Here is a 141693-nt window from a genome sequence, read left to right on the forward strand (position 1 = left end):
ACACAGGAGGACACATTGTTTTCTCCCCCCGCAAGACCCAGAGCTGTAAAATACTTCTTAATCATTGGGAGCAAGAGGATCTCCGTGCTGGGCCTCCACTTTTTGTTTGCGAGTTTATTTTTCCTAATTCATCCTTGACAAAGGACAGAGCCATAAAAGAATCGATCAGCACGTCTGTGGGAAAAAACTGCCCTGAAAAGGGTCGGAGGAATACTGTAGCATTTCCAAACAATTCCAAGGGCTAAAGCCTCTGTGAGATGCAGCTTCAGCTATAACTTGCCTTTCTAGGAACAAGCCTACATCTGTTTGGCAATGCCATATTTTGTAGGGTAAAATAAACCCTTGAGAACAAACAGGCCAGCTTATCCAGAGGGGTAAATGCCTGGGAACAGAGCTCACTTGTTAATCCTAAAACTGTCAGCAAAGACCCACTGGAGAAATTATGGCTGGCCACGGGCACTCAAGCTGTTTTTCCTCTGCCTCCCCGCCTCCCCCCATCCCCACAACAGCTGTAAAATCTTCTTTATTGTTCTGCTCGAGTTGGAGAGCGGCACAGAGAGGTCTCCCGGCTGAGGGCTGCAGCAGCAGGGGCAGGGGGAACATCTGATCCATTGTATCTGCACTGGCGTTATTGCTTTGGTGGCGGACAAAGAAAATGACAGCGATAAAAGAAAGCGAACAGCCCGAGCACCTACTAAAGAGGCATATGAACAGGAAATCCTGGCTTGTTCCCACATCTGAGCTGCGTACGGTTTCTTTCCCTCCAGGATCATTATGTTTAATGTCCTCCTGCAATTCAGGCAGCTGAGCTGACGGAGCCCCTTCCCTCCCCCTCCTCTCTCCCTTCCCTTCTCTCATCAGATTTCGAGCCCTCCCTGTGGAAAAATGATTTGTGCACAAGCAGCCTACACAACGGTGCTCATAAGGAATTTGCCCCTGCCAGTAGTTATTAATGGCACCCCAGTAAATGCCTCCAGCAAAACGGGCTGCTGCAAGCATCAAGTGCGTGTTGAAAAATCGGGTTTAAATCGTCCCTTGGGGAATGACCTATTGGCCACCTAAAAAATGCAGGATTGGTTCGCTGTATAATTAAGTTCAGGCCATCTCTTGTGCTTACACACGCAGAAACCCAGATGTCAGCTTGGTACGAGTCAAAGTGCTGGGCTGCTTTTAAAGCACCAGGAGAAGACAGACCGTGGGGGCATAACATTTGCCACTGGAAGAAAACCTACTTTGAATACTTGGAATATTTAACTGACTGCAACAGATAATTAGCCAAACCCTCTTATGCCTCCAAATATAGATTCATTAGTCATATGAAAATATCTCATTGGAACCAAATGTGAGTCATTAGTGAAGTCAACAGCAGATCATAAAAAAGGTACCGAGAGCCTCTTTCCCTCCATCCCCAAAATGTTGTGAGTGTGTGGTGAAAATAATTCCCTCCATTTTCTATTGAACATCTGCTGGCAAATCTGTTTTAAAGGGAGGCTTTTGAGGGGCTGCTTGTGTGCAGGGCTGTGCATCCCTTTTTCCCACTTTGAGATTTGTGGGAGTAGCGAATGCAAAGTCTGTGCTGGGCTTCTTTCTATATATATATATATATATATTTGTCTTCTTGAAGAGACTTCCTTGAGTCACTCAGGCTAAAATTCGGGTTCTGTAATACAAAAAGGGATTTTGTAACGTGAAGTGGAATAAAAATATCTTCATTACTAGCTTTTAATTTCAGGGGAACATTTTTGTTGGCTTGGAGTTTCGGAGTCCCCTACACTCAGAGCAATGAGTGCTGCAAGCAGCAATGAATGCTGGTGCCACAGGGACCCCAAAACTAACCGGATTCCTCCAGAGTGAAACGGGGATGGTTAAAATCACCGTCCAGCTTGAGCGAGGTGCAAACAAGCAATGGTACGTTTTAAAAAGTAAAGCAAATGGGCAGCTCTTCCATGACAAGGTATCCGCAGCGTGATGGGCAGCCAGAGAAAGGGACCATGATTGATTAAACTCTTGTAAAACCCGAGCTGTTGCTTGGGAAGACCCAGGGACTGGGATGGGACCACGTTCTTGGTCCCAGGATGTATCACAGGGATTTCACAGAGTGTGCTGAATGCCGCAGACTGTCGTCCCACCCTGCACTCGTCGATCCCACAAACAAACATGTTGTTGTATAACTCCAGGGCCATGAGTAATCAACAAAAGTTGTGCTGCACAAGTCATCAACAGCAGCATTTTGCATTTTTCTTAATTTGAAGAAAACAAAACCAAAACAACAAAAAAACTACAGCAGCAAATGTTAACTTTAAGTGCCCCAAAGCTGACATTCCCACGGCTGGGGGAACTCAGGCTGCCTCAGTGCCTGACTTTAACGATACAACCCCACAACAATATTAACCAAGTTTTCCAGCTTCATTAGTTCGGTTGCATTCCCTTGGCTTTGTTGTTATTATTTTTTGCTAGTGAAAAAAAGTCACTTCTATGTAATACCCCTTGTACTTAAAATCCTCTGTGTAGCCTGTGACAGTCGGGCAGCAGGGAGAGGAAGGTGATGGGGTGTGAAATGTGCATTTCACACCAAAACCCCAAACCCCAGAGAGCTCTGCCTCTGCACCCCTGGTTGTACCCCGGCTTTTGGGCACCCTCGCAGGGCAGTGCCGCAGGGGAGGCGCTGAGCCTGCTGCAGATGGCTTTGGTCTGGGGCTGTAAATGCCCTGCGGGGAGCCAGGCTGGAGATGCGGGCAGCCCTGTGGGCATGGAGCCCTGCGTCTCCAAGGGGACTCACCCGACCTCAGGGTCCTGCTCCCATGGAGGTAGGGTGGCCCCCAGGCCCAGCGTTTGGTGGGGGGCTGGATGGCGGGACTCTCCCTGAGCCCAGGTTTTGCCCCCCCATCCCCATGGTGGGACCTGGCCTGAAACGTGGCTGCTTGTGCCTGGCCTGGCACTTCTGGGGCAGCGGGGTGAGAGTGGGCCCCCACCTGCCCCCCAGCCCCCCTCTTGGCTCTCTCTGGGGGAGTGGAGATCACCCAGTTCCCCCCCCCAGCACTGGGAGTCCCTGTGGGGCAGGACCCCAACCCTCCTGTGGGGTAGAATCTCCATCCCTCCCTGTACTAGGTGTCTCTGGGGGCAGGCCCCAATCCCCCCTGTGGGGCAGGCCTCGATTCCCTCTGGGTTTGGCCCCCTCTACCCAGCGGGGCAGACCCCAATCTCCTTGTGAGGCAGATCCCCATCCCCCGTGGGGCAGGCCCTGACTCCCATTGCAGCAGGCCCTCGCCCCGTGTTGGTCAGACCCCCATTCCTCTTTGGAGCATCCCCAGCCTCCTGTGCGGCTGCCCCCGACCCCCTCTGGGTCTGATCCCCTCTCCCCTTTCGGGTAGCCCCCTCTCCCCTCCGGGGCAACCCTGACCCCCGCGGGGGGGCGGCGCGGGGGCGGCTCTAGGACCCGGCGGCGCCGCGGCGCGCCCGGCCCCGCTCCGCTCCGCGCCGCTCCGCGCTGTGCCGCGCCGCGCCGCGCCGCTCGGCTCCGCTCCTCTCCTCGCCGCGCCGCGCCGCGCCGTGCCGCGCCGCCGGGGGGCCGAGCGGCGTGTCCACCTGCCGGCCCCGCCGCCCGTCAGTCCCGCCATGGCGCTCGGCGGGGTCGGTCGCGGCGGCGCGGCGCGGGCCGCCTGGCCGCGGCTGCTGGTGGCGGCGGCGGCGGCGGCGCTGGCGCTGGCGGGGCCGGCGCTGCCCGAGGTGCTGTTCCGCTGCCCGCCCTGCACGGCGGAGCGCCTGGCCGCCTGCCCCCCGGCCGCCCGCCCGCCCTGCCCCGAGCTGGTGCGGGAGCCGGGCTGCGGCTGCTGCCCGGTGTGCGCCCGCCTGGAGGCCGAGGCGTGCGGCGTCTACACGCCGCGCTGCGCCGCCGGCTTGCGCTGCTACCCCGACCCCGGCGCCGAGCTGCCCCTCCAAGCCCTGGTGCAGGGGCAGGGCACCTGCGCCCGCCGCCGCGACACGGCCGAGTACGGCGCCAGCGCCGAGCGCCCCGCAGGTGAGCAGCGCCCGGCACCGCGCACCCCGCGCAGCCGGCACCGGGGACCGCGGGTCAGGCACGGCGCACGGAGAGCCGCGCTGCGAGGACGGGGCGCCCAGCGCCCTGCGCGGCGCGCTGCGTGCTAGGGAGCGGGCACCGGGCCGGGACCGGGCGCCGGCGACCCGGTGCCGCGGAGCGGGCGCTGTGCACCGCGCTCCGGGCACCGGGCGCTGGGGACAGCGCATCCTGCGCTGCGCAGCGGGCATGGGGCACTGGGCACCGCGCGCCCGGGACCGAGCGCCGGCGCAGCGGGGCACCGGCACGTCCAGGGGGCAAAGGGGATCCTCCCGGGGCAGAGGGAGCCCTCGGGCGGGCAGGGAGGGGGGATCCCTGCGGGAGAGGAGGGGGAGAGAGTCCGCGGAGGGACAAAGCGGGCAGGAATGAGAGGGGCGCTGGAGGGGGAAAGGAGCGTGAGTGCATCCCTGGTATGTGGGGAAAATGGGGTATTTGGGGTGCAGCTACCCCGGGGTCAGAGAGTTTTCCTTGGCAGGGGGCAGGAGCCCCAGGGGTGGGGTGTAACGGGGAGCAATGCAGGGACTGCCCCGGGGGCAGGGTGGAGGTTGGGGTTTTCTAGAGAAGAAAACCCGTGGGGGCAGATAGGGGTGAAGTTTGGGGAGATGCAGCTGAGGGGAGGGGGAGTCCTTCGGGGAGTGGAGGTTCAGATTTGGGTTTGGTGGGGGAGTAAAATCACCCTGGAGGGTGACGGATGCCCCAAAGATACGAGGAGAGGCAGTGTGGGAGGACCATGTGCTGCCTGGGGGGAAGGCGGTGGCTGAGGACTGTGGGGGCCCTGCTATGTGGGGAGCCCGTTCCCTATGGCTACCTTCCCAGCTGAGCCCACCTTGGAGCTGGGGTGGCCGCTGCCGGCTCCCGTGGGGGTCCTGGCCCCCTCTGTCTGCCCTGGTCCAGGCACTGGGTGCCGGAGGAAGAGGAGCATCCCCCAAGGGCACAGCCCCGAGGATGGGGATGCCAGCAGGCTCCTGACCTGTTGCTGCAATTGCTGTGGGAGGGAGCGCTCCTGGGGATGCCAATACAGCAGAGCTTGGTTTTATTAATGCCTCCTCTCCCTTGCGATCGGCCGCAAGCTCTTTCCCTTTCTGTGGGATGTTGAAAATTGCCAAATCAAGTCTGGGAGTAGAAACCAGCACTTTCTCCTTTGAAATCACCCCTCCTTGACTTCTACCTCCTTGCTGGTTTTGCTCACCTGGCTATGACTGGGGCTCTGACCCTGTTTGCATAACTAGTTCGGCAGCACGACTTTGAATTCCCTCCCTTCCCTCTTGTTGAGGCTTTTTTAAAAGCACTCTGAACCGGCTTCGCTCCCCGGGAGGATGGGAGCACAGACGGGTACCTGCGCACGCTGCTCTGAGTACCTGCGCACGCTGCTCTGGGTACCTGCACGTGCTGCTCTGGGTACCTGCACGTGCTGCTCCGCTCGAGGGGGAGAGAAGGTGAGCGGGGAGAGAAGAAAAAACAGCAGCAGGGAAAACTTTGCACGTTGCAAGCTGCTGCTTCCGTGCACCCAGGCTGCGACTGCTGCGGTCCCCACTCCTGTCCCCCCTCCTTTGCCCAGCTGTGAAGGGCTGTGGAGAGCCGGGAGTCTGGAGAACACGTTGATGTGCAGTCTTGCTTGACTACAGAATATGAGTGTCAAGGGAGTGAATTTTACACTCTCCAGAAGAAGCCAAGGGCATTTAGATTTAAGGAATCTGGCGCTGACTTCCAGGCTTATGCTTTTACAAGAAGTTGAGGGGGAGGCGGAGAGCATTGCAGTGATGGGTTGAGAGGTGATTTTCTGAGTTAATGCTGCTTTTTTTGCTTTTATAGACTTTATTTCAGAGTTATGTTACTTCACTGGGCATTTTGCTTGATTTTATTATCTTTATTCCTTTACAATGGATGTGATTTATTTGACCGTATCTCTGTGTGTAATACACACACACATAAATAGCACAGTTTAAGAACACTTTAATGTATGTGGTGCTCTGTAATGTCCATAGGGGGTGAATAATAAAAATACTGGCACATCCTTAAGCAGCGTGATGTGAAACATGCAGCTGGAATATTCACAGTCGAGCATGTCTTGGCAGAGGAGCTTGGACATCCAGAAAAGGGTTTGCTCTCTTCATATTACAAAACTTTTAACAGGTTGTTGTAGCCATTAAAAAAAAAAAAAACACAACCAAACCCACAACAAAACCAAAACCTGAATCTGCCAGCTTCACTTAACTCTCTTCTGTTCAGACTCGCATCATCACTTCCATCTGCAGCGTGCCTGCAAAATGTATATATACGAGGGAGAGTTTGCTTTTCGTTTAAAGCAGTGACAGGGAAAGCAGTCTGGCACCCGAAAGAGCAGGGATTGGAATTCCCTTTCAAATGCTGATGTCAAGCTAGTTTCAAGAGTGCCCCAAGAGCAGGTTTTTGCCTGCAAAAGGCAGGTGTTGAGGCTTTTTTTTTTTTTTTTTAAATGTGCTTAAAGGTATTTGCCCTTTTTCCCCTTTCCAGCTTGAAAAGGCTCCTTTGGCTGATTCAGGGCTGGAATGCAGAGCTCGTGCTATTCCTAAATTAAGAGGTTGGCAAGTTTTTTTGTCCCTGATGAGAGGCAGAAGGATTGCCCAAATGAAACAAGGAATAAGACTCTGCAAATTCTCCTGCTGTGGCTCCAGCATTGTTTAGTCTTCCACTTAGGTCTGTAAAGCCAATCCTGAAATTGTTGTAGGCGGAAAGTAACATAAACCACCATGTAGCTAGGAAGCAGGGGATGTTGCTCATTGCACAAGAGGCTTTGGGTATTTTGAAGATGTTGGGAATGTCGGAACAAAATAGCAGCAGTCTGTGGAAATCAGGCTGAGAACTTCTACCCCCCTCCCTGGGGACACGAGTGCATGAACTCCCACCGATGGTGGGAGTGAGACGATGGTGGGAGTGAGACGGAGGCTCAGCACCTCCAGGGATCAGGGCCTCTGAAATAGTTCTGATGCCACTGGACCACACTGTTTTACAGTTTATTTCAGGTCATCGCGTAACAAACTTTACGTACTGCTGACTGAAACCGCCTGCACTGGGGACAGAGGGTTGTTACCGTGTGCGTGAAACTCGCGGAGAGTTCATGCCAGTCTCAAGCTTGTTTATTCTCTCAGCACCTCAGCAAGATCGGCACGCTGTTTTGCACACAGGGAGCAGAGCGAGGACTGTCTTCACGTCGTGTTAGGAGTCTGTGTCCTGGCAGATAATGTCCCAGTCCCCGATAGCCATCTTGTCTCCAAGCAGGTCTAGGGTGGGCCAGGACCAAATGGGTCCTGCAGATACAATGTGCTTTGAGAGGCATTTCAGGTCGCGTTGGGATCTTTCAGTCTCTCCAATCTCAGCTGGAGGGTGGGGATGCTGCTTTCTGCTTTGGCCATGGCAAACTGGAATCAGGGGCTTGTGTGGTCTTGTCCAGCTGTCAGCGGCACCGTCCCTCTTCCTTCCTTCTGCTGGGTTTAGCTCTCACCTTGTGTCAGAGTAGGCTGGCTCAGGAGCTAACCCTACAGAAAGCCAGTCCCGGGAAACAAGTTAATGATTTTCTGTCGGATCAATGACCTGAACTGGCTCAAGGTGCAGCAGGGTGCCAGTGCTGCTCCAAGGTGGGAACTTGTGCTAGGAGGTGGAGCAGGGCAGATCTTAGCGATGTCAGCAAATGTCCTAAACTGTCCTGCCTGAGTTATGAGAATAGCTGAAGAATATCCAATTTCTCCTAATGGAGACAAGGTCCTAGGAATAAAACTTGTTCCACTCTGAAAAAAAGCTCTCAAGCCACTGTTCAAAGCTGACCAGTTAAGGGAATTTTTTTTTTCCCCTTTGCCAGTGCAGTTCAGTTGGGTTTGTAGTATTGTTTTATTTTGTTTTGGGGATATTTGTACTAATTCAGTGGGATCTGCGTCTGAACCCACTGCTGGCTATTGAGTCCTGCTTTGGAATCTCACTTTTTTATTAAAATAAATGTGTTTTTTTTAGTCCATGCCAGTGCAAAGTAACCTTTCCAAATGGAAAGAGAGCTGTGCAAAGAATGTGGCCCCAGGCAAACCTGAACTTGCAGGGCTGGGGTTGCCTCATTCACCTGGTCAGGGACTCCGCTTTGAACTCCCATGATACAAAAACATATAGTTATAAAATAGTTAACTGTTAAAAACACAGCTCGTTTTAGCATCCAGCTAAAATCCTTATTTGGGTAGCCCCCAATGCCACACATCCTTCCTTATGGGTCAAATGTCAAAACCTCCATTTCCCCTTGGCAGGCAGCTGCTAAAAGACAGTTTAATGTATTGCTCCAAAACACAGAAGACTCTGAGGTTGGAGGTAGCATAATGTGAGTGGAATTTTAACAGAAACTTGAAAACCATGCCAGTAATGCTATGAGTGCATTTTTCACATCCACTGAATTGCCAGGAAGACTTCTGCTTTTCTCCTGCTTTTATAAGGAAATGAAGCATCCATCATGATCTGCATATGCATGTGTGTATCTGTCCTTCCGCCCCCACAACTTCTGACCCCGTCAGTGAAGTTGGCCAGATCTGGCACAGCAGTGGAGGTCCTGAAGGCACCGTATTGCTAAAAAGCGGGTGAGGCATAGAGGAGAGCCAGGCTATGAGTGTCCCCCTTGCCCTGTGCTAGATGCCTTTCCAGGCAGAAGAACATGAACAAGAGGGAGGTTAGTTGCAAGTGCTGCAACCAGGTGTTCAGCCTGGCTTATGCAAGCTTGGACATTACTGGACGTCATAGAAGCCAACTGCAAGAATCAAATCCACAGGAGCATGTTAATATGTCCACAGCCACTACAGCAGCTCTGCCCAGGCTAAACTGAATGTCTGCAGAGCTCCTTGCCATGGAAGAAATTCTTAAAAGTGAAATGCAGTTAATAACAGCTCTAAGGATGATATGTGAATAGAAAGAAACCACACAGCTCATCTGTCCTTGCTACCTCTGGGACTTTGCCAGTAGGTGGACCTTCATGGCAGCTGTGTCTGGTGAAGAGCTAACCTTGTCAGGCCCTGGGCTGGCTGTCATCTTTAAGTATTAAGACAATAAATAACACCTTATGCAGCAGCTTCTTGAAAATAATGCTACCCCCTGCCCCAGTCCCACTTGAGTTTGCTGTAGGGGGGGTGATGATGGTGGGAAAATGGTGGTTTGGAGGGAAGGGGAAGCCTGGGAAGATTTCAAGGCTCTGGCCCAAAGCAGAAATGTGTTTTCATGCTGTCCCTTGGCAAATGATCCGTTTCCTTCTTGCCCTTTGCAGTTGTTTCCTTTCCTCTGGGTTTTAGGCTTATACTCGCTGAGCATGGTATTTGTCAAGGGAACAGCAAGAAGTCCCATCTGTGAGAAAGTCCATGTCGTTTGTTTTATCCACATCCAGGAATTGAGCCGAGATAAACAATTCAGGAGGCAAAACAGTGAAAACTGGAATGTGAGAGGTGTGTTTGTGTATGGCTCTGTACTAGACCTGGCTGCAGTATTAGCTGGGGCTAATTTATCTGCCCGATGGGTGGCTGTCGCTGTTACCCACAAACACGACTGGATTTGTGAAGGCAGGGTTTCATCCCAGTGGCCAGCAAGCACTCCTGTACCTGTTTTTCCTGGTCACCTGTTCAGCACTAGTGGCCTGGGAGGAACAGCAGTTTCCCTGGTAGATTTTGCGCTTCTGCTTGGATTGGGCAATTCCAGCTTTCTGGGCATGGTCACACCTGCCTTCCCTGCTGGGGCTCCAGTTCCTTCAGGGTGGGTCTTTTGCTTTAGGCAGACAGAGTAAGAAGGTGGCCAAGGTAAACTGTAAAGATGCTATTAAAGCATTTCTGTTAGAGGAGGAGGGCTGAGCTTGGTGGTGTACTGAGTTTCCAGGTGTAAGAATTCCTGGTTTCTTTCCTTGAATCAGGGTGAAACATGTAACTTCGATCCAGTGGCTGCTTAGCAGACCCATTCTGTATCAGAGGGATGCAAAGCTATTGCCATTGCGCATGTTTCCGCTATTGCTTCCACCCATCTTCACCCCTGGCTCTTCCCTGGGGAGGTGCTGCCTGAATCACTGTGTGTGTGACCACTTTTGAGGTTGTCCTTTAGCAGCACATATTGAATACATTGGGCTTGGCTTTCCAACTTGTCCTTGCTGACTGTCTGCATTGCCAGAAGAGGCAGGTTTGTCCTCAGTGGAAGAGTGAGGCTTTACCAGATGGTATTAGCCTTGTGGAGAAAGCTGCGTTAGGGCCCCATGTCTGCCTGGGGGAGGGAATTGCATTACATGTCCCTTTGCTGTGTGCCATGCAACAACATGATGCTTCATGGGTGCCGAGTGTGCTCTGTGATTTGGAGGATAACCATGGTGCATGCTCCTGGTGTGGACTCACGAAAGAAGGAAAAATCCTTGCCGGGGGTCCTAACATGTTGTGCAGATTATTCTTGGCTGCCTTTCATCCCTGCTGAGCTGATCTCGTGGCAGTCACGCCCTACTCCCTCCCTGTCCTTGTGCACATCCTTGTGCTCCATCAGACAGGTCTTGGTCCTTGTCTGGACCCCAGGTGAGCCACGACAGGCCGTTAACCCAAAAAATTATTCACTTTTCTGGCAGGATGAGTTTTCTGCCAGTTTAGCAGATTGCAAATCCCGTTCCATTATTGTTTCCACAAAGACAAACTACCTTCAGCAGACCGAGTCTCTGACTGAAACATCCCTGCCCACCTTCAGCAGTCACTGCCAGCAAGCTGGGAGGTGTTTCTCATTCATGAACTGGCCAAGTGTGACCTCATTAAACGTGCAAGTTGACATCTAATTACAAGTGAGCGTGATGTGGTGGTTATCCTGGGCAAAGGCTTAAGAGAAAGGGGTTGGTGCACAGTTATTGGAGCTTTGCTGCAGCCCAGCATTTGACAGCTTGTTGTAACTGCATTATTGATTGTCTTCTGTTCAGTGTTTTGCCCCACATGTAATGTAGTTAGATACCAGTGGGAAGATAAAGTCTCTTGCTGCATCAGCTTATGGTAGAAATAAATTGTTTTAGAAAGGAAAGGGTCAGTAATCACATGCCTTTCTTATGGACTGGAATACTGGGAAACATCAGGTCACTTTTATAAGCTTAAACTATCCTTTGACATTGCAGCTTTTATTCTGAAGAAAGCTGCACTGTGCCTCTTGGCTGGTAAGGGAACAAGTTCACTGCCTGGTGCTCTCTGTAGTCAAAGATCCCATTAATTCTGCCAGCCGCGAGGAACGATTTCTTGGTATTTCATTCTGGACTGTAATTGAGAGTGACACAAAGCGCTGGTGGGAATTGGACCGTGTTGAAATCCCTGCTTTTCCTTATAATTTTCTGCAGATAAACCAACTCAGGTGGGATGAGAGGATTTCTAATGCTCTGCCCTTGAAATTAATAACTTCTCCAACACCTTACTTGCTGGAGGCAATTTTAGAGAGGAGTTTTTGTGCCTCCTTGGAGCTTATCCTTGTAACCAAGTGATGCAGGATACCTACAACAGTGACATGCTGTTGCAGTCACTTGCATGGTGTTGTCTGTGGGGGAGTCCCGTAGTCCTATAATGTAGGGAAAATTCATTAAGCCTTGCCCAGTACTTCTGCTTGAGACCACAGCAAGATTTCCCTGTAAGATCTTGCTTTTCAGCCTTCAGCCAGGGCAGTCTGTTCTCAGCTCTTCTGGCTAGTTGTAGAAGACCCAGTCCATGCTAATGGACTTCTCTTGGCTTGGTGCGGAAGTTGTCTCATAACCTTCCCATGTTTTCCTCTTGCTGTTTTAAAACTGAAGAAGGGTGGGCACCTGATGTCCACGTCCCAGGAGTGCTTGCTGTTCAGTCTGGGGGGACTGGTGGGTGCAGTGAGTTGTTGAAGGTGTTTTTGTGGTTTTGGGTGTCCTCCAAGACCTTTTTTGTACCTCCAAAGATCAGGTGTGTGTCCTCCAGTGTGACCTGTCTCCTGTAAGGTAGGGAGTGCTCTGTATTTTGGAAGTCCCAAATTTTGCTCTCGAGGCGGGTGGGACAGATCCTGAGTGGCCCCGGTGAAGGCAGAAGAGCAGAAGCAGTGAAACTGGTCAGAATCTGACCTTTTTTTGCATGTGGAAAGTTGCTTGGGGGTCATTTTCAGTTTGAATCCAGGAGGTTTTGTCTGTGGTGCTCGGCACGCCATTCGGCTGTGAGCTGAGCCGGGGGGAGATGCAGGGTTTGCGACCGGCGCGATGGCAGCCCTCCCACACAGCCCATGTGGAAACGCTCGTCTCCCGTTGCTTTCAGCGGGCGAGCGGCTCGCCTCCATCTGGTGCTGTTTCATCTGGCACTTCAAAAGCAAGCAGAAACGGGGAGAGGAACTCAGGTTTAGCAAAGAGGAATGGCATGAGGAGGAAGAGCGGGAGGGGTGGCTGGTGTGGGGCTCCATCCTCCTGCACCATTGGAGCCCAGGGCTGGTGCTGGGGCTCTGCCCTGTAGCCCCAGCAGGGATGTGGAGCTACTGAGGCTGTGGATAATCTGGGGTGCCTGGCGTGGGGCTCCCTGAGGTGCCTGGTTTGTGTCCTCTGGGTCCTGGCCACTGGGAGAGTTTGGTGTGGGGGTTGTAGGGTCAGGGTGGTTGACCACCATGGTGTTTCAGTTAGCAGTGAGGCTAACCCGACAGCTCCGGGGCTTTCTGTGGCTGTTTTCTATTCCTCCTGGTCCTCCTTGCTCACCCTGCAGTGCCTTTGCTAAAGACAAATTCCAGTTACATTGGTGAATTATGTCTTGCTTCTTGGGGACACTTGTCAGGGGTGCTGCAATCCACCCTCCACACGGTAGCTGCTTTGCTCTTCTAGGTTTGCAGCTGAACCAGTGCAAGGAAAATGCTGAGTGATAACACTATAACGAGTCTTACCACTGCTTTCTGAAGGTTGAAAGAACTGCTCCAGGCTCCATCCCAGGCTCTGGCAAGGCATCTCTTAATCCAACTGGTCAAGGACAACGTTTCTGTGGTGGAACCTTCTCCCTATCTGCACTACTGGGCTCCAACAGCTGTTCTTTTTCTAGCATAGTACCCACCACTAACTAAGGGCTATGAGTTTGATACGATCCCTGATGTGTAGAGGGCACTTTCCTTTCTCCTGAACATCGTATGAACTGGATTGATGTAATGGCAGGGAAATCACTGCTGCACCATCTTGATCTGACTGTGGTGTGAATGGACAGGTGAATTATCTGCCATGATGGAAACTGGGATGAGGAGGCCTAAGGCAATGGGTGGCCATGGTAGGGCACCTCTTCCTTTGGCCGTGGTGAACATTGCTGCCTCCACAGCTTGTGCAGAGGTGGTGTTGGGAGGATTTTGTTTACATTGTTACAAATCCAGGTTGTTACAGATAGTCCATTACTCAAGACATTTGGGGCAGAGGGTCTGTATTTCTAGTGGTGTTCAGGGAATATGTCCATTCCTGGGACTGGATGGTGGAACAGCACTAGAGGTGCTATTTAGGTGCTAACCCTCTAGCCCATCACTGAATTTAAAGAGCAGTCCAGAACTGGGGGAGAAAAACGAGACTATGGCAAAATGGTGCCTTCTTACACAACAAGTCAGCTCCCTGTGGGTATTCTGAGTCATTTTGTTGTTGTTGATTTTAGTGACTAAAATAAGTTTATTCCATGCTTTTTTTCCCTGCCAGACCCTGCAGACCCTGTCACCCCCAGCTTGCAGAGAGTGAGACAGATTCCATTAATTCTTGTTCATTATTGAGGGATTTCGGTCAATGAGATTCTTGCCTGGAATTTCTCTGTGGAGGAGCCCAGCTTCCCACTGCCTGCAGATGCAACCCAAAAAGCTCAGCCTCCTAGCACGCCCAGCTGGGTGGTGGGAATACAACTTCTAATGTCTGCAGAAGGAATTCGGTACCCTGCTCCCTTCAGGGCACCTGTCACTGAGAGCATCACCAAGGCTGGGCAGGTGGAAACGCTTGGTCCGCAGAGCTTTGAATAATGCTGAACTGCCTGATTTGGGCTGATTTTGGAGGTCTAGACCTCTGTGCACATGACTGGGGCATGCTTGGTCTGGGGGCACTGGGAGGAATTTGGCACAGAGCCCTCTGAGGCAACTGTCTTGTTTAGTAAAACTCGGGCTGTGGGAGTCGGTGTGAGGAAATAACAACATCCACTTTGGTTTCTGCAGTCTCTGTCCTGGGGGCCAGCCGGGTGTTGTAGGAGGCCACAGGAATCCTGCTCATGACCACATCCAGATTAATGGCCATTTTGGCAGCTTTTCAGGAGTGAGGAATCTGGCCACTTTCACAATAATGGCTAGAAATTCCACATGAATTAATTAGTTTTATTACGGGACATGTCCTTCCTGCTCCTCCAGGGCTGCCTGAAACACTGAACTCATTACAGGAAGAAATGAAAATAGTACTAAAAATAAGAACTGGTATCCCAAGCCTTGTGAGGAAACACGCAGAGTATACCGACATCCTCCACCAGACGTGCTTCCCAAGCTGTGGCTTTTAGCCAGATGAGATCTAAACCCACGTTTTAGATCCATTGCAGCCACTAAAACACCCCAGCCTGCTCCACAAGGGTGTCTTCTCTCAGCCTCTTGGCCCCTGCTCAGCTTAAGCCATTCATTTTAAGAAGCCATAGGTTTCTTAATTACTCCCACAGTTTCAGTTTGATGCAGCATTCAGATCTGACCCTTGGATGTTGCACAGTGGAGGCTGCACACCTTCAGCCTCCTCTCCCCCATGGGATGGGCTTCCATAGCACTGTTCTTACCTTGCAAGGACACTGTTTGCTTCTATGGTAGTAAAGTGCTTGGAAATACCCCTGGGAAAGGATGCTCTGCATTTGAGTTTTGGTCAAGGGTATGCCATAAAAATGACAGCATAGGACTTTGGAACGGTCTGCTCAAGAGCAGCCAGAATAGCATTAGACTGAGTAAATATTTTGGGAGTCCAGAGCTGATAACTTTCCCTTGCTTATGTTTGTGGGGAGTCAGCCTGTAGAAACTTATTGCCTCTCACGTGGCTTTTTAAACAAAGGTTGTCCACGGACTCAGTGTGTTTTTATTTTAATCCCTTTTTAGAAGTGCTGACGTTGTCTTGAGATTTGCCTGCTGGTAAGGGGCAGGTGTGCAAAATGCATGCTGCTTGCCGGTCATTCCAGTGTTTGCTTTACGAATATTGCTTCAGATACTTGTGTTTGGACAGGGAGTTCTCCTTTTGAGCCTAACCCCTCCTTTCTGCTCAGCTCTACCTTTGTGAACCAGGGCTTGACTTGTTTGGTTTTTTTTTTTTCCTTTGTTTTGGATGAAGTGAGTTCAACATGGCAAAGCTGACCAGGAAGGTGGTAAAGTTCCTGCAGGTCCCACTGCACAAAGTGTGGTTTGGCTGGTGCTCAGCCCTCTTGAGAATTGTGACCCTCATCCTGCAGGGAGTAAGGCCAGCTGAGCTGACAAAGGGCTGAAACACAAAATTTTCAGCATTAACAAAATGTGCCTGGTAAAAAACGGTAAAAAATGTTAATGCAGACATAGATTATTCTAATCTCAGACAGTTGGAAAGCTTCTGTCTTTCTAGTAATGTTTGTTATTGATTTCAGTCATTGCTGTCCTCCATTCTTCTGTTTATTCTTTTTATCAGGCTGGTTTCAAGGATTTGTTACCTTAACCGCTGGCCATTAGTCTGGTCCTGCATTTGCTGAAACCGACCTTTGCAAATTCAGACCATGCTGAAAGCAGTCGGGCAGTGCAGATATGACCAGGCAGCAGACCAACCTGGCCAAAGGTCCATCAAGCCCATAATCCTGCCGTAGGTGCTAGCCAGCAGTGGACAAATTGGGAATTTATGAAAAGAGTATGGAGTGAGCCTTGCAAGGTGGAAACAGTGCTCTGGAACCCATCACACTGCTGACGCTGCTCAGCCCACGATTTCAGGGTTTTCCAAAACACAGCCCAGTCTCCTGGCTGCTCACAGAGGTACCTTCTTTGTTGAGTGAGCTGCCCTCCTGACTTCTAGCAGTGGGGTTTCAAGCACTGGGGGAGGTAAGCAAACCCTTGGCCATGTACATCACTGCAGTGTCTTGAGGCTTCAGGACAGGAAGACCTCCATGGACAAGACCAATTTAGGGTTGCTCTTATGAATCCGGTTTGCTACCTGCTCCCATCTCCTGCCATCTCATGCATGAGGAACAACAGCCATGGTGAGAAGGGAGGTCCCATCACTTGGGCTGTGCCCAGTGGAAGCACAACGCTGCCCGGGTCTGTTTTTCCCCTGAGTTACATGCTAGGAGAGTTCAGCTTCCGGGCTGTGGTTGTCAGCAGTGTCCTGTCCCCTGGAACTGATCTGCCCTAGAAGAGCTGAAATGTCTCAGCTGACCTAAAAAACTGCTTGCGATTGAAATGCAGCAGGCCCCTATAAATATTTAATTGAGTCTGTGTTTCTTTTTTTTTGTTTTCCCTCCACTTCTTCTCTTATTTTTCCCACCCTATGTGGGGATAGTCGATTGAATGCATATCCCCTCCATGGCATCCTGTGATGAAGCTGCATTTCTGGCAGTTAAATCATGTATCTTGCTTGCCTCCCGTCATCATTACCCATGTTCAAGACTGACACCGAGCTCAGTGCTGAGCGTGTGAATACTCCTGTGGGAGTGTTTACAGCCCACTGTGGGCTGCCCACTGCCATATAAATTACATCCTGAGAAACCCCACGGTGTCTGCAGTAAGCTTTTGCAGCTCTTCTCTTGAAGCAGTCCTGTGGACAGATTTAGGAAACATTTTTAATGGGGGTAGTTCCCACAGTTTTGTCCATGAAAGAGCTGTGAATGGGTGGGACTTCAGGCTGCGTGGCAGAAAGCGTCTGCAAGGCAAGACTGCAATCATTGTGGTAACACAACGAAGCAGGTACCTCTGTCAGCAGCCGGCAGACTGGGCTGTGCTTTGGAAATCCCTGAAATCGCGGGCTGAGCGGTGTCAGCAACGTGACCTGAGCTGGGCTGACTGCCTGATGCCGGTACCTGGGGCTTGTTGTGCAAGGCGTGCAGTCTGCCCTGTACTGGAGTAACCCCGAGCTGGGTTGCTCTCTTCTTGCCAACCATGGACGTATGCACAGTGCCTGGAGGGCACGTAGCCACAACCCATCCCTCCAGGCTGGCAGGACATCACAGGTCAGATACTGTCCCCGTGATGGAGCTGGGGAGTTCAGTGGGGGTGCTAGCTTCGTTGCAGGAGCAATGCCATGAGGTAGTGTCACTCACCGTCACAGGTCAACATGCAGCAAATGCAAATTCCCCATCACGATGCTGGTGAACGGCTGCACTTCAGAGCCGGAGACACGGCGTTGGTTCTCCGCTCCGAACCCGCCTCACGCAGTGCAGGCGCTGGTGCAGTGCAGTGCTGCCATCCTGACCTGGCTTGCGCGTTGTGGGGAGAGCGGGGCTTTGCTGTTTTCAGCTGGTGAGTCAGACCCTGGGCGGCCTTAGGCCAGGGGTACGGGTTTGCTCTTTTTCCAGCTAGACACATGCATCTGTTTTAAGGCAGCCAAGGCACAGAGCGGGCAAGACTGAACCTCCCTGAAAACACTGCAGCTCCCCAAGGAGCCAACATGGGAACCTTGGAGCGGGTTTAGACACCAAAGTTTGGGCAAAGACATGTTGCAATGCTGCCTGAAGAGACTTCTGTCCAGGGGCTTTCCTGTAGAGAGACATACCCGGGAAGCAGAAATAGCAAGTGACTAAATGTCACGGTTACATTCCTGCCATCTGAAAAGAACTCCCTATTTTCTTTTGGCTGCGAAAATTAACTTCCCTTTTCTCCTCCCTGAGCGGGCAAGCTGGCTCCCGGTGGCCGTGCCCTTGCGGCGGATACACAGGACGGTCCAGGTCAGGCTGAAAGGAAAACTCTCCTACTGGGGGCTTTTCACTGTTGTGCTCCTTTCTAAAGAAAATGTGCAGGACTTTTCCTGGCCCTTGTGAAGGCCAAGATGCAGGTCCGTTGCTGGAATAGGGTAAGACTGGCCTCATTTGGGAGCTCATCTGGGTTTTGAGCCGCTTGCTTCCCTCCCGCATCCCCTGTGCTGCCATCTGAGCTGCGTGGGGTGGGGGCTGGCATCCAGCTTTTTGTTATTCGTGTAATTAATCTCATCCCTCCTCGACTGTGGGTCTGCTGCCCCCAGGCACAGACTGGCCTGGGGCACCTGCATTTGGCCTCTGCTGCACCATGGAAAGCCCCACCTGGAAGTCCACGAAGCTGAGGCAGGTACCGCTGGGTGTGTTGTTCTTGGGGATACTTATCCTGTGGTCCTGGAAGACCCAGTGATGGGATTGTATCTCAGGAGAGCAAGTTTCTTAGACTGAACAGCCTGCTAGTTGCTCCAGTGATGAACACTACAGAAACTGTGATGGTGCCACATGTCACCTAGTTTGAAGATGCTGGGGTGAAGAAAACACTGAAAAGGCTCCAATGCAAAATCCCCTGGGATTTTTTTTAGTTTATTTTAATATTCTTTCCAATAGCAGAAGTCTGGACTTTTGTGGGATGAGAACCCGACAGGTAAGGAATGATCCGGCAGCTGCTGCACCCAGGAGAAGTTGAGAGCTTGGTCCTGATTTGCAAAAGGCTTTTGGGGGCCCTCTGGGATCTCTTGGTGCCGAGAAGAAAATACGCACCATTATACCCATACTGACCATGTGCATTCAGACCAGCATGTTCATTCCAGCCACTCTTGCCTTCTTCCTTTGCTGCTGGTTTTTTCCCTAGAGACCTGTACATTTTTCCCATTGGATTTTTTTGATCAGCAAGTTTATTTTTTTCCTGCTATAAAGTGCTGTGCTCTCTTTCTTCCTCTTGTTTTCTCTTGCTGCATTTCTGCCAGCCGCACCTTCTCTCCCCATGCCTGCTCTCAGATTTACTTTGCATATTTTCAGCGGGGTGCTGGGAGGCTCATTTTGACCTGTCTGGCTTGGTGAAGACCTGCTGAAACCTGCCATTCCTCCCGAGAGAGGAGCTGTCAGGGGCTGTCCCGCCAGGGTGGGAGGCTCAGGTGCAGAGCTCTGCGTGAGCACGCCTGGGAGCTGTGGAGGTGACACACTCTGGGTTTGGAATACGGTGGAGTCCACATGTTGGTTCCTGCTTGGGGCTGATCATTTCGGTTGGGCTGCCAAACCATAAAAAAAAAAAAAGAAAGAAAGAAAAAGAAAAATCTAAGGTTTTGTACAGGTAACTTTGAAATACTGGCATTTCTCCTTGGGAGCACAAAGCAACCTCAAAACAAGCTTGGAAGATGTTGAGGGAGACCAGCAGCAAGAATAGTTTCCCATTCCAGCATTTTTAAAGAAAGCAAAGGGAATGAACAGCCAGACTCTCAAAAGTGTCCCCGAAGAGCATGCCACCAGTTTACCCAGGATGTGCGAAAAGTGGCCCCAAACTCTTCCTCTGCCCAAGATGTGAACACAGGCTCTCTGGGCTTCCGCACTGTAACACTTGGGTCTTTCAAAACGATGGCATTTCAGTTCACGTAAGCAGCTGGTGGTGTTTTGGGGAGAGACTGGAGGAGTGCAGCGATCCCACTTGGCTTGGTGAGCCTCCTGAGCAGCAGCTGCAGGAGCCCCAGGATCTCTGGCTCAGTGGGTGTGGAAGAGTTTAATCCCAAATAGACGGGCTCTTGGTGGCTTGTGTTTTCATTGCTCTTCCAGTTCTTGCTGAAATTGTGCCATAAACTTACCTCCTCAGTGGAGCTGCTGGTACGCAGGCTCCCCTCCACACAACCGGCCCCAGTACTGACCTCAATGTTCTATTTCTTTTCCTTCTAAAAGGACCAAAAGGAAGCCTTGGGCTTGACCATAAGCAGACCTTTTTGACTTGATTGCTGTTATTGCTGTGATTAAATGCAAACAAAACCAAAACCTGGAACATTTTCTATATGTCCAGTTGTATTTCCTTTTTTCCAGGTCATCAAACTGAAAGGTCCCCAAACCAAAAGGCCCCAAACAGACCCCAGGTGTTTGCACAGTCCTGGTTTTCATGCAAACACACAGTTGCTTTATAAAAATGTGTGAAAGAATTTGAACTACTTTGAGGTTTTCCTATTCACTCTCTTTCTCAAGGTCATTTGGAGAGAGCTTCTCTTCTCTATTGCAGCTGTACTGAGATGTTTTAGTCCTGGTGCTCTCCCTCCAAGATGGGAGAAGGCCATCAAGGAGCTATGGAGAGAGCAGTGTGACTGTGAACCCAAGTGGACTTTGGAGCAAAGCCCTACAATGAGGTTTTCCTGGGGGTGTCGTTGACCATCCAGATGGGTTAAATGTCTGCATCTGTAGCCACCCCTTTTCCTCCCTCCTGCAAACTGAACGGGGCTTTCCTGGAAAAGCCCATCCCAAAGTTGGGGCTGGTGGCTTGTGGTCATGTAGAGCGGTGCAAATCCAGCACCTGGACTGCACTCAGACCAGTGCCCGTCCAGTTTCCAGAGGGTGGGGGGGCAACTCTGCAAGGAAAGTTTTCCCAGGTTTCGGCAAGTTGAGTGACCATCACGTGGGCTAAGACGGATGCGGACCTTCATCTCTTAGCTCTTTTTTTCAGGTTACCTGAGGCGCTGTCTGTCTCCTCAGCATGCAAATTCCTCTCTGCTTTGCATCGCCCATAATTCAAACCGGTGCAAATTGCTTTTCTCTGCCGCTGATCTCTGTTTTCTGACTTTGCGTTTCTGCTGTCGTTGAGTTTTGGCCTTCACCCTTTGGGGGGTGGCACCCACTGAACCCAGCTGAGAATGTGGCCCTTTGTGCTGGAGCTGTTTGCGGGAGCCGGGGAGCTTTGCCTTCCCCGCTGTGAGCCTTTTTGGCTGGTGAACGCGTGCCCTTTTCTGGTGGGGAGGGATTTAGGGGTGAGGGGGAGGTGAGAGCGCTCCTTGTGCTGGAAGAAAAATGATGAATGACTCTCTTGTGCTTCTGAACAAAACCAGGAAATCGGGGGGGGGGCGGGGGGAGCAAAAAAGGAGGAAATGAGAAACAGTAAAGAGGCCTCCCCCGCCTTCATATAAGCAATCACTCCACAGCATCTGGAGCCTAGTAAAAGGGCTGTTCCCAGGAGACCTCGCACTCGCCAGCCACACAGATCTCCTTTATTGCAAACTCCTGGGGCTTGCACCCCCACCTCCCCTGCGCCGGCTCAGAGGGCAGCCCCGCACCCAAAAACAGCTTAATGAGGGCAAACTGAAGCCTGGTTTCTATGGCCGTTGGCACTGGGGATGTGCGTGTCCGGCTCAGCTGGCAGGCCACGGTCTGGATCTGGCCCGAGGACACGGTTGTGTTGCTGTCAAACCAACTGGAGCACCCGACATGGTGTTTGTGCTGGCATGCTGCCTTGCAGCAGCAGGGCTGACGGTACCTTGCCGGCATCACGTTACAGCCGCGCAGACGATGCGATACTCTATCCGGCGTGAAATCTGCTGGAGTGGAGTCGTGCCTCCTGCCCTCTCCCCCAAAATTGTTTTGTACGCGTTAGATGCATCAGGGATGAGCGCAGAGTGGCTCATCATGGTTTGGGTCTGATTTTAAGCATCCTCAGGATGGAGTTAGCATCTTGAGAAACCTTGACATAAGCAATTTAGTTAAAATGGTGTGGGAATACATCACTCCAGTGGGGCTGGAGGTGATGGCACTCCATCACGAGCCATGGCCGATGAGGTCTCCATGTGGAGAGTGGTCCAGCAAAGTTCTGCTGGGGCTTGTTCTGATGTAGCCACATCCACCTCCATCCCTGCGAGGCGTTCAAAGCACACTGCAGTTTGGTGACTCAGTTTGAAGAAGCTCCTTTGCTGTTTGTTAAAAAACATATCTGGTAGGTACCTTAACAGGCCAAACGCTTCCTTGGTATAACCTCACTGGTGTTACTTTTTCAGTCATTGTGGAAGGGGCTTGTTGGCAGTGGGAAAGCTGTTCCTGAGTGTAGGTTTAAAACCATAATGCTGGTTTCAGGAATAGAGACTCTGTGAGGGGAGCAGCTCTCACCCATTTCCAGCTGGAGATGATCATGGTTGAAGCAGCTGAGCATCCTCATCATCCCAGCCCAAACAGTGGCTACTAATTTGGTTGTAGCTCTTATCTCTCTGTTGTCTCCATCAAATCCCACCTGAATTTAAATGTTAGGTGGAAGTAGGTGGGGGGGCTGGCTGTTTGTTTCTCCTTCCCAGGCTGAGTGGCTGTAGAGGAGCTCTTCTTCCCCTGTATCTAAGTCTGTTAGGTGTGTTTTACCAACTGTTGTCCTCTGGTATGAGGATGGTGTATGTTTCTGGCATGGCATTTGGGTCCTGCTTGGGAATTTTCAGTGTTCAGGGCTCTGTAGGAGAATTGTTAGTAACTGCAGTAATGCAGATACTGTGAACCCTCTGTGCCGATGGATGCTTTTATTTCCTGTGTCTAGAGATTATATTTTCAGCCAGGATTTAGCACAATGCTTGCTCACCTGCTTGTGTGATCCCACTTCCATTCTTAGAAATCTAGAGGATGTGGTGCATGTCTGAAAAATGTATTTGCTGTCCTGTGTGGGCATGGGGAGGGAAAGCTTCCTCTTGTGAAAAGGTTGGTCTAAATCACTGCCTTAGTTGTTTGCAGCTGCTTTTGAAGGCCCTCTTATCACCTTGTGAGCAGAAGGGGATCCTCATCCTATTTCACAAATGCAGTGTCATCAATATGTAGCTCTGCTTGGTACGTTCCCAAAGGAGCTTCCTCCTGAGGGGCTGGGGAGAGGGATGGCTGGGTTTGTGGAAGGGGTTGTGATTGCTCACGTGGAGGAAAGGCAGAAACACCCTAATTGCAGAAAAGTTGCAGACACCCCACTGTTGTGGGGAAAGGCAGCAAATAAAATTAGGTTGCATCCTTGCAAAGTGCTATCTTAGGTTTTCTCTAACTAGTTAATGGTGGGGTTGGAGGTGATGCTAGGGATTTGGGCTGTTTAGCTGGGGCAGCTTCTGTCTAAGTTGGCCGGGCTCAAGAGGAAAAGCAACATTGCTCTTGAGTTTAGAGCAGCTCCCAGGATTGCTCAGTCTCTAGAGTGGGGTGCTAAGAGGGACAGTGTTGTAAACCCCCTTGTCTCTTCTGCTCAACTCACAGGGCAGCACCTTCCCGAACTTATTCTACCTCTCCCCTTGTGTTCTCAGCTCTGGGTGCTTGAGGAGGGTTGTGGGAAGCCAGGCAGTGCTTCCACTCTTTCCACTGCCTATGTGAACCCCTGGGTCAGCTTTGGGGTGACCCCTGAATTGCACAAATTTGGGGGCAGTGATCAGAAAAGGCACTCTGAGCCTTGCTGCTGTGGGGTCCGTAGCTGGAGAGTAATGGTGTGCGTGGCAGGTGGCAAGGCTAAGTTTTGTGTTCCATTTGGTCAGGGACTGGTCTGGGAGCTGGGTATTTCTTTACAGCAGTTGTTAAGATGTATGGGGAAAAAGTAGGGCTTTCTCCTTGTGCCAGCAGTGCCCACAGGAGTCTGGTGAGGAGTGTCTCATCCTTAAAGGAGGGCAGTTTATGATTTCTTCTATGCCTCCTTTTGGGTTTATGCCAGTGATGCTTTTAAAGCAGGGTACTTAGGTAGCCAGGGAGGGGGATGTGCTGAGTCAGCACTCGCTGCTGCTGCTGTATCAGGCCCTGGGCAGGGATATGAACTTTTGAGGAGGCTCTGGAGCATCGCAGCCTCCTCCGCTGGCCACCCCTGTGTGAGGTGGACCTCGTGCTTTCATTAGCGCTGGCACAAAACGGTGGCATTGAGCTTGGTGAGTTTACTTTTTCTGGAAGTCACTTGATTGGAAACCCTGGGCTGGTTGGCTGGATGACTGCTGCGTTTTGGTCCCGAGCCCTTCAAATTAGCTGGGTCCACTCAAAGGGAGAGAAATCTCCAGGCTTGTCTTCCTTGGGAAAAGCTCCTGAGGGAAGTCTGACTCCTCTGTGGTTTCCATAACACCACGCTGAGGTGTCTGTGCATCCTGATGTCTTACTAATTTGCCAGTGATGATTTTTTGGAGTTATTTTTAACAGGCGTGTTGTGCAACTAATGGGCTTTTTATTGGTGGTAAACAAGCCGAGCTAGGCAGGAATGCTTCTGAGGCTGGACTGGAAGGCTTGCCTCTCAGTGCTATGGAAATAACTTGTTCACTTTTTTCCTTAAAAAAAAAAAAAAAGAGAGAACCTGTGGCTCTCCTGCAGCCTGATGTTACTGCATCCCCACCAGCCTCCCCTGTGGAAGCAGTGTCAGAGCAGCTGAGGTGCATGCTCTGCACCTTGTTGCCTGATTTTTGGGTCTAAAACTGCTCTCTGTTTTGGTTTAAAGGGCTGTAACCACTGGTGGGGAGGTAACGGCTTTGCCCACTGTAGCTGGATCATGCAGGGCCCAATCCTGCCCTGGCACAAAGAGCTGCTCCCTGCCAGGCTGTGGCTAGGATGCTTGGGGCTGAATGCATGGAGCTAGTGGGTCTTGGCAGGGGCTGTGGAAACCCCCATGTCTCTTATCGTGCTTCTTGCTTGATAAGCTCAAAACTGGCTGTGAACACACAGCATTTCAAAACCCTCCTGGGATGGGAGTGAGGTTGTATTGGAAACCTGTACGATCGATGGAAATGCAGGTACCGCTGCAAAGTGTGTGGCCATTGCCTTGAGCACCTGGTGATGCTTGGTGTGTGAGCCCCAGCCCATCACCCTGGGGCTGGGGCTCTGGGGCTCGCACCAAGCTAGGAGCTGCCCATGGGCTCAGCCGCCGTCCCTGCAGCGTGTGTGCCACCACCATCCAGGCTAACCTCAAGTGAAAAGTATCAAACTTCAGTGGCCAAGAAAAGACTGCTGACCTATTTTGGGCGCTTATTTATATTCAACTTGCTTCTCTCTGTCTCTGTGAAAAAGCTGTTGTGACTCCAATACTTTTAAAAAGTTTTTTCCTCCCATAGCTTTTGTTTTTAACAGGATATAATCTAGGACTAACATCTGTATTTTCCAGTAGTCAGAATAAATGTCTTATTATCTTTTCTTTTAGTTTTCTTGCTGAAACAACACTTTTGCAGAGCAAAGCCAGCTCTGTAATACAGCTAAGCCTTTGGTTGCGTTGTGTCTCAATTTTTACAGGTTGTCTTTTTATTTGAAGTCTTTGTTACAATTCAAAGTTTTCAGACCAAAATGGGGAAAAGTTTGAAATATGTTACTGCTGTCTCTGATCATGAGCCACAACAAAAAGTCATCTAATGTAGGATCACAAAAATTATGGAAAGCTGTTGTTTTTAGTTTCTTCTGTCACTTATTGGCTGTATCACTTTGCTGGAATCTTGATCTTCTCCTGAAAGGTCTTATTGGTGAAAACGTTTTTTGGTTTTTTGTCTTGTTTTGACAGCTAGCTATTCCCTAGTTTTATATGCTGCAGTTCACAGTTAATTTCTGATGTCTTTTAAATTGAAACTGTAGTGTTTATGACAAAATTGTATCATTGGAATAATCATAAAATTTGAACAGCTCGGTCAGTGCAGCTGTGTGCACTGACCCTAGCTGGGTACTTGTCATCCTGCATATTTTAGGACTTGCATTTATTACTGTCAACAGTAGGAATATAACTTAGATACTTAACCAGCAAGAAAAACAGAGGCAAATGCTATGGATATGTCATCCATATGAATGAATGACGGTCCATTGTATTCCATGATTTTTCTTACTTTAACGTAGGACCTTTTTGCGTGTATCTGTTTTCTTTTCTTTTTTTGTCTTTAAGACCTGAAAGAACAAGGCTGAAAAAACTGGGAGCAGCTTGATTTATGGAAATTGCAAACCCTTTGGCTTCACTAGCTAAGCTTGCAAATTCAGACTGTACCAGCCTTATGCTTAACTAGCTGTGCCCTATGTGAGTGCATCTACGTGAAGATCATATCCAACTCCCAGAAGGTCAATGGGAGCCTTTCTGTCACTTTTGCCTGCAGCTGGATTTGACCCAAAGTATATCTGAGAAGGATTAGGGAAGTTTCTTTGTTAGACGGTTGTGATATGTGGCTTTTGTCTGTCATATCTGTGTTCCTGTTTTCAGAGTGTCTGTTGTGAAATTGCCAGTGTCACATGCCCAGACAGACACACAGCCACCTATTCCCACATGTGCCCTGAGATGTCTCTGTGCATTGATGTGGCTGGATTTGGGACAATCCCATTGCACTGTGGCAGCAGGGCTGTGCTGGCTGGTGCCCTAGGGTGCTGGCCCCATGGGCTCCCAAGGCTGATGGCTCTGTGGTTCCCATCAAACATAGCTGTTCCTTGAGCCTGGCCAGGGTGTGACTGTCCTCTGCTCACGGGGCTGGTCCTGTGCAAGGCTTTGGAGAGGAGGACTGGAGCCCATCTTGGCCCTACATGCTATTGTAATGTTGACCGCTGGGCAGCCAGATGCTGTCATGCAGTCTGGGAGTGCTGAGTCTGTGGGTGGTCTTCATGCAAAGTCACCAGGGAGCAGAGAGCTGGAGGTAGAGCACTCATGATACAGCAAGGGAGAGTTTTTCAACTTCTTTCAAAGAGGAACAGCAGTTGACATCTGTAGCCTCTGGTCCAGGACCTTGTACTGATGCAAAACTGTTCTGAGAAGCTCAGCGTTGCCCTCAGCAGGAGTGAAATAGATCCTGGCCAAGTGAAGGCCTCCATGCTGTATGCTGGGGTTTGGAATGCTAAATGCTCTTCAACTTTCCGTGGTTCATGTCGGTTTAATGTTGTTTGTGACACCTGTGTGTTAAAAGCATTTGTAAAGCTCCTCTGAAAGGAGGTAAGTCTGGAGATGAAACTAGTTCCTACTGCTGCTGGGATCAGAGCTATACAACAGCTCTGTGTCCTGAGTGATGTGTTGCTTGGGTTTGGTTGTTCAGACTTGGCCATGGAGAGACCAGAGATATTTTTTTTAATATTTTACCTGTGTATAAATGGTTTCAATGGACACATTTTCTTTGCCTTCGGTAGAGTAGTTCTAGGTGACCAGTCACCCTAACAAAGTACATAGCTTGAAGAAATGATGGGTTCCAGAAGTGATGCTTATTTTGACTCCTGAGTACCCTCCACAGGCTGCTGCAGATGAATAATGCTGTTGACACCTCCTGGTCAAACCTGCCCGGGTGCTTTCAAATCAGCAAGGAATCCCAAACCCATCTGGGATCTGCTGGATTAGGCACAATGGGAGGCTACTGAGCGTGGATGCCCAGGAATTAAGGATGTGTATATAGTCTGGATTAGTTCTATCTATAGAAGGTTTAATGCAATACACTTATTGAGAATTGAAATGCTCCTTGTTCAAAGTAAGGAGAATTCTCCCTGCAAATAAGAAGGCAAACTCAAAGGAGGGATGTTGTGTATTGAGTTGGCATGTTTAACATAGTTTAGCTACTTTACCGTGAAAGTGAATTCAGATTAAGCTTCCCCTGTGTAAACACGCTAGTTGAGGGATTTTGTTGTGTGATGAATTGATGCAGTGAAGTAGCATTTGTAAAGGACATCTGTCCTGAGCACAGGGAATGTCCCTGGAGCTGGCGTTAAGTGCCCCTGGCTGGTGACATTGGCAGAGGTGGGGATGGAGAACACTTTGGGGAATGCATTAGACCCTCTACTTCAGTGCTTAGCCCTCATATCCTATACATGATATGTTGGGTCTGAAGCCACAATTTTCCTATACTGGAAGCTCATGGAGAGGGCTTTTTCTTTTTCATTGAGTCCCTCAGAATTCAGTCCCTTGTACTTTTGCGTAGTTGTCTTCATGGTGCTGATGGTGTGGCGCACATGTATGTTGGCTTCACACCTTACACACCAGAATGTCAATAGGGTAAACTTTTGATAAAGTTACTGGGGAAAACTTCTGGTATTCTGAACTGTCAGTTTCTTGGAGAGGTTTGGATCCAAATCTGAGGCTTGGATGTTCTTCTTTCCCTGTATTGCTGCCACAATATTTGTCTCTAAGCAGGAAGACTGATTAAATTACAGTGCACTCCTGTTAATGTGCAAGTATGGCAGCTCCCTTAAGTTTCATATTAGTTTTATTTTTCATGTGGTGAGTAATCATGCTCACACATCCAGAGGGTTGAGGAAAGAGCAGTGCACAGCAATTGCTGGATATGCATTTCAAAATTCCCTGTGGAAGACTGTCTAATTAGATTCAATGAGCTGGCTGGTGAGCATGCACGTGCGTGTGTGCTTTCACCACCTCTCTCTAGCTAACAGGATCAGAAGTGCTCATGTGTGTCCAAGGTAAATTGGATGAGCACGTGGGAGAGATGTTTTTGCACTTGCAGAGTGCAGGTTTGAAGCAGACTTTTACCTGTGTTTCTCGTGTCTGTGCTGTAATGAGAGACTTCCATCAGGAAGGTGAAGCATTTGATAATGCAGGTGGTAAACTGGAAGTGAGGTTTGCTGTGTAGGTGAGGCGGGATGGGAGCAAGAGCATCTGTGATAGTTGATATACCATCCTCCATAAGGTACTCCCAAGAGCCGTTGGTGCAGGGGGGTAGCAGAGCTGCAGCAGGTCACAGGACGCGTGACACCAAGCTACCGGGGAAGGCTTTAATTTAACTGGAGACAAACCGTCAGTGAGGCTGGGGTTTCAGTGGGTGAGGTGCATACAACCTCCAGGTTTGCACCTTGCTGTGTCTCGGGCCTCCTCTGCTGACTGGTTTCGCACCCCTCCATCGCTGGAGATGGCCCTGAGCTGTCTGTGTGTAATTTGGCTTTTTTGCAGGGGGTCACGGCCATGGGTCAGTGCTCTGTTTCCAGGAAGGACCAGTCTGGGTACAGAGCTGTGCTGAGAGGGTGGCCATTTTAATGAGGGGTTTCTCTTTGTGTTTTTTTCTTTTTTATTAATTAACCTTTGTTTTCTGTCAAGAAAGCTGTCCCGAGGCACAACTTAGAGAGGCAAACATGCCTGGACAAAGGGAGCATTAAGCCTGCACAGAGCGAGGGGAGAGGGTTACACCTCTAATTACTTTGTATGCATGTAATTTTTTTTTTTCCCCTCTGGTGACTGATGGGTCTTGAAAGGACTTGCCAGGGTTGGTGCGTGATTCACTGGTGCAGAGCATGTTCTGGGCTGAAGCTGCGGGCTGTCTGGCCCTGGATGCCGAGGGCAGGCGATGCCCTTGCGCTGGTGTTGCTCATGCCTGAGTCAGCACTTGTGCAGCACGGCTGCGCCCGAGCTGGGGGTCAGGCCGTGGGTTTTGCTGTTCGTGCCCCAGCCAAGCTGGGCAGGAGGATGGAGAGGCTCGGTTCTGCCATGTGAGTGCTGTCTTGAGTGGGGTGGTTTGGGAATGCGTGGAGTGGCATCTCCTGGTAGCAGTGTACCTTTGTGGGTGCTCAGAGCCATCCTGAGCAGAAGATCTGAAGCACTGAGTTGCAAAACTGCTTCTGCCAACCAAGGGGCTAGAGGAGACGGTCCTAAACCTCTTTCATGCATCTCTAACCCCAAATAGGGACACAAGCAGGGAAAAAGGGATTGATGGTTTCCCACCCTCCCAATGAGCAGCAGTCTCTAAACCACCCAACCTGCCATCCTGTCCCTTTGTCTGGTCTTCATGCCTGGCCCTGGAGCTCATGATAGACACCCACGTTCTCCTGAACAAAATGGGACCTGGGAGGTCCCATTGGGACCTGGGGAATTTGGCTGGGAGGGGAATTAGGGCTTATGATCTTCATGTGGGAAGCAAGAAGAGGGAGGAAGGGGAATTGGGGTGGAGGTGGAAAATGGTGAATAAGCAGTTGTGGGGCTGGTCTTCAGGGAAGAGGAGAAGCTAGGCTAGGGCTGCCCAGGAGAGGGGAGGAGGAACTTGTGGAGTGGGCTGCAGTCCTGGCCTTGAAGCCAATGGATTAGGAGGGCTTGGCAGGGAGTTGGGGATCTGGTTTTAGGCAAACAGTGTAAAATATGATGTGGAATTCAAGGAGGGAGCTCCAAAGCCAGTGGACTTGGCTCCTAAAGATCCCACTGGAGGGAATGCATTTTAGCCTGATTTCTATAAAGGTTTTCCCTTTCCCACTAGTTTTTGGATCCATTGACCAGCTCCCTGCAGGGTGGGGTGGGGCAGAGGTCTGACCAATGATTTCCTTCCTGAAAGTTTGGTGAAAATCACTGGCCAGGTAGAGGAGGAAAGACCCTGCTAGTGCTCACTTGGAGAGAAGGCTGTCGTGTGGGTTCAACTACCATATTGGACATCAGAGCATCTTCGTGGGTGCTAGTGCCCAAGATGTACTCATGAGTAGCACTGCTCCCGAGATGGCTGGCTCTCCCTTTGGGAAACAAGGCACTTTCTGCACCAAAATAACAGAATCATTTAGGTTGGAAAATACCCTTAAGATCATTGAGTTCAACCCTAAACTTAATGTTGCCAAGTCCACCACTAAACTGTGTCCCCTACCTCCACACCTACATGTCTTTTAAATACCTCCAGGGATAGTGACTCAACCGCTTCCCTGGGCAGCCTGTTCCAGTACTTGATAACCTTTTTGGCAAATAATTTTTTCCTAATATCCAACCTAAACCTCCCCTGGTCCAACTTGAGTCTGTTTCCTCTTGTCCTGTCACTTCTTACTTGGGAGAAGAGACCGAATCCCACCTTGCTACAACCTCCTTCCAGGTAGTTGTAGAGAGTGATAAGGTCTCCCCTCAGTTCAGGGATGGCATCTACCCCCTCCTTCCACCTCTCAATTTCCTGTTCTCACTAGGTGAAATGCTTTGGACACCCCCTTCTCCCCTCTTGGGGACTGCTGCCTTTGAGGAAGGGTCATTTTGGCTGTTGCTGAGAGGATACTGCCAGCCCCAGGGGTTTGGGGAGGCTGTTGGCCCTGCAGGGTATGGACATACTCCTATGTACCTTGGTTGGCCCTGGTAGGAGACAGGATGCAGGGCAAAAATGGGCCTTTGGTCTGGGTCAGTTTGGCTACTTTTAGGGTTGTATGGGAATACAGTGAGACCAGTATCTCTTGGGGGCAATGTGGCCAGAAGAGATTCTTGCAGAGTTAGATTTTGCATATAGAAAAAGCCTAACCCTGCAGGGGTAGCTGGGAAATGCAGGGGAGGGGGCCCTTCCTCATGCTGGGTGGTTCCAGGTTTGCATCCTATAGCTTGAGAGATGAGGCTTCCCCACTTCTGGGCATGCCATTCAATAACTTGAGTAGATCTTACTGTTCGGACCTTTTTTCCTGCTTTTCCAGCCTTCCCTTCATTTCACAAATTCCTCTTTCCTGCTGGGAGGTGATCCCATGCTTTAATAAATCTCAGTGTTTTAGAGAAAATATTTGTCAGCAGATTCCCCCCCCCCCCCCCCGAATATCTCTTACATTGTTTTCATTAATGAGAAATTGTCTCTAGCAAAAGGGAATTAGCATCTTTGCCATTTTGAGCAAACTTCTTGTCCCGGCAGGGTGGAGACGTCTGTTTCCAGTGTTGCCTGTTTGGTTGGTTCCCCTAGCTCTTCTCTGCTGATGGAAGATCAGTTGCATCTTACAGCTTGCAACAGGGTTATAAGTGGGGTTTTTTGGGAAAAACAAAAAAAAACAAAAACCAAAACCACCCAGCTGTCTGGGGGTTCTTTCATTAAGTGGAGCTGAGGGACTGCAGCAAGCTACCTCTTTTGCAGGAATCCCTTTTTGGCTTGAAAGGAATTATTCATGCAGTTATGCAATCCATGTTGAATTTTCAATTTGTCACAGTTTTCCCCTGCCCCCTCCCTTTTGTCCACCAGCCCAACTAGGCTCCTGCTGAGTCTCTTCATTGACTGACATACTTTAGAAAGAGTCCTAATGTGTAGGTGTAGTCCTGATCCGGCAACCCTCTGTGCTCTGACATCTCTGCTTGGAGCAAGTGGCTGTGGTGCAGAATGTGGGTCTAGAGTCTCCCCCAGTTTAAGGGAGGGCTTTCTCCCCTGCCAGAAGGGAGAGCCATCATTTTTCATCAGATTCTTTTCTGAGAGCCTGCTGTTGCCTGGTGTTTCGGCTTCCGTCCCTGCATCCGTGTGGGAAAGCCACTAGTGTTTCCAAGCAGTTCACATTCCTTGCAGGAAGAAATCTCAGAAGCAGAGGACTGTGTGATACTTTGCAGCCATCACCTGAGCACAGTCCCAGTGCAAAGGTATTGGGAAAAGCTCAGGAGCCTTCACTTCAGTAATATTGGTTCAGACGGGCGGTGGCTGAGCTCAGTGTTTTATTTTGCTCAAACAATTTCAGATGCGGGATGGAGGTGTTCGCTGCTTATCCTGATGTAGGAGAGCTCTGCCACTTGCAATAGGAACCTGAGCAGCTGCTGGCACCGGTTAAATCTCAAATAGGAGCCTACCTGTGCTACACATCAGTTTAAAATCATAGTTTGGCACGGATTATTGCTTCATTAGTTCTAGGTAAAAATAAGCCTCCACTTCCAGGGAACCTGCGCGGGGTTCGAGCCTGTGTAGACATGAGCATTAGCATCTTGCAGGGCAGAGGTTTCTCCTGTTGGTGGAAGCAGGGCACTTGAGCACAAGCCTGCTCTTCCTCCACTCCAGTTGTGAAACAAAATGGCTTAGCCTAAATCACCCCAGATGTTTGAGTTTCTTATGAACTGACTGAAGTGGAAGTGAGGGGCTGGATGTGTTGGGGCTCCTGGGAGCACTGCATGCGGGTGCCTGCGATGGCTCAGCTGGTGGCCCAGGAGCGGGGTGCGAGTGCCCTGTGCTGCCCCAAATGCCCTTGCACCAGTGCTGCTCTTGGGTCGGGGCATCCTGTGCACATGCACCGTGGTGGGTGCCCTGTGCCCTTGCTCTTGCCGCAGGGCCCAATGGTTGCAGAGTATCTGCAACAGGAATATGGGGATGGGGTTGTCCTGAGAAAATGCTGAGTGTGGCTCCTGATCACCTTCACTCCCATGTGTTTTCCCACCCCTGGAGTAGAGGGTCTGAGCTGTGGGGTGGCTTCATGCTGAAGGAGCCATGCAGTGGGTGATGCCTGGGCAGCACCAACACACATGTTGGCTGTGATTCATGGCAGTGATGCAAATGTCTGTGGGATGTGGGCTGGAGCTGAACTGCTATGAGATGGGGTAATGTGGATTTTTTTGTTTTGTTTTGCTCCTCCCATGCAATACTTTGCAAGGATCAGTGGAAGGGACTACAGATAACAAAGCTAGCTATTGCCATTCACAAAAGAATTTTCTTTTGACTCTCTAAAAGCTCCAGCAGAGAAAACAATAAAAATTTACTCGCTGTTCTCATTTCGAGGGTGTTCATGCCTTGGAGATGCACCAAGATGGTGGAACAGAAAGATCTAAGGGAGGGTATACATCTCCTGGGGCTGTGGTCACGAGTCTGAAGAACTGTTTATAAAAAGAAAAAATAAAACAGAGCAGAACAAAGCCAATCAACCTTTCCCTAAAGACCACTTTTGCTGCTCTCCCTTGGTGCAGCACAGGCCTTGAACCTGACACCCCCATCTTTCCCTGTGCTGATTTCTGTTACTAATTTCTCTTGCTGCAACAAGTGTTAAAATCCCAGCTGCTAAGCAGCAGGCCTGGGCTGTGTTTCAACCCCCCGCCCCCCTTTCCCAGGGGCTGTCGACGTGCCTGTGCTTGCATCCTTTGTGCTGTGTCTTCCATCCTGACGCAGCTTTTTCCTTTCTCTCTCCTCTCCCTCTGCCTCTCTCATTTTTTTGAAAGGTTCAGGCTGGGGATGTGATGTGTGGTGGGTTTTTTGGGGGTATGTCAGTCTTGAGAATGTTCCTTGAAAACTGCCCCAACCTGAGGAGAGCAGAAAACTTGCGAGAATATTTGAATTGCTGACTAGTTCAATGGCCTTTTGGGTGACATGGCACAGAGGCAAATACTGCTCCTTGCAGACAAGGCTAGTTGGAGGTCTCTCACCTGGAGAAGGTGCCCCTGAATTCCTCAGCTGCAGTGTGGCCAGCCCAGCCAGCTGGCAGGGTCCCCTGACCTGCTGTACTTTGTTTGGGTCCTAAAGTTGCTTTAAGTGAACTCAGACTTAATTTCTCCTGCTTGATGCAGCCCTGTACCTGGGTTTCCTCCACATGGGATGTGCTGGAGTCGAAAACATGGGAACACCTCCAGGCCTGGATGGTGTTTGGGGTAAAACATCCCATTCCTACGTGCAGGGCTACCCATCTCTGCCCATTCCCTGGGGTGCTGCCCCGCTGGCATCGTGCATGCAGGGACCACATCTCCTTGCCACAGCAGCTGGGGGCAGGCAGTGAGCAAGCCTTGCCTGCAGGCTTTGGGAGGTGAGCAACTGGCTTTCTGCTTCCCTGTGGGCTGCTCCGTAATGTGTCTGTCCCTGCTTCTTTGTGCCTCCACCTGAGCCCTGGGGATGGGGAAGGCGGTGGGATCCCCTGCGCTGCTCCAGGGCCCGACACCGAAGCTCTTGTCATCTTCACTTAGTGCAGGCGAGTGCGTGCATGTGTTTTGTGAGGCTGGGTTCACTATGTGTGTTCTTTGCCTCTCCCCCACCCCTTAAAATTCCCAAATCTTACATTTTTTGATCCCTGTTGTGTGCATGCACACTTTGTGTATCCAGAGTGCTCTAAGCATCTGATTACAGTCAAATTGCAGATCCTTCCCCCTTAACATCTCCGTGGTGTGCCATGCCATATTAACTCTGTTGGGAAGGCATCTGGGTGATAACGTGCAAACGTGGTCCTTGTTTAGCTCTTGCACTCAGTAAAGGCTTCTCTTTCTTGTTTTAAAGCAATGTACTGGCTGTCCCATTTTGAGCCTGGCTTTCTTCCAAACGAGCCTTGTGTGTGGGCACGTGTGGATTATCTTTGTCTCTATGGCTACCCTGAAAACTTTTGAACCAGAAAATCCACTGAGGGATTGAGCTCTAAGATACTGGTTTCCTACAGCTTTTATGAAAATAGTTGCTGGGTGGTGGGACTGTACCTTGTTCACGTCTCGTGATGGGTTGTAGCAGAAACTTAGCCAGTATTAGACATCAGAGAACCAACAACCAACTCTCGAGCACAGTCTCAGGAAAAAGCTACATTAAAAAAAAACCCTCAAAAATCAAGCTTTGTTAGTTCTATCACTCTAGTGCATTAATATTAATTAGGTCATTTTACTAATTACCAGTTCATCTGTATGTAAGGGGCAATTGATAGCTTGCTGATGGGTCCCAGCTGGAAACTGTAGAGCATGAGAAACAGACCTTGAGAGTCACGTGTGGGCAAGAGGGGGTTGATTATCACCTCCAAAACCTCTTGTTTGCTAGGGTTTTAAATCATTTTGGCAATCCCTAAGGTCGCATGTGGAATGGAGAAGTGCGCTCTCTGATGAGGGTTAAACATGTGCTTTTTAAGAGAGAATTAGTGCATGTAAGCTATTCACTGGTGCGTGCTTGCTAAGAGCTGCTGTCAACATTTTGAGATGATAACAAGTAACATCAGTTACAAATATCATCATCATTATTATGTTTTGGCTTTTTTCAGGCACCTCCCCAGTTGGGGATTTAAAGATGTTTCTAATTAGTCAGTGTTTCTGGCTCTGGGAGATGACTTGCTGAGACTCCTGTTGCAGTGATGTCTGTCTCCTGAGCCACTCTGGAGCTTATCCCAGGGCGAGCATCGTCTCTGCTCCCTTTGTGAAGGTCACATGCTCTGCAATGACCATGATGAGCTAAGGCAGGGGACTGGAAGGGGAACCTTGTGGACCACCTTGTGTTATCACATTTCCTATGGGTGTTAGGTCTCTTAGAGGGTAGACATTCATTGGAGACTCATGGGCTTGTCTTGCACCATCAGTTGGATGTGCCAAGTCCTGTTTCTCTCTCTGCCTTGTCCAGCTGCAGTGGCACACAGCTACTGTCTGGCACCGGGAGTTTTTCCAGCTCCACCTTGACTCTAGGTGCTTCTGTGCTAGGCTAGACTTTGGGGATTGGTAATGCTCAGGAAGGAAAGATTTGGTGGTAAGCAAATGTATAGTCTCTTCTCAGTCTTTCTAGACTGACTATGGGAGTCAGGTCCTATGGGTGACTTCTCAGCCCGTTTTTAAACAAAAGTGGTGACATTCCCCACATTTCAGTTATTCCATTGCATGCCTGGTGTAATAGTCTTTGAAGCCATTTAAACTATTTGTTATTTGTTTTGTGAAAACTGGCAGAGATGAGACCCTTTTCATACTATGAATTTGACGTCAGAGAACCTCATGGAAAGCATTCATCTGTGCTGGTCCCCTGGACAGCTGGCCTCCTTGGTTTTGCTCCCTGGAGGACCCACCAGTGCATTGTCATTTTGGGTCAGAAGAGATGCTGAAACTGGCCTCATTCTCCCCCAACCCAAGAGTATTCTGGTAGAAATCTGGCCATTTTAAGGCAATTGTTCCTTGCTGCCTTGTCAAACCTTTTCTTTCCTATTGTCTGCATTTTCCCTGAGAGCTGCTGCTGCTTCTGTCCCTGCTGATGGCAGGTTGACATCTATTAGACCTTCCTGGTTCCTTCCTCAGCTCCCTCAGCCCAATTCCTTTTCTTCAAGTGTTTCTTGATCATGCAGCACAGCACAACCTTCAAGTTCAGAGAAAGCTCCTACAGAAACTTCTGTAGTCCTCAAAGGCTCATCCAGGTGGGAATCCTCATTGTGGAACGGGTTTGGACTGGTGCTTATTTGGCATCAGAGCAGAAGGGGGGACAGGGTCACAAACTAACATCGTTCTTGGAAGAGAGACAGCAAAGGCTTGGTCCAAGAGGTGGAAATGTGGAGGGGAAACAAGGAAAAGAGGGAAGAGTGTCCTTCCCTGAAACAAGAGCTGCTGTTGCTCAAAGCAGGGAGTGAAATAACATTAGATATAATTGACATTGTGGCATAAGTGGTGGAGACAAGGCAACAGAAACGTGGAGGTAGCTGCCTCTGGACATCTGTATGTGAACGAACAGCTGTCTCAGGAAGAAATTCATTTGCCCTGGGAAGAAATTACTCTGGATGGGGACTGGTTAGGGCAGGTTTACTTAAGCACAAGGTTGCATCATCCAGCCTTTTTTCCCTCCCTGTAGGCCATCTGGGGACTTCCTGGCTGATCCTGTTCATGCTGCTTTCCCTGAGTGCTTGAGATCTCTCTAAAAGGTGCTTGTGAACAGCTGTGGTGGAAGAGCACAGAGCTGGCCTAGCTCATTAAGGGAAAATGGGTTCAGAGTGACTAAGGTGATTTGGGGGCATTAGTCAGTGCCTTCAGTGGAAGATAAGGGTTGGGGTTTTTTTCTTTTCATTGCAGCAGTCTACTGAAGGCATGATGGATCTGGTGAGATAGGTAAATGGCTGCTGTATTAATGGAAGCAATGAAATAAGATTCTCCACTGCCCTTGGCAAGAGTCCTTTGCCCTGCTGTGTTGCTTCAGCAAGGCTCTCTCATCTTCCAGTCATTATTCATCCTCTTGTTATTTCATTTTGTGGAAGATATTATAACCAGCTGAGGAGATAGGGCAACATGAGAGACCAGGCTGCATTGTATACCGCTGTATTGTTCCTTTGTCTCTGCCTTGTCCTCCTTCCAAACCCATGGCCATCGAGACCCTACAATGGAGAGCAGGCAAGAACATTCTTTATGGTGGGAGGAGCAGCCAGTCCAAACTTGCGCAAGTCAGGTTGCCTAACCCTGGAGTTACGCTATCCATTGTGGAAGAAAACAAGGGCTGGAGTCCAGAGCCTGGGACTCTATTCCCAGCTCTGCCACTGATGCCTGCATGATCTTGAGCAGATGACCCTCAGTTGCTCCAGGTTGCCTGTCTGCTGTATGTAAGCATTATGATGGTGCAGTGTTGATTTCAGAGAACTTACAAACCTTGATGCATTCAAGGAGAGTGAAGGCTCTGGGCTGGAGGACTTCTCCATAATGTGGCTGGTTACTGCAGCCTTTGAGTCAGCCAGGCCCCAGGAGGTTCAGCACAAGCAGGTGGATTCAAGGGAGCTCAGCTTCAGAACCTGAACATCTATATTAGCCAACCCAGTCATGAAGCAATGAGATTAGGGGTGCTCAACTCTTCCCTTAAAGCCTGACTGTTTTTCTTTGAAGTCTTTAGGAGACAAGATTATCTCTAAATGGGTTTGTTCAGCAAATTGTATGCTGGGACTCTGTCCTGAAGGGACCTCAGGTCAACATGTTCATCTTAAGTGATAACAGTAGGATTTGATGAAGTGGCTCAGGTGTAGAATTAGATTTATCACTTCTAGGAGGCAGAGTCTGACTTTTGCTCCCAGGGTTTTACGGTTCTTTCAGGACCAAACCTTGGTCCCTCTGAAGATGTTCACTGACTGGGAGCAACTTTCTCCCCATGGGTAAATAGCTCATTACTGCCTAACTTTTCTCAAGGGCAAGTTGGAGACTACCATTGCCTCTTACATGCCTGGGCTCACGTGCGTTTTGGCACGTACACCTCTCTGATATGAAAAATGACTGGGTTGAGAAAATGCAAATCACTTCTGCAAAATTGCTGATCCTTGTTGTATGGGAGAAAAAAAAGACGCACCCAAATCTTTCCTGAAAGTCCCAAGTTTGAGGAGTGTCCAACCTCTGCCACACTTGGTAATCACAGTGCCTGGTGCCAAGCAAGAATGGGAGTTTTTCAGCAAGTAACAAGGTGATATGGTTAGGTGGATTTTGCTGGTGCTGTAGGGAAACAGCTGTGTTTCCTCCACCCTGCTGGGTCGTTTGAGGTGGGAGTCATGTCAGGGTAAGCATCCAGAGGCAGCTGTCTCTCCTGGGTTTCTGCATGGGGTCAGCTTTGCTTAATCTGCATAGCCTGAGATAAAAAGCAAGTCAGATGCACAGCTCAGGGTTTAATGCCTGGGGTTGTCTCAGTTTGGGCAGCTGCAGTGCATGAGGTTTTTTGTGAAGAGGCAATCTTTGGAGTGAGGCAGGTGAGGTATTTACCACAATCCTTTTCCTCTCAGATTTCACTAAACAGTTCCAGCCTTTGCAGGGCTGAAGAGAGAAAAAAACCTGACTTTTTTTTTTTTTCCCCTTTTCACTTTAACCTGTATGTGCAGAGATAATAGCATGCCAAAATAAAGTGGAATTATTTATGTGGCTTTAAAAGCATGATCAGTGTCAGAGCAAGGGACTTGCACCTAAATATCTATTCAGTGTGGCTATATGGCTGTCCTTGCCATACTTACAAGGACTTCCTTCTATCTGCTGGCTTAATGCTAACAGTCATTCTGTCAAGGATGGGATTTTTATGATCCTTTTTTATAGATGTGTGCTGCTGGATAGAGTGATAAAATCATTTCCTCAAGGTCTCTTAAGGAGGGGGAAGTAGGATAGGAGGGCTTGAATCCAATTCTCTTGAATCCCAGTTCATGAACTTGGCCCTGAGACTGTTTATGGGACCTTCCTGGTGTCAGGATTAACTTCCCTAAGTCAGCTATATTGCACCAGCGTAAAATGCCTTAAGCAGGTTATGGCCAGGGCCACGTTAGCTGCTTTCCAAGGACCTTACTGTGAAACAGTGCACAGAAATTGGAGTGGGAGCAGGAACAAAGACAGCACTGAAAGCAAAGCTCTTTGGCCTTGCAGTCAGTAACAGAATGGTCACTGGGACTTTCTTAGTCTACCAGAATCCATTTTTGTGTTGACCTAATTCATCCTCTTTCATTTGCATTTCCCCTTTTTTGGATAACATTGGTTTTGATGAAGAAACATGCTGGAGCCTGTGACCTCCATGACAAGTCCATTCACAGTCCCTCACATTGAGACAACACTCCTGACTCCAACTCAAACAGGCCAAAGATGAGGACACCAGTAGCAAAGACTTAAGTGATCTTCAGTGAAGGGGTTTTGTGGTGGTGTTTTTGTGTGGTGGTGTGTTTTGTTTTCTTTAATAGTATCCTCAGAAAGGAGGAGGGTTTAGGTGTTAGGGTCTAGAAGTTAAGGGCCTCAGAGTTCGTGACACCAGAAGCGCTAGCATGTAGACTATGCGGACTGGTGGTGTTGTCCTAGCCGTAGTAGTCTAAAGACTACTAAAGGCAAGCTTTGTGGGGAAGGGTAACCTCTCTTATCAGGCTGCTGGCCAAGCTTTCAGGTACACGAGTTGAAGTCTGGAACAGAGATGGCAATCTTCAAAGCTACATTCTCTTTGAGAGCAAGTACTCTGAGCTTAATGAGGTATGTTGATCAGGTAGGTTGTTGGAGAGAAAGGTAATTCGTACCTGCATATGAGAGGGGTGTTAGCAAAAAAAAAAAAAAAAGAAATTAAGGAAATTACCTTCTATGGGGAAGAGAGAGAACGTACCATCTGTTGAACATGGGATTAGCTGGGAGGAGGCAGGACAGAACTACAGCAGGCAATAAAGCCAATCTCCGTGTTGAAACCAGGATTTCTAGTATCTAGCACAGTTCTAAACGCTTGTTTCCAAGCTCACCTTTTGAAGGTGTTTTATGTGTCTCTTCTGAGGACCACAGCTGAGAGGTCAGAGTCTGCCCAAATAAAGGGATGTGCCTTTTCATAGCATCAGTAGCAGAGTTGTGGGACTACTTTCCAGAGGATGCTGTGAATGCTCAAGTGCTTAAGGGGACACTGGGGAAGTTAATGGAGGTTAAAATCCCCTCAGTCTTTGATCTCCACCCACTTTTGTCTACTGTAGGAGATGAGGCTATGTGGACCTGTGTTCTGAGTTGGTACAGTTGTTCCTGTGATGGGCTGGTTGTTTTGAGAGACATCCTGGTGACAGGACCGCTTGAAGGTATTCACAAAATATGTTAGGAGACTGCAGTTCATTTAAGTACTTTGGGAAGTAGCCATGGGAGGATAGATAGAGCTGCAGACTGTGAATTGGGGGGTGGCAGGGGTTGTGTGGATAGATCTCTCTTATGTTATTAGAAAGATAAATGTTACCAAAATAATATTGCTGTGGGAACTTAGGAATGTATCCTAATATCTAGGAATACACATTGGCAAACACATTGTATTAATAAGGTAAAACAGATATTCCTGGATGTGATAGCCCAGATTTTTTCATTAAATAGTAACAGCACCAGCAAATGGAGGTGCTATTTTAGGTTTTGTTTTGGTAACTAGTGTTGATGTTACAGGAGGGCCTGATTGTACAGAGGAAACTTGGACTTAGTGCTCATAAAAAGGTTTCCTTTTAAATTAAGTGGCAGCCTAAACAAAAGTAGGTCTGGAACTAGGATACTTGTCTTTGAAAGGGCAAGCTTTGAAAAATGAAAAAACCTGATGGGTGAAGTCATCTGGGCAGAGAAGCATGAGAACTCGAATTCAGAGCCTCTCTCTAATTCAGAGGTGCAGAAACTATCTGGACCAGGGATCCCAAGCAAAGGAGGAAAACACGGCAGGAAAGGGCTCCAGGCTGAAGCTGGTGAACAGCCACCTTAAAAAGGATAGTTGGGATTAAACAGAGTCTGTAAGGAATGGAAAAAAAGACTAATCGGCAAAAAAAGCAATGTCTTGGAGGTCAGGAGGGGTAGGGATAAAATGAGAATTGCCAAAAGTCAAGCTGCTTTAGGCCTGGCAAAGGAAATTAAAACAAATAGCAACAGGTTTCTCAGCTACATAAATAAAAAGAGACTTGAAGCCGCTGTGCAGTGAGGACCAACTGGAGATTAAAGATGATCTAGGTATGGCTCCAGTATTAACTAAACTTTGCTTCAGCGTTCAGTACAGTTAGAGGGGATGAGGACATGGAAACCTTGAAAACTGAGGGGAAAAACCAAAAGTCAAAGAATTAAATTGATTGAAATCAGGCAGAGAGCAGAGGCCAGGAACACCAGCCCCACTTTCTGAAGGGACAAGGACAAAAGAAAAATCCCTGTCATGTATAAAGATTTTTAGGTCATGGTGGTAAATAGGAGACAGGGACCCAGTATTTCAGATCTCCAAAGGTGAGGGAGTGATTCAAAAAATACAGACCCATTAATCTGACCTCAGCTGTGGATGACACTGGCAGATCTAGAGAACAGAGTAATAAAGGACTTGAAGGTAAATGCCAAACAGTTGAAGCAAAGGTGGATCATGCCAGGCTGAGCCGATACTTTTGTCTGGTACACTGCACTTTTCTGAAAAATCAGTTATCTGGTCTGTGTGATCTCCCATGGAGCAGTAGCTACAAATGCATATGAGAAAATATTCCTTAAAATAGGGACAAGGGGAGTCAGTTTGAGAAGTGGTGAGGGAGTGACAGAGGCTTGTGCAGTGATGGTGGGATTTGGCTGCAGAGGACCCCAGGGGTAAGAAGTGAGGTGTACGTGGCTGTGGGTTTGCAGTGATGGCCCTGGTGGAAACTGTAGGTGTTGAACACTTGTGATTGCACTGAGTTAGGTTCATTGTCATGGAGAGAGAAAGCTCACAAAAACTCTTTAGGGTAAGTGATGTGGAGGGGTGACAGGGTCAGGAACGGGATAAAACTGAATAGCACAGAGTGCTGGGACGGGCAGTGAAAGACCAGACTGGAGGCTTACATGAACAGGAATTTTGCTAGCAAAATATGTCGGTGGACAACTAAGACCTGTATGTTTTAATCAGTCCCAGGGTGAGGGTGGACTGCCACTCGGGTCCTGCTTTGTAAAAACCACCCAAGCTCACCCTATATCCAGAGAGAAGCATCCCACAGGGGGAGAGAAGTGTTAACCCCTCTGAAAGCCTCTGGCAAGCCCTTGGCTGCAGTCATGAGCTTGAAAAAATGGATGTGGGCAGGTGCAGGGATGAGCTCCAGGGGAGCGGGAGCATGTGCCATGAGGAGGGCTTGGCAGGGGAGGACTTGGCTGCTACCTCGGGATACAGGAGGGAAACAAGGATGGGGAGGGGAAGGAGTGCCGTGAGCTAGAGAAGAGTGTTGGCATGAGCACAGCATACTATAACTCGGCCCTAATAATACCCTGTCTAGAAAATGCAGCAGCATCTGCTGGCTGGAGCACTGTGCTTCTAGGACATGGTCTCCAGGTGAAGCCTCGAGGGCAGGGCGGATGCTTTGCTGTTCCCAAGGAGGGTGGTGCGATGTGGCTGATGGCCAGTCCCACATCCATGGCTCAGGAGGCCCTTGCACTAATACCAGGGAGGATTTTGTTTTTCCCTTAAACAAGATTTTTTTTTAAAAAACTTTTTTAGTTCTGTTAGTGGGCTCAGCAGGTTTTGTCAGTGCACAGGGAAATGTAGGGCCAACCTTGCCATACTAATATTCCTTCGGCTTGGCAAAAGGGAAGTTTTGTCATGGGAGAGTGGTGGTTAAAGATCAATATTTAACCACCAAATTCAAAATAAAATTATGCTCTCAGAATTTGGGGTCTGGTTCAAAGTGCAGTTGGATCTAGGCTAAAGCAGTGTTCCTCTTTCACAATAAGTTACTGTACTGAATTTTCAAAGGGAATGGAGATGTAGAGATTTTTTTGCTGCCTTTGTTAATAGTGTTTTCTAGGTGCAGGACCCCAGTCTGCCTGTCTGTTTTCTTTTTTTAATTTTTTTTTTTTTGTAGCAAACCAAGCAGCATGACATTCTCTGACCTAAAGCAAATTTCCATGTATTTATTTATTTACTGAGATTTTATTGCTCAGCATTTCAGGGTAACAGAAGTGTCCTATGTGTTTGTTTTCTGTAGGCTCTAGAGTTTGCTGTGCAGCCAAGCCAAATTACTCTGGCTTTGGGGGGAAATGAAATGAGGAAATCTGTACTTTGTGACCTTAAACTTTCAATGAAGGGGGATTTGGGGAATGGAGAAATGGCAAGTGCTCAGAAAGTGAATATTTGCAACGGGGAAATGGGGGAAGATTTTAGAACAAAGCCCTTGTACAATGCCAATAACTAGATAATGTGGTAAAGTTAGGAAGCCCTTGATAGAGAATCATTTGTTCAAGCGGAGGTATCAGGTATGTTTTTTGAGGCCAACAGCCCCAACAGAAACAGGGAAAAGGATAGCTGGCATCTCTGATACTTTAATTGCAAATGAAACAAAAGCTGGCAGGAGAGAAATTGAGAAGTGTCACATGCCTTTAAGGTCTCCAGAAGGCTCTTCCCCAGCTTACAGTGGTCCTTTGTAGATTGCTGTAGAGTGATTTATTCCTGTGACTCAGTGAGGGTTGGATTTTAGGCATTTGCTTTTCTCTACCTCCAAGCTCCCCCAGTGCAGCCATGCTGTCTTTGGGGCAAAGGAGCAAGATGCACTTCAGACTATTTATGGCTCATTCTACAGTTTCATTCTGGGAACATCCCAGGGAGGCTGATGGCTGTTTCAGCGCCAAATATTCATCAGCCTTCTGCCATTTTCCAGTTAATTTGTCTGGATGACTTCTCCAGTGACTTCTCACATTTTCCACCACCTGATGCTCTATTAAGAGTATGTTCCTTTGTCTGTCTCCGGGGCTGTTTCGTTGTATCAACGCTGCCTCGTTTCCTGTCTGATTTAAGGATTTATGCTAACCTCATCAGCCATGGCAACTGATCAAGGCCTCTTTTGTAAGGAATCATCATCTGGAGACCTCCATCCCACACTTACCAGCTCCACAGTAGCAGGTCTGATCTGAGCACTTCCGTTTTCTTTGGCAGAGGTACTTGGTTGAGGGGTCAGCCCATGCAATGTCAGGTCTTCTCCTAGGTGCATTAATCTCTGGTACTTCGGGGTTCATTTTTCACAGCTTTAAGGCCAGAATGAGGGTGTCCCATCCTTAAGCCTGACTCTTGGTCCAATTCAGACCACAGATTTTTGCTGTGTGAATTGCTGTTTTGAATAGAGCTTTACAAAAGACATTCAATTTTGACTTTAAAATCACTCGCAACAGGAGACACCATCACAACCCTTTTGTAAACTGTGGCTAATTAATTGGATTGTTCATGTCTGTCTCATCCAGTAAAGTCTTCATCTTGGTAACAGTTGACTATTTGCAAGTGTCATTAATTCCTTTCTGGTCTTCATATACTTAACTATAGGAGAAGTCAAATTTTCCCTGGTTGCTCTTTTTCCTTTTTAATATCTTGTCTGGTCAATTTATCCTGCTTTCTTCTGTGGTGCTCCATTACAGTTGTATTTTAGGAATGAGTAAGAAGCTTGTGGGGAATTTTCTCTGCAGGTTTTATTCACTTTTGCTTTTCATTATTGATTAGCAGTTTCCATTCTCGTCGTCTTTTACGCTCCCTTAATAATAAACATTTGTGCTGCCCCATCAATTTACATAGTATTTTGCAGATATCAAAAGAGGCAGAGTCCTGCCCCACCGATCTCTGGTCTTTCCATGCATCTCTGGTGCTGCTGGGGGGGAGGCACTGGGAGCAGAGATGATACAGCTTTGCTGGGGAGGACCCAAATACTGTGTGCAAATACTGGACCCAAAATGCTGAGTGCATTTTGCTCCTTTGGAGCTCCCTGGAAATGGAAGACCTTCCTACTTGTCCTTCAAAGAGAGGGGGTGACATACCTGCTGGGGATATTTCATGCAGAGAGAGTGGAAGTACTCTGATAATTCGCTTGGTGTGTCTAGAAGAGGTGGCCCATGCGGTGCATTATGCAGTCTGGTCTGTGTATGGAAACAGCAATTGCTGTTTAAAAACCCACTGATCTTTCGTTCTCTGCATGTTGGGCTGTTGCATGATGAGACCCACTGGCACTTTGCAGGGCTCGCTCAGCCTGCTGCATGGGGGTCCTCCTCTGCCTGCTTCCCAGTCTGCTTCCAGTGAAACTGGACCTGCCAACTCTGCTGTCTTGGCTGCTGTAACAAATCCTGTCTTTGAATGCTCTCTCCCTGCAGAATTTGCATTACCGCTCCTGTGAGGTGTTAAATGCCACCAATAACCCTTTGTGCTGACTACAAACCCTTCCCTCCAGGGCTACCTGTTTGCTGCTCCTCCAGGCACACTTTCTAAGTGATGTAGGAGGGAGATGTAGTGAAATGAGTCTATAACTCGGCTGCTGCAGCTTTAGGGATGTCTCTGGTCTGGAGGAACTTGATGGTGAACAGATCAGTGGCTGTGTAGGGACAAACCCAGTGAAGTGGATAGAAATGAGATCAGCCCAAGGATTTTCTTACCCTGGTATTCAATAGGAAGGGTCAAATGCAAACATGATGATTGCAAGCTCATGTGTCTGTCCATCTTGAGGCCTGTTCAGAAAACTGGGTTTATCTGTTTGCCAAGAGTAACACACTTTTCCCTTTAACCCTCAGCAAGCCTTCCAGCTTTAGCCCAGCTGACACCATCACGGTTTATTTAGCAAGGCAAAGCACAGCGAGGCCAAGGGAGCGGTGTGAGAGAGGCCACGGCTGGGCTTTGTGAAAGGCAGGTATGGGGCAAAGGAGAAAACAATTAGGAAAAAGCTAGTGTTTTGGTGCGGAGTTTTAGACTGGGATTTGCAATGTTCATAGTGGTAAATAGCCGGTTAATCAATGCCAGATAGTCTGTTGGACGTCTTCTTAATTACTTCAGCCTGTGCCAGACACTGATATGCTTGAAACCTGAAAAATCCCATTAGAAGGTGCTTTCATTGGGGCCCAGCCAACACGCTTTGCAGGCTTTTGAGAAAGAGCAGCCTGTGAAAAGAGCGAGTGCTGATGGGCTGGGGCTGTTGGGGCAGCGAGGGGGGTGGCACTGGAGGGGTCTCTCCCGACATCAGGGCACCCCGTGCAGCTTGTCAGGAGCTTGCAATGAATCCCTTGCTCTCGGGTGGTGTCCCGGCTCTCCAATTAGACAGGCACCAGTAAGAACTGCTGCTGCTGCTGTTTTCCATGTGCTTTGGCTTTGTTCCTGTGCCCTCAGTTTGTGCCAAGGCCTTCTGTATTAGAAAAATGCCCGGCCTTTTCACGTCTCTTTAAAGAAGAGGTGTCCTGGCTCCCAGCCCCTCGTGAGGGCTGCAGTTGATTTCGGAGGCATGATGGAGGTGTGCGTGGCACACAGCAGGTGCGTATTGCTTTCTGAAGGTCACTCCTTGATTAAGTGGTCTTCAAAACCTGTCTCAACAGAGTATGAAGACCTGCACTTCGGTGCTTGGGTCTTTCTGCTGACTTGCTCCTGTGGGCTGAGATGGATAGCTATGAAATTGTGAATAGGGGGAGGAATGAGAAGATCACTATTTTTCAGTTTCATTTGGCATCCCATGAAAAGATCAAGTAGCACATCTGGGGGAGCAAGGCACAGAATTAAACCGTGAAAGCCATTGCTGTAGGAGGTTGGAAATCTCCTTGGTACAAATGGCTTCTAAAAGGGAGTATAGAAATTCAGAGGGATGGCTGGCTATGAAGTATGAAGATCCGTGTGCAGCCTCTGGCTTGGAAAGTCCCTGTGCCATTGGTTTCCAGAAGCAGAGGAAAAGATCAGTCCTTGCATTCCTCCTAACATCTGCTGACCACAGCTGTAGCTGCTGGTGGATCATGGAGATAGCAGCCCAGGGCTGGAAGAGTGCACTGGTGCCTTGGCAGGGGGACATGAAGAAGAGTCATGTGCTGGGGCCTCAAACAAGCTATGTGTAGCTGGGCAGGTCTGCTCTGCTCGTCCCTCAGCCTCTGTGTGGATGAGCTTCTGCATCATGGTCAGCTTGTATTTTGGACTCATGACTGGTTTGGTCTCCGTACAAGGAACCGCCACAGCCCACTCCTTCTCTCACTGGCGAGCATCGCTGCAGATGCCCTCTGCTGTCCCCTCTCCGTGGCTCTCAGCTGAAGGGAGGTTAACATGGTTTGCACGTAAGCCATACTTGGCTCATGGAGCGCATGGACCCTGAGTAGAGGGCATGCAGTCAGAGGCTCTGGTTGCAGGTTTTGCTTTTTATGTGCTGCAGTATCTAAATTCTCTGCCTTCCACAACTTTGGAAGATGGGGTGTCCTTGTGAGGATGACTTGAGCTGGCCCTTCCTATGGGTAGAGCCCAGCTGGGTTCAGTTGGAAAGCATAAAGAGGGATTTTTTGATAGAAAAGATGTCTCTGCTTTGTGCATATGAGCCTTGCTGGAGGAAGGGAAGAGGACAGGGAGAGGTTTAGAAATTGTAGTTTGCTTACTGCCTTCCTCCCAAGGAATCCAGAAGAGCTTGTCTTGTTAAAGATGAGATTTTCTTCCTCTCTGGTGAAACAGAAGTGTCTGACTAACTCTCAAACCCACAGCAATACCCACTAACAGTTTGGGATAGGAGCTTAATTACATTTTGACCCTCTCTCACTTCACTATTCAGATGTTTCTTCTTCTGTGCTTTAAGTCTTGTTGGACTGGGGCAGGAAGGACCAGGGGAACTCATTCGGCTGCTGCTAGTACGCCTTGCTTTTTGCTCGCTTCAGGGGTGGCTTTTGTGTTTTAGACATCTGAGAAAAGATACCAGGCAGCGGGGATAAAAGATGGTTGGACGCAGCACCACAGCATGAAATCAAACTGGAACACAGCATTGGGAAAGCTGACAGTGCTTTGAATATCTTACTCTCGTAGGAAGGGGGACAGGCAGGACATCAATGCCTGCTTCCATTGGAAGAGTTGAAAGCCAGAGCTTACAAGGAGGGATCAGAGTGATGCTGGCTGAACAGGACTCCCTTGTGGGTGGGGGGCAGGAGAAGAAGTAGCGATGGTCAGGGCAGCAGATCTGGAGCAATGACCGGTGGGAGCGAGGAATGTACCTGATGGGCACAAAAAGCAAGTGGTGTCACTGAGGAGCTTGCTTCCGAGTGTTCAAAACAGATCGTGGGGATTGCTGCATCACAGCCATGATGTGTGGTGGTGTGATGAGGCATCGCTTTTCATCTAGCCATTTACCCTGAAGCTGCAATAGTCCTGGTTTCAGCAGGTTGTCCTGCTCTTAGCAGGTATAAAGCTCCTGGGCTGCATGTGTGGGTTGTATCCTGTGTTAGCATCAAGAAGCATAATGCATCTGCTGTGCATTTGGTGCTCGGTGAAAGCCAGGCTGCCCGCTGAGCGGTCCCAGCCTCAGTCCGTGGCAAGAGAAATACTATCTGGGGCAGTGTTTTAAAGCCAGGCTTTGGAGACACTGCTGGTACCTGCCCATGCCAGATCATGGCCTGAGAGCTGTGGAAAGATGCTGGGGATGCGTCCCTGGGAGGATGCTGCAGCCCAGCAATGGTGCCCTGACCCCTTCCCGCAGGAGGGACCAGTCCTGTTGTTCTCATGGTGGCTGGGAAGCACTTGGGGTGTCTTAGTGGGAAAACAGCCAACTTTGCAGCCAGTTCTCCTCTCCATTCCCAGCTACTGTGTGCCTGGCTCTTACTTTCACAGGGAAACAAGCATCTTCCAGCATAGGAGCTGGCAAGGGCGCTTGTGGGTAACCTTTCCTCTGTCTGGGGGCATGAAGGACCTTTGCGCTTCCTGGAAGGGATTTCAAGCGCCCCATGCATTGGACGCAGGCTTCCTGAGCTGGGCTTTTCTGTTGTTCAGGCCACCTGGAAGGATGTGCCAGAGGAGGCTCTCAGCACGATTGTTTGTGAGCGGTAGCTGGCACTAGTGCAGCTTGCGCTGGGTGGATTGAGGGGGACGTGTGGGGGCTGTGTTTTGAGTCTGCTTTTCCTGTTTGTTGTAACTTGGCAGAAGCAAAGTTTCAGAGACTGCAGGGGCATCAAGATCCTTTTCCTTTTCTTTCTTTTCTCCCTGGCATGTACTGCGACACCTTCCACCAGTAACTTTTTCTTTTTTTTCTCTCCAGGGGGCACAGAGGGAGAGTGGGAGGGGAGGATTGGTGTCTTGAGGCTCTGCAGCTTTGGAGCATATAAACCAGATTATTTAGGATGGGGCTCATTGTTTAGAGGGGAGACCTTCCTAAAAGCAGCCCCCAGCGTGTGAGCAACTGTCACAGGGGCTTTTGTTCCTGCTTTAGGTAGGATTTCAGTGGAAAAAATTTTAAAAAGGAAGAAGGAAAAAAAAAAACCAAACCCAAAATGCACAAAACCCTTTCCCTAAGGCCTGCTCAGAAAATGGAGATAAAGCAGCAATAAAGTCAAGTGCTCAATTAAGCCAGATGTACGTGCTTTAAAGCACTAACAGATGTGGCAACAGTGGCTCTAATGAAGTGGAGTTTTATGGGCCGAGTGCGATGGAGGTGGGTGCATGTGCCCATTGCTTCCCAACAGGGAATGGTGCAGCAGCGCTTTTGTTCTGGGGGCTGATGAAAGCCCTCGGAGGCTATGTGGGTGCTCAGGGCTGATGTTTCCCACTGTCCCTTCAGCTCTTGCCCCCTTGTCCCTGGGTTGGCTGCAGTTATGGTGCTTTTCAGTTTGTGGTGGTCTGTCTGAGAGCAGTGAGGGTGGGTTAATTATGGTGCTCCAGGGCAATTTATTTAATGACAGCCTCCCACCTTAGTGCTCCCGGGAGGTTGCAGTGGCCCCTTGATGTGCTCCTTCCCCAGACCCTATGCCTGGGGAGTAACATGCCCTTAAATGACTGCCACGTTTTGTTTTGCAAATTTGGGGGTTCAAAAATGCAGCAGAAAGCTGTGAGATGCTTTCAGGTGTAAGAAGATGGATGAAGGCCAGGTAAAACATGTTATTCACATGCTGTACAACACCTGCAGTGTACAGGGTGGTACTTGCTGCAGAGCAGCTGGCCGGGTTTTGGCTGGGGAGGCTCACCTGGGCCAGGCTTAGACCATGTGCAGGGTTGGCTTGGAGAAGGACTTGAATATCAGTATGCCACAAGCCAGGTGAAGCTGTCCAGCATTTTGGGGTGAATGCCATGCAAACACCAATTGTTCTTGAAGTCAGGGATTCCCTGGCATTTTTTTGCAGAAGCTCAGCGTTTTAACTATTTGGCTTGTTAAAACAGGCATGGGTGGTTTGCTTTAACTTGGGGACTACCCCACCACCACGTACCAGCAGCTCCCCCCTTTAAAGGGCTCTTTGCTACAAGCCTGGCTATCTTCCAAGCCGTTAGGTGGTAGTTGGATCCTCTGGTCAGGAAAGGGGTGCTGTGTATGTGGGGTGCACAGCAAACATGCCAGGGCACTGGTGCTGAGTGTGCTGGCTGGATGTACATGAAATGGTTTCTGGAGCTGTTCCAGTGGAGGGCTGACCATTGCACACCCGAGCTTCCCTTCCACTGGTTCAGCTGGCTTATCACATCTGTCTTCATCACTCTATTTTGTGGCGGTCTGTTTTTTAAGCTTTGCAATGCCTCCCTCCTCCTTGGGAATGCAGCTGACTGATATTCCCCTTTCTTTTCTTCCTTCCTCTACCACAGTTTTATGACTCTCTCTTCCTGCCTTTTGCTCAGCGGGAGTCTGCATACTCCTGAGGTTGGAGCTTGGGCAACTTCATGGGTGGCCCAAAATACAGAGTCGTTTGGAAACAAAGTGAGATCCAACCCCGTTCTCTATAAAGGCAAGAGACCAAAGCAATGACACAGCAGGGCGAAGCAGCAGGCTGCCTTGCACTGCTTCCCTCCCACCTGTGGGGGAGGAAACTTCCCCTTCTGAAGGCCAAGTGACATTGATCTAGCCATGCTGTAGGCTCTGGAGGTTGGAAGTCACTGAAGGACCATAAAGGTAACTTGCATTACTTGCATATGCATGGCTGTTGTCTGCCATAAACAGTTATTACCGATCAGCCTATCTGCAGTAAATTGCTGCCTTCTGATAGCCTGTCCATGAGTCTGAGCCCTTCACGGCATTACTGCATGTGTGCATGTCATTCAGCAGTGGGACAAATCTGCAAGTCTTAATTTTGGCAAAAGTCCTGTTCATTTCAGTAGCAGTGTTGTATCAATAAAGACTTCATGCCTAGAAAGTGGCAGTTGCCTTATTTCAGTAAATGCACATAGTAAGATAAATAGTAAATGTGCATAATAAATACATATGCAAGACCAGGTTCAGTCCCTTCTCGTGGTGTACTCTAACATGAGGGTTCAAATTCGACTCTGCCCCTACCTGGGAGAATGATAAAACAAGGGTTAAAGAAATCCAGCAAAATGACTGCAAAACTGAGTGAAATATTGCCCCAAGAACAGATGAACAAAGTGTTTTGACATAACCTGAAACAATTGCAATGTTGTTTAGCTTGAACATCAAATGAGAAAAACCACAATCTGTGAACAGCTCAACTTGGGGATATGGCAACTTGGTAATAGCCCCCATGAGGAAGGAAGGAAGGATAATGTCTGTGAGTGCTGGAGGCAGGTGGGAGATGCTGGTGGGCAGAAGAGACTCACAACTAAATTACAGCAGATACTGCCTCTTTCCACCAACAATTCAGTGCTCTGGTTGTATTTGGAGGCACTTGTGTTTTGTGCCTGGGGAATGCAGGTTCCTGGGGAAAAAGCAGTCACAGGGTTGGCTTTGAGGGCTGGTGCTTGGCTCGGGGGCTGCATGGGGGACAGTAGGTACAGCAGACCTCGAGGTGACACTGGTGGTAGTTGCTCTTGGGCTCTGGCAGGGTTTCTGAGGAGAAGGTAGGAAGGAATTACTGTAATAATGGTGCGTTTTAAAAAAAGCAGACTGAGGAAATGCGCAATGAGATTTGGGTGGGTGGTGAGGGGAGCCCTGGACTGAGCCACCGTCTGGAAAATCGACTGTGGAAAAGTGAGATGTTATTTAAAAACTAGTAATACAAATGGCTGAAGTTCATTCCATTTGCATGCAATAGTCATAATAACCGGAGAAGCGAATGTGGCTGAGAAGGGAGTGGAGCAATATCGGAGGTAGGCGAGAGATGGCTCTCACAGGCAGGGTGGGGCACTGCTCTGACCTTTGGGGGGTTTTAAGTCTTTTTTTGCTTTACTGGTAGTATTTTTTTCCTCCTGATTTTGAAGCTTTTCCACCTTTCTGCAGGGCAGAAGGTCAGACTTTTGGTCGCTCTGCACGCAGCCTTCCCAGAAGGCGTGCAGAAATGCTCTGCCGTAGGCTCCTCTGGTCATGCCCTGTCCAGAGCCGCTTCCCCACCAGCTGTTGATCTTGGTGGGGGTTGTGATCAGGCACCAAAGGGCACAGCTGGGCTTCCAGAGCCAGAGGACATCTTTCTGGTGAGCTAAGCCATCCTTGAGGAGCCAGAACAGGCAGAGGGCATTGTCAGAAACAACCCCTAGACTCACCTAGCTTCTCATATGATAAAGACCACAAAATTTCCCTCAGCCGCCTCTCCTTGGAGCAAGATGTCTTGTATTTGGCTAAAGCACCCTGTTCAAGTGGCACATTACATGGATTTCAAGACCCCAATGGGCATATGTGAGCACTTCCTCCAGTAGCATATCTTTCCTTGGTGCATGTTCAAACTGATTTTTGACAGTCTGTCTGCAGCTAACTTGGTGTTTGCTTGTCACTGCCTACACCTAGAAAGGTAATAATCTTAAAATAGGAGAAGAGTCTGAACAGGTCTTGTATATACTGTTTCCAAAAATGTATGAGGGAGGCAGAAATGTTTAGTGTGAATTCAGAGTTTCTTCTTTGTGATTGCATGTCCATCAGACAGTCCTTCATTGGCCCTTTCTGGCGGGCCGCAGAGTGTCATACCTGGGAATCAGCCTTGTTGATAGTCACAGCTCCTGTAACTCTGCCAGCCTCTGGCTCTCCTGCAGGAAAGAGAGGTGCTGCATCCCAATGCCAAACAGAGATCATCTAGATAATTAACATGTAGGCACCCTCGTGTAGGCTGTGGTAAGGAAAGCTCTTCTACGCTTGCATAGTCTGGATTGTGGAATGCAAAAGCCCCAGTGGGCTTGGACTTGGGGTCAGAGTGAGCCTGTGTTTCCTAAAACAAGCTGGGGAAATAAAGGTAATTCAAACACAGCAGTAAAACCTGTAGGAAATGAACGAGATGGTTTTGTGGTCTGGTTTCATTCTGGAAATTCATAGGAACAGAAGATTTAGGAGCCGAGCTTATACTAGAAGTTGGTGCAGGCTTTTTGGGGTGGCTGGGGCACCAACGACCATATGCATGCATGCGAGTGACTGGGGAAGGAGAGCAGAGGCTTGGCCTGGTAAGGTTAACGGCTTGTTTCATTCAGGCCCCTAATGACTAAGTAGCAGCTACTCTGGGGATTTTACAGATGGGGTCAAGGTCAAATCGGGAAGCTGCAGTGCAATTAATTTAAGCTTGGAAGTGTTTTCTAGTTAATTCATTTGGTTCTGCTGGGAAGGTTGCAGCTTTGTGGAGGGCTAATCGGAGAAGTGTGTTGAAAGGGCTGAGATACGGTTCACTAACAAGGGGGAATGCTTTTATGGTGGCAGGGAGCTCGGAGAGCCTCACTCAGCAAAACTTTTTCCAAACATATTAAGGTCTTTCCCCTGAGCAAGCTGCCTTCGTGCATGTTGACGTTAAGCACATGCTCAAAACCACTGTCATCAGCCACAAGATGAGACCTTCTGGCTCCTCAGCTTTTAGGCGAGTCCGGAGAGTGTCTGCTGTAGGTGCGTGTTGGGATGCTCAGCAGCCCCACGCTCGGGGGAAGAAGTAGGTGAAAGAAAAGCAGGATTGCAAGTGGAAGTTGGGTAAACGAGGGGACTTGAAGTGTTCCCCTGTATTCTTGAGGGACCTGAACAGCATTTTCCCTTATCGTTCTTGGCATGAAGCGAACGGCTGGCGCGGGAGGGAGCAGGATGTTGCAAACAACGCTTGCAGGCTCACTGTTGGTAGGAGGAGGGCTGGAGCAGACCTTCCCCAGCAGTGGTTTGTGCTTGAGTGGGCTGGTGATGTGCTACACAGCCCATCAGTCGAATCGTTTGGAAAGAAAGCTAACAAAACAAACCCTGCTATTTTATCTCTCTTCAGCCTGGCTGCACATTTCCATGAAATGGTGGAAACTTACTATTTTTGAGAATTCTGTTCCTGTTTGAGATGTAGTTGGCATTTGCTGACGTGTTTGTAGATATATCGGGAGGTGGAGGGGGGAGGAGGACTAATAGGGAGACAGGCAGTCATACAAACACATGCACATGCAGGAACACATAGAGGCAGGCTGTGTTATTGCACAAGTCCTGTATCCTTGGGAAACCAGTCTACAAACATGATTTAAAAAAAGGAAAAAAGTCTGTTTGAAGTAAAGCCCAGGGAAAGCGATATCTTGGTCCCTCTTCTTCCCTCATCTGACATAAGCTCCACTTCAGTATCACTTCTGTGCTTCCTCCAGGGTGCCAGAGGAGTTTGTGTGCGGTGGGGCACAGGCACACTATAGGGCACTGTGCGCTGGGTAAGAGGTTTTTCTCTGGCTCGGGACCTAGGTGGATGAAGGAGGGAAAGTTACTCTCTCCAGCCACCAGGAATGGGCAGAGAAAAGAGAGCGAAGCAGGCTGCTGAAAGCTGTGCTGCTCCAAGTCAATGTCCCTGGGACTTTGGAGGAGCATAAAGCATTTCCTGCAGGATCCCCGAGCCAAAGGAAGGCACTGGGTGCCCCTTGGATCACCCCTCGGTGCCAGCCGCTCAGGGCAGGGAGAGGAGCTTGCTAAGCAACCCCTGGCCAGAACATGCCGTTCCCTCCCCAGTCCTGCCCTCCCTGCTGGTAGAGATGGGCTGAAAAGATCTCACGGCAAAAATAAAGGGTGTTTGCAGAGCCCCAGGGGATCTCGGAGTGCTTTGTGGACAGCTTATCACAGAGGTGAAACAAGCTCTTGGAGACTGATGCAGGAATTTTCTGGCTGTGGTGTGCAATTGCCTCGCTGTTACTGAGCAAGTTCGCATGATGAAAGAACCCTGGGGAGCATAGGCAGGCAGGGGATCCCAGAAACCCACGCTGAGGAGCTCCTTGGCAGAAAGAGAGATGCTCCGAGCTGATCTCCATCTCTGTGTCTAATGGGAGCCCATGGTTCTGAGAGATTCTGGGAGACCAGCCTTCCTGCCAGCCCTCCCAAAAGCTGGGTGGCATAGACACCCCTGGGCAGCCCAGGAATGCTGGCTCTGTGTCCTCTGCAACCAAATCAAGTGCTTAAACATCCACATGTTGCCTGTGCAGAACCAGATGAGGCTAAGCAGAACAGGCTGCTGGCTGGGAGAGGGGACCAGGAGGAGGTATGGAGGGGCTCCCTGTAGTTGAATCCAGAAAGGGATCATGCATGAGTCCTCCCCAGTTAGGCCCGTCAATGGCTATTAAACCCAGTCTAGATGCAAGCTTTGGCTCCTGAACTGTTGAGTGCCAGGAGGAGAGCTGGGGAGGGATTGCTCTGTAATTGTGTCCTTTCTTCTGCTCCTCCCCTGAGCATCCACGGTTGGCCCCTGAGAGATGTTGTCCTGGGGCAGGAGGGCTGCTTCTCTGCTCTACATCCCTTCTGGATCCCTTCTGCTGTCATCCCCTCTCCGGCTCGGCCCATTGCTCATGCTCCCTCTGTGGCACTTCCCAGTTGTGCCTTTTTTTTTTTTTTTTTTTTTTGTGCAAAGCGAAGACTGAAACTTGAGCGGCTGCTTTGGTTTTGTCTGCCTCTGGAGAGCTGCATCCAGCCCAGCTTGATTACGCCTGCGGCCAGAGCATGTACCGGTGCCCCCGCGTTTCCCCTCCGCCACCGGCTGAGCGCTGACGAATGCTGTGCCGTGGCTCAGCGCTTTGCAGTTTGGCAGTGGTAATCAGCAAACCTTGGGTCCTTTTTGGGGTAGGATGGGCCAGAGGGCCTGGGGGGGACTTTGTTCTTGGCAGCTCCTGCTGCAAGGAAATTGCAACGCCGGTATAATCCCTGCTGGCAAACGTTTTCTGAGGTATCCAAGCTCCAGGTCAACAACACCCACACCAAAGCTATTGCACAGGAACCTTTGCCCAGGGCTCTCCTAGAAATACTTTGCAGACTGAGGCAGAGGTCACCAGGGCTGCGGTTGGGGTTTGTCTGCTCCTTCCCCACCTTCCTGCAAGTAATTCTCCAGCCATTACTGTTGTGCATGTTAAAGGTCAGGTTTAAAGGCCCTGTCTGCTCTCAGGCTGCGAAGGACAAGTGCTGGGTTCCTGGCAGCCTGGGACAGGCAACTCCGCTCCTTAAAATAAAAAGTGGCAAGCAAAACCCAGAACAGGCACTTAAATTATCCTGAAATGGAGAACTTGTGGCCACAAGAAGCTAGAAGTGTTGGAGGGGAAAAAAAAAAACAAACCACAACTAGATGAGACAGACAGCACTGCTCAGGGTGGAAAAAAAAATCACGCTCTAGATGCTGCATTTCTGCAGGCCCAAGTGCGCTTGCTCCTGTGCATGGTGCAGTGCCAGGGCAGGAGCGCAGGCTCCTGGGTTTGCTCATCGATTCCCTGCGTGGCTTTGGGCAATGCTCTCAGATTTTTCCATGCCTTTGTTTTTTACCATGTGCAACCCAGGATGAACACGTCTTTCTCTCTCCAGGGTAATTAATGAACTGCAAAGCGCTTTGATGTCTTCAGAGGGAAAGTGCTGGCCGACGGAGGCCGAGATTGCTGCAGGAGGGAGATGTAAGCCCTGTCCAGCCCGGGACACAACTGGGACCTGAGTCTAGCAGGGCTCCAGGCAGGTTGTTGAAGGCCACTTGGGTGAAACTTTCTGTGGGTCTGGGACCTTAATCAGCACTTAAACGCTATGCAAACACCCTGGGCAGATAAGCAAATGCACGTGAAAGCCTGTGGGCAAGCTGTTGGAAGGAAAGCAAGTGCAGAGAGAGAGCAGTGCCGGAGACGGCGGCTGCTGTCCTTGGCATGGTGCGTGCTCCCTGTGATACAGGCTGGCCCTCTCACGCTAAGTGAGTGCTACTGGCTTGATCCCATCCCGCAGCCCAGATACACTTCAGGGCTCTTCGAAGGGATAAAGATATATTTTTAAGTTCAGGTAGCTGCCTTTTTCTGTGTGGTACTCTTTTCTTGTAGCTCTGGAAGTGGCAGGTTTAAGCCCCTCTTTCTCAGCCGTCTCCGTGGAGGTGCCTAGAGGTGTCAAACCAGATTTTTGAAAACTTCAGTGCTGGAGAATTGGTAGCCGCTGTTGAAAATGTTGGCGAGACTGTGCAGCTCCTACAGATGTTAGCTGATGGCCATTTGAACACGCTTTCACCTCAGCCAAGTCCTCACCCCATTGAAGCCAATGGGAATTTTCCTTGAAAAAGGCCATAAAGAAATCATTTTCTTGGCATGGAGAGAGGTGTTTCATGGGCTCCACATCAGTGTTCAGAGGAACTTCAGCTATCTGCTTTGATTCCTGTCACACTTGTCCCGCCCTGCACAAAGCGCTCTACCTTTTGATCCAAAATAGCACAGGAGATGTTTTCCACATGCCATAGGAAAATGGAAGAACTATAAAACTTAATTGTTTTGGAGTTTGGCACCATTCCATTCACAGATATATTTGGCGTGAATTTAAATTGGTCAGCAAAAGGACGTTTGCCAGGATGACAAACAGATTAGGGTTGTATATCTGAGGCAATTGCATACCTGCCCATCCCATGCCAGTAGGGTTGATGGATGGCTTAATTGGTTCATGGATAGTCATAAGCAAGCATGCACAACTTGCTTCTTTTGGGCAGTGTTAAAAAGCATTATCTGGCTGTAAAAGTGTTGTTTGGTTCTTGGCATGTTCTGTGTTCTCCCAACCTCGAGGCTTGATGTCTCCACTCTTCTTGTTGCTACCTGGCCCATTTGCTCTTTGAAATGCAGTTCACTGCACCTGATGCTCAGTCTCCTCCTGTGCACGCAGCTCGTCCGTGAAGGAAATGCCAGTGCTTTGCATGTGGGGCCAGCTTTCTTCTGTCCCATCTCCCTTCCACAGTGATTGAGCATCCCTGCAAGCCCCAGATCAGGAGACCTCCTCCTAAGAGCAGCACCGGATTTGGGAGAGGGAAAAGCTGTGATGGGGCTCCAGCATCAGCCCCAGGTGGATCAGCCCAGCTTGGCAGCAGGGCAAAGGTATGGCTCACCATGACTGGCTTGGCCTTGGAGAGGAGAGCTTGCAGTTGATAGACCTTCCTAGTCTCTGCTCCTGTGATGGTGCCTCGGGAGCCAAGACCAATCTCTCCTGTCGCTGGGTGTGTTCGTGCACATGGGCTTGTGCACTCTGCTCCCATCAGTGGTTTTCTTTGGGCTGGTATTTGTTAGCATTGGAAAGTGAGAAAAATGAAAGAAAATATTATCAGAAGCAGGTTTTGTGAATGAATCAGCCGACAAGAGGCTTACCAGCTCGCCTTCATTTACTAGCACAGTGCTTATTTGGGCAGATGTCTATATATTTTATTTGGAGGCAGGAAGGAGCGAGAATCGATGGGGGAAGGCACCGCTTCCAGTTTGCTGCTTTTCCATCAGTTTGTACCATTGGTTTTCTGAATGAAGCAGGGGACTGCAACGTGTCTGAGATGCTGCCCTGCTGCTGCGCTCATTCTTCTGCTGTTGTTGACAGCTTGGTGGGACAGCAAGGAGAGGAGCACAAAAGGTGTCAGAAGGCTAAAACCCTCCTAAGCAGCTCGCTGAGGATCAGAGCCTGGCCAGCCTTGCCCGTCTCTTGCACAGTGCTTTTTCATTTGATCCTGTCTGAAGGGCGGCCTCATGGCCTTCTCTATTCTCACTATGTGTTTCTAATTAACAGGGAGACTGGTGTATAAACAGAAGATTCCTGCTCAAAGTATTCCTTGTCCGGCTCCTAGGATGATGGCCAGACGGCAATTGCCAGCCAGCAGCCCAGACTTTGAGCTTGCCCGTCTGGCTATCAAACGTGGTCCCAGTTCTCATCTGGAACTAGTATTGAGGAAAGTCATGGACTTTGCCAGATTGGTTTTGCCCTGTGTTTGCTTTTCAGTTTCTACCTAAGCAGCTAAAAACCTGCAGACCAAATGCATTTAGTATTTCTGGGAAGTGGGATGATCCCAGTATTGGGAGATATGAGGCCAAAATGGTGAGGAAGTTCAAAAGGATATTGGGCAAATCCATTGAGGGAGGGGTCTGTTGGTGGCTTTTAAATCCTGTGGGTTAGATGCAGTCTCCAGCCATGAAAGTGCTTTTACTGCTGGTCTGCAGCACAGATTGAGAATGGTCCTTCTGATGTGTGTCCCCAAGCAGCTGCTGACGGTTTCTTGTGGATGGCGTGCTGGGCTGGGGTGGCTCTTTGATCCAGCCCGCTTGGGCCATTCTCTTGCCATCAGTCTGCAGGCAGCTGCACATTTGCTGAGTGAGTGCAGACAAAACTCTTCTTGCAGTTTCCTCTGTCAGCCTGGGGTTGTAACACCTGAAAAAAGCTTGGAAAGCTGTGGCAGAAATAAAACACTTGCTGTTATGATTTTTCACTGTCTGTCATGACAGTAGAGCTATGCCCTGACAAAACATCACAATGCAGCTTCTGGAAAAAAAGGAAATGTTAAAATCTGTAAATGCTCCGTATGCTCGGCCTTCCAAGAAGCAGGAGAGATACATAAATTAAGTATTGTTGCATGAGCTAAAGCATTGCTTGCCCTCCATCATGCACAGTTTGATGTGATTTCTTTACTTCTATGTAAGTGCCTGAGTTCTGGAGTGCTGGAAAGCTGAAATCAGAGGTGCCGGAGAGAATGCTGATGTTGGGAGGCTGGGTGCTTACAGTTCCTCCTTGGCATAGGCTAAAAGACACTTCATGTTTGTCACCACTGTAGGACCAGAATGGCCTGGTCTGTCACTGGTGTGGGACCTGTGGAGCTGCTGAATTGCTCCTATATACAGAGATATATGGAGAGACATACTTAGCCTGGGTTATTGCAGTGAGAGGTGATGTGCATGCATGGGTTGAATCATAACTTGGGCTGGAAAGGACCTCTGGAGATCTTGGTCCAAGCCGCTGCTTAAAGCAGGGCCAGCTTCAGTGTTAGATCCAGCTACAGTGTTAGACGTGCTTGCTCAGCCAGATGAGACCAGGCACCAAGGAGGGGTCAGCTTCACCTTCTGGGCTTCTGGACCAAGCAGGAGGAATTGAGATCTGTCCTCATTGCTACCGCAAAGTCCAAAGGGACTGGTGTCTGCAGCATCGTGACCATCGTGTCCTACTTTTGCAAGGATTGCTCTCAGAAACAGGACCCAGTGAACTGGGAAAATCCACAAAGCAGAGAGTGGGGGAGGTGGAAGAAGTCCAGTGTTTATCTCCAGATTTCTGCTAACTGATTTTGAAATGGCTGAATTAGCTGGGGGTCTTGTGGCTTGCAGCAGTGACAGAGCTGGGCCCAGGACACGTGGGGCTGTTCCACGGTCAGCAGAAGTGGCCAAATGCAGAAGTAGGTAGAAGCTAAATGAGTAATACACTGTATGACAAACGATGTGAAAGACAATACAGCAAGGACGATCACTGAAATGGCAGGATCTCCAAGGGAAATTAGGGTGGCCATAAAACAGAGGCAAGGTATTTTTGAAAGCAGGCCTGAGAATTTATTTTAGCACATTAATATTGAGTAAGTATTCCTGGAGATACTCTGGGGGTTGATAGATGGACTCAAGGTATTGTTACTAATCACTGTGGTTTTAAGTTTTGGAGCCGAAGTACACTTGGCATCCCTAACCTAACTGGACTTCTGATGGGAAAATTACATTCTTCGGGAAGTAATTTAGAAGGTCAAAGAAAAACCAGAAAGAACTTCTCCAGCAGCAATTTCCCCTGCTCTCTAAACTGTCTTTTAGTGTGGTAATAACTCCAGAATGAAAAGATCTATTCTTACCTTCCAGATGAAAGGGCTAATGCAATTTAAAATTTTTGCATGCAAAGATTTTATGGCTTGGTAGCTAGCCATGCTTGAAAGTGATCCAGGATGGGATGAACATGTAAGAGAGCGCCTGGCTGAGCTTGACCCTTTCTTTGTCTGCTCTGTCTCCTGCAGATAATGGCGATGACCGGTCCGAGAGCATCCTTGCTGAGAACCACGTGGACGGCACCACGGGGATCCTGAGCGGGGCCAGCGGGAGGAAGCCCATGAAGACGGGCATGAAGGAGCTGGCGGTTATGAGGGAGAAGGTGAACGAGCAGCAGCGGCAGATGGGAAAAGTCGGCAAGCCCCATCACAACCATGAGGACTCGAAGAAGTCACGGCTGTCGACGGGCAGGGTGAGAGGGCAGCGGGGAGTGGGGAGCTAATGGAGGCAGCTGCGGGCTTGCCGGGGAATGCTGAATGCAAAAGCCTTAGTGACATCTGCAACAAACTGTCTTAAAAAGAAAAAAAAAAAGACAAAGGAAAAAAGGGGGGAGGGGGGAGAGAAAAAAAGGAAAAGCAAATGTTTGTTTTGGCCTGAAGCTGAGGCCAAACACACCATCTGATGAACTTTGATGTGCTGGCGAGGAGGCGTTGTTTTCATTGCAGCTTCACCTCCTGGCGGCAGAGCCAGGGAAGGGGGGTCCCACTGGCTCAACACCTACCTCCGCAGGGGTGCGAGTGTGCCCTTTGCCCATGGACTGGCTTTCTCACGCCCTTTTTCCCTAAGCAAGTGCCAGGGATGGCCCAAGGGGATTTGGGAGGTGGAAGGGTGTCTGCCTGCTGCAGGGCAGCACCAGTCCAGGTTGGGGGGGGACGGGGGCAGAGGCCCCGAGGATGGGCTGTGGGGATGTCACATAGCAGGGAGAGTGCCCGGAGTCCTCCCTGTCCCCTTCCCTGTCTCCCTGCCCTCCAGTCCTTGGCCGTGGTTTCCCTCTAGTGGGCAGCTTGGTCAAGGCAACTAGATGGGCTGGGGATGGAAAGCCACCCCAAAAGGTCCATAATACCTATCTCTCTAAACATATAGGGTATTTATATCTGGGGAGCGCAGGGACAGAAAGGGGCTTTAAAAGAGAGACCTCATCCCCTCCAAGGAACAGGCAAAGCAGAGGTTCAAAATAAGATGCATTCACCATCAACTTGGAGAACTCCCACACTGCTGCTCCTTTGGAAAAAAACCCAGCAACTGCAAAAGCAGAGAGGTGTGGACTCACTCCGGCTCACATCAGGCATAATTCAACCAGGCTGCCTTGGCTGGGAGCACTGGCTTGGGGCTGCTGTGGAGCAAGATGGATGCCTCCAGAGGCTGGCTTTGCTGGGTACTCTCATTCCCGGGGCTTCCCCTCCACTCCCATGGGGTCTCACATGCTTTGAGTTGCACTTCTGGACCAAAACTGCATCACAGGTGTGGGATCTGGGCTATGCTCATAGAAACCCTCCTGGTCTGTCAGGATTAGTCCTGCTTCACATCACTTGTCACCACCAGTGGGACCCATGGGAGCATCTCTAAGGCTTCTCCTCTGTGCCTCCAGGGCCTGTGACCTGGTGTCATGTTGGCTCTTGGCTGCGTGAGGCACATGGGGGAGATGTGCATATCTCCCTATGTGGATCTCCACACATCAGCATGTGTGGACATGCAGCACTGATTTTGGGTGTCTGCAGGTGAAGTCTGCAGCGGGACCTGGTGGCAAACCTGTGTCATGAGGAGGTGCACACATGTTCATCCCTGCTGGTGTTTCTGTTGGCCAAAGTGTTAACGTTGAATGGTCCCATAGCCCTGATTTTTGTTTTGTTTTCTGCTTTCTGGGTTCTTTTCAGACCCCTTGTCAGCAGGAGCTGGACCAGGTCCTGGAACGCATCTCCACTATGCGGCTGCCAGATGAGCGAGGTCCCCTGGAGCACCTCTACTCCCTCCACATCCCCAACTGTGACAAGCACGGCTTGTACAATCTCAAACAGGTAAATGGGAGACCCAGAGCCCCAGAATGGCTGCACTCCCAGTGGCAGCCATGGGGTCACACGCAGCTGAGGGCTGGGCTGATGTCGCACACGTGGTGCAAAGTGTGCAGTAAATGGCAACCATTGCAGGTGGCATGGACAGGTCAGTAACACCCAGGTGCATCTGCAGCCATGGGCTAGCAAGTGGAGATGAGACCCACACCTACATTTGGCTGTGGGCACCCCAGAGATGGAATATCTGTTTCTTTCAGAACTCTTTCTTCCCTGCAAGAGCTGCTTATCTGTCCAGGTCTGTTTTCATGTGCTTTGAGCCAAGTCTTGTCCTGGCTGGGCCCTGATACAGAGGAAAAGCAGAGAGGGGCTGAATGCTGGCCTGTCCTGCAGACAAAGCAGAAAGCGCTTCTCCTGGGTTCAGGAAGGTTTCTAGTACACTTTACTGGTTTTCCCCCACAAATTGAGGCTGGTCCCACAGTTCCAGGAGGGATTCCTTCCAGATGAGGTGGGAGTTGGGGGCAGCATCCTTCTGAAAGTATTTACGGGGCCCAAAAGGACTCAAACAACTTAATGTGTGTCTGAATTTTGACTTCTTGGCTTCAGTCATGCAAAACCAGCAGGTGTCAGCAGCTGAGGTATGGAGGAAAAAATGCCAGGAAAAATCTTGGGCAGCAAAACAGCTTGTCCAGGGTTGACTGGCAGCCACATGTGAATAGTACCTGGATATGAGCACCTCTTACAGCTCTGTGTAACTGAGCCTTTGGAGGGGACCCCAGAAAACCTGTTGTTTTCATGGCTAAGCTTTTTTCTCAGGAATTCTTCTACCCCTTGATGAGGAGCATTAAAAAAACCAAAAAAGCATTACAAAAAGTGTTCTCTGAGATAATCTCCCTCTGTCCATTTTCTCTCCCCTGTCCTGCCTGGACCCTCACCCTCCACCTTCCCCTGAAGAGCCCCACAGGCTGGCTGGATCCCCCGGTATGAGCACACTTGGAAGGGGTGCATGGAGCAGAGCTGGCAAATTCCCCGTAAGGAGATGAGCTGTGTCTGGGGAACGAGCCTGGGCAATGCAGTAATGCAGCATGTGCTGCAAAAGGAAAGACAGTTTCTGCTGCTCCTTGTGCCTGGGAAGCAAGTCAGCCTGCACTGAAGCGTGCAGATGGGTTACACACTGGTCACTGCTGCAGAAAGAGAGGGGACAAAAATTGCTTTCTCTTTTCCCACCCTACCTTGCCCTGGATAAGGGCAAACAAGGCAACTGTGAAGTGATACCCATTTCCCTCCATCTGGGTTTCCAGAGCGGAGCATCAGCTCCTTTTCGTTTGCTGGAAAGTGGATGCCAACAAAAGCATTCCCAGTTGCTCCCACCTCCTGTGGGCCTGTGCTTGGGTGGAGGGTGCCCAGATGCACTCTCCTGCTGGGGAGGCTTTTTCTTCCTTTCTTTTCATGCTTTTTATTCCCATGAACAAGGCTGCATTTTGACCTCAGTCCAGCTGCAGAAAATGGCTTGAATTCAGCTTTGTAGAGGCTGGCCTGCTGGAGTAACCTCTGCGTCTCCTGCCATACCCTATTCAGAGATGTATCTGCTGGGGATGGAGGCATGAGCATTAGGTTCAAAGTGCCTGCAGCCCTTCCAGGCCAAGAGGTGGATAATAACCATTAGGGCAAGAAACTTCTCTCTAACCAGACCAGGCTGGGGGGAGCAGAGTCTGGGTCCAGATGCGCCATGGTCCCTACCTCTGTTCTGGGACAGAGTGAAACCCTGTTTGGAAACATATTTGTGTCTGGCTGTGGGGACCTTGCTCTCGTGTTTCAGTTTGTTTAGCCCAATTTGCAGGTGAGAAGAAGCTTAAACACAGCTCCTCCGTCAGTCTCTCATCCTTCTTCCCTCGGAGATTTTTGACTCCATGGATGCTTTCATCCACAGTTGACAGAGTGCGATGCGTCTTGGGGGCAGTTGTCCTTGTGGTTCATTAAAATTGGCTTCTTGGTCCCTGGCACAGCTACCTCTTCTTCCTCTCCCTGGACCTCTTCTGAGAGAAGAGGTCCAGCCCTCAGCCTGGACTTCTGGAGCAGTGATGCTGGTGCAGCACAGACCCTGGCATGTCTGAGTGCAGCATCCATGAATCTTGCCGAAATCCAAACAAGTGCCAAATTGCTGGAGAGATGCCAGCTCTGCTGTGGGGTGGTGGGGCTGGGAAGGGGGTTGTTTTTCCCCCCTATTTTCTCCTCTGACGCCTGCCCTGTCCCTCTTCATGCAGTGCAAGATGTCGGTGAACGGGCAGCGGGGTGAGTGCTGGTGCGTGGACCCCATCCACGGGAAGGTGATCCAGGGTGCACCCACCATCCGCGGGGACCCTGAGTGCCACCTCTTCTACACAGCCCACGAGCAGGAGGACCGGGGAGCACATGCCCTGCGGAGCCAGTAGATGGACGTGATTCTGCTTGCTGGAGGCAGCTCACCGTGGCCCCAGTGTTGGATTTTACATGGGTTTCAGCGTGTCTCTTTAGGCTCTGGAAGAGACTGGGGTTGGGTCCTGCGTGCTGCCCTCATTCCCCTGCTGCCCAGCCCCTGGAGACGGGAGGGATGAGAGGAGGGGAAGGGCGGTAGGGGGGTTGCAAGGAGAAGGGACTGCTTTCCTATAGTCTTTTGCCCAACATAAGCCAGAGAACCAGTCTTTTTTGCTCCTCACCCCCTGGCCCTGTCCTCCCCGCTGCTTTGCAGCACCTTCCCGCACCCTCTAGCATGGAGCACCGTGTGCTCCCCGACACCTCCCAGGGGGCAAAACCCCTCACCATGGGCAGGAGTGGGACAAAAAACAAAGGAAAAAACCCCACCCTTTCCCCACCTCTTTCCCCGAGACCAAAGACTGTAAATACTGTGTTGCCTGCCTCTTGTGTCCCGCTGGTCCCCTGTGCCCCAGCCTGGCTGTCAGTCCTGGCATGGGAGGTGGCGAGGGAGGGAAGGAGGAAAGCCCCTGGCTTCCCAGCTGGAACATGCTGGTGTGGTGGGGAGGCATCGGTGAGGGAAAGGGCTAAGGATGAGACAGTCCACCCCAAAACACCCCTGGGTGCTTCCCTTCCTGGTGCTGGGGCACAGCCAGCCCTGCAGGGACCCGGCTCCAGCCGCTGCTCTGGGAGGATGTGGCCTTTGAGTGATGGTGAAGCTAAACACTTGATTTTCCAGGGGGTTTGAAGGGCTATTGTCTAGTATTTCTTAGGATCTGCTTATGTGAGGGAGCTAAAGTGAACTTGCTGGGGCTGGGTGGAAGGATGGCTGTGTAGATTTAGAATAACAAGCCAGGGAGTGTCTCTCTCTCTCTCTCATTCTTTCTTTGTTTCTAGATAGGAAAAAACCCCATCTAAAACCTGCACTCCCAAGCAGCTGCCCTTGTCCCTCCATTTTTGCTTGGGACTGGAGTGAGCATCTGCTATTCAGCACACACTTTTTCTTTTTTTTTTTTTTTGTAAGTAAATTACGGTATATATCTTGCTTTGTAAAGGCCCTGACACACACGCACCCCTCTGCCCACACACACATTTGTATACATTAAATCCAAGTGACTCCAGGCGCTCTGAGAGGTTTTGCGCTGGACATACCACTCTGAGGAGCGATGTGTCTGCTATTATTTCAACTGTTGATTTCTTTCTGTACAGAACACACAGATGCCAAGAATAAATAACTTCCCTGTCGCCTAAGCAAGGAGATTTTATTATTTTCTTCCTTTTTCTCCCCCCCCCTCCCCCGCCCTTTTTAATAGGGATACCATTTGCAGAGCAATTGCAAAAATCCTCTGTACAGTAAGTGTCTTGGTCTTTCCTTAAATGAAATCAAGGGGGGAAGAATAAAGCATTTCCCAGTTTCTGGCAAATGCTTCTGAGTAGCAAACAGCCTCCAGATCCCAGGTCCTCTATGGGGTTCGGTTGACTAGGGTGGAGGAAGGAGGTTCCCTGGCAAGCGTAGGGTCTGGCTGGGAGTACTCTGTGCCTGCACCGCACAAGCCAAGCAGCAAAGGCAGCAGCCCTGCCTGACCGCAACCCCCGGGGATGGGACCAGCCCCTGATAACTCCCAGCACACCCCAGAAATGCCAAATGGCACTGGAGAAACACCACATCGGGGTCCCTACTGCTGATACCCCTGCATCTGGGGACTTTGATCTGGATAAGGAAAAGCAAAAAGCCCAACGGGCTCTGGAAGAAGGGGAGCGCTGGGTTTTGTTGCTTTTTCCCCCCTTCTTGGCCCCACATTTCAGAGCTCGAGTGCAAAGGGCACAGGTGGTCTCTGCAAATTAAGCCCCTCATGACTTTGCAGGGGTTTGGACCCCTGCAGACAGGGAAAGGACCCCCTTTGGAAAGTCAGGGGTGGGGGTGTGTGCACGTGGATGTGTACGAGAGGGAGTGAGAGCGCACGAGAGAGAAAGGAAACACACCTGCATGCAAAGCCAAGTAACTGTAAAAATGCGACATGTTTTCTGTTAACATCCGAGGGTGTTCTGCTTTTTCATGTAAACCTTGCACACGCTGGCTCTCATCTGCAGTTTGTACTTTTTGTTTGGTTTAGGAATCAGGAAGTTTTCTTTTGTGTTTTTCTTTTTCTCTTTTGGAAAAGCTGAGCTGCATAAAGTTGGAATAAATTAAATGGGATGCCAGAAAACTGTCATCTTCCCCCTTCCCACTCGCCTCCGTTCAAAGGACACGTTTCCTGGTGCATCACACGCAAATCTGGGCCTGTTCAGCCTTTGTCCTGGGAGTGTTTAAGCAGTGGGCCGGACAAGCAGCAAGGGGAGTTGGGCCTTTTATCATTACTGGTCCCAATTGGACGAGGAACTGGTGTCACTCGTCCACTGGCCTGCTATGTTCCTGCTCCACATGCGGTACCTTGCGAGTGTGCAAAACGTAACCATGCCCTCGAGTCCTCTTGAGTCGGCGTCTGGCCAGCGTGTGTGGAGACCATCTCCCTGCCTGACAGCAGCTATATTTGGTGGAAAAGGGTGGTTGTGTCCCACTTTGCTGGGCAGGGAGGGCAACGTGAATGCCCTGTCCAGCGTGATGCAGGAGATGCAGTGATCGTGAAGATCCCTGAGCTGCCGAGAGGCTGTGTGAGAGCTGTGGTTTCCTGCTCCTTGAGCAGGGGAGCAGCTTTGCAAGGGAATGTCCCTCCTACCCAGCACAGGACCTCAGGAACCTTGGCAGATGCTTGGGCAAAGGCTATATGGAGAGGGGAGCTCTGCTCTTTCCAGCTTCCCAACCTTGGTATTTCAGGGGCTTCCTGAGTTGGCAGTTGCATCCAACCGTGCTGTTTATTAGCTGGCAGGTGGACCTGTTCTTCCTGAATCATCCAGGCTCCTTTAAACATCTCGCTATGGTTTTGGTCTCCTCTGCACCCCATACAGAGTTCCTCGGCTGAGCGGGGCGCTGCAGGGAGAAACCCCCCATGGGTTTCCATGGAGGACCTTCCAAGGACTCTTGCCTTTGCTTGCTCAAGGAGAGCAAAATTTGAGCCAGCCAAAAAGCCAGCCTTAGTGTTTCTGTGTGAAGTCTTTGTCCAGAACGGGCTGCTGGGAAGGTGGAGGGAGGCCTGGACTGCGTGTGGGATCAGGGCTTGGCTGAGCTGCTCCAGTCAGGGGCCATGGAGACAGGTCCCTTGAAGGTCCTGCAACTTCTCCCAGGGTGAGAGGTGCTGCCTAAGGGAGCATGACGACACAGCTTAGTTCTTGGGGCACCATGGGAAGGCAAAGAGTAATAATAGTAAAAAAACCCCACCCAACCCATACTGCATTAAATTAAAATTGCAGCCTTGCGGGAGAGGCCCTGTGTGGCACCTGACTGCCAGCATCCAGGTGACTGCGGTTTCCCTTTGGCCTCCCCAAAGGAAGGCAAAACCACCGGGCTGCTTCCCCATCTGTTTTTGCCTACCCTATGCCAGGACATTGAGTGGAATCGATGCATGCCAAGGGGCTGGGCAGTGGCGGCGAGCACCAGGAAAATGTATGGGGACAGGAGGCAGTGAGCGCGTGGGACTGTGGGGCGGGGGGGGAGGACAGTCGGAGGGGAGAATGTAAGCTGGAGAACATGGGAAAAGGAGCAAAATTAACATTTAATACCATCCTGTTTTGTTCCCCTGGGGGGAGCTGAAGGTAGCTCAGGAGATGCCACAGAGGTGTGCCAGTAGCACTGTGGGGCACGAAGATGCTCCAAGTCAGGTGCTGCCCAGGGAGAGCTGGGGGTGGCAGAGGGGCCTGAGCCCAGAGCCTGGGCCATGCTCTGGTTCAAGGGCTGGAGGTGGCCTTTGCACCTGAGTCAAGAGCCTGAAGAGGACAGGAGCCCTCAGCCCAGCAAAAGGGCTTGCAGCCAGCCAGGCCCCTTGCAGAGGGGCAGAGACACAGCAGCAAGGCAAGGGGAACAAAGGTTAGGTTTCCCCAGGGTTGCAACACAGCCTTCAAGGCTGCGTGAGTATGTGTGCATGTGTGTGAAGGATGTCACTGCTTGGATCCTGGCTCTGGGGTTTCTTCTGGGGCGCCTTTTGTGCCTCCTGTACTCTGGGTAATCAAGTGTGCAATCGGGCATCGGGACCTGGCCAGCAGCACGTTTGATACTAGCTGAAATCCCAGCAGCTCTGGTGTACACACAGACAACTATCTACACTGGCAAACTACAGTTTTAGTACAAAAATAAAAATTATACACTAGTATAATATAAATAATAACATTTAATACAAATAATTAGTGTAAGGCCATATGGCTGTATCTATGTACAGCCATAGCTTGTCGGTAGGAGTATGCTTTGCTAGCCCACTAGCTGGGGACAAGGGGGCAGAGCACTGACTTTTTGGGTGGAAAGCCCATTTTCAGTGCCTGTGTGGCTGAAAGCAGCAGCGATGCCTCCCTGCCCGGCAGCGCAGGCAGCGCAGCGCAGGCAGCACAGCGCAGCGCAGGCAGCACAGCGCAGGCAGCGCAGCGCAGGCAGCACAGCGCAGGCAGCACAGCACAGCGCAGGCAGCACAGCGCAGGCAGCACAGCACAGCGCACGCAGCACAGCGCACGCAGCACAGCGCAGGCAGCGCAGCGCAGGCAGCGCAGCGCACGCAGCACAGCGCAGGCAGCGCAGCGCAGGCAGCACAGCACAGCGCACGCAGCGCAGCGCAGGCAGCGCAGGCAGGCTCGGCGCGCCGCCTGCTGCCGGCTGCGGCACCGAGCGGGTCCTGCACCGCGGGGTGCCCGGGGGCGGAGCGGGCCCCGCTTGCGGGGTGGCATGGGGGGGCAGCGGGGTGCAGAGCCCTCCCCACCTCGCTCGCCTGGGGTAGCAGGTTTGGCCCCAGCTGTGCTATGGGGTGAGAGGGCCATCGGGGACCGGGTGGCTGCGCCAGCCCTAGCGGTGCAAGCAGGATGGGCGATACGTGTTAGCACACCCCGGCAAACCACAGTCCCCAGTGGGGGCCAAAGGGGACCATTTTGCCTCCCACCCTGCTCTGGGCACGTGGGGTGATGCCGGCAGCCGGGCGGATGGAGGGGCATGGGGGAGCACAGGAGGAGGGGGTGTGTGGGAGGATGTAGGCAGATGGCTGCGTAGGCGGAGGGGGGCCAGATCTGGCATTGGGGAGGACATGGGTCAATGGGAAGGGCCACCGAGGGCTACCCGAGGTGTCTGAGGACCAGAGCCTGGCTGGGCTGCCTCAGAGATGGCACAGGGATCCTCCTGCACACGAGGACCCTGGGGCAAATCTTTCCAGATTGAGCCCAGCGAGGGCTGAGGCTCAAGTATCACGTCAGATCCCAAACTGTGGGGCTTAGCTTGGGACAGCAGCTGGGGGCCCAGCATCACCGGCAGCCAGGCCCTCTCGCCCCATAACCCAGCTGAATGTGGGTGCTGTGCCCCACTGCCACATCCATGCAAATAAATTGCTAAAAAAATAGGACAGCCCTGCTTTAAGGATGCTCTAAACTCAAACTTGCAATTTTGCCACTGACTTAGCAGATTGGTCCCGTATCAAAAGCTCTCCTAAACCATTGCCACCACAATACCGCACACCCTGCACCTCTCCCAGCATCCCTATGGAGCTGGATGAGCCCCCCAGGGACACAGCATGGCCAGCCACAGGGTGCTCGAGGCCGGAGCCGCTCGCTGGCCGGCCCTAGCACACAGACGCTCCACGAGGGTCAGGCACAAGCTAACTGAATGCATAACTTTATTAAATAAATGCTTTGTCATGAGAAAAGACAAAGATCAAAGAGTAACATAAATTATAAGTTGAATAAATAGTATACAGCAATCTTCACTTTTTAATAAAATGTGAGATTTTTTCTTTTTAAGTACAAAATGCTAAACAGAGCATTAAGCTCTTCTTCCATTGTCAGTTTTTCACAAACTGCTTTTTTTTTTTTTCCCACCAGTAAGATTATGAGTATTTCTTGTTTACTGGAAAAAAAAAACCAAAACAACAAAAACAAAACAAAACGAAACAACAGAGCTACCGTATGTATGTAAAGCTATAAAAAGCTACCGTAAAATGTGTAGTGAGTATTGCTTAAAGATAAAAACCAGGCAGGAAACTCGGAATCTGGTGTGTTTTAACAACTGTGTTACAATGGTGGGTAACGTGAGCGGTGACGTCTGTCCCGGTGGCAGTGGTGGGGGCTGGTGGGGCTGGGGAGGGGGGGCACCTAGCCAGGGCCAGGACAGCGGTCTGGAAGCGAGGTGAACTGTCGGTCCTTAAATATACAATGCTCCGTTTGGGAAAAAAAAATCAACAACAACAAAAAAACCCCAACAACAAAAAGAAAGTTTTCATGGGGAAGGGGGAGAAAAAGAGAAGGGGGGGGGGAGAGAGAGCGGAGAAATAGTGCAAAATGCTCTTGTACTAGTGGTTTTCGAAGCCCACTGGAGTACAGACAAGGGGTAGCCCAGCCGCTGAGCACCGCTCCCCGGGGAGATGTGGTGGAAGGGCTGTCCTGACCCCTGCGCCATCCTTGTCCTCTCCTTCCCAGCCAGCCTCCTGGGTGCCAGCGTAGGCTTGGTGCAAACACCGTGGCCGGAGACCCCTGAGCCTCGCACCTCCCCTTGATGCACGAATCGCCAGCATCTCCCCGTGTGCCTTAACCCCCCCCCTCCCTCCCCAGCTCCCAAATCTGCCCCTTTTGGTTTTCTCACCCCAAATGCAAAGGGGTGCTGCTGGGTGCTGAGAACAGGAGCACCTCGTCACTGCCACCCCAGGGGGTGGCTAACCCCTCCTGAAGCCGCTCTCACCCCCAGCCCAACCCCGGTCCTAAATATTAGTGCAGCCTGCAAACAGCCTCGTCCTGCCGGGGATCCTTGAGGGAGCGGGCGGCCGGGGCATCGCTTGGTGCCCTGTCGTGGGAGCCGAGGTGGCCTGGGGGGGCAAGGGTGGTGCAGCCCCCTCTTCGCATCCTCCTCCCCCCAGGCTGGTGGGGACAGGCCAGGTGGTGCTGTCCCGTCACTGGGTGTGCGGTGGGGAGGGAGGCTGTGCGCAATGGATTTTGGTGCTCTGGGCTTCCAGGGCCACAGCTGAGATGCACTTTGTAGGGGGAGGTCGGGGAGGCACCCTGTGTCCCCCTCCCAGTGTCACCATGGTGGCCACGTCATGAGGCCACCACTGGGCCCCCAGCTGGGCTGCATCCCCCATAAGCTGACCCTCGCCCTGCAAAAGCATCTGCCCCGAAAGACAAGGTCCGTGGGGAGCTGCCATCCCTCTGTCTGCTCCCTTCCTGCCCCGGCAGCACGTCTCCTTTCTCTGCAGCCAAAGGCTTTCAAGTTTTGGGAAATCAAACAACAAAACAAACAAACGAACAAAAAGGCAAGAAAGAGGGAGAGAGAAGGAGGGACGGGTCCTGGGGAAGGTGGTACTGGCCTATAACAGTCAGGAGGTTTTGCACGGGGATCAGCGAGCGGAGGAGATGGGCGACAGTGGCAACAATGACGACCTGTGGCCCTTGGGGTTGGCACAGGCTCCTCCTCCTCCTCCACCTGCCTTCTTTACCCCATTCTTCACCCCAACTTCACTGCACCATTAACCCCCCCTGCCTTGTCAAACCAACTATGCTCCATCAGCCCCTCCCTTGGCCCCAGCACCCACCATGCTCCCCTCCAGCAATGCAGGGGTCACCCTGCTCCTGCGGGTCTTTTTGGGGGACAGATCTGCATTTGGTGGCACCCTCTTTTCAGCAAGGGACGATGCCTTGCCCTCAGCTCCAAACATGCCCCACCGGGTCTCTGTGGAAGTCCACTGGCGAGACTCACCCCTACTAGAACTCTGGGGAAAATATCTGTGGAGTGTCCAGTCCTGCCCTCAGTCGGGGCAAGTGTCCTGGTGGGGGTCCCGTGGGGTGCTCAGGGCAGCAATGCCATGCCATGGGAGGCTACGAGTGTGCCCAATCCATGATGGAGAGGAGCCTCCGACGGAGCTCCTCAGTGTCGAATCCCCCTTGTCCCATCCCCGCTGGTGGGGACCCGGTGGTGCTGTGGACCCTCTTTCCTCCCTGCCCAGCTCCAGCATGCTCAAAGGGGCTTTGGGGGTGTAGAACCCTTCCCCCTGAGATCAGCCGTGTCCTTTGGGCAGTGCTGGCTGCCAGCTCCAGCCACGGCGGTGGGATGTGGTCCCTGGTGGGTGCGTGTTTGCCCACTGGGACCACAGCACCCAGACCCCACGGCTTGCTTTCCTTTCCTTCCTTCCCTTTGCTACAGGTTCTCCTCCGAGCACCAACATCCTGGAGACCCTTGTCATGGGCAAACAAGAGGCAACAGTCCCAAAATTGAATGTAAAAATTAAAAACAACAAAAATGTCAGGAAGGCAGCTGAGGGCTGTCCCAGCACGTCTGAGTCAGTGGATCTCCATGGTGTGGTGGCTGCTGTCATTCAACAAGGAGCTGGATCTCAGGTTAAAGGCGAGGGCCTATCGCAAGATCTTACTGCAGAGTGGTGGGAATCAGCTGTGGCAACGTGAGCAGTATCCTCAATGCGAAAGGATGGAGACCGGCATTTTCCTACCCATGGGGAAGGCTATAAACCAACCTTAACAAAAATCCAAGACAAAACAAAGTGTAGGTTTGTTTTTTTTTCCTCTGGAGCAAACCACGTTTTTGGCTGTGGGAAAAAAAAAGAAAAAAAATCTCCATAGTTGTTCTTCCTCATGGTGGCAAAGGGTGGTGAAGAGTTTTGGCCCCGATCCCCCTGTCCCCACGTAGGGATGCTTCAGTCTGGACAGCGATGGAGTATCTGCGGGGTCGGCTCGGATGCAGCCCTTGACGTCGGTGGGGCCCTGATCCTGCAGGCACTGATGCTCCTCCATAACTCTGCTCCCGTGCTTAGTCCGGCAGGTTATTATTATTTTTTGGGAGGGGGCAGCATCTCCCCCCTTGCTTACAGTTAAGCCCTCCAGATTGCAGGTTTCAAGGCAAAATTTTGCAAGGAGGAAAAGCCACGTCCATGCACACACACACTCACACACACGCACATGCACGCAGACGACAAACGTTTCCACACCTGGATGGACAACGGTCAGAGTCCCACTTGTCCAAAAAAGATTTCTGACCTCCCATTTGAGAGGAAGCGGACAGAGAAGGATATCTTTCCTTTTTGGATGATTTCTTTTTGAAGTCCATGAACATTTCTGGGGGGTATTCATGCCATTGCAGGAGCTGTGTTTCCCTCCCCAACTCATCTCCAGACATGAAGCCAGCAGTCCCACTCCTTCTCCCGACGTGTCGAAATCTGCCTGGATCCAGGGCGGTTGTTTGAGACTGAAGTCAAATCAAATCGACTCGAGTGAGTCCCAGTGATGTGGGGAGGAGAGTCCAGAGGACTGCAGCGAGGAGAGGGAGTGCTGCTGGCTGCAAGGTTTTCTCTTGAGACCCTTTAGAAAATGACTGGCTAACCCTCCCCCCCCCAAAAAAAAAAAAAGAAATGAACCCACCCGAAACCTGTACTGGAAAATCACCAACTCGGAGAGCTTCCTACATCGGGGTGGCCTCTGCGCGGCAGAGGGGAGCAGGTGGTGTTGGGGAGGGCACGGGAGGGCGGAGCGGCCGTGGCTGGTTTGTCTCTGGCTCTGTCCTTTCCTTGCTGAGTCCTTGTTGTCAAAAGGCTGCTGTAGATTCCGAGTCCTCAGTTTCTTCAGGGTTTGTTTTTCTCTTTCTCTTTTCCTCTTTTCTTTTCTTTTCTTTTCTTTTCTTTTCTTTTCTTTTCTTTTCTTTTCTTTTCTTTTCTTTTCTTTTCTTTTCTTTTCTTTTCTTTTCTTTTCTTTTCTTTTCTTTTCTTTTCTTTTTTCTTTTCTTTTTTCTTTTCTTTTCTTTTCTTTTCTTTTCTTTTCTTTTTTCTCTTTTTGCTATTCCTTTCTTTACTTCTCTTCTTTCCTTCCCCTTCTCTTTTTTTCCTTTTCCTTCCTTTCTCTTTTTTCTTTTCCTTCCTTTCTCTTTTTTATTTTCCTTTCTTTTTTTCTTCTTACGTGAGATGAAAGGAATCGGAGTCCCGGGGCGCAGGGAGGTGCAGAGGGGAGGGTGGAAGGGAGCCTGGGTAGGTAGTGATGGGGCGGAGGGAGGGGATGCGACTTCACTCCACGTTGCTGCTGTCGAACGCATGGCACTGCAGGTCTCCGCTCAGGTAGTCAGTCCCTGGCAGCTTCATGCCGTATTTGTCCACACACCAACACAACCCACGCTTCCGGCCTCGGGAGGGCTTGCACTGGGGAGACACCCAAGGGCAGAGATCAGGAGCTGGCCACCAGCCGCTGCGTGGCTCCCTCGTGCTGAGGATCAGGATCAGCCCTGCGCTTTGCCCCTCTCACCCCAGCAATGTAATCCCCTGGATAAGACCTAGCTCCTGCTCTCTGCTTTCAGCACATCTCCATCGCCGCTGCTACCCCAGCCCAGGGCTCTCTGACTTTTCATCCTACCACATCAGCTCCTTCAGGATGCTTGCCTCAGGCTGGACAGCACTCAGAGCCACCAGCAAGGCCACCCACCACCAACCGTGTCTGGAGATGCTCACAGCAACCTCCCCACAGCCCAGCAAAGGAAAAACCTCCATCCTTTCCACCCAGGGCAGTGGACTCTCCCTGGGTGGGAAGCATCCCTCCATGGGGCCCTTTCTTACCTGCTTCCTCTTGTAGAAGCCTTTTCGGTCGCAGTTGGGGAGGTGGACGGCACGGGGGACCATCCGCTGGCTGCTTTTGAGCTCCTGCAGGGATGCCTCCATGTGCCTGCGGCAGGGGCCCTGCGAGCAGGGAGAAGATGGAGCGTGAGAAGGGGAGCACCCTGCAGCAAGCCTCCAGCTGCAAATGTCCCCAGGTCCCCTGTCCCCGCCACCGGCTCCCCAGCGGGGCAAAGCCCTCCCGCAGCCCCCTGCTCACAGGAGCCCGCAGAGGGAAGGCAAAGGCACCCACCAGCTCAAACTCTTGCCGGAGCTCCGGGATGATGACGCGGGGGTGCGCCGTGTTCTCCGCCATGCCCACGAACTTGGCCAGGGTCAGCTTCTTTCGGCGGTCCTTCTTCAGGGCCTCTGCCTTGAGCTCGGAGAGGCGCCCGTGCTTGGGCCGGTAGGCCTTGGGTGGATAGGTCTCCTCTGTCATCTCCGACGTGGTTGGCTCCTCATGCTCTCGGGACTCCCGTTCTGGAAGGGAAGGGATACTAAACCGTCAGGTCTCCATGAGCTGACTGGGGCTTGCTTTTGCACAGAGAGCCTCCTGTCCAACTCCAGAGGACATCTTTGCACCAGGCAGGATGGGAGCAAATGACCAAAGAAATCCCTTTCCCAGCTGCTGCCTACAGCCCTGGCTTGATCCCACTGTGTGGGACTTCATGTGGCTTTCATGCGACCCCTGAGCCCAGGACAGGAAGGTGTCTGAGGGCATGGAGAAGTTGGGGGTCAGGATGGGCTCCTACATACAAGACCACCATCGTTTGCAGTGTGCCAGTGGAGAAAGACTGATAGGAGGGTTATCCCAAACCCAGAAAGGACCAGATGACACACAAAATGTGGCAGAGAAGCCCCTCTTTAGCCATGGTGACAGGAATGAGTGACACATTCACACCCCACCCTGCCTTAAAAATGCGAGACCAAAGGCCAGGGATGCTCAAAGATGAGACAACTCCAAAGTCAAGGTCAATCCCACAGCAAAGCCATTATGTGGTTGGGCAGACACTTCAGCAGCGATGCTGAAGACACAGCTGACAAGTGCTGGGATCTCCAGGGTCCTCACTCTGCAGCCTCACGTTCATGGGACCAAACCAGCCCATGGGACCAAACTGGCACCCACTGAGCAGCCGGCAAAGCCCAGGGTAACGCTGCCGAGCAGTGCTGCCTGACCACAGCTGCCACCGATCGTACTGACTGCAAGGGAGGAGCGCATTTAGGCTCTGCCCATGGCAGTCGCCTTCCTATACACCCCCCCAGCTCGCCCCAGTGTGACCTGTGCCAGCAGGATGCAGTCAGGAGCCATGCGCGGTTATATATAGGAGAGAGCTGGTGACAGTCTAAACTTAGATGACTTGTGACATTTAGTACAGCCACCAGAGTGAAAAAGGGTTATTTCTGGACTAAATTTGAATAGAATTTAAGGCTCCTGAAGCTCCCCGTCTCCCAGTCCCTGCTTCCCAGCAGCCCTGCGCTGACACCAGTTTTGTGCTGGGGCCAGCGGGCAGGCACAGGGGAACCCACCGCGGTGGGAGGAAAAGCATCAGAGCAGCTGAAATCCCTCCCTGCACGGTGTCTCCTGCGACTTTGATGCCAGTGAACCCTGCAACCCTATGGTGAAGATAGCAGGGCACCAATTTTGCCCTCTGTAACATGACTGTCGGGACAAAAGAAAAAGGCACAGGATGAAAATAAAAGCAGATAACCCCCCCCCCCCGCAACAAGGCAAACAGGAGTGTCCCTGCAGACCGGCTGCTCCCTGGAGCCCAGATGCACCCCAGGGGGGAGGAAGATGGCTCTGCCCCACCAGGCTGCCCAGGGGTGCCCAGGGGACGCCTGGCCAGGGGGGACAGACGTGCTGCTCAGCAGCAGATGGCAGCACCAGCCTGTCACACACACACACACACCCCCCCCCCCCCCCAGCAGAGTGGCCTTGGAGGTGGCCAAGGGGACAAGCTGGTTGCTGGACCCCCAAGCCTGCCACGGCTGCCAGTCTCCCCTCCCTCCTTGCCAAGGCGGACCTGCCCTCTCCCAGCAAAACTGGGTTTTCCACAGCCAGTTATTTATTAAAGCACCCTTTTTTTTTTCTCTTTCCACAAGAACAGAGCTGGGTCAGCATCCTAGACTCAGCACCCTCCTAACTGCCCACAGCAATGTAAATAACCCCATGCACCATCCCCGGGACTCACACTTATCCCCAGGATGGGATTCTCTTGCCATTTAGCCCCATGATGCTCATATGTTTGGGGTTTTTTTTCTTGCTGCAGGACTCAAAGGCCCCACAGGTTGGGGCTCCTCTATTATAAGGGGATGACAGACAAGGGATAGGGAAGAAATTGATTAAATTGGGAATGATCTTGTCCCCCAGGAAATGACACTGTACAAGGTCCAGTAGAAGAGCATCCTTTGCCACAAAGATGTTGCGGCAATCTGAGGTCGGAAAGGAGACCGGAGACATCCGCAGTGACTAAGCCCTTCCATGGCAATGAAAAAGGAATCCCCTCTGGCACTGGCTGCCAGGGCCAGACACGGCAGAGCCAGGGCATCTCCCTGGGTTGCCCTATGGTCATTAAGGGGAGGGGCGGATTCACACCGGCGCAGGCAACCCTGCAATAACACAACAGGGGCACAGCTCATTACCTCTGCAATAACAAATATGAGAGGCACAGCTACCTGGGAAAACCTAAAATAACAAACAAATGGGACAAGGCTGCAAGGATTCAGTCAGAAAAACAGCACGGGCTGTCCAGTCCCCAGGACTCGTGATGCAATGGGTGTTTGCAGCGGCTCAGCCTGCTCACACAGTCCACAGCTTCAGCCTCTGCAAAACACCTTATTTCTCTGCTTTCTGCAAGCTGCCAGCCAGCCAGAGCAGGCTGGGAGCTGGGGACTAATGTGGAGACCTTTCGGCAAGCGGAGATGGCAGCCATAGGAGCCCAGTGCTCTGCAGAGGAAGCCAAGGGCTGGTGTCCACTGAAAGCTGTCCAGCTCCCAGCCCAAGTCCAGTGCTGCCTGCAGGGCTGAAAAAGCACCTGAAACTGCCCCCCTTTGTCCTCCCCGGCACGCATGGGTCTCTGCTCAATTAGCGATACAAGGGATGGCTGTGGTGGGACTCCTCCATCTGCTGCTCAGCAGTGGGTGTCTAGTTTGGGTCTTTACTTCCCAGTGAAAGCCCCATGGATGTCTTGGAGGGATCCCTTTACTCCATCCTCTGATGTTTTTTATAGCCTAATTTCCTTCAGCAACAAGGCTCATGCACTCGACTATCTGTTCCCTAATTTGATACTAACAAGACAATTTTGACAAACTGAAGGGCAGAGGTCTCTGACACACAAACTCCTGACAAGCTCCGGGCAGCTGGTGAGGGACCTTGGTTGGACCAAGGTGCCAACCAGGTTGGACCTGGTGCCAGCGCAAGAATGAAAGGCAGAGCTGGGCCAGGCAGCATCCATGCAGTCCCTCCACTTCACCTCCTGGCCAGCTCATCCACATCAACCTGCAGCTGCCCACTGCATCCGGGACCAGACACCCACGTCAGCATCTCCAGAGCCCTTGCACCTGCCTGCCCATCCTCACCCACCAGCTCGCTCATTAACCTCCATCTGCCGCCCCGGGGCTGGCTTGTGGCAGGCAGCACTGGCACCGCTGCACCTCTGCTCCCGAAGAGATGCTGGGAGGAGCAACGCCCAATTTCCCCAAATAAGCCCTAATTGTGCCTGTCTGAGACTCAGGAAGCAGGCTGGAGTTTCTCCTCCCTTGCTGTCAGGATCTGGCCCACTCCACAGCCCCTTCCCGCCTACTCCCATCCGCCTTGTCAACCTGGCAATTGGGTTTCAGGCAGGCAGCTGTTTGCAGAGGCAGAGCATGCTACATGTCCGTATTTCAGCTATGGGCACAAGGCATAGGCAGGAAGGCCCTACTCACCATGTCCCCAGCCAGGGGACAGTGGGAAGCAGGAGGTGGGTGGCCCTCAGATCTCCACCCCTTCTCCACACTCCTCAGGAGGAGGTGACCTCTCAGTGGAGGTCCCAGGCTCGCTGGCCAGACAGAAGAATGACATGCTGGCCAAGCCGAGGATGCCTGGCCAGCTGGGAGGTGAGATCTGGGCTGTAGCCACCTCAAGGGGATGTTGACCCTACAGCCAAGGCAGGAGACTGAACTAAACTCAGAGCCACCTCATGGCTTCATGTTTGGTCTGATGCTGTGGTGCCCATGGAGGACCCAGGGAAAGAGGGGCGAGCATCTGGAGATGTTCCTGACACAAGTCAGGCCAGAAGGAGCCCTAATTCATGCAGGCTCCCATGAGCCCTGGGAGGCAGAAAATACCCATAGCAGAACGTGGGCTGTCCTCTGCCCTGGGGCTGAGGGCTTAGTGCCCTCTCCCTGCTCCAGGCTGGCCAGAGGGACTTCCCTAGCAGGAGCCATTTCCAACCCTTTCACCCTGCCCCTACGGAAGGGACACGGAGTAGCACAATACCAGGCACAGTTTCTTGCTCCTGTCCAGCTGCCTGCTGTCCTTGACAGACATCACCCAGAGCAGCCCGTGCACCTTCCTGCACCTGGGCCAAAACCCAGCCTGGGTGCTTCTGTGCTCCAGATGTTTTGGACACGTGTGAGGTCCCCACCGGGTGTGTGTGTGTACCCGTGTGGGAGCAGGGCGTGTGGGAACACCGCCTCCCTGCTTGCTGACATTCCAGAGAGGAGAAGGAAGCTTGTTACAAATGGCTAGAAGGCTTGAATTTTCGTAACACATTTTCATTGGTTTCTGGCAGGAAGGTAGGAAAAGTAACTATTGACGACTGCTGCTAATGATCCGTGCTCATTACATCCACAGCCCACTGCTAGAGGACTTGCTGTCCTGTTCACACACCCAAAAAAAAGCCACATGCACCTAAGATGGACAAGCACAACCATAGCACAACCTTGCTAAACAGCCCTCTTGATTATTATCATGATTATTATTATTTACAGCATGAGCATTAGCATAACACACCACTTAAGCAGGAAGGTGTTGGAGAACGACTTAACGGGGATCTCACTTAAACCTCTAGCGTAGGAACGACAGCAAATGTCACTGGTGGAGACCTTGAGAAGTTGCCCAGTCCTTCCTTTGCCCCCAGACTTGGCCATCTCTGTTCAGAGGTGCTCACTGCAAGATGGAAATTAAGGCTTATATTACCCAGGGCTGAAACATTGCTGCTTAGAGAGCAGCAAGTGTGTCCCACTATACAGTGCAGTGCAACCATGCACAATGTCTGTGCTCTCCAGCAGAGGAGGATTTACCCCCAGGATGAAGAGCCACCTCCCAGTATTCCCATGAAGGGAATATCCTCAGCTGCAGGACTTCATGAGTGACACCCCACCCTGCTTTTCCAAAGGGCTTCTTGTGTTTTTGGGCCCTGGTGGCAGCTGTCTTTGGAGGACCCCAGTTTCTGTCCCATCGCTGCTTACAACAAAGTGGCATTTTCCAAATCTAGCTGTGTGATCTCTGACACCTTGGCTTTCCTTTTGGGGGGAGGGACAACATTTTGGCATCAGACAGCTAGGCTGTCGATGCTGGCAACAGAGAAGGGAAAAAGTTTACAGGAGAGGCTGGGGGAGAGAGGGAGGGATTTTTCTGCAGTTCCCATTGATCGGGACCCCGAAGCGCTAATCAGAGCCAGATCCAGACACTCCCTCCAAGCTTCGCCCTTAACAGCTCCTTGGCACAAGCAGCTGCAGACTCCTATCTATGGTGGCTCCATTATCTGCGCAGCCCCACACCGGCTTCTTACGTCTTGCTGCTGGACTTGACACGCACACGCAGGCAGAGGCAATGACTGCTGAAATCATTACCTGCTGGAGGGACGGGATGCTCCCATTTCTCCTTCCTCCCCCATCCTTTATGGTACTGGTTCTTGCTGGGCAATGCAAAGCAGCTTCCCTGGGCTCCCTGTGGCTGGGAGAGGAGCAACATCGGTGCTGTCCCTGAAAACAGCTTTTTCACTTGCAAATAATGTTAGAGATGTACCTATTTTTCTTCAGATTGGGTCTTATACAGGAAGTCTGTGCTCAGGTCCCTGGCTGATAAAAACCTCCATCGTGCATTTCCCCAGCTGCCCTCCCTACTTGTCCCCACTCCAGAGGAGGGGACGTGCCTGACCTACGCCGAAACCTCCTGGGATGAGCAGGCAAGGTCTTCCCCAGCCTGGACTTGCACCTGTGACCATGACGGGAAAATAAAAAAATCCCTCCCTCCTGGTCAGCACACAGGGACAGCCGCTGTATTTGCATTCCCGAAATGCAGTCAGGGAAGGGATGCAGAGCGAGGACGTTCATCTCATCTTGCACCCTTTGGCAGCTGGAGAGCACAACTGAGCAAAAGCATTCCTGAGCTCCCCGGAGGCCGCCGAGATCAGCCCGGACAGAAGGGAGCTTTCACCGCTCTAATGAAGAACAGCTCGTTTATGTTCCCATCACAGGCACAACCCCCCAGCGTGGTGGTCAATGACCCCCAGCCCCTCATCGCAGCCCCGCAGGGGTGGGCAGTGGAGCCGGCTCAGGCACGATGCCTGGGGCCGGGGTCACTGCTCCGGACCACCGCCCCGGTGAAGTCAGGCGGTGATCTCAGGCAGCCGCCCAGCCCGAGGCCGTCTGGCACCCACCGGGGGAGAAGCAGCCAGGGCTGGGGATGCAGGCTCTGGCCGGTCCCTCTGCTAGCCCAGGGCGTTGACTGCCAGAGACCCAGCTGCAATGTGCCTTGGACTTTCGACGAACTTTTGTGCTTTGGTGGGGACTCAACAGCAGGCCGGCGCGGCCGGTCTGGTGGGGACTGGCGAGGGAGCACGCTGGTGATGCTCGCAGGCAATGAGAGACTGGGAGGAGACACGACACACTGAGAAGGACAGAAAAACAGCAGCCCTGCTTGTACTGCCACCCCACCTCCCCCAAGTCCCAGCAATGTGCAACAGGCATTTACGACAGATCTGTATCAAATAATGCCCGTCCGCTAACACAGAGGTGTTTGGGCTTCGCTGAATGGCTCAACTCCATGTCTAAGTCATTGCAGAGATGCTGCACCCTCCAAATTGTGATCAGCCCCATCATTTGGCTTGGGTGCTGATTTTAGGGTGGAACAACATATCTCTGGAGGCTTCAGTCTCTCCTCCTGTGACTCCAGTGGTCTCACTTAGGCTTCCAAAGGTCTGAAGTTAAGAAAGATAAATTCCACCACCTCTTCAGTACTGGTCTCCTTGCAGCCTGTGGTGCAGCTCTCAAGGGCGGCAATGCCAAACTGTTTTACAGGCACAGGAGCAGGGGTAAGAAAACCCAAACCCTGTTTCCTTCCCTGGGAATTAGGTACCTCAATGGCTGCTGAAGGCAGCAAATCACCTTTGTGATTTGCAGAGTGTGGAAGGAAGTCTTTAGCAGTCAAAGCATTGCGGAACACTCACAAAAACTCTGCCCCACCATGCCCAGTCCCCTACCAAAGACATACAATCAGAGTCCAAATAGTCCATGGCCCAAAAGCCACACAAGCTTTTGGAAGACAGCTCTGGGGTATCCCAGTACCTTCAGTCCCTGTGACAGCATGGTGAAAGTTGCTGGGACCTCACTCTCTTGTCTCACAGAGACACTTTTAAAGAGAAGGATATGAATCAGTGGGACCAAGCTCAGAGAAGAGGTGGAAAAGCTGCCAGAGGTCTCGAAGGACTCAACCCTAGGTTAAGATTTTTCTCCATTTTATTAAGCCAAGGCCCACTAGGATGCTTGGGAACAGCTCAGGAGTACCTGAAGAGCCTTGGAGAGCAGGGCTGGATGGCAGAGGGATGTGCTATTCTGTGGCCTTTTTTTTTTTAAGTTATTGTTTGGGCTTTGCTAAACTAGCCTGGAAGACCAGCTCTTTCTCAGGAGATTTTTGTTGTCTCAGCAGAAACCTGCGGATGCAGATTCTGCTGCATCAGCCAGGGCTCACCTGCAGAGCGTGAATATCAGGTGCTTGGGCTGCCCCCAGGTTCACACAGGATTCATGGGAAAGGGAGATCATCGTCCTGATGACCTTGGTGTCCTCATACAGAGCTGGATGGGGGAGAAATGCAGCTCAGCATGTGGGAAAGGAGCTCTCAAGGGAACCAGCTCATGTTTTGGTCTGCTCTGGAAGCGCAGGGCCTATCTGCAGGCATGGATCTCTGGGTCAGCACCCCTCCTCTGCAGTGCCAGCAAGTGCCGCAGAGGTGGGAGAGGTACGGCTATGGGAACTTGAACTGTAAGGAAGGATCTGCGTTGCTGTGTGCCAAATGATACTTTCCTGAGCTGCCCTTCCTTGCTGTAGCCACAAAATAAAACTCCCTGAGAGCAACTCTCTAGAGCAAGGAGAAAAGCAGGTTTAGAGATGGGGAGCTCCGTGATGTAAGCTTCTTCCCTGCACGTTGCTAGCTGCTAGTTCAGCAGGCTCCAAGCATCTATGCTGTGCTGGAAGAGCCAAGCTTGGGCATCAGCTGGAGGGCTGGGCTGGTTCTGATCTGGGATGTACAAGCAAGGACTGGTGCTCATTGTTGTCTTTGACCCGTCTCTTTCTCTCTAGAGAGCTCCTAAATCTGGCTGTGATCAGTTCTCAACCGAGGCTTGGGAGCTAGCAATGCGTATACAAGACACACCAAGTTCAGGTGAAGGTCTGGGCCTGTGATGGACAGGCAGTGTGGCCAGAGACTTGGGGTTCCCAGCAACAACCATTTCGGTGCAAGAGGGAACCCAAAATGTCTAACCAGTAAATTGGGAAACTTTCCAGAGTTTCTCTGTCCAGTAAGATGAACAAACATCCATCCATTACAATTAAATGATGCTGATGTGCACCATCTTGCAAAATTGCAGGCACTCTGTTTCTAGATAGCTGCTTCTATCAGCCTGACATTTCCTGAACAAAGTTATCTTCCAGGGAACTGAACTGGCAAGTGGAGGGGAAGGAAGTATTTCAGGATTAGATTTACAACAAGAAGCTCCTGTTGCTGATACACCGATGATAGGAAGATAAAACATATGTCCTTCACATCATCTGGAGACTACAGATGTTCCCCATTCCACACACTGAAACTGCAGAAGCACCTGAGAGCTGAATTGCAGAATGACCCAGAGAAATCTAAATAAATCATCTTTCAATATCATAGTTACCAAGACATATTTTTCCTTCCTGGAAAGGATGAAATCATTCAGTCTTTCTTAGTCTTGCATCTTTTCCAACAAAGCCAGCCTAGTGGCAGATTCCATTGGTTGTAATAAAGGTGGCAAAAAAAACCCCAGGCTGCCAAGGAACTAAGAGCAGAAAAGAGCAAAGAAGGAAAACTCAGGGAAGAAGATTGCATGACAGTCTCTGCCTAACTGACAGTAAAGGTGAGGAAAATCTGAAGTAGCTCCTGACAAGCATCGTTTAATTGTTTACCAACAGTTTCTTATCTGTGGCAAAAAGACAGGAAAACCCTAGAAAACAAATGTATTTTCAGGTCTTCTGAATGAAAACAAAAGAGTGTGAACTACTCATCTGGCCACCAGGTGGGAAGGGATCACCTGAAAAAACATCTCTTTATGTCTTTAGGAATGAAAGAGGTGTGATGGGTTAGAAGAGAAGCCTAATAGCATCCATCAACTATCATTATTATATGAGAAAGAAGGGGAGAAGGAGGACTTTTTTGGATGGCAGTAGCTCAACAGCAGTGGTGGAGGAAACGTCACTAGGGAGGAAGGTAGCCTTAGGTAGCTTTGCCCCCTTGGACTATGTGGGGCCTGTCCCCAAAACTCAGCTGAAGGCAAGTGTCAATATACGCAAGATGTCAAGAAACCTGGACTTGAAAGCAGGATGCTGCCAGGACGCTGATACTATTTTGATCACTGAAACCCAAACGTGACAAATCATAGCAGAGCCAGGTGCTAAGAAGGCCTTAGAAGGAGAACCATAACCAGGAAGAGTGTTGCTGGCAGCCATCAAAAGCTGGGATATCACTGTGGGTATTGTAGCATTTCACCCTGAGAACAATGTGCAATTAAGAGGAAACCTCTATATTAAAGGAGATGATCCCAAGAAGAGGATGTCCTACCAGAGGTGTAGCCAGTACAGTTTATGCTAAGCTCTCTGGCCTGCTTATGGATGAAGGCAGCTTTTGCCTTTTAGTCAGGGTTTTGAATCTGATTTAGTTTCATACCGAGCAGAAGCTTTTAACAACTGGCCTACTGGAACTGAATCTGTGAGAAGCTGCTCCCACTGGAGGCTGGTGGTCTCCATCACAAGATCCATCCTCACTTATGTTACTGAGGGTCTCCGTCAGCCTCAACAGCAGCCAGTAACTGGAAGAGCCAAGAAAGCCAAACTCTCTGCCGGCCCCAGAGAGAAGTAAGGCACATCAGGTGGAGTCTGGAGATGCACCTGTGTCAGATGCTGGATGAGAACTGGTCCAACACCACAAGTATTTCAGGCGTGCAGCTGTGATTGCAACCTCCGTCCTAGCCTGGATTAATTTCTAGGCCTTCAGCCTGACTTTCACAGCTCTGCCTTAAACCAGATGGAAAAGATCTGTGAGATCATCCATTGCTCATCTCTGTGTCAGCACCAGATGACACATCGTCACATGTACCATCCGACCTGACTTTTACAAGCTCCAAGTGATGAGATTTTCACCTCTGCCCTCAAGACCCCCTTCCGCTTTCTTAATGGCTCCTTCTCCCAGAAAGTCTTCGCCTGGAGCAGGCCTGGCCATTATTTAATCTCTCAGTCCACCTAAGCAGTACCACAAAAAAGTACCAGAATTTTGATGTTCACACTCTGACAATATTGATAAGCACAAAATTGCCCAAGCTTGATCCTAACAGATGACTCTTGCCTCGCCTAGCCATTTCCCTCCCTGCACTGTACCATTGCATATGCTAACCAATTCCCTTTGGTCCAACACGATACAAAGATGCTTTTCAATGTTAAAAAAATATCATAGGTCCCTTGATGGAGCAAAGGGTGCAGACCTCCATTTGGGGGTCTGAAACTCCAAGAAAGACAACTGATCACCCTTTGCCACAGGTCCAGAGCCTTTCTGGAATGACAAAATCCCTGTTGCACTTTGTTGTTTTTCCTGCAACCTCGAGCCGCCTCTGCTATTACAAAACCAAATAACTGAATGCTGAAATGGTTATGAAATGATGTGGTAAAAATTCACCCATTTCTGCTATTGCTTCGGGAAAGCAGGAGTCACAAGTGAAAGCAAAGTGACTGTATGTCACTTTGTGTTTAGACATTATTAAGATGTATTAAAACATACATGTGGCTGTGGCAGCACCATAACTGACTGCTGGACAGGTATAAGACATGCAGTCCCTCCCTAATAAAAACTTTTCTTTTCCAGCATTTCCTTTAAATTAAAAAGTGAAAGCCAGGTTCCATAGCTGTTCACTGGCTTATTTAAGTACTAGATTTTCATCATTCATCCAACGCATAACATCTGATTTCTTAAGCATGAATAATAAATGGGTCTGTTGATTTAATTGTCTTCTGAGGATGAATCCCATCTGAATTTGGAAAAAGAAAGTATTTCTACTGGTTTTCTACAAAAAGAATTACTATTGGCCAACTTTTCCCCCAAAGTTACCTTTAAGATACATTCCCTCCCTTGTTTAGCTAGGGGATCATTTCCTTAAGTATCTGTCAGGATTACCTTCTTGCCCTTAAATAGCAACCAGACCAGTTACCTCCATCAGCATAACAATTATCTCCATCAGTGAGCCAGCTGTGTCCATCCAACAAGCAAACAAACCAAACAGCAATAACAGCCCTGCAGGCAGGCAGCTGCTAAGAGCCTTCCAATCCTACTGAAGCCAACAGTGTCTTGGGCTTTGGGCTCACCGTCCTTCGACGACTGAGGTAGCTAGCTCCCACAAAGGGGATTAGGTGCCTGAAAGCCTATGATGCTCTGGGCCTAGCGAAAAGGTGCTCAGCATCTTGCAGGATCAAGCCCTGCCAGGCTAATAGGGAACGATGTGCCGGTTTGCTGTGGGGGTATTGACACCCCATTTCCACGTTCTGTGTGAAAGAGGCAGCACCAAAAGGGTGGAGGCATAGGGAAAAATTATGGCAATCCCAGAGGGGTCTGGAGAATGCGGGCAATAGTGAGAGCAAGGCTTTATGCAAACACACACAAGAAGTGCCCACTGACTCCACAGGCATAAATTTAAGATGCCTCCTCAAGGTTTAGCCTGTTGACCAGAGTCTCTGCAGCCAGGGAGTCTTGGACCTTCCTGCAGGCATAGCTTAAGGCAGGTGTGGTCTCCCAGCCAGAAGCTGATGGTTAAAAGACATGGACTGATGGGCAGTTAGCGCACTTGTCCTGGAAACATCATAAACAGGCAGGAAATCCACCAAAACATGCTGAGAAATGGCTTCCTTGAGAGCAAATTTGCCCACATCTAACCACCAAGAGTCCCAAATTTCTGCAAACATATTACGCTGTCTTCTGCTGGGATTAACTGTGAGCCATGGATTGTCATAAACACTAAGGGGTCCCTCAGATCACTAGCCTCAAATAGCCACCTCAAAAACAACATCTTGCTGAGAGCTGCCTTGGCTACACAGCTGAAGGAATAGAGAGTGTCTCATCAGGGTTGAGTGGTGAGAGGATGGGGGATTTCACTCCGTCGTCACCAGATGCGATGTGACCCTTCCTGGATGGGCAAAGGCATCAGGCATGTGTCCAGTGATCTCCAATGGGCAGCCCCGGGGTCCAGGAGCGCTGGCACAGCTGCCACCCCACTCTGTGACCCACGGGCAGCCCTGCACATCGCCCCAGGGAGACCTGGCATGGAGGATCTCGCTAAATGGGCCTGGGGGGTCCAGGTCTCAGAGGATCGCAGCACGTGGGCCAGGGTTCCCTCTCCTCGCTAGCAGAGCCTCCTTGTGCTTTTGGCTACACCTGTCCTGAGGATAAACAGATAATATCTATCTTTTTACCTGTAAAAAATCTCCTTACAAATGACTAGGTGGTTATTATGCTGGCTGCCAGTGAGTACACCCAGGACAAACTCTTTGGATCATCTTTGACCTCTGCATGCACCATGGCTTCGAGTCCTGCTGCTTCCTCCTCCTCAGCGCTGGAGGTTGTTTCTCCTGCCCTCAGCTTGCCACCTTTCAGCAAATTTGCCATCTTTTCCCAATTCAGTTCTTCTTTCCTGCTTTCCCAAAGGCCAGTTTTTGCTGCCTGGGCAAACAGGAATTCGCAGGGTCCCAGCGCACCCAGTGCCCCTGGCACTGTCTCCTCTACCAATGCCACCAGGCACCACTGCCCCCACACATGTCCTCCAGCCCTGACATGTGGCAGAAGGATCGGCTGCCCTCTGCAAGCCACAACCTATCCGCACCTTCACTGGGATATCTCTCGGGGTATTTAACTAACATAGACTTAGTCCATCCAGAAAATACAACCCACCTCCAAACACGGGGGGTGAGTTCAGATCCGCACAGCTGGCTGGGAGGAATATCTTGCCTCTGTATCCTTCCTTGCCTCCCCTTGTTTGATATGCTCACCTGCTGCACCTCATTTCTCAGCCCTCAGTGGGAGGATAGGGTAGGCCGGTCTCTATGCCAATATCTGATCTTGACGGCAAAATACTGATGTCCCAGTCATAAGCAGAACCACTGCACCTAAGAGAGGTTTGTGTGTGCTGCCTGGAAACCATCCTGCCCCCAGAGACAAAAATGCTCCGTGTGTGTATTTGCACACATTAAATCTTTGTGCAGGCGTGCGTGGGTGTGTGAACACAGGTACATGTGTGTGTATGCTCACATGCATATCTTCCTTGTGCATATTAATCCTGCTGCTCTGCAGCCCACATCGAGGGGCAGGTGTGTTCCAGCCAAATTCTGCTTTTATTTATGTCCGACCTTGAATTTGCACTACTAAGTGCTTGGTAAAAAAAACAGGCAGGATTTGCTGTGCCACAGGCCCTTTTATCTCCCCTGTGACTTAGCACAGGTGAAACAAGCTGCAACTGTTCTTAGTGGCTCGCCCCGTTGAGCAGAGGAGGACGAGCCCTGGAGGGGCTGAGGTTCCTGCCCCCTTCCCAGACTGCTCCCAGGCTTTCCAGTTTGGGTGAAGAGTGCTGGGAACCGCCACCGCTATAACAGCTCCCACAGCTGCTCCTACATCTGTGATGCCTTTTGATCCAGCGTGGGTAAAACTTCCAGTGGACGTTAGGAGGAAGCAGAGCACCGCGCTCCGTGCGAGGCAGCGCCCGCTCGCTGCTTCTCCTCCTCTCTTTCCTCCCTGGCTGCCCTGACACACATGTGCCAAACTACGCAACTAAAAGAAACCAGGGGCTGTCCCGAAGCTGGCACAAAACGTACCCGAGCTCTTCTACCCCTCTCTTTGGAGCCTGATGGGACACCTCACCCTGCAGTCATGCAAACGCTTCCAGTTGCACACGACCGTGCTCACGCCACCCATGTGCCAAAGCCACGACAGTCATCTGGGCACAGGATGCTGGTGCTTAAATATTGACACGGGGAGGCACACAGCCTTCTTCCAGCATCCCTCAGGTTTGCAGAGGCTCCCGTTTAAGGCCAGCCCCTGTTCTCCGCTGCAGCGGTACAGGCTCTGGAGGGGCTCCCTTCCTTCACCTGGAGCGGGCCGGGGCTGGCAGTGCTGCGTGGGAGCTGGGGACCAGCTCTATCACTCATGCACGCACGCACGCATGCACAGAGCCACGTCTTTTCTCCGGTGAACTCTGCTGGCACCCGGCAGGAATTTCATTTGTATCAACTACTTAATATTCTCACTCTTTCCTTAGAAACCAGGCTGCCGAAAAATCTTTCCAACCAAGGCCCCTCCTTTCCTGTTTGAACCACCCCATCCCTCCCCCCCCATACACACACACTGCAGAAACCTGGCTCTCTTGCTGGCACCTGATGGATTTCACCTTTTTTTTTCTTAAATATATTGTTATTGTTGTTGAAACTTCAGATCAAAAGAAAAATGGAGATTTTCCTGTTTCAGATCCGAGGCTTTGCAGGCCTGTTGCTACTAGCTTTTGCCTTGACAGCTCGGGAGCTGCTTTGCACAAAGGACCTGCTGCTCGGCACCAGCCAGGTCCCTCCCTGAGCAACACATGTTCGCAAACCGGCACGTCCCAAGCACGCCGCTCCCACGACCCCTGCCTTAACCCTCACCCTCGCCTGGACCTCGGCACAGGGCTGCTCACCTGCCCCACCGCATCCCCACTGCTTGCTCCTGCAGCCCTGCATCCCCAAACGGGAGGGAGAAACGGGGTAGGGGGAATATGCTGGGGAGGGCTAAAGAACTGCACCGAACATGAGCTGCAGGAAACTTGGGCTCGGCAGCACTCCTCTGCCTACTTCCAGCTGACGCAGCAAAGACAATTTTCTTAGGGCTAATTCTCCACCCCCCCCTTTCCCCTCCTGGTTATCGTTGGCTCACAGTTTCGTGAGGAAACTTGCCAAGTCTTGCTCGCTTTCTAGAAAGAGAGCAGGAATGAGAGAGGAGAAGGAAATATTTGACAACCTTTGTTTTTCCACGAGCCTTTTTAGGGCAGCAGGCTCCAATCTGTGCCCTCCGCTCCCCAGCGCTCGGCCTGACCTTGCTGTCTCAGCAGGAGGAAGTCTGGCGGGAGCACGGGGGAGAAAAATGGAAAGACATGGTGTGTTTCAAAGGAAACCTAAACAAAACAGAAAAAACCCAGAATCCTGCAGCCTGTGCCATAAATGAAGCTCATTCATGGTTTTTTACCAGGAACAGTCAATTACAGCCGTGTTGTTTGGCTTTCGGTAAAGGACAGTGTCTGACTCTTGTGCCAGGAAGGACTACAGGGACCATCCTGTCAGTACCTACACATCTGTCTACTTAAAACGAGCCTTACCAAAACTCTTTAATCCCGCACTTGCTTTCATTTCCGACCTCTCAGCAAACCAGGAGCACATCCTGCCCAGCAGCTCCAGCATTTCTCAGTACCGCTGTGCCCAGCTTACAGATGAGGAAACTGAGGCACGGTACCCAGGAGCATTCTTGTCCTCAGGCAAGACATCTGGTCTACAGGAGAGCCAAGCCCGGCCTCCCAGGCTTGGGCTCCTGCAATACTGCTTGTTGCGTCTCCACCTCGGCTATAAGGAGGAAAGCATCTGCGATTTTAAACTGGGCCAGCGCAAGAGCAGAAATAGATAGAAATGCAGTTTGATCTAGTCCTCGCCACTGTCACATAGCTTATTTTGCAGAGTGCTGATGCTTTCTCAGCAGTTCGCAGCTCAGGTCCAATTTTGGTCATTGATAGATCAGAGGGCCAGGCCAGCTTCCCCAGTGCACGGTCCCTGCACTGCTGGCCAAACTGGCAGAGGCCAGAAAGTTCAAGTCAAACTTCATTTCTTTCCTTGTCCTGTTGCTTAGAAACACGCCTATGAAAATATACTTTGTTCTCACACGCTACCAGTCGAATGCCAAGAGAGTTTTTTCCCTCTCCCGTCCTCAGGAATTCCTGATTTATTTTTTATTTCTTTTTTGCAATTGCGCAAATCTCAGGAGGAGCCTGCCGGTCTCCTGCGGCTTCCTGCAGAAGTCTTTCTGATCCAGGCTCATCTCCCGGCTGCAAACAAAACCCGTCGAAAAGAGCCCCCTGCGGCGCTAAGAGAGTCCAAACTGGAAGCGCAGGTAGCCAGGGGGTTGGTTTTGCAACAAACCTGCAACCTCTTTCCTGTCCCTCTCCTTGTTCATTCAATGGGTGCTCCCCATCCCAAGATAACCAAAAGCAGTGATATTACGAGGGGACCGGCCAAAGTTTTCATGCAAAGCACCTGCCAAAGGACCAGTTTCCTTGGGAAGAGCGAGGCAGGTGGAATGAAAGCAGATTCATGCTGGGAGCCAAGTGCTGAAGCTTTTTCAGGTGCCTTCGGTCTGTGCGGGGCACTCTCTGCCCCACTCTCCCAGCTGCCGCTGTGTTTCGGCTGCATAGCTTTGCCTTCCCGACCACACCGCCTGCTCCCGGCCGCGCACACACACATGCAAGAGTAAATAAACACCGGGGATGACGCGCTCTGGGATACTTCGCATAGCTCTGCTGCCAGTGGGTTATTGCCCGGCTTCCTGGGCTCCACGGCAGGAACACGGCTCCTGGCTTCACCTCCACTCCCTGCGCATGTTCCCTCTCAGCCCTCGCCCCTTCCAGCTCCCCTTCAGAAAACCGAGCTCAGCTTTGCTGTTTCTGGCTGATTTTAAGGGAGTTTGGACATTTGTTGTCATTTGAGGGAGGGGGGAAGTTATACACACAGAATTTGGTTTTGCTCTGAAGGATGGAGCGTAGCAACACAACCACTGCCTGCAAGCAGCAAAGGGGAAAAATAATAAAAGCATCACGATTTATTAGGTGCTAGAAAGGACAAATGGATTCCCATTGCGCGGGTATAAGCAGAGCTTGCTAACAAGCAAAAATGACTTTTTCATGGACCAAAAAAAAGCAGGGGCATGTTTCTGGGATTTTTTTGCCAAGTGGTTCCCTGGTCCCCTGGACATGCAGACATCCTCCCTGCCTCCCCTTCACGCCATGGCAGAAATACAGATGTATTTGGAAGAATATAGGGAAAGTGTCCTTGCACAAGCTACAGCATCCAGAAATGGGAGTTTAACACGTGCCAAAGTGAAAGAGCGCTTTCTTTCGTGCTTTTGTCACGTGCAAGGTGCAAACATTTCAGAAGTTTGGCTTCGCACTGCTGCTACCATGCCAGTCTTCATGCTTGCTTTTAACCTATTAACCTGATTATTAGCAACACCATCATTATTTTTTGCTTTAACAGATTCTCTGTCCATAATGCACCTGCACCTTCCTGGGCTAAAACCTATTGCCCAACAAAGACGTCCAGCAGTGGGCAGCCAGGAAGAGCAGGCTGCAACGATCACAAGGAGAAAGCCGGAGGCTGAGCAACAAACCTGGCGGAGGCTGAGGACTTTGGGGATGGGGCAGATGGTTGCAAGGAGCTGCCCTGCCCTCCCCTGTATCTCAAGCTGCAGAGGCCAGCTCAGGCCCCAGAGCAAGGTGGAGGATATGGCAAGAGAAAGGGGTCAGGGAGAGGGTGAAGACCGGGATGCAGGAAAGATGTAAAGGATGCAACTGGGGAAGGACTGGGATGCAGCTGTGACTAAGAGGGTGCATCTGGGAGGCGGGGGAAGAAAAGCTTTCCATTGGGGATGGGACAACCCAGAGGTGATGATGGAAGTGGGGGTGGGGGAGGCTGTGAGATGATGCAACAGGAGGTTCGACCAGGGCATGGATGGAAAGAAGGATGGGAAAAGCGGCAGGGAGCATGGAAGAACAGCTAGGGGGATGGAAGAGTACCTGCAAAGATGGAAAAGCAGCTGGGGGGGATGGAAGAGCAGCCTGAAAGATGGAAAAGTAGCTGAAAGGCGGAAAAGCAATAGGGGGATGGCAGAGCAGCCAGGGGAAGTGGTGGTGGTGAAGAAGCAGTGGGAGAGCAACCGGGGGCTTGGAAAAGCTGCCGGTGGAGGGGGTGGGGAGGGGAAGGAATGGGGAAATAGCTGGAAGGATGGAAAAGCAGCCGGGGTGCGCGTATGCGTGTGTGTGAGAGAAAAATCAGGCAGAAAGATGGAAAAGTAGCCAGAAAGATGGAAAAGCAGCTGGTGGTGGTGGAGGGGAATGGAAGAGCAGCCGGGAAGGCAGAAAAACACACGGTAGGGGAGGGGGGGGGGTGGAAGAGCAGCTGGGGAAGGTGGGGATGGAAAAGCGGGCGGCAAGATGGAAAAGTAGCCGGGAAGGCAGAAAAGCAAGCGGGGGCATGGAAGAGCACCTGGGAAGATGGAAAGGCAGCCGGAAGGGTGGGAAAGCAGCCGGGGGGGCAGGGAAGAGCAGCCAGTGGGAGGGAGTAGAAAAGCAAGCGGAAAGATGGAAAGAGAGCCGGAAAAGGCGCAAAAGCAAGCGGAGGGGCATGGAAGAGCCACCCGGGAAGAGGGAAAAAGCGGCCGGGAGATAGCGGTGGGGTGGGAAGAGCAGGCGGAAAGATGGAAAGGGGGCCGGCAAGGCGGCAAAGCATCCGGGAAAGAGCAGGACGGGCGAAGCGGGGTCACTCACCGGCCTTGGCTTGCTCGCGGTAGCTCTTCTCGCTGAGGCAGACGGCGGTGCCGTGGAGCAGGGCGTGCAGCGGCTTCTCCTCGCCCTGGCGCGGCAGGCAGCGCAGCCCGCGGGCGCAGCGCTCGGTGTAGACGCCGCAGGGCTGGCCGGCGGGCAGGGCGCAGGTGAGGCAGCAGCCGCAGCCCGGCTCCTTCACCAGCTCGCAGCCCAGCGGCGGCGGCGGGCAGAGCGACAGCGCCTTGCCGTCGCAGGGCTCGCACTGCACGAAGGAGCCCAGGCACCGCGACAGCCCCGGGCAGGCGCCCAGCAGCACCAGGAGCCGCAGCAGCATCGCGGCGGGGATGCTGCGGGACGGGGCGCGGGGGGCTGCCGCCGGCGGGGGGCGGGGGCGGGCGGCGCTCGCTTTCCGCTTGCCCCTTCGGGGGCAAAAAAAAAAATTAAAAAATTTCAAAAAGGAGAAGGGCCGGAAAGCGCAGCCCCTCTTGCAGGCGCCCCACTCTGGGGTTTATTCTCGGGGTGCGAGACCCTCCTGCTTTTCTTTTGGCGTTGGGAGGGGGGGGGGCGTCTAGGTTTGCTTTTTGTCTTTTTTTTTTTTATCCTTTTCCTCCTTCTTTCAGCTTTTTCTCGCCTCGAAAGGGGGGATTCGCACCGCGATCCGCGGGAGCGCAAAAAGAGAGGGGGAGGGAAGAAGGGGGAAAAGGGAGAAAAGCCTGCAGGGGTTGCACAGCCTACAGGTTGCAGGGGGAGGCGTGGGGGAGCAGGGGGGTTTGGGGAGGTGGGACGGCGATTTCACACACTCACGCACACGCACACACACTCTTCCCAAAGGGCTGGGAGGAGGCAGGTTGGGAAGGGAGCAAAGTTCCTTGAAAACCAGTGTCCTGCTATTAATGCATCAAAGCAGTCAAGAGGGGTGGAAAAAAAAAACCGCAGGAGAAGGAAAAGGGGATGCAAAGCTCCCCTTCCCTCTCTCTTCTTCTGCAGGAGGAGGAAAAGTCTCTCCCGACGCAGCGAGCTGCTGGGAAGCTTGGTATGAAGCAAAGTTGTGTTTCGATCGGCTCTGTTCAACCCTCCCGCTTTCCTCTTCCAAGATTTGCAAAGGCAAAAAAAGCGGGAAAAAAAAAGCCAAAAAAAGGCAAAAAGAAGAAAAAAAAGAAAAAAGAAAAGTTTTCTGCAAAGTGTTTTGTTGCAAATTCTGCAGAGGAGCGGTAAAAAACAGGGGGAAGGGGGGAAAAAAAGAAAATAGAGGAAAAAAAAAATCCACTTTGTAGATCTCCCAACACTTTTCCCCTGGAGAAGTTTCTAAAGAGACTGAATACTGCAGAACAGGCTGTCTTTTAAATAGACTGCCTCTGGCTGCCTGCCAGCCCCTAGCTGCAATTTGAGATCCCAATGACACCTCAGCTTGACTAGGTGCCAGCAGCGAGGGCCCTATCAGTGCACACTCGAGCCGGTGGGGGTGGGGTGCACAGCTTCTGACTTCTGGGCTTCAAACCCCGGGCAGTGATCAAGGATAATATTATGAGGAGAGACAAGGGGAGGAGGAGGGGGAAGGGGAAGCCGAGGATGGGGAGGGAAGAGAGAAGGAGGGGTGGGGGGGAAGTTCGGATCTTCACGGTTTAAGCCAAAAAAAAAAAAAAAAAAAGGGAGAAAAGTGACTGCAATTGGGTTGCACGACAGCCTGGGCTGCAGGGAGAGGTCAGGGCTCTGAGTTCGGGGAGGAAGGGGGGGATTGTGTTAGCAGGGCCTGATCCTACACTCTGTACCCTGTGCTGGTGGGGCATGGACCCCCATCCACTGCCTGGGCAGCTGGCGGGCTGGGGACCTTCAGAAAGGGGGGAGCCAGGGCACACGCCTTCCCATCAGCTCCAAAGGTGAGCGCAGCAGGGAGGTGGCTGGATGTGCGCCAGGGAGCCACTCTTGCCTGCCCTGGTCTGGGAAGGAGCCTTTGTGTGTGCAGGGTGCCCAGCTCTCCTCTCCTGCCCCTCTGCCCCTGGATGAGGAGTAAAAATGCAGTGAGGCTTTGCCCAGTGCCAGCGTGTGCCCCTGACACCCCCAAACAGCAAGGGTTAACGCAGCCGGACAGTGAGCAGGAGGGAGGGCTGGGCTGCTTGTAAGAACTGTGTTAGATTCCTCTTTGGAAAAGTTCGCTGTTGCTTAGGGCATGCCAGAAAACAAGGGGAATTTTGCCATGTGAAGTCCAATTTGCACGTTTTAGCTCATTCTTCTTCTGCCTCTTGCTCTGAACAAAGTGGGGAGGGAGAAGGAAAAAAAAAAAAAAAAAAGGCGCTTTGCAATGCTCATCCTCTGTCCAGGACAGTTTGGGGTTTGTTGTCTTTTGTTCCACCGCTGCATTCCTAAGGGTTACAGCTCTCCGGGCCGTAGTCCTTCGCACTTGCCTCCCTCAGTGCTCATTCATCGCTAGGAGTGGGGAAGCTGGAAGCATGGCGAAAGGAATCTCCAGAATTGCAGTGTGCAGCCCCATGGCCCGCCCAGGCAGCTGTGCACCGGGATGTTACACCTGGAGCAGAAGGATGAGCTGAACCCAGCCGGGAGGAATGGCTGAGCAAAGGGGTGGGAGTTTGCTCACAAGCACAGGGTTATCTAGCAGGGGAGTGGGAAATTAAAAGGGATCACCTCACCTCTGGGTGAGGTTTACATGCGATTCGAGTCAACCCCTCTTCCACATACGCACACACTCCTCCAAAGCCTCATATTCCCCAGGTTTCTTTTTAGGTCAGTCATCTATGCAGCTGCATTGCATGGATTTTGCCACTAGAATGCACCCTTATCTATGGTAAGAGGACGGATGGTTGCTTAAAAGCATTAACTCCTTCTTCTCCACATTTCCAAGCTTAAGGCTTTTTTTGCACCTCTCAGGTGTTCCTTGTTTTACTGCCTTCCTGCCCCATGTGGACTCTGTAGTAAAGATCAACTCCCTCCTGTCCCCCCTCTTTTCAAAAAAGAAATACACATTTATAAGCTTTTTTTTTAACTTTTCTTTCTACCAAGAGGTTTTCCAGAGGTTTTATTTAATACTACCTGAATCTCTGCTTAGATCACAGTTAACTGCCAAAAAATAGGCACCCTTAAGGTAAGAAAACCCACCCCCTAGGATTTTATCTAGAAGTGTTTTTAAATGGTTTCTCCAGTTGACACTTATGACTTTTACAGCATATTAATTGCATCCTGCCGCTCATTTTTATGAGAATCTGCTGCTGCTCTGAATGGGTGCTTTGCAGAAAATAGCACTGGGCAGAGAGTGAGCACTGTTTACCTGGAGATCTGGAAGCACTTTGTGAGAGGGCTTAGGGCAGGAGAGAATTTGCTTTCCTCATTCTCTCTTCCACCCCTTAAGAAACAGTGTGCCCCGTATATTAATACCTGGTACGGAGACAGCGAGAGTATCTAGAGGGGTGGAGGGGAGGTTTCACTCCCACTCTAACCTGTGAGACACGAAATGGTGAAGCGTGTAGAGAACTGCCTCCATCGAGCCCAGCTGCAAGCCCTAGCATAGGAGGCTTGTGCATGGCTGGATCACCATGGGGCAGAGATCCTGCAAGGGATCCCTGGGGAAGCTGCTCTAATTTAGGTCTGCCCGGGAACTTTCTCCTGGGCTTTCAGAGGAGGCCAAAATCCAGGTGGTGTGAAGTTGTCTAGCGGCCACCCTCATTTCACTCCTGTGCTGTGCTGCGAGGACCTTCATCCATGAAAGCGCGGCTGGAAACTGAGTCATATCCTCAACCAGAAGACGACAAGGTTTTAGCCATGAGATGTGCCTTGATGGTAGGTTTTCTCCCACATTATGAAAGTAGCCTCAGCCATGGGGACCTTGGGGCTACCACCTGCATTGAATCACTGAGCCCAGCAGTCAGGATGGAGTTGCAGATGAATGCCTGATCCATGCTCCTCACGAGGGCTGTCTTTTTGGCATCTTTTGCTGACACTCCAAAAAAACCCCCCTGACCCTGGGAAAGCAACGGGGCAGTGTGCAGCGTATGGCTGGTCGTGAGCTGTAGGAGAGCCTGCAGCTAACAAAGATCACATTTCTCCTGGCTTGTGCTCTTCCAAGGGAGATCATAATCATGTTTTATGTTTATAAGACATGCTTTCCTATTTTGGGGGATTGAACGGAGAGCGTTCAGAGGAAACCAAGGTTTCTATTAGCGTCTTCTAATATACTTCATTGCTATAGGCTCCATGTGTTACATATGGCTCTGTTGCAAAAAAATAAATAATTATTTGGAAAGCAGTTACCTTTCTTTACATCTCAGGTACATCACACTTCATTACGATACTCTGTAATGTGCAAAAGCACTGACTTTCCTGGTATGGTAAAGAGGATGGAACATATGCTTTAATCAGTTTGGGCCAATCTGTGTGTTTTGGAGGCACTTGGAACATCAAACAAGTTCAGGCAATCTAGAAAGATAAAGAGCTGAATCACAGATACAAGAATGAGATTTTTTTTTCTTCTCCCTCCAAAACCACTGTCCAGTTTGTGTAGATCTGAAACTCATTAGCAAAATAATGCTTATACAGGAGAATGTATAATTTTTTTTTATGTGCAAGTATTAAAAAAACACCAACAGGTTGTGAAATCAGGTGCCTGAAGCACTGTTATGAAAAAAAGCTAATATTTCGTCCCTGATGGGAAAAATGATGAGTGACAAAAGTGGAACTGATGGGGCAAGTCTGAAACAGCAGTGCACAAAAGGAAGATGGGCAACAGCAGGCGGTGCAGATATCGACAAGATATTTCACTTTGCATGGAGACCGGGTTGAGTGTCAGAAGTAAAATGTGATTTCTTCCCAAGATATTTGTCCTTCCCTTGGACAGTGCCTTCTTACTTGCGATGATAACCCCAACAAGTGTTCACAGCTTCATGCTGGGAGTCCCTTTCCAGCAGGCGTGAGCAGCCCGTCCTGCAGCGGTGGGTGTAGTAGAGCTATCGAGGGCTAGGTGGCATACTGGATACGTTGGAGAGTCACCTCCAAGGACTTCCTTCCACATCCAGCAAGGGCTAGGCTGAATGAAATTATCTCTTTGCAAGCAGCTTTCTGTGTCATTAAAAAACCAAAGCAACCGATGCTTCCAGTGAAGACAGCATCAATGTTTTGCTTTCTAACATGCCTCGTGGGGGTATCAATTTTAAACCGCATGTAGAAATGGAGTCTCCCCTCACCAGATCAGCGCCTGGGTGTTCTGCGGGGCTGTGTTGGCTCTGTTTCACATTATCAAGGCTCAGCTGCCAAGATTTCCAGTGGTGACTGGTGACTGGGGTGCCTCCATCTCCCCATGGCCTGCCTGAGTCAGCTTGCAAGGTGGGGGATTCAGTAAGCGAGGGACATCAGATCCTGAGGTCCTCAGAGTCTTTCACAAGGACTGAAGCATAAAGGCTGTACTGGATGTTTAAATGATAGAGGCAGAAATGGCTCAGGGGACAAATTCCTCTTGCCTGAGCACAGACAAAATTAGTTTCTTCTGCTAACGGGGAAAAGACAGATGTTTCATCATGAGCAGACAACAGAGGTTCCCCTTTGCACCTTCCCGGGCGGAGCGGAAAGCAGAGGTCATTGCATTGCTGGTGGCTCTCGAAGGACCTGAGAGTGGGCCCTGAGTGCGGGGCGAGTGGCTCGGTGTCCCTCCCAGCACACATGTGTGAGCGGGTGCTGCGACTCTCCCACCCCCTGGCCACACGTGCCATGGGCGTGGGCATGCATGTGGGGTCATGCTTCCCTGGGGCATTGGGAAAGTGTGGTCTGGCTCTGGGGAGGAGGCTGGCCCACTTCCAGAGACTCTGGATGACCGGGAATGAGTTGCAAAAGCAGCTTCAGTTTTCCCTATCTGCGCAACAGGGCTGATGAGGCTTCTGTATCTTGGAGGGGACTGGGTGGGTTTAAAGGGCTGTCTTTGAAAGCAGTTGGAGATCGTGTTGAGGCACTCTGCAAGCTGGAAATATCCCTGTGATTTGCTCACTTTCCACCTTCCCCCGCTCCGTGCTGCCCACATTCTTTTTTTGTTATTAATTGTTTTACATTCAGACAATGCCTCTCCTTTGGCCTCAGGCAGACGCACCGGCTGAATCACTAAAACACTTTAACACACATCTGCTGAGGCAGCAAAAACCAGTATCTCTCTCTTTTTTCCTCTGTCTTTCTCTGCCTCTCCAGTATCACAGTCAAAAGGTGACTGAGACACAAAGTAGATCTGGAATTGGCTGAAAAGGGAAAGTGCTCCCAGCTGAAGTGCAGAAAACACCTGTATCTAATAAAAACAAATGAGAAACATCATCAATAACCAGAAGAAAAAACGGTATAAATAAAAGGAAGAGTATAAATTCAGATGGTCTCTGGGAAACTTGAACAGATGCCCTAGCCTGCTGTCTTCTGGAGGTATTGTCTAATTATTTACCTTGTAGTGCAATAAAATACAGGGGGTTGCCGTGTCTTTCTGGCATAGACTAAGGAGCTTTAGAAACCTTTCTGTGCAGATGGATGCCATGGTGATGGGTGACCCAGAAATACAATAGATTGTTGCTGTGGTGGGAGAGGGGCATCTCCTGGAAGAAGCACTTGTCCTCAGAAGGATGCTTCTTTCTGCTCTGTAGGGTTTTGCAGGTTCTGCAATAAGCACTAGGATAATGATTTAGCGTAGAAAATATGCTTGGAGTTGACTGAGAATCCAGAGGTCCCTTACAGGGTGTGCTGGGTGCAATGTGGGATGCCCTTTGCCTCTGTGATCGTGTATCTGCTGCCTGGCCCCATGAACTGGCAGTAAGCAGGGCTTTACCGGGAGGGATGACTCCTGACTGTGACCATCAGCTCCCTCCAAGCCGCTGTGCACGTTCATTTCTGAATCTTTGCATAGCGCCTGAGGAGTTGGCGTGAAAATAACCTCTTGGGCCCTGCTGATCTTTTTTCTTCTTTCAACCACTCTGGATTCCCTCTTGCTCTGTGCATGAGCCAAGATGGATTGGGATTTTAATTTCCTTTTGCATTGCCACTTGTCTGGAAATGTTCTTGTCTGAATCAATATCACCACCAGGAACACACCAAAGGGCAGGGAGCTGTAATTTTCATGGAGAGCCCCATGGTTGGGTGTCTGGCTGCACAGCTGACAGGAGTGAGTATGGATCATTTGGAGGCTTTCTAGAGATGAGGAGATGTGACCTCTACAGCCTGACTCTGAACAGCACTCAGAAACCAGGCTGTCTCTTCTGCTGAGGTGCTACAGAAGTTCCCGGGGACATACAAACTATTCTGGGATATGGGGATGGGAAGACCTGGCTATTCCTATTTATAGCCCTTTTGACTAGGGAAAACTCTTCTTTCTCCTCCCTTTGACTATCATACCTCAATTTCTTGCAGAGTTTTCTGCTGGTGGGTTGCCTGTGTACAGCCTCCTTCATTAAATACCGACAATGAGTAGAGCAGTCATGCCATTCAAAGGACAACTAAGATCCTCACCGATCTAATCCAGGCTGCAGCTTAGACCCTCAACTTCCCTGTTGTGAAAGGAAAAGATCCTGTCTCCATCCTGTCCCAGACACATGCATGGAGCCTCATCCCTGAAGGTCTGCAGAGCGCTGCACGGTCAGGAATGCGTGTAGCATTTCGGGGTCCTGCTGAGACACTGGGGACAACAGCTTCTGTGACGGGGGCGCAGGCTCATGCAAGACTGGATGGAGACAGACCCAAACCAGAGGGGCCCTCAAACACTGCTTGGATACATCCTCTTCTTAGCCACCAGTAACTGGCCTGGATGTGGGCTCATGATTATATCCCTGAAGTAATTCCCTGGACTTCCCCTTACCCCCACTCTATAATTATTCATAATTATTTTCTAATCGCTGTCCTGCCACTTGTTTTCTTTCTGGCTTTCTTCTTCTTCCGAGTAATGAAAACACATCAATGGCCTTTCTCCAAGAACAGTTATTAAGGCAATCACCCCTGCCTATCCCCCCTCCCCTCGTTTAAAGCCTATCAAGCTCCATTGGATTTGTGGCCAGAGTTTGCATCAAATTACTATTTTGGGGTTGCCAAAAAAAGCACAACCAGAAAGTTTGGAGAGGAGGTGGTAAGAAGAAGAGAGAGAGAGAAAGTTATAATCTTCCCAGATCACTATTAATTACATTTACAATAATTACACTGTTCCGGATGGTTACACTGCTGACAAGCGGGAGGATCAGCCCTTGCAGGGGAACCTGTGTGCACATTTCGGCCTTTGCTTTTCCTCTAGAGCAAGTCCTTTGTGACTCACAGCTGCTGCTGGGACACCTCCATGCCCCGTGGGATGGAGAGGACAAATGTGGATGTGCAGGGAAGGCGGATGGCTTCACCCCCTCGATGGCACAGCTTGCTCCTACGAGTGGGTCCTAGCCTGGCTTGCCAATTTGCCACCTCCTCTGAGGCTGAATTTCACTGCCCTGTTTCATTAACCCAATACCCTGGCAGTCTGGAGCACAGCAGAAGCAGGGTGCAAGATGCAGGACTGGGGGTGACTGTCTAAAGCTGTTACTCAAGTCAAAGAAGACTTAAGGGATGCCATCTCCTAACTACGGGCTGAGCTGTGCCTCATTCAGATCTCCTGGGAACATGCCGTTGCGTGGATGGGTCTAATGGATAAACACAGCAATTCGGAGCAGCCTCTGCAAGTCACACCGTTCCTGATTTATCCAGAGGGGTGTAGCAATTGGGGAAGAGAGCAGAGATGTCAAAAGGCAGTTGGCTCTCCTCCAGCCAGCCCCTTCTTCTGGTGCCTCTTTCTGAGGCCACCGTCCTCCCCAGTCTCCTGCAGTGCTGAGATCCCTGACAAGTCTCACCATGGCCCAAGTTATTATCTCCTCTTATTGCCTGTGCTTGACATTTCCTGCTTGAAACCTCCTCTCCTATCCTAAGCCAGAGGTGTGGGAACCCAAATACTCATCAGAAGCGAAACCTCAAAGGCATTAAAATAACACATTTTGTCATTGACCCAGTTATCTGCATTTTCAAAGCTGTCACCCATCAAAAGATTTGGATCCCACATATTCTCACCTGTAATGTGATATATTTTATGCCTTATTCCAAATGCCCTCCCTAAAACTGCATATCACGCAGACCACTCAGTGAAGAGCAGAAACACCCACTTACCAGGGGGGAAGTGTTTTTATACAACATCCACTTCATCCCAGCCTGTGAATCCTGATCCTCAAGGGTAAACTAAAATAATACCAACTCTTGAACTAAAATTCATAACTCTCCTGGCTGTGATAAATCACAGCCTCAACAAGAGATATTAGTTTTATGGCGTATTACAGCTTCCCTTACAGTTTACCTGTCCCCCAGGATCCTAAAGGCAATAATTATCCATCTGTCTGTCCATCCAGGACCAACAGCCTTCCTGTCTCCCCTTTTCCATCATCCTCCTCTGCTCTCCAGTTGCTGGCTCCCTTAAGATAGACAGGCATAGTCATCACAGCAGAGGACCATGGCTGGTGTTTGTAAGCCAGGGACAGATCCCCCTGGCACTCCTGACAAATGGCTTGCAGCGGTGGTCCCCCTTGTTGTCCCACTTGTGCAGTAGTAGCAAAAGTACATAGAGCAAGAGCTGTAGGGCCCTGCTACCAATCTGCTGCTGTAACTCCCTTGCCTCATTGGTGAGGGGAGGCATTTTCATCCTGTGAAGAAGACATCCTTTCCCTTGCGCTTTGTTTTCCCTAGGCAGCATCCTGACTTCCATTTCTGCCCTGCCAGCCCTCCTGGTGGAGCAGAGCATAGCTCACGGATGACCCAACAGGAGTCCTTGCCACCCTCTGATGAGCAGCCCTGGGACACACTGGTCCATAGAGTTGAGACTGGCCCATAAAACCTATCATTGTTTCACCCAATATTAAAAGAAATAATAAAAATTGGTATTAAAGCATATGCATAAAAAAGGTAGTTGAAATAAGATCAGATGCAATCCAGGAGGCGTTGAGGGAAAACGAAGTCTGTGCCCAGTACAGAAATAGTGGGGCATTAAACTGTCTCTTGGGCTCCCAGACTCAGAGCACACATCAAAGGCCTGAACTTAGTCCAAACCATTATTTCTTTTTTTCTTCCTTCCTCCCCCCCCCTTTTTTTTTAAGGGGAGAATCTCCACAGCCTCATATGAACCAAGTTTCACAACCTGGAGCAGGCACATAGCTTTCTCTGGACTCTTCCTATTTTCCTTTCATAGCCATGCCATGGTAGGCTGAGAGAGAGGGAGAGGGAAAGGCAGACCCTGTTGTACCTTGCATTGGTGCTAACTCCTCGGAAAAGTCGTTGGGGGTTGAGCGGAGCACACAGGTCTCTTGTCTGGAGCCAGCACCCTCATGGGTCTGTGCTGGGAAACGGTTATGATTCTTGTGCTTTTGCAGCCTGGGGAAATGTAGTGACTCAACACGCTCATGCCAGTGGGTGACATCTTTGTGTTGTGATGCATATAACGGCATCAGGAATTAATTCAGTATTCCCCTCGCACGTCAGGCTGACAGGAACTCACTCAGACTGGAGGCATGCTCTGGTACACGTGACATCACGTCTTTGAAGGCACTTCTCACAATGGTCTTGGGAAAACATCAGCCAACTGTGTGCCGCTTGGCAAGAATAGGGTAACGGGAACAGGGCAAGGAAGCTGAGCCCTCCTACAAAAGGAAATTCCAGGAGAGCTTCTCCATAGCTGTGGGTCTCACGTTGCACTGAGATCCACGGACCTTTGGTCACCATCCCTCTGTCTGGAGCAAGTCTGGTGTAAATTATGCCTTAAGACATTGGGCTTCCTCTAGGGCAGTTAATTTTTACATTTCAAATGGAAGCCTGGAATTGAACCAGTGTGTGCAAAATGGGCAAGGGAGGTTTAAGGACTCAAGAGAAATGTGGACCAACTTGACAGGGTAGACTCAGAGGACATAGTGCCATGAAGAGGAGGCAATTTATGACAGAGTTAGGAAGAGGAGCAGGGATCTCCCTCTCCTGCAGCATAAGAAAGCTGAAGAGCCCTTTCTTGGTGTTGAAATGTCACATTAGGAAGCAGCACAGTAAACAAGCATCCTGGCAATGATGCCAACTCTGCCGACATTCATATACCAGGGTGATGGATTCTTCCTCAGGACAAGAACTTAATCTGTGAACAGAAGCCTGTGCACAAATTTAGGCCAAAGGAAAAAAATCATGCCTCCCACTTGCCTTCATTTTTATGGCCCATTTGCGCTCTTTTTCTGGAGTTTTCAGCAGCCTCTTCAATCTTCCTGCAGAAATCCCTCAGGACAGCCTGATCCAATATAAACTTTACTGTAGCAGCTTTCCCAGGTGACTGGCTCCTGTAGCTGTTCTCTCTGCTCTAGCTCTGCCTGAAGCCACTACTTGTTGCCAGATCCTTGATGCTTTTCTGAGGTCTCCAAGTCTGTGAACAGCACATTGTGTGATTTCCCATGTCTTCCTTGAAGACCTTCTTGTCTGCCTCTTAAAATCTCATCTTTTCAAAGAGCGGGCAAAGTTTTCCGACCGTGTACTGTATGTCTCACTGTCCACTGAAACCTTCCTAGATCTGAACATATTTCAAGTGCAGTGGTGCAAGATGTTGGAGGGGTCACAGCGAGAGTCCTGTAAGACCTTCATCTCCATCCTTCCACCATCTCATCCTCAACTTTACTCACACTCTTCCAAATCAATGTAGAGGTCTGTACACCCTAACTAGCTATGCTTGCAGACTCCATCCCACCTCTCTTTACACATTTAAAAGTTGGTTATCTGGTTGAAGGCGGTTGTTGAGCTCTTTCATGGTTAAAGATAGGTACGGGGGATCTGAGGTGTCCCCAGACCTGAGAGTTTTGGTGGATGTTGCAAAATCTTACCCTTTCCAGGGTCACTTGACTGAGTGGTGACTGCTCCAGTGCTCGCAGGGCTAATGCCTTCTGTCAGTCCTCCAAAACAGCCTGGCTTTCATGCCTTGGACTCCACTGCTTTTCCAGCAGGCTCGGGAGCCCTTTGGCTGGCATCTGCTTAGCTTCCAGGACCAGGCAGGGGTGGATGGTTACAGTCACCCTGGTACAGCTGCAGCCTGCACGGGATGTCTTAGGCTCAGTCATGCCTGCATCCGTTCCAGCTGGTGGACAAGCCAGAAAGGCTGCTCTTTTAGCTGAAAGGGTAGCTGGAGAGTGGCCTTAGACAAAGTTTGGACTCGGGACTTCTGTTCCTGGAGCTGCCTGGATACAGTTTTAACCAAGCATGATGTATGTGGCTGCTGAGTTCCCATCCCTAATCTTTTTCCCCGCTACCATAACCAATTTCCATAAGCATTGTGAGGCCAGCTCTGAAAAAAAAAAAAACAACAAACCTGACCAAAAAAACCCCTCCGCTGTTGAGGGAAAAGATTAGTTAAGCAACTACATTTCCTGTACATCAAATGGCTGAAGACATACAGGTTTCCCAGTTTCCAGGGCACCGTAAAATGAAACACAATAGGAAGGGGGAATGAGATTAATGCGAAAAACGTCACGGTCTGCTCTCAGCCAGAGCAGTCGCACCAAAAGTGATGGGACCACGCCAGTGGAGGTATGAGCAGGATTTGGCTTTGAATCTGTTAAATGAGGACATTACCAGAGTACCAGATTACACAGCCTAGTTCTCTGAAACAAATCCTGCTAAAGTAGAAAGGATTTGTTAGGAGGCTGCAAGGTCAGGAAAACAAGATTATTGGTTTAGCAGCCTTCTGCTGTGCTGGGGACCCCAGGCGATGGCAAGCACAGCTCTGCCCAGTGTTTCACATCTTTTGCTTTGTCATTTAAAAACTTGTAAAAAGGAGAATGAGACATTCTCTTTTCTTTCTTTTCAATATTTGCACAGTTGGAGTGATTCTTACTCTGTGCTTTTCTTTTTTTTCTCCCTCAGAAAACAAGTGCTTCAATGCCCTTATTTTCTAAATAAACTGAACATGCCCACACAAGTGCACCCACGATTATTAGCAGCCCAGAGCGCATGACCACAACAACGAACCATTTTGTAGCACAGTCTTCATGAATATCCTGTTCAGACCAGCCAAGCCCCTTGTTCATAAACAGCTCTATAGTTTCTGTTAACCAGCAGCCCTCCAGTAATGATTCGTTCTGTTCAGCCCCGTACCCTTCGGTGACCTCCCAATAAAAGACCCCACTATCGCTGCACAACTTGACCACAATTAATCAATGTAGCTCAGGCCTTGCAAATTACTCTCACCCTTGCCAGCCATTACTTTCGAGTGACCCTACAATAACAAATTGAGATCCACTGCTGGCAAAATAGTCAGCTATTTTTATTTTTTTGTAAATACCTCAAAACAGCTCTCTAAAGATTTTTTTTTTTTTTTAGCCATTTCAGAAATTAAAACTTATGGCCAGAACTTTGATTAACATGAGCACAAAGAAATAGTAATTTGGGGGAAAAGGCAGAGATCACTTTTAATAGGTTAATTGTCCAATCAGGAAAAAGAAGGAACACCCAATGTCAGTCTGGAGAATCCAAGTCCTGTGGCATGGCACAGATCACATCTTGGATTTCATTCTGTCACCCCCCAAAGAGGAAGATGTCACCCGTCTTATGCCTGGGCATGTCTCTTGCCTGTGTGATACCCATCCCAAGGCTTAGAAGATGCTATGACAGCTGTGATGAGGAGTGTGCTAGCAGTCACATAGTGCAGACAGTCACATGCTGGTGCTTGAGCCCCTGTCCTCTTTAACTTGCTTGTGCACGTGCAACCACAGCCCCTGGTTTGTGCCCCCCTTTCTCAGGTGGATTTGCTGGTGGCTAATGCTGTGGCTGAGTCACCTTTTCCTATAGCGGGTACTTAATTTCCAGGTCTCTCCTTTATCTGGTTGCCAGTTTTCATGAAAACTATAGAAATGTTACATCTTGGAGGACCCTGCATTGCTGTCAGATTGGGTTGAAATGGACCAGTGGGTTGAAAAGCTATTGCAAAGTCATGGGGACACAGAAATGCCCATACCCCTAAGCATAAATATGACTGAGCACTGTTCAGGCTGCGGTGTCTGGTGTCACAGTACTGTGGTGGCATTTTCACTGTGTCCTTCGTAAGCCTCTGCCAAAGTCACAGTCTGGAATTTGTCCTGTTTCACCTTGTTTTAGCACCTGGGGTTGAAATGAATTTTAAAACCAGAGAGAAGCACAAAGAGCTGGCACACAGTGGGGTCCTGGCTCTGATCTCTCCGGAGCCACTGACTCACTCTGTGATCTTCGGCAAGGCTGTTGACCTGCCTGTGCTTTGTGCTACACAGCTGGAAAATGGAGTAAAAAAAAAAAGGAATTGGAACTTCACTCAAAAGAGCAGATGCAAAGATTTTCTAGATAAACAAATCACCCAAGCCCTGCCACTCCAGCCCCCCTAATCCTCCTCTCTTCTTTGCACCTTATAGTTCAAGCAAGAAGCAGTTTAAAGTGGAAAGTCTGGGGCTGTGTTTTCTTACATGTTCTGGATCCTCCTTTAACTGTGAAAATGTTCAAAGTGAAAACTTGACCTGGCAACAGTTTCTGAATGACCTCGCTTTGGCTGTGAAATCCACTTCAGCTTTGCAGGAGCAGATTTTTATAGTCTTCTCTGGTAGAGGAACAAAAAGATTTTTTATTATTATTATTATTTTTCTTCAAGAGGAAACTTTATACAGACTGTGTGTTATGCTTTCTCCCAGCGCTCAAGGTCAAATCAGCAGTTCTCTTCTCACTGTTCCCCACTCACTTTATATCACCCAAAAAAATAAATCCCTTTCCCGGTATCTCACTGCAGATACTCCACAGCAGCAGAGAGGAAGGACAGAAGCGCAAGCAGGCAGCGTGGCATTTCTGCCATTGCACAGTAAAGCCTCACGTCTAGGCAACGTGATCTTGTAACTTAAAGTTGATAATTGTAATTGCTTAACAGAGGTGTGACAAATGCTACTTCCTGATTCAAAGGAGTAGTGATTCACGGGAACCCTGAGCTATCCAGGACTCCCAGATCCAAGTTGCTTATACTACAAGCCGTGGCACTGGAGATAAACACCTCCAGTGGATTAACTTCAAGCCATAACTCAAAATGGCCAGAGACCACTGGTGAAGATTTGATAACAATTGCTCTCCAGCTCAGTAGTGGGTGCAGGATCAGAAGCTGTGGCTGAACATCTGGGGCTCAGCTGGAGCTAACTTGATCCTCCTCAAGCACCCTGTGCTGGAAGCCCTCTGCTGCACACTGCAATAACTTGCTGCAGGCCATTTTTGCCAGGGCACTATATGCAGCACCAACCATGTACTGGTTGAGAAAGAGCATTTATGTTTGCTGAAAAGGCTTCACTGTGTGTGGTGGTGGTTGTTTGCATGTGCAGCCAATACTCCGCACACCTCAGCAAGACCCACAAGTGCACACAGCACAGAACATTAGGATTTATGTGCCTGCACACTCTTATGAAGTTGAGCCTTAGGTGACAACTAATTCTGAATTATGTGTTAAAAAAAGCAACAGGTATGCAATACGGGCTAATCCTAACCTGAAAAAATGCTTCTGTTTGTCTCCTGGTCTGCCCCTTGGAAAGGAAAGCCTGGTCTCTGACATTGACTTTCCCCATGGCCATAGGCAAGTCTTAGCCTCAACTTCTTAGCCTTATACACTGGGCATAATAAACATTTCCTTCTAGTTGGCCATCTTATACCTGTGTTTCCTAGGCTTGGCCTAGGGAATAGCATGTCCCAGGGCCATTCCCAGTAAGGACTGTGGAGGTGGCTACCACAGCATAGAGAAAGGAAGGGAAGTGAATTTATTTATAAGCCAAGCTGAGCTGACTTGTGCCAGGCAGACTCCACAGTATGGTCCCTGATCTCTTAGTTACAAGCATATATATGGCCTGCACTTCCAGAATTGTAAATGAGACATCACATCATCAGGGCTAAGAGAGTAACACACTGAGGAAAGGGAGACAGGCCAAGGACATATTACACTATTATCTTATTATTCCTTTACACTCTCTTTCAATCAAACTGTGTTCCCCATCCAGCATTTTACACATGATTATGGGCTCTTTGGGGGCAGAGACCATCTTTTAGCTGCATTTGTGCAGCCGCTGAAACAATGAGGTCATGTCCTTGATGAGGATTTCTGCATGCTAGGGATGCTAACGATGCCTGGATGCTCGTGGGAAGGGCAAAGGAGCACTCCCCTGCTGAGATGCTACTCGACAGCAGAGTCGAAGGTCTATTTGCTTGTCTTGCTTGTTCCAGATTGGTGGGGGTTTGGTCATAGTCATCTAAGGAATACCTGCATGATATTTTGCAACCAGACAGTTTGTTCCTCTGCCAAAGGTGTTCCCACATCAGGAAATGCTCACCAATAGCCTCACCTGCATAAGAATTGCCCCTGCCACCAGAAGGTTTTGTGCCTACACATAACTGAAATGCGAGGTCTAGGGAATATTGTCAGAAGTCTCTTTAAGGCAATTTTTATTAGGTGTTGGATATCCTAGTTGAGGGTTATTTTCCCTCTTAAAGGCTAATGTAGGAAAGAATCACACCATCAGCTCAGCTCTCCCATGAACTGCCAGCAGACTGTGTCCACAAGGGGAACGGAGGCGGTGGGATGAGCCACACTAGATTACAGAGTGTGGGCAGATGTGCTGAGGAGTTTGTGAAGCCTGTTCCTTGCTACGGGTTTGACATGCATGAGGGGACTGCTGTAGCTGACCCTCCTGTGGAGCTGGAGCTCACTGTTGCTTCGAAATCTTCTCCTCCTCCTCCCCGCTCCCTTCCTGTGGGAGGCACTGCTCCATCACTGTGACGTTGATGGCTTTTGGGGCACTCTCTTTGCTCTCCCCACACTTCCAAACAAGCTTTTCTTCTGCAACATCTCCAGTGTCCACACTTGTCTTTCTGTCCATCTGGAAGATGTACTATAGCTTTTCCTTCTGCCCAGCATTCGCCCCATCACTGTGCTCCAGGTTGCCTCAACCAGAGATGCTAAGGTGGGTTAGGGAGGGAGGGAAGCAGAGCAGGGACACAGGAGTTGTAGTGGTCTGAAAAGGCCATTCAAAGGCACCCAGAAGGAGTCAATTCTCTGTGTGCACCATCCTGGCCCATGCTTTACAGCCACGGGCAGGCAGTGATGGAGAAGTAGGCTGCTCTGAGCTGAAGTTTTCCCATGCATCACCCCCCACCAGAGTGGAGCAGAACAGTGCATGGATGTTATGTAGCTCTGAGAGGTGGGTGATAAAAATGGCTCATTATGCATTGGCCTGTGGCACATGCTGAGCTTATTCACCCCTGGTACTCAGGGACTTGACAGAGGGGGTGAGCTGGTAGGAGAAACATAGCCATCCCTACTCTAAATCCACTTTCATCCTTGTCCTGGGGATTGGAGACTTGTTGGGTCACATTTCTGCACATCCTGCATAACCTGCTGCCTGGTGCTGATAGGGTAAGATCCTTGAAAAGCCACTGGTGTGTTTGGCTGTACAGCAACAGACTGCCCAGCAGGCAACACAAATCGAGGCATTCATGAAAGACTCATCCACCAGCCCTTCAGTTCTGCCTGGTAACTTCTTACAAAACCCTTTGAAATCAAAGAGAAAGAAATTAGGCAGCCCCTGCCCAGGACAAGCCCCAGTGACCAGATAAAAAGGAACAATCCCCAATTAGCAGATGGTGCAGAGCCATCTGTGCTTATACATAATCCGCTGGATGTGGACCATGTGAGGAGAGGAGAGCCCGGTGTCAGCTTCTTGTGAAACCTACTGCGATGGCAGGACAGCAGGAAAAACTTTTGGGATGCTTATGGCAGGATGAGGGTGGCCAGTCCCATGTGGACAGCATCATGTCAGGCAAAGCAGGAAGGGTGGTGGGGAAGGAGGTGGTGGGGAAATTTAGGAGATGTATTGGGGTGGTCATGATTGTGGCCGGAATATTTGCTCAGCTGAGAACTGGAGAAGCTGTCACATTTGTTACATCTCAGGTGACCAGGATGGGAGAGTGGGGAATGGGAAGTCCATTGAAACTATAGAAGACAGTAACTCTCAAGGTTATATCTAGGAGGGAGCAGATGCAGGTAATCTCTATCATGAGTAGTCCTGCAGTTCAGTGCTTCTCTTTTCCTTCCCTTGGGGAAAGGAAAACCTGATTGAAGGGGGCTATGGCTTCTGTTTTGGACAGAGTTGGATATTTCACCTGCTTTATCTAAACCAGTCCACATTTTGCAGGGTCTCCTCTTGTAACAGCATTTCCACATCACTAATCACAGTTTTGTTTTGTTTTTTGTTGTTGTTGCACAGATCTGAACTGTTTTTGCTTTTCCCAGAGGGAGAAATAAATGCATACTATTATATTGATGAAGAGGTGAGGTTTACACTGCATCCAGATGTGCCTGGTAGACAGTTGTACATTGTGTTATGTTTCTGTCTTGCATTATCTCTCAGGTTTTGACCCCAGTGGTGCAAAGCAGAGCTCCTCAGCAAACAGCACACTTAGACAGAAGGACAGAGAGAGAGCAGCAGCCTTGGAAAATGATGCTTTCCTCCATCAAGTGCTGGGTGATTGCATGAGACAACCCCAGATTTTCATACTGTTTCCAGTAGCGCCCGGGGTTTTGGCCTGTTGCAGCCATCTGCACTGACACTGATTTTGGTGCTGGCTCCCAAGTCTTCCTTCCAGCAATCAGATCTCCTCCTGCCTGAGGTCACACTCAGGCCTGAGCAATAATACCACACTCACATGTTTTTCAAGGGCTGGATCAAACTGTAGAGGTGGCTGAACCTGGGAACAAATGTCCTGTTATGCACAGAAACACTGTTGTGCTGATTTTTGTTACATCCACTTTGTGCAGCCGATGTGCTGGCAGGCAGTCCATGTTGCGTTGCCTGCGGTGCAACGGGGTGCTTTATGGGACTACAGCAGAGTATGCAAAGCTGCGGAAGGTTGGGTTCTCTTGCTGAGAGCACCGTTTGCGATTAAAGCCCATAAAGTGACCAAAGGTTGTCACCTCTCTTTAGTATGAGATACACAACCAGCCAGGAAAAGGTAATAATTGCCAACTTTGCCATTTTACTAGGTTGTTTGCAGTCTTCCAGCTGGCTGTTAGCTCTCACAGTCATGTTGTTCTCCAAGCTGAGCTGTATTAATTGTCTCGAGAGACCCAGCATCAGCTGCTTTATTGTAACCCAAACTTGCGACAAGTAATTCATTTTCTCTTGCTGTAATTTCTAGTAATAAAACAGTATTTCCACCCATCAGAAGGTCTCAGTGCAAGAGGCAGGCACTCTTGGATGCAGTTGTGGCAGCCCATTGGAGGAGGACCCAGTGCTTAAGACTTGAAGTGCACCTGGATTTTGGTGGTGCCAAAACCAGCACATGATAACATGGAAAGATGGGAGCTGACATCTCTCTATCAAAGACTTGTAAGGAAGTGGGCCACGGCTCCTACCTGAGGAAATTTCAAACAGATTTCTAGCTGTACAGGGGCCAACTTCCCCCAGACTGTCAGTCCTCTTTTCATACCCCATCTGTTGTCCATTTTTCTGTTGGGTTTCTGTGCTGTGCTTAGGCTTGGTGGGTTCCCCCAACCATGCAGAGCTGAGTGATTTAGCAGCATGTGCATGTGGTTTGTAGTTTTTAAGTTGCAAGATTTGTAAGCTATTATAAACAGAAAGGCCCAGCCAAATCTTGCTGCCTGACTGAGCTATCAGCATCTCTAGATGTGTAGGAGAGGCCATCCTTCCCGCATGTTTATTTGTAACACAAGGGGAAAGAAGGAAGCATAGTAAAGCTTAGTACCACATAACTTACTGAAGAGTGACAGCTAATTTGCATTTTAGCTAAGACATCCAACAGCAAAATGCAATCACTTTCACACATGCTCCAGGATTCCTACTACATGATCTTGGACACATGGATTTGATGGACAAGTTTTGCTGAAGCCAATTACAAATAGGAAGAAATGTGATGAGGCTCCAAGGAAGTTTTGAGTGTTTGTATGGGAAGGTCTGTATTACAAAAGACTCCTGCGAAAGGTATCCCCATGTGAGCTCAGTATTTCTCCACCGAAAGGTTTGTCTGTGCCCCTCCTGTGAGGTGGCCAGTTGAACAGGTCCATAGTGGATGCCGAGAGATGGGCAGGAGGGAGCTGGCGGAGAAGAAGACTCCTGAAGAAAGGACCGACTCTGGGATGAAGGATCAGGCAATCAGGACAAGGACTGTGCTCATTTTACTCTGGTGTCCCCGCTTAAAAATCCTCCACTTGCTAGTCATTTTAAATCTTGCTAGTCAAAAGTAAGGTTTTTTAAATTTGTCTTTCCATAATATCTAGAGAAGCTGGCATAGTACTGTCTGCTTTTTTTCTGAGGACAGAAAAACTATCCTAACACGGAGACCTATTTCTGGCATGTTATCAGCCAGGCATGACAGTGGAAATCTCTGTTTTGTTATCTACTTTACTCCCCTGCTACAAGGAGCAGTCTGTGAGCCTGGTGTGCTACTGCCAGACCAGGGGACTCGGTGCTTCTGGTCACTGGTAGCCAGTGTGACACACGACCATTACTCCTGACAGCTCCTTGGGCTGAGGGTCAGGCTCAAGATCCTTCTGCTGGAAAAGAGCCCTGCATCTCACTCCAAAGAGCATCACTTGATTTTCCTCACCACCAGTTAACTAAAAAAAATCCTCATATTTCCTCCCTCTGGGCTCTTGCGAGTGCTGGGGTGTGCAGCTCTGTGCCACCTCTCGGAAATGGCTGCAGCAGGGACACAGCCTGCCTTAATTTCTTAGGTCCAAAAGCTGAGCCCTGCTGGAGGAGGAAAGCAACGCGGACAGATACAGGACCAGCATCTCAGCGCTGCTGTCCACACAAGCACCGCAGGTGAGCTGAAAAATGCTGCTACAGGCCTACCCTCAGGCTGGGAATTCAGATCCAGGCTGCTCTTTCATGTCTCCCTCCCCTTCCTTCTCTTTTGCCAGATAATATAGAGCAAGATCAGGACTCACGCACCTCATGCAGGGCCGTAGCATCTCCTTTCAGCTGCCGTTTCTGGGGTGGGTTTGTGTTCGGGGTGTCTGTCCTGGCCGGAGGTGGAGGCACACCCTGCTGAAGACACGATACAACCAACAGGCTGCACCTGGGACCGTAAGTAGTCACAGTTGGATGGGTTTCTGCTTTCAGACCAGCCTGCTCCAGCCAGCTACACGCATCCTCCAGGCAATTTTAATGTTCCTGGAAAGTCCTCCCAAAAACAATCACATCATCCAGATCAGCCGAACATGTGGCCCACTGAACAGCTGCCAAAATCGAATCCGTGCGCCTTTGAGAGGTGCTAGGGGAATTGCAGAGACCAAAAGGCGTCATGTTAAACTCAGAGAGTGAGACATGCTGTCTTTGGACAAGCTTCTTGATGAGTCTGCCCTTGGCAGAAGCCACCAAGCCTGTTTGGAGAGGAGCACTGCTCTGTGGTGCAGGCGAGAGCCTTGGGCAGCTCCTCTGCCTGCTTGCTTTTCCTTTTGCCTTCCCTTTTAGTACTCAGCTGCTCGGAGAAATGCTGGCCACTCAAGCCCAGTCTCCCCAGAAGAGCGCAAGCTCTGCTGAGACCACCCAGCAGAGGGGCTGGGTGTGAGGGAGACCCTCTCCTGCTGGGTTTGGTTACCAGAACTCGTCTCGTCCTTATTCTGTTAATACAGTGCCGAGAACAATAGGACCTCAATCCCTGCTTTGGGTCTTAAAATAATGAATAACAGCATCATCAGCTGAGGCAATCAGGCCATATTTGGGGAGGATGCACTCTTTCCTTCCAGGAAACGAGCCTGTGGAGCAGCTCAGGCCCCGTCGGCAGCCTGAATGTGAAACCTGTGCAACAGTAATGCGTTGAAGACCTTCATCCCCCCTCTGCCTTCCCTCTGCACTACATCCGCTGCATTGCCCCTGACACTTATGAGAGGTTTTTTAATAACCAAGAATATCAGCGACCCTCAAGGATATTTTGGAGGTTGCATCATTCCTACCTTCTTACAAACAACAAAACTAAACCCAGACTTTCCCCTAGCTGCTTTACCGAATAGGCTTTTCCCCTCCTGGGAAATGTGCTTGCATGTTGCCGTTGAAGTCTTAAAAGAAATGGATGAAAAACACGTGACCCCGTGTCCTTGCAAAGAACTTATCTGATAACAATCTTCTCCCATTGCTGGTTTGTCAGACTTACAAGCCAAAGGAATGTTAGCAAAGGGGAGAAGGGACGAGATGTCAAATTGCCAGTCTCCCCCCGCCAACCTCCCTTTCCACCTAACATCTGCCAACACAGGGCTGGATGCAGAAAAAATAGAGGCTACGCCTGCCAGATGGCTGATGGATAATGGCACCATTGTAAAAATTGGCCAGACCAGCTCAGACAGCAGCCCTGCCACCCATCACAGCATGGGACAAGGGCTCAGATGGCTGTCATTCATCTCCAGCCATAAAGCGGGATCTTCACTCCAAGACCCAAAAGACCTCATCCTGCCAGGTGCAAAGCTCTCTGCAATCTCCTGATTTAAGTAGGAGTGGAGGGTTGCTTGGCATCTCTCAGGAACAAGCGTTAATCCTTTTGGGTTTGTTGTTGTGAGGTGTCAGGAAAGGGATGGCTCTGATTTTGCCAGGGCAGGCTGTTGCAGAGAGAAAGTGCTGAGATACCTCCTGTAGGACCTTTTCTGGGGCTGCCAGCCCTGATACATTCCTAGCTTTTTTTTTCTTCCATCTCTTCTGCTCATTTGTGCTTTTTTGGATTGCTGTCAAGGAGGAAGTTTTTTATATTGGTTGAATTTATACCTCAGTGACTCAGCACTGGGCTTAACCAGAAACTCAGTTGCCCCGAGGAGGTATGGATGGAAGAAATGATTGTGCGTGTGTGTGTGTGTGTGTGTGTGTTGGCAGGGGGCAACTTCTTCCCCAACCTCAGCTGTTCACACACTTTGATTTAGGAAAGCCTGAAGAAAACTTTCTTGCTTCCCCCTTACTCGTGCTGAGCAGAAGCAGGACCAGGCGTCGTGCTCTGACACGCTGAGCCGTCTCCTTCCTTCATGCTCAGCAGCTTTTCTCCTGGTGTATGTGAAGAGGTCTTGGACAACAGCACTCCCAGCCGGTTTGTAACTCCGAAATGCGTCAGCTGATTGCTATCTTGTCTTGAATACCTGTCTAGTACAGACCATGTGTAGAGTATTAACTCTGCAAAAGAGGGGCTGGAGCACTGGAGCAGGATGGCCGAGGAGCTGAGCTTTAACTCTTTCCTTGCAAAGGTCCCTGCTCATTGGTCACAGCTGCCGTAAGTTAGCAGTACCGGTGGAGGGGGATGCAGAGCTGCCCATGAGGATGCACGGGGACCGAGGTGGGCACCCATGGGGTGAGCGCCAAATGGAACTGGGGGGGCCGGGTGAGAACCAGTCAAAGGAGGCAGTTCCTCCTGCGGCATGTAGTTGATCTGTCAGATGCATGGCCAGAGGATGTCATGGATGGAGAAAAGCTTCCAGGGGAGACTGGATGAGTTCATGAAGAAGAAATTTACTGGGGATTAATAAATACGCAGAGACTAAACATGTTTAGGTAGACCTGGGGCAAACAGCATATATACTTGTCCTGTTCTTACTTTCCCCAGGCTGCAGGGCTAGATGTACATGTTGTCAGACCCAACTCAGCTGCCCTCATGCCCTTATACAATCTTCTAGTTCCTTGGTAGCTGCCTTAAGCTGAACTTTGCCTGGGATGGGCCACAGACACTAAGTATGCCCTTCCTGGAACTGCCATGAGTGTTCACAGAGAATACCAAATACTTCCCTCTTGGTTGTCATTAGCAGAATGAGGGGAGAAATGTTACTTGATGATAAGCCAAGATGTTTATGCACAGCTGGTGGTCCACAAAACAACGTTGCTTAAACACACTGGGGGAAGTTTCCACACTAACCATGAGAGCTAAATGTTCTCCCTTGGTTCCTCACATGCAAAATGTGTGCAGTAAAGCCTGCTTTCCTGCTATGAGATGCATTGCACTGGGTGACCATACAGCCTCCCTATACCTTCTTGGTATTTTTCTCCCACCAGACTAGATATGTCCAGAGTCCAGCCACCTGCATCTAATCCAGACCCTCCTGCTCCACAGTAGGTGTGGAGCAAGAGACAAATTAATAAGCTTACCCGGGCTCATTTACTGGACCTGGCACTGCCATGCAGAGGCACCGCAGGGATTGTCAGAGGTACGGGGAGAACAGCCAGGGGACACAGCAGGGGTTTTAGGTGTTGGATGGTGGGAAGCATGACCTGCCCCAAGCAAGGGTCAGGAGCCACTCATTTGTGAGGTTATTGGAGTGGCAGCTAGAAGATACTGCCAGCAGTATCCCCAGACATACCCTGGCTGTTAGCTGGGGAGTTAGTACTAAAATGATCTCTTAGTACTTTCAGTACTTTCAGGCATTTTTGAGCATCTTTCTCCTGTTCTGTAATCCCACTTAAGGTTAAGCTCTGTAGTCACTTGGAAATGAAGAGGCCAAAGCCCCCTTCTAGTGCAACCTGAGAGAGCAGGCTGGTGTTTCTGCTCCCACAGAGGATCTTTGTTGTCTCCTTGCTCCGGAGGAAACCCACAAAGCTGAACCTTACGCAACACATTTGGCAAACAAGGCTGTGGTGGGATTGTGGCTTTGTGACCAGATGAAGTGACATAGGATGGGAAAGTCCCAAGAACTTGCACCAAGAGCAAAAGGGACAGATGTAGAAAGGTGGTGGCACGAAACAAGAATATCTACCAACCCAGTGATAGGCTGTGAGGGGGAAAATACCACATCAAGGAACAGCAAAATCACTGTGCTGTCCCATGGGGGTCCGGCACAGCTTTTCCAGAGAGGGAATGACCCAGCAGGTTAGAGAAACAGGATAAAATGAAGGAATTCATCCAATGAGTGGTACGGTTAATGTTACATAGGAGGCCAGTCTCAAGATGGGGTCGAACTCATCTAATTTTAAGCTGTCTAGTATTTAGGTATTTGCCACAGCAAGCTGTATAGATCCCAGTTTAGGCAATGGAGAAAGATGTGTATCTCTAAGGAATATTCATCCCAGGCTGTCCCAGAGGTGGAGGGTATTCCTGGTTGGAAATGCGTACTTTTCTTCATTAACTGAATAATCTAGACAGCTAATTTAGGCACCTAAATTACAAATGGCTAAAGTTGGTGGGATGAACATCAATGCAGATAAGAATGAGTCCTTCCAGCCTTCTTCGTCTGATTCATTACATAAATATTCTCCTGCACCACATTTAAGAAGATACAAAAATATTCTCCTACACCACATTTAAGAAGATATTTAAGAAGATACAAGTTTCACCATGTGAGTAACAATAAGAAGTACTTGACAAGACTGCAGAAGACCCCAAGGCCTTTGTGCTGTATTGTAGACAAAAGAATTACCAATGTGGACTTTTTTCTTCTTTCCTTTGCAACTAACACAAGAAGAAACAGATTTCCAATAATTCTGATTTTCATGTAAATGTGTTGGTATTTTTTTTGAGATGACAGAGCCTTTTATGAAACTCAGACTTTGAAGGCAACTTGCATATACAAAGATGTCACCACAAACTACTTTTGTATAACTTCTACAGGATGTATCAGGCTCTTCTGAATACAAATCCCCATTTTCTCTGTGGAAGTGTTCCTCATATTAGTGATGGGGATCACTGTGAGGTCTGGAGCAAGCGAAGGCTATTAGTTTGCTTAATGTAGCACAGCTAGATAGAACTTTATTCATTGGTCTAAAATGCTCTTCAGGGAAGGGCAGAGAGAGTCACCCCCAGGGTACACAGGCTGGAGCTAATGTCATAGAGATTGAATTCATCTGAAGGAAGAACAGTCTCTGGTATGAAGAAACTAAGGCTCCAAGAATGAAGGTAGGATGAGTCAGTTGCTGGTCTGGGACTGGAAATCACAACTGCTGCTTCACTGTCCACGGAGCCCCACTGTGGTGAATGGGGCAGTCCTGTCCACTGTCTGTTCTTCAAACTGGGGCATTGACTCAGCAACGTCCTGAGGCAGGTGCCAAAATTTAAACCTTATGAGTAATCCAAGGGGTTTCCATGAAGATGTTACAAGAACAGCTTGCGTATTTCAAACTAGGCATGTGCTTCAGAAAGAGGTAAAAGTCCCTCATTCTGGGAGTGTGATGAGGGCATTAGGGACTGCCATGTTTCAGTCATAGTTTTATATTCCTCTCTTCTATTTTATTTGTTAATGATCTGCATCAGAGGGCTCCTTTCTAAGTCTTTTCTATGCAGAAGTCTTTCCATGTTTCTGCTCTAGGTCATTTTTGTTTATGTTATACATCTTCTGAGGGCTGGTGATTCAAACTATGTTTGGGGTCAGGGAGTGACGCTGTGTACACAATGGGATTTTAGCACTTTCAATCATTTTTTCTAGCCTCTTCCTAAGAGTGATGTAGTCCCTGTTGGCCACCAAGACCTTGAGGCTACAAAGGAATTTGGCATAAGACTCGGGGAACAACACTCTGAATTTCCCTTTAGAGGTGTTCTTTTCTCAGCACACCTCATTTCTGTCTCACTGAGAAGCCAGTTTGCTTTCACCGAGGTCTGCAGAACTTTTTACAGTTTCCTTAGGGATTTACATATATAATATACAAAAAATATGACTGTAGCTAGGACAGAAGGTGGCACAGAACAACACTGCTCAAGTATTTCTGGTGCGGAAAGAAGGATGCTCTGTCAATCTCAAACCACAAAAGGGATTCAGGAAGAAGAATGCAATTTCTCTGCAGTCAATCAGCCAGAAAACCAAGGCTAATGAGCTTTTTCCTACTAAATGCAGCCTGGAATCCTCCACCATTGCAGACTGATGTGGTCTTTGCTTAAGTCCTCCATCCTCAGGGTGCCATCAGACAGAGGCAGGGTGTTCACTTCCTAGCACTTCATGAAAAAATAGAGAAGATAATGGAGTATTTTATCACTTTCACTGCTCCTTATAGCACCTGATCATTGTTTGACCATCTCCATTTCAGGTTAGCCAAAGGAATTCAAGAAGACTGATTCTTCCAGTAGGATACTTGAACACTTTTAGGCCTCACACATGGAAGAATCTCCTGGGACTTTATCTTCTGGCAAATGTGGATGTCCTAAGCTTACACTTGGAATCTCACTGGGAAAAAGGGCATTCCTTAATTATCTCCTACTCCAGGACAGTCTGGCTTCAAACAGGTCCATTGCTCTGTGCAGGGTGGAGTAGAGCTCTGGAGGTGTGGAGCAGCCTCTTTTTCCCACCTAATTTTTACAGGGATATATGCAACTCTCTCAGAAACACAGTGCTCTGACTCAGGCAGATTAGGTGGTGGTGTCTCTGAGGAGCTGTGATGAGGTGTCATCAGGGGACACTGATGCAGAATGTTTTAAATGCAATCTGTCTGACTTAAGACAAAAAGCATCATTCACACTCGCACACATCCAATTGGCAAAGCCTGCCAATACCCACAGAACAGCCCATATAGTTGGATCCATTCTCAACCACTAAAAACATACCAAGAAGAAAAGAATTTAACTTCTTCTGTTAGCCTGAAAACACATGAGTTTTTAGAGGGACTATTAGTGTCCCGAACATATGGCAACTTCTTGCGTTGCCTGGCTCTTGGCTTTCCAGTAGAAAAGCTGTTAAACCAGTAATGGGGGACTGGGTGTATCAAGTGTTTATGAGTCTCCCATCTGTAGGCCAGACAGAAACATCTCATACTGAGTGTTTTGCACTATCATCAACCCATCTGCAGAACTGTCTGGTTGACCCCAGGTATGTGATGGACTTGGCAAGAAGCAAGAAAGAAACAAGGATGGCAGGGGGGAGGGGGAGAGGTGAAGAAAGGAAAATGGGTGCAAAAGGAAAAGATATAAGGTGAGGAATGTAAATAAGCCTGTTCAAATATCACAAAACTGACATCATTACATTTCTTCTCGCAAGTCCTTCACTCTCAAACTGATAAACTAATTAGAGAGATGCATTTTACGACTCCCTCGGCCTACTGCATTAAAATCCATTTTTTCAGATGGTCTGGTCAAATTCTGAGGAGGACTCCAACCACATGTTTGCAAGGGAAAGTGTTAGTGCATGATATGGTCAACTATGTGACTGGAGGGACCCAGGTTTTACTGGTGGAGGAAATAAACAGCAAAGTAATTTTTGTTTTTATTTTTTAAATTCCCTTCTTTTTGGCTTTGGGCAGTGCTGAACTTCCCACCCTCTGCAATGCTGTCAGCCTGAACCATACAGACATCTGGCGTGCAAACAAATTGCAGCCCAGGCAAATTCTATCTTGTAGTTAAGTCTGTCATTCTCTCAGTCTCGCTTGCTTTCTCTTGCTCTTTCTTCCTTGCTTGTTTTCTCTCTTTCTCTCTCACTCTTTCTTTCTTTCTTTCTTGCTTTCCTCTTTTCTGCTGTCTCCAGCACCTGTCTTTGTAATAAATTAGTGGTCCAGCCGCCTTCAAATCATCCCAGAGGGAAAGAATTGGAAGGTTACAGTGTGATGACACCCCCACGGCTAACAGCTAGACTCATAAAGCATGTTCTCATTAAAGCATTTCAGTTTTTATGATGGAAACCAATCCATCACAGTCAGCCACGGGGTCTTAAATACATGTTCATTTCTACTAAAAAGGCACTGACCGTGACAGTATATGGTCAATATATTCTCAACACGCTTCATGATCTTTAAGTGGCAGGGATGTTTACAACAGCTCATGAAATCACTGACAGCTGTAAATACCACACAACAGTCCTCACTCTTTTCTGATTACTGAAACAATGATTCTGGGTGGGAGAGATATGTAGATCCGATGGGTTTTAATTAGTCTGGACAGAACTGGCCTGAAGTCATACAGTAGGAGGACAGTTAAGAGTCCCCCTTCAGATTTAATTTTCTTTCACACTTTATCTGTGTGACACAACTCTACTAAAAAAAGAGGTGATGTGGGCAATCAAAGGCCTCCTTTTATTGAACTGTAGTTCCAATGCCAACACTAATGCCTTTTAAAGGCCATTTCCAGGAAAGAAGGAATCACTTGTAACTGTTTCCCAGCCTGCTCTTCCCCATCTTATTCTTTAAAGAACATTTTCCCAACCTCAGCTTTTCCACAGAACAGATTTTCTGTCTTTGAAAGTGAGGAAGAGGATAAATGCATCACATTTAAAATGCATGTTATGGATGGGGTTTATTTATACTCATTGGTGTTCATGAAGTTCATTAATAAGCCAACACCAGATTATTCAATAAACTACTTGAGCAAAAAGATAGCCCTGTGTAAGAGAGGGGACAGAAAAATGGATACAGAGATACTGAACAATGAGAGGAATGAAACATAATGGTCAGGTATCTCAGGATATCAGAGATCTAACAAGTGACGAGACTGTCTTCCATGTTATAAAGAAGGGAAGTTTTAAAGATGGATTTCAAAGAAGATAACATCATAACTTAGTCCTTGTCATCCCATCCTTTAAAGGATGTGGGAACAAAATATGAAAGGAGTTGTCTGAAAATGTAAAAAAGTTTTATATAGAAGTTGATCCTCTTACATAATTTATTTTTAAACTTTTTAAAATTTTATTAATTTGAAGCCATGATTGCTGTCGGGCTCACTGCTGGCCCTCCCATGTGCCCAATGCATCATAGCAGTCTTGGCTTGGCTGTGTGTTCCAGCTGAGCTGGGGAATGGCAAGAGCTAGGTGGTGTGCGCAGGGCAACCAAGAGAAATATGGATTCTTATTTGCCTTCCAGATCTTCAAAGTACTGCATGAACTAAGTTTGATGCTGGTGATTGGTTTGGGAGCAAGGCTGAATCATTGCTAGCAGGGTTCCTGGCTGGAACCAGGGAAAGTTGGTGAAATGTGAATGTTTGGAACCAGTTGTTAATGGAAGAGGAAGAACAGATGATATCTAATCCAAAGAGGGTAAGCAAGACTTGCCTAGATCTGCCTTTTCTTCAAAACTGCCACTTCTATTGATTGCAGCAGCAGAAGAGCTAACTTTTGGTCATCGAGAGTGAACTTTATTTGCTCTTCTTTTTGCTGAGGTTCCAAGCTGAGGTCTTGTTGCCAGTGGGTGGAGTGGTGAAACTTATATTGCATCTACTATGGCTGAGCAGAGGACCTCCATTTCCAGGGCTGTCAACAGAACCTTCTTCACACTACAGAGAGCACTTTATAAATGCAAAAAAAAAGTGAAATGTGATCTTGCTGGAATGGGGATGTATCCAAAAGAACTGTGCTTTGGGTCGTACAGCCTTCACAAGGAGTCAGAACAAATATCCAGACTTCAATGCGAGACCAATCAGGGTTGTTCAGTCCCTGTAGAGATGAGATGTAGAACTGGAGAATGTAAACAGATGTGGAGACATTTTGATGCATTTCTGAAAAGACAAATGACTTTCATGCTGCTGTATTTTAGAGTTCACTCCATCTCCTTATCAAAAATACGATGCAAAAAGTAATAGTCACTTCATTTTCATTTCTCAATCTGTCTGGAGAGCAAAAGGCACAGTCATCTAGTACATGAGGTAAAAACAGTGCCTAAAAACTGCTGGGAAAGACTTGGAGAGATTAAGACACTGAAGAAAAAGGAAAGAATCATCAAGAAAGTAAGAGTATGAAAGAAATCACTATGATAGACTGAGATGATAGACTGAAATAGCATGTATTTATTTATTGTTGCAGGCAGGTTGATTAGTACATGAGAGATTCCAGCACAGCCTTATCCAGCTGGAATAGAGAACACAAATGATGAGTATCCAACTAACCCCATATGGATAAAAAGATTCCATAGAAACAAGAAAACATAGGATACAAAATAGGTGGAACTTCAGCTTCCTAGTCTCGTCCCCCTTTTTCTGCAGGGGAAAACCACTCCATGAAAAATGTAAGGCTGGAGCAGTAAAAGGCTGGAATATTCTCAGCATCTGTGGAGCTGACTTCTGTGGGTGGACAGAGGACGTGCCAACAGCCAAAAGCATCTCTATAGCTAAGGGTATTGAAATGGCAAGGCCCGTTGTTCAAGGATATCTCAACCAGTTTCAACTAACCAATGTGGCCTGCTCAGGCCAATATTATGGACAGCAATAAACAAGAGGACACTATGTCTCATCAGGCTCATGGATATAACTTTCTGCTTACAGCTGTATTTGGCAAAGACCTGTAGGTGGTTATGGACTTTGAGTCAGTGGCTGGGCTTGGATGGGAGCCTTCTGGCTTACAGTCCGGAGCTCTAACCATCTAATTTCTCAGCCCGAAGGAAATTGCGGTGTCCCGGTGGGCCCTTGGTAAGACACCACAGCTTTGTTTGTTGAGTGCTTAGCTTTTGATGGGGATATTTGAAGGTTTCACAGATGGCAGTCAGTGACTCTCTTCCCTTTTTCTACCTGGAGACTGCCAAAGGATGGCAGCAAAGAGGCAGACGTTAGAGGGACACCAGGCTGTGAATAGAGGGGGTATGTGCAATAGAAGTGCTCAAATTGCTTTTTCTGTGAAAGAAAATCATACCATCCTGGAAAACAAACTATCCAGAATACAGTATTTTCTGCAGTTTGGTGCTGCTAAAAAATGCTGCACTGGCATCTCTGCAACATGATACTCCAAAGCAAGAATATGGTTTGTTATTACATCTGTGGCCAGTAGGACTTCGTGGTGGTGGAGGAGACATCCTCAGCTATGACTGAGTTTCCATGTCCCTCCTGTCTTAGGATAGCAGTCAGCAATAATTACTTCAGTGGTTTCTACCCTGCAATTCGTAACCTCTAGGGACTATACACAGCTCCACAAATTCGTTCCATGCGAGCCCCTTCTTAGTAGGATGATGACTTCTAGTCTCTGCTGAACTTGATGTAGATTCACGTGGGAAAGCTAGAGAAGAAATGCCAGTTCACTGGAGCGGCCAGTGCCAGGCCGCTTTCTGTAATGAGCCTTCTACATTTGGAAGCAATCCTGAATCGACAGAGAAACAAACATAATAATTGATCTGAGACATATGGTTTAATGGACTACCAGCCACCAGATCTAGACAGAAGAGGAAAATGGATCACTGATAACAACTGTTATGCACAGGAGTGTTAAGAATATCTTCTGATGACACAGGAAGATGGGCCTGTGTCCTTTAAATCTGTTGCAAATTCCTGTTATCTAAGCATACTTTTTTGCAGAACAAGAGAAGAGGCACTTTCTTTTTGTTTTCTTGTTTAACAGAGCTCCTGTGCCTGACATAATCTTTACACTTGCCTCCCCAGTTAAGTCTCTTTTTTCTTTTCCTTCCCTGGTGTTTGCATGAACTTGGTGAACCCTCATCACGTGTGGTAGTGTTTATATTTGCACAGGCTGTTCTGCGTGTCTCTGTTTGTGTTGCCACCACATCTATATGGCTTGGCAGCAGCCCCACGGCTGTGTTTCAGCTGCATATAAATCAGCTTCCCTCCATCCCCCTGTGTTTCCATCTGTCTTTCTTCCCTGATTGTTCTGAAATGTTACAGGGCATGGGGGTTAGCCCATGGCTGAACCCTTCAAACAGAGATGGCACAAAATAAAACCTGAGCTTCTCTGCCGCAAACTCAACTCGTCAAGGTACAGAGGTGTGGGGTGTTTATGTTTTTGAAGGGAGAGGAGAGGCCTCAAAACAGGGACTAACCTCTGCTACTGTAGTTTTCAAGTCTGTTGTTTCCCCAGAAAAGTTGGTGCAGAAGCTCTGAGGTCACCTCTGGACTGTGGAGCTAATCATCCCTTAGACCTTCATTACATTAAGATCTCCCCTTCCTCACACAAATTTAATTTCTGCTCTTTCATTAGTTATCATCTCTAGTTTCATTAGTTATAATATTATTACTTCACTTCTTTCATTGGAGAAGGACATGTGAAAAGGGTCCAAAGATTGGTGGCACAGGGAACTGGAGGTACCAGGTCATCCAGGGAAAAGGGTGACAGGCAGAATCTGTAGACCTTGATACAAAGACATTTCTCCAGAGATCTCCTCCCAGACAGTTCACAATGAGGTTAATCACATATGCAGCTGATTTAATTGCTGTGAACCCTGGAAAAAAACTTCTAGCCTACACAGAGTGTCCATGCTTATCTCTTGGCTATGTCTTTTCTCTCAGGCAATGCACACCCCAGGGGAACAGAAAATGGAGCATGTTGCCCTTTGGCCATTGGCACTAACTGGCCAAACCAGTAGAGATGACAAGGACTAAATGGGGAGTTTATACCTCTCTCAAATATTAGAATTGCCTATTCTAAGAAAACTGAGAAGTACCGATAGGACAAAATAGATGGGAAAGGAACAAGACCCCCGTTTTCTTGGTGTGCTTCAGTCAGGTGTCAGATCTGAAGAGCAACATTTTCTCACCATATTTGTATTGGTTTGTTATTCTGGCTTCCTTCTGAGCATATAACTGAAAACAGGCTCTTCCTTTTACACGTAAGTACTAAGAGGGCTTTGCATGGATGCTCTAGCTCTAGAGGGAAGAAAGTACCAACAACCTAATCTCAGAAACATTGTAGACTAAATGAGAAAAATAGTGGATAAACTTGAATTGGCCTCCCAAACCACCCAGATTCTACTTCACAAAGGAGACAATGTATCCTTACCTAGGACAAATTGATTAAAACTCATCTGTGACTCTGGGTTCGTGTCTCTTCCCAGCCTTCTCTCAAACTGGGAGATGTTTGGGCTTGGTGCTCTAGTTTTGCTTAGCTCTCTGGCTCCAAATTTGAAATCTTCAAAAGTTATGTAAAGTTGGATCTAATGCTTCATTTTAATTGGTTCCAGAGAATGATGGGTAATGCCTGTTTTACTACACAGATAAATCCTTAGTCATAGGATTTATCCTATTACTACATCTGTCTAGTAGTGCTTTGTTACTAAAACTTTGTTGGAGTGTGGGGGTGGCTGTGATTTTGTTTTTGATGGGAGTAACTGATTTAGACATTCAGAAAAGCCAGATATCCATGTGACATGAATGTCCCCTCCTGTTGCACTTCTAGCTGAAAGAGAGAATCTTGAGATTGTTTTTCAATATTGCTGATGTCCCAGCCACATGTCTGAGTAATGTAATTAAAAATCAGACTTGCAAGAAACCTTAGAGAGTATCTATCCACGTAAATCTCATAGAACCATAGCGGTTTTAATGTTCACCAGAATATTTCCATGAAAGTTCCTAGGATGCCAGGGAAAGCCTTGACTGACCACAGAAAACAGATATGAGACAAGTGCATGACGGCATTTTTATTTTTTTTTTTAGGGAAGAACTATTAAGGATCCAACTGAGAACTATACTGACATGTCTATATTTACATATTTTTTTTAAAAAAAGCTGGATGGTAAATTTTTAGCCTGTGTTGTCCAGTCTGTAGAACAGTGCAAGAACAGGACATGACTGGCAGTACAGGGCTAGGTCCATTTGGATTCAGCATTCAGAGAGCGGAAGAGAAACAATCAGGTGTCAAAAGACAACAGTAGGTTAGATCACAATGAGGAGACATCTTTCCCACCCACTGGGGACTTCTTTGCTCCCTAGAATGAGATGCAGCTGTTCAGGCCTTAGGACAGAAAAAAAAAAATGCAAGAAAAGATTGATCTGGACACAAATCCCTGGCAGGGACTGGTGAAGATAGAAGTCTGGAGAGTAACAGAGCTGCACTATAGCCAAGTTGGGGGCTGGGAGAAACATCCCCTATGGAAGAGATCCAGAGATCGCTATTGAGGTGCTGAGATTGAAGATTTTGCCAGGGGTGGAAATAAAAGTGGTTCATGCCCCTCAGACTGACTCCAGGAGCCTCACTCATGCCCGAGAGCATTAGTCTGTGTGCTGAGCTTTTTCAGCTGGAGACGCGTTTAAGGCTTTGACTTTTTCATGTTTGTGCACTTTATAAAGCCACAATCATATTTTATTGGGCTTTTATAAAAGGCATCTTAGGTCTAGCAAATTTCCAGCTTAAGAGAAGAGGCTGAGATAGAGAGTCAAGCAAGAAGGGAGAGACAAGAGAAGGAGCTTGACAGAGACAAGTAAATACAGAAGGGCAGGCTGAGGGTAAAGCAGAAATAAGCCCCCAAAGAGAACTTCTTGGGCAAAGCTGAAGACGAGGCAGAGCTGTGTCAAAGCAAGTATCTGATTTAGACACTTTAAATTTATCCATCAGACTAAAGGCAAATGTACAACCTTGATTAACCCCCCCCCAGATCGTACTCAGCTAGCCCCTTCTTGGACCTGGAGCAGGATGTAATACCAATCCACCATGCCAACCATCCCACCAGAGGCATCTTGTTAGCATTGCTGTGGCTGAGAAACGAGGGGGAGGTGCAATGCAATTAAAAGTGACAGGGAAGGAAATGCATTTCCCTTTCTATCCAACCTAGGGAATTAAGTACTGCAGATAATTACCGAAACACCTTCCAAAACAGGAGAGGCTATAAGAGGAGAGGCTATTCCTCTGCATTCAAATATCACCAATGGTATAGGTAGTGTCCCTAGTGGGACACACTCTCGTAGGGGAGGGAGTATACTTTAATATCCACTATGCTTAGAGAGGAGTTTCCTCTCTCCTGCAGAGTCTGGCAGCAGATATTAGATTCCTTCTCCCTCATTTTGAGGTCCTATAGTCCAAGTTTAGAGGAGCTGGGCAGTTCTCTAAAACACTCCTTCTAGTCTGCAGTGACTCTGAAAGTACTCTTCAGCTCCCATCGAGACTGCTGGTGGGGCGTGAGTGCATCCCACATCAGCAGGAGGTGACCTCGTACCCAGGGAGAGGAAGACCAGAGCAGCCAGGTCACTGAAGCCAAACCCTGCAAAACTAAATTTGTTCTCATAACGGTCCATACAGCATTCACACCATTGCATACACCCGCCCTGAACCCTTTCCAAGCCCCTGGAACAAATGTTCTTTTGCAAAAGAACAAACAAAAAAAAGCAAACAAACCTAAAAGCTACAACTTGCAATGTGTCAAAAACCAGGAGGGATCTGGCATATAATTTTTGTCCCATGTCCTTCCTATAGCAGGAAATGTTAGATGAAATGTTCTGGTTCTCCAAAGAAGTGGGCCATGCTCTGTGCAGCACGGAAAGGCAGCCCCTCCAACCCCCTCATGATCCCCAAGCCTTCGGTGCTGGGATCAGCACAAGGAAGGATGCCAGAGAAAAAGTATGAGATTACCTCTCAGCAAAACCCTTTGGCCTGAATCACTGACATCTTTGATTTAAACAGTAATTTAAAACACGCATGATGAGAAGTCAGGGAAGGGATCCAGGAAGGCCTGGGGTCCAGCCAACCTGGCGTGTCTGCCAATTTGCTATTCAGAAGGTAGGTTTGCTAGGAAGGGGCAGGATCATGGCTGAAACCTGTCATTGCCTCAGCTAAGCCACAAGACCCTTATTCAGAAATGACCAGTGATTGCCTGGCTGTGCCAGCATTGCTTTGCTGGATGCCTACAGCTCTAGTCTTTTGCTCAGCTGCTCTAAAGTAGTGTATAGAAGGATTTGGGGAAAATCCTACTGTACTCTCTCCAGCTGATCAGAAAGCCCAGCTGACGTGTGCCCCGTGGGTTCCTCTTCAGGCCGCTAAGCCAATGGTAGGTTTAGTGATGTAGCCTGAGGGTGAGCAAGGCACGCAGCAGCAGAAGGAAACAGAAGAAATTTGGATGAAGGAAAGGACAAAAGGAGCACACATACAAAGGACATGTGTCTCAGGCAGCTTCTTTCCACTCTTCTATCTCTCCCAGGCCACTGGCTTTCCTGAGTGACACTGCTGGCACCTGCCTCTTGCCATGAGGAGACAAAAGAGAGCAGGGTAAATCCATTTTAACTGACATGTCTTAATTGCTTGATCTCAAAGGAAGAAATATATGACTTTAGATAAAGGTTTCCCAGGCTGAACACTACTGCAAAATTGACTCAGGCCCATTGCCAATGGGAGCCCAGATTTAGAAATACCAGTGGTTTCACTTTGGTGAAGGGAGAGGTGAGTTCTGATCCAGTTCTGAGTCCAGACTCTGTGGCTCTGGTCCACCGTGAGTCTATGGTGACTAATTGCCTGTTGGGGTTAGACGCCAATAGGTTATTCTCACACAAATTATCTTCTTCCCTGCTAGGCAATTTCAGATTCTGTCCTGATACTGATTGTGTCACTTTTCCTCTCTCTCCTGGGTCAGATTCATGTTGGAAACTCATTTCTTGGAGAGGGCAGATAGAAGAAGAGGTCTCTCTAACTTTGAATCAGATTCTGTATGATCATGACTCAATGATCATAAATCCTCCAGGGCCTGAAACCTAACAAGGGAATAAAGGAGGAAGCTCTGTCTCTCTTAGATCAAAGGGAGAAAAAAAAGTTGAGATGTAAAGGAGACAAAATGTGCTGCAGGGTATGTGAAAATCAGAGCTCCCATACAGCTTGCTGAAGACTGCCAAAATAAGGTTCTCCACAGCCATCCCTTACCTACGCAATACAGCGATGGGAGCGTTTTTAGATAAGATCAGGCCCAGAGAGAGCATGCCCGGCTCTGTTTCTTCCAGCAGAGCAATATGGAAACCCAGTGCTGGGAAACAGTTTTTCTGTGCCAGGAAGGAGGCAGGGAGTTGCTGTGTGCAACCATTCAGGAGCCTCCGCTCCCACGCATCCTCCCGCTCGCTAAAACCCTGCCAGGACAGCAAAGGAGGAATTGATTTATGTGCAGTAAGTCAAATAAATAGATAAATAAATAAATAAATAAATAAATAAAATAAATTACGCCCTTCCTACCTTGCTCAGCTAAAGAAAGAGAGAGGGACTGGAATCAAGTTCAGGAGGAAGTCATCTGCAGGTGCACAGAGCTGGGTATTGGGTGCTGACAGTGCTGGTAAACATGATATTTATTCCCTAGGAGAGAATTTCAGACTGCCTTTTGTGAGACCTGTCACTCACTGTCTCCTGTTCTCGCTAGTGAAATCTCTCTGCTGTATGAGCTCACCAGGGTCAGACAGCACTGGATGGGACCAGCTTGAGTTTCCCCAGTGTTTTAGTTCTCATTTTGATGACTTTGCTCCTGAAAGGGTTCAGATTCACTGCAGAGAGGTATCCCCTTGGCTGAATGCAACCCACTGGCAGTCATTTTGCTTCCCTGTTTGCCTGTGCCGGTGGCACTCCAGTTCCCATGTGTTTCGTCAAATGTCTTCTGCAAATGTCAGACTGAACGTCCGCCCAGCTGAGTAGGCTCTTCTACCGTGGTCAGTGGCAAATTGCCTGGGGAAAAAGCGTAAGAAAGAAAATTACAGCACTATCCATTGTCTAGCTGGGACCTCCCAACTCCTATTAATCAGCTCCTTAAAGGACTTGCAGAGAAGGCTGCCCTGTAGACTGTTGTGTTTAATAGGCACCATCCTCAGTGAATCCTCCTCCTTCCTGCTTCTGGCGTCCTCAGCATTCAGTGTCAAAGGAACTTCTCATGGAAAGTGCACATAATGTGAAAAAATACCACTATGCTTTCAAGCAGCTCCTTTGAGCTTCCCCAAACCGATCCTCTTGTTTGGGAGCTGGTCTCCCACAACCCTGCACCATTCCTTCCTCCTTTGTCATGTCCTCAGCTGCCCACACACCTGCAAAAATGCAGAGGACAAGTCTGCAATCCATGATTTGTTCTCATGAAATCTCTCGCAATAAAATAAGCAGAGATCTAGTGATTGCATTAGCCTGTCTGCTCCTGGGAATTCAGGAAGGAGCTGTATCCAGAATTGCCTGGGGACCCAAACGCATAACGGCAAAGAGGGTCTTTTTTTGCCTGCTCTCCCCAGGCATTCAGCTCCCTCTCTATTCAAATACAAATGCCCTTTTCCTCTGTGCGCCACCAGTAGCAGAACCAAGCCATCCAAGTGAACAGTTGTTTTTCACTTTGTCACATAAGTTGCTCAAGTGATGTTTCGACGGAGCTAAATTCATCCTTGTCCTGTTACCAGGCTCCCATAGAACATAAGACAAGGGCTGGGGATGGAGAAGAGTCAGGCTCAGGAGATTTCCATGTACCAGCTAGTTCAGTTTAACGCAACAACCAATAGCAAACCACACCTGGAATAAAACTGAGGGTAGCTCTAGTTGCTTTAACACCTCTTGTGGGGGCCACACAGGCTTCTCTAGCCTTCAGAGAAAGGAGAAAAAATATTCTCTACTCTCTGTTCTTATGCCAGCATTTTCCTGCCTTCTCCCAGAGCAGCAGACTTGTTGCTCTTTAATCCCGGTGTAGATAGGTGCTAAAGCCCAGGATTCCTGCACTCGGGAATGTTCCAGAATTGCCGCAAGAGCAAAAGAATAATTAAAAAAATGCAAAAAAAAAAAAATTGGATACTAAAACTAGAGATAAAAATTATAGATTCAACAGAGAGACACAGCGTCAGCTACCTGTACCTCTCTTTGTCTCACACTATTACCTTGACCCCTCTCTCTTTGCTAATATCTCTTCCCCTTGTCCCCCAGGGGCTGATTGCTCTTTCCTCAAATTGTCTAAACAGCTGACATGGAGATGTTAAACCAAGAACAAGTGTTCTCCACCTCTGTGCAGCTGAAAATGATGCCCTCCAGTTTCAGACCTGAAGAAGGGCCGGTGAGCCTGAAAGTGCATCTGGTTTTCTAACTCTCCTAGTTAGTCTAAGGAGAGATATTCCTGCTCTTTGAGAAACCCGCTTCTAATAAAAATAATTCATTCCACCTCTGAGTGAAACCTCAAAACGTCCAAATTCTCTGGAAGTGGGTTTCTGACCTTTTAACGTGAAAGATGAGCTGGCACATTTCCCTGGGAAACCTTGCTTTCAGGCAAATGGTTTGACAAAGTCAACCTGTTCCCGCAGAACCTCTCCAATCTGGCCGGTGGTGTTTCCAGCCAAAACCCCCCTCCTGCCCCACTCCAGCCCTCTCTGTTACAGCTGGATAAGAAAGCATTAGTGAAACAGAAGGATCCCTTCTTGCTTTCAGAGTGGAAATGAAACCAACATTAGCCTATTTACAGAGGATCTTCATGTGAAGGCTCAGTCCAAGAGCAAATGCCAAACAGGCCTGGGGTTAGCTTTTCCAAGCAGCAAAAAAGCTATAAACGTGTCCCTAAAAGAAAAAAAAGAAAAAAGGAAAAAAGAAAAAGAAGAGAGAGAGAGAAAGAAAAGAAGGCAGATTAAAAAAAAAAAAAGGCAGGTGCTATTTCAGCAGAGTTCCTAACTCAGCAACTTTCCTTCAAAGCTTTCCAGTACCACTGTTAGCTGAGTTGCTCTGGGCTCGGCTGCAAGGCAGGCCAGAAAGTACATTTACAGGCCATTATTGCTGGGCTGGCTCTGAATGGCTTCTAACCATGTTTGGATGCTGCTGCATTGTCTGAACCTCCTGGCATGCTCCCAAGGGGGCTTCTTGTTTGCACTGCCACATCTGTTTGAAATTCTGGCATATCTCAGCCTGAGAAATATGGTTTGTGGTGTCATAGCAACCACTTTTTCTTGATCTGACAGGCAAGGCAAGGTTATGGAGGCCTGGAAGTGCTCCTTGCAGATCTGATTGCAATGGATAGAAAGGTCCTGAGGCTACTGATCACATGAATAACCTGTAGGTTTGGGGTTTTTTTTTCTGGCTTGCTATTTCTCACCCTACTGTGCCTTAAATCACTGTACTTGTGGCAGTGGCTTAGTTCAGAAGTCTGCATGAGACCATCAAACCTGCTCTTGAAACTTCAAAGATGTTCAGCTTTCTGAACTAGGGGATCTGGACAGAAATTTGCCTTTTTGTTCCTGTGGTAAGAACATTGAGTTATCTAAGGAAGACCTGCTGAGCACATCTGTCCTTTCCCCTGAGGAGGGGTGCGATGTGGAAGGTGCTGCATGTGCTTCTCCAGCACCCCTTTCTTGGAGCAATATGGACAGAGCCACCAAATTTGTCCTCTGGTGTCTTCAGTGCAATCTGCAGTGAAGGAAAGATCCCAAAGCTCTGACCAGAAGATAGATGGGGAATTTAGTTAAACACTATCATTGTTAATGAGTCAAAGAATCCTCTACCTTTGCGCTGGGCAGTGTTGCTAATTAGCATGCAGTCATCAGTATAAAATGTGCTTGCTGGGTCTCCTAGCGGAAGCCATGCGAATCAGTGCTTTCTCAGTTGCTCCATGCCCTGTGCCATGTAACTACGGCCAGTGAGCAGAGGCCAGGCTCTCCTGCCAGTGCTCCCGCCTGTAACACTGCTATCCTGCGGCGTCAGCAGGAATGTAAACGTTTGGCAAAGACAAAGGGAATGAAGCCACCTGAATCTTTTCCCCTGGAAAGGAGCCTAGCAGGAACCACAGGAATGTTCCTAGAAGCAAACGGTACCAGAGAGAAATTGAAAAGGATGAAATCCTTGACACCAGTGCCTGGCTTCAGGCTTGAGTCGCTGCAGAAAAGGCATTGCAGGGGGGTATGAAAGGAGAGCTGAGCACCAAAGAGAGGCATCTCTGGATGTCAGTACTGTTGGGATGGGTGGGCGATATCCCTCAGGGGAAGCACCTAGCCTTTCTGAAGAGACCAGCCGCCAAGTGTGACTTTCCTCCACTCTCCTGCAGGTGAGCTGAGGGTCTCCTGATGGCTGAGCGGTATGGATTTGAACAGTAGTAGGCTGATCTGAAAGCAGAGCATTTGTTGTATGACTGACAAGTAGGTCAGAGCCAGGTTATCCCCAAGAAATGGACTTGGCTTGGCAAAGAGGAGTGAGTATTTGCAGGGCTGTTAAAAAATTGTGCTTCCCCAAAGAAAAGCATTAGCAAGCAGGGGAAGAACGGCAGTGGATCCAATTAAAAACACATGCCAAGGCAAAAAAGAGAGAAAAAAGAAAACAGATTTTTTCAAAGTGTCTTAAAAATATACAGTGGGAGAATCCAGACTTGTTTGCCATAAACGAGGAGGCAATCATGGTGCAACACAGGTGTCCAGGCCCGGAGGGAAGGCAGGGGAGAGGGCAGCCAGGCAGCAAAGAGAGTAATTACAGACTCCATTGAGGGTATCAGCACTTATTTTGGGATACGAGTCCAGCTTTGCTATGAGGACTCCATTTGGAGGCATGCCATGGAGGAGACTCTGAGGAAATATTGGCTATCACTACCCACAAGGATGGGAGGAGCTGGAGACTCTTCCCAGTTCTGACACCAAGCTGCGGGGTAGAGCATACCCCGGTAAGCCTGTGCCTCAGTTTCCCCACCAATATGCTCCCCTGACAATAATGTTCCTGATCAACTTTGTCAGATGTTCTGAGAGCCCTGTAGGGAAAGCAAATGTAAAAGTAGGAAAGATATAATTTGGAGTATGCTAAAATAGCTAACTAGTGTTCCTGTCTTCCTTTATTAAATTCTTTGCTCGAGAGGCACCACCCTCTGATCTGATCATCCCAAAGACTTTGCAAAGCCACCAGACAGTCACTCATGGCTACAGATGTGCTCACTGAGGAGTGATGGTTGTATGCATTTGTTTAAAAAATGCAAAAGTTCCCCAAACCAAGTCCAACCCAAATCATTCTCCAATGACTTGGCACAACACAGACCCAACAAATTTTATGGCATGGGTTGTTTGCTTTCCCTCTTTTTTCCTCTGTTTTATGTCATGCTTCCCTATCAAAATCTTGTTTCAAAATCAAATGATAGCTATTTGAGAGCAAGGACTCCTGATGTCCTGATGTGTTCTGCTGAATCATCACCATAACATACCCCTTGAGCTTGGCTGGGGCTTCCGTAAATTCTTCTACCAAGGGTTTCAAAGAAATTGTGAGTCAACCCTAGGTTTCTTAGGTGGGGTTTGTGTCTGGGACAACCCAATCTAATGGCAAGTCTGCTGCTGAGAGGGGTGGTCCCACCTCTGCACTTGAGATGGCTTACACAGGTTCTAGAATAACAGTCTTCTAAGTGAAGAAAATTAAGATGAACTGGTAGTTGTTCTGTGAACAAATATGGCAGTGGCTATGAGATGAGAGTTAGAAATGGGTAAATATTGACTGAGCTCTCCCAGACAGCATGAGATAGAGAAAATCTTAGAGTCTTCATTGCTCTGATGCAATGAAGAGGTGAATGCAGAGAAAGTGGAGGAAGAAGAGGATTTTGCATGGGAAAAAAATCTGCCCATCCCTTGGTTCAGTTGGATGCAATAAAGGACTTGCCCAACTTTATTTTAGCTGTCCATGATGTGGAGGTTGCCATCCGAACTAGTCTCTCCAGCCACATTTAGGAAGGAGAAATGGGCACTTTCAGATACAATTCATCTGTAGGAATGTAGACAGTTACTTTTGGATGTGGTGATCCATGCCCAAGTCTCCACTGACTCCACTGATTACATCCCAATAGGCTGTAGAGAACGCTTAACGTGATTAATTGAGATGGGGCTGTCAGCACCATGTCAGATGAGTCCCACCCAAATTCTGTCAATTGTTGGGCTCTGAGCCACTGTCACCCCACTACCTGCTGGGATTGCAGCTTAGGGCAGAAATGTGATGGAGCAGGGCAGAGCTGCAGCAAGGATGGAAGGAGAGGGGTATGCCCAAAAAAGGAGGTAAATATGACCCAGGCCTCTGCCTGCCAGTGCTGTCATCAGAGGAGGACTGCAATTCTGAACCAGAAGGAATTTCTGGGGGCTGGATGTAGCTTGGGGTAGGGCAGTGCTCTTGGGTGAGCTGTGAATGAAAGGGGAACCAAGTTGGTTACACCTTAGAGATTAGATGTCTTGCAAATGAGCTGGTTAAGATAATTTTTTCTTCTGAACTTACCTGACATCAGCCACTCTCAAGGTACTTGCAAGGTACTTGGCTAGAAAAAGTACAGGTGTGTTCCAGTGCAGCTGTGCCTATCCTGCTCAGTTAGGGGCTTGGAAGGCTTATTACCTCTTCCAAGAAGGAAGCCATTTGCTCTGGGATAGGAGAGATTGATGGAAGTGAGGAGGGGTTTGACCTAGAGGGCTTGTATGGTCTAAGCTGAGCTGGGAGCCAGCAATATTGTGGGTTTTCCAAGCTCCTGACTCAGCTTTTGACCTTTGGCAAATCACTGACCTGAGTCAGAGCAGCTGGAAAGGTGAATAAAACTTAGTCTGGCAGGAAAAGTAAAGATGCTGCATTGAGCTGATCTGTCATCCTGTATTTGGGAAAATTCTGGTTTAAAGATACACACACCCTGAACTGACATGCCTTCCTCAGGGAATTATGTGACTTTAGGTTAGCCCTTCTGTTGCTGCACTGGAGTAACATAAGGAAGGAATGGGAGATGAAATGAACTGTGATTAGCTCTGTGATCAAGACATATGTAATTTAATAAAGCAGAAACCTTGATGGATTTGTGTTTTAACTATCCAGTTAGGATTTCTCATGGGGAGGTAGAAGAAATTCTAAAGAGAAGTTGCAAAAAATAATTTAACCTTCTTTCTTTTAATTAGGTTTTAGAAAGGAGTGTTCTGTTAAGGAAGGATGGGGCTGGAGGAGCAGTAGGGGGAATAAAGCAAGGGCAGGGATTCCACGCCTGGTGTTATTGCTGATTTCTTACGTGGATTGGGGCAGGATGCCCAGTCTCTTCCCATTCCCATACTCCAGCTGTAAAATAAGGGAACCATATTTGCTTGGAAAAGTTTTGAGACTGTCCATTCATGTATACATTGTAATATAATCCAGGTAATCCATGAAGTCCAATCACATGGATGATCTGAAGCTATTGCAAAGGGAATCAAAAGCTCTAGAGACCTCTGGATGGAAGATAAGAATTTTTCTCTCTTAATTTTTCTTCTCTTAAGCACTGCGCAAACAAGAATGAAAACCTGGCCTTCCTACAGCCGTATTTCCCTCACTGTTTTCCAGCTTTAAATGAAGGTTTGCAAGCTGTTATTTGATTCACTCTCTTGCCTTGGATTATACAAGAATGTCAGGTACAGAAAGACATCTGTGTACATCACTAAGTGATGGGGTCTTGAACACTGCTGAGTTCTTTCTGCTGCTCCTCACATCAAGTCCAGTGGTATTAAACATGAGAAGTTATGTCTGTCTGAAAACCAAGATAACTCGCAATTTGTGTTGATTGTCCACAAGGCTGTGGAATGGGACTCACAGTTATTCGGTGGAACTGGGCTGAACAGTAAAGGTATAGTGTTTCCAATTAAGATGTCCGAGAGTAAAGAAGATTCATGGAAGAGATGGGAAATTAACAGAAAAATGCTGGTCCAAGAATTTTGAGGACATTGACTCAGAGGGACAGACATCTGCAGGCTCCCTCAGTTTCACCAGGTTCCCTAACCACATGGCATTCATTAGGAAGCCCTGAAAGCAAGTGTTTGACCCATAAATGTGGGACTGCCTTTCCTTCTTCCCTGACCCTTTAAACAGTTAACAGCACTCTATATCTTCCCTGCAGCAGAAGCAATTCCCAGACGTTGAAGCATTTCCATTGCAAAACACAGCTTGGGATTCTGGACTCGGTTATTTGTTTGGAAGATGTAGACAAAATGAAAGTGTAGCAAACTCATACCAGATTGGATCCACTTCAGAAGCTGCCAAACAGCTGCCAGTGCTGTCGGGTCAGAAGAGCTTGCCAGGCTGTTCCCTGGGGCAGGGGGTAGGTTTTAATGGGGGAACCTGGGATCTGGAGATGAACTGTACAGCTAGCCTGGAACAGAATATGCTGTCTACTGCATTTTCCCACCCGCAAGTATATAAACATGCCCCCTACCCCCCTTTCCAAGCTGAAATGAAGCTGATCTAGAGCACATCCACAGCAAAAATGCCACTGGGCAATTAGCAGTTGCTGCAGCATCACTTCAGACAAAAGAATATACACAAGTTAGGGACTTAAGGAAGAAAAAGAGAAAAAAGAACAGAAAGAAAGAAAAGTTTGTGCGATGCCACATAGCTCAGTGCCCTGATAAAGAATACCCAGTTCTTAACCTCTGGGTCACCCCTTTCAGTCCCACTCTGCTTAGAAACATTGGAGAGTGAGTGGAAGCTGCTGCTTGGTAGTCTGGGGCGAAGGAAGGTCTTACCAGCCTAGGTGAACAGGCTTACTGCCT

At 49.3% G+C, this 141693-nt stretch overlaps 2 protein-coding genes across 2 annotated transcripts; one reads left to right on the top strand and one right to left on the bottom strand.

The window, feature by feature from the left end:
- The first annotated feature begins 3476 nt into the window (after window positions 1-3476).
- Window positions 3477-68086, top strand: IGFBP2 (insulin like growth factor binding protein 2). Its single transcript, XM_072874991.1, has 4 exons — window positions 3477-4018; window positions 61622-61845; window positions 63308-63448; window positions 65704-68086. Exons 1-4 carry the CDS (start codon window positions 3616-3618, stop codon window positions 65869-65871), a joined length of 936 nt encoding a protein of 311 aa, XP_072731092.1. The 5' UTR covers window positions 3477-3615; the 3' UTR covers window positions 65872-68086.
- A 7729-nt stretch (window positions 68087-75815) lies between these two features.
- On the bottom strand, window positions 75816-96958 carry IGFBP5 (insulin like growth factor binding protein 5). Its single transcript, XM_072874330.1, has 4 exons — window positions 95677-96958; window positions 76838-77064; window positions 76549-76668; window positions 75816-76137 (listed from the first exon to the last, which is right to left on the bottom strand). Exons 1-4 carry the CDS (start codon window positions 96005-96007, stop codon window positions 76006-76008), a joined length of 810 nt encoding a protein of 269 aa, XP_072730431.1. The 5' UTR covers window positions 96008-96958; the 3' UTR covers window positions 75816-76005.
- Window positions 96959-141693: the final 44735 nt, after the last annotated feature.

The sequence above is a fragment of the Ciconia boyciana genome, chromosome 10 (genome assembly GCF_034638445.1).
Source record: "Ciconia boyciana chromosome 10, ASM3463844v1, whole genome shotgun sequence".
NCBI classification, from domain to species: domain Eukaryota; kingdom Metazoa; phylum Chordata; class Aves; order Ciconiiformes; family Ciconiidae; genus Ciconia; species Ciconia boyciana.

What these genes read in the sequence shown, in the direction of transcription:
- IGFBP2 (XM_072874991.1), top strand. Translation starts at nt 3,616, where the DNA reads ATGGCGCTCGGCGGGGTCGGTCGCGGCGGCGCGGCGCGGGCCGCCTGG. An exon ending in CAGCGCCGAGCGCCCCGCAG is followed by an intron (nt 4,019 to 61,621) that starts GTGAGCAGCGCC and finishes TGTCTCCTGCAG; the next exon opens with ATAATGGCGATGACCGGTCC. An exon ending in GCTTGTACAATCTCAAACAG is followed by an intron (nt 63,449 to 65,703) that starts GTAAATGGGAGA and finishes CTCTTCATGCAG; the next exon opens with TGCAAGATGTCGGTGAACGG.
- IGFBP5 (XM_072874330.1), bottom strand. Translation starts at nt 96,007, where the DNA reads ATGCTGCTGCGGCTCCTGGTGCTGCTGGGCGCCTGCCCGGGGCTGTCG. An exon ending in CCGCGAGCAAGCCAAGGCCG is followed by an intron (nt 77,065 to 95,676) that starts GTGAGTGACCCC and finishes CTTCCCTTCCAG; the next exon opens with AACGGGAGTCCCGAGAGCAT. An exon ending in TCCGGCAAGAGTTTGAGCTG is followed by an intron (nt 76,669 to 76,837) that starts GTGGGTGCCTTT and finishes CCCTGCTCGCAG; the next exon opens with GGCCCCTGCCGCAGGCACAT.